Source organism: Phyllobates terribilis, unplaced genomic scaffold (genome assembly GCF_046119375.1).
Source record: "Phyllobates terribilis strain yellow unplaced genomic scaffold, ASM4611937v1 Scaffold_2__4_contigs__length_985480577, whole genome shotgun sequence".
Taxonomy (NCBI): domain Eukaryota; kingdom Metazoa; phylum Chordata; class Amphibia; order Anura; family Dendrobatidae; genus Phyllobates; species Phyllobates terribilis.
In genome coordinates this window covers 157,576,109-157,720,287 of record NW_027362762.1, presented here as the reverse complement: position 1 = coordinate 157,720,287, position 144,179 = coordinate 157,576,109, and the positions used below count along the sequence as shown (strand labels likewise).

At 42.5% G+C, this 144,179-nt stretch overlaps 2 protein-coding genes across 2 annotated transcripts; both read right to left on the bottom strand.

Annotated features, from left to right (window-relative positions):
- Positions 1-18,061: 18,061 nt before the first annotated feature.
- NEUROD4 (neuronal differentiation 4) lies at positions 18,062-23,687 on the bottom strand. Its single transcript, XM_073670061.1, has 2 exons — positions 23,457-23,687; positions 18,062-21,062 (listed from the first exon to the last, which is right to left on the bottom strand). The coding sequence occupies exon 2, from the start codon at positions 21,039-21,041 to the stop codon at positions 20,091-20,093; it is 951 nt and encodes a 316-aa protein (XP_073526162.1). The 5' UTR covers positions 21,042-21,062; positions 23,457-23,687; the 3' UTR covers positions 18,062-20,090.
- Positions 23,688-57,630: 33,943 nt separating this feature from the next.
- On the bottom strand, positions 57,631-127,257 carry ENDOU (endonuclease, poly(U) specific). The gene is made up of 11 exons (XM_073663172.1): positions 127,103-127,257; positions 98,964-99,083; positions 94,636-94,680; positions 94,435-94,479; positions 93,181-93,327; positions 87,174-87,321; positions 85,433-85,632; positions 64,858-64,971; positions 64,162-64,268; positions 62,652-62,794; positions 57,631-60,154 (listed from the first exon to the last, which is right to left on the bottom strand). Exons 1-11 carry the CDS (start codon positions 127,176-127,178, stop codon positions 60,043-60,045), a joined length of 1,257 nt encoding a protein of 418 aa, XP_073519273.1. The 5' UTR covers positions 127,179-127,257; the 3' UTR covers positions 57,631-60,042.
- Between the last annotated feature and the right edge of the window lie 16,922 nt (positions 127,258-144,179).

Genomic DNA, 144,179 nt, shown 5'->3' with positions numbered 1-144,179 from the left:
GGGCAGATGTTTGAAGCCTGGGAAGGGGGTAATACCCACGGAGCTTCCCAGACTACTAATATCAGCCCCCAGCTGAATACCTAGCCTTTACTAGCTATTAAAATGGGGGACCCCCCAAAAAAATGACGTGGGGTCCCCCCTAATTTAATAGCTAGCAAAGGCTAGGCAGACAGCTGGGGGCTGATATTAATAGCCCAGGAAGGGAACCATGAATATTGGCCCCCTCCCAGGCTAGAAACACCAGCCGTCAGCCGCCCCAGAAATGGCGCATCCATAGGATGCGCCAATTCTGGCACTTAGCCTCGCTCTTCCACGCTGCCCTGGTGCGGTGGCAGGGGGTAATAGGGTTGGGGTTGATGTCAGCTTATAATGCCAGCTGACATCAAGCCCAGGTTAGTAATGGAGAGGCGTCTATAAGACACCCCCATTACTAACCCCATAGTCAAAGTTAAAAGAAAACACAAACACCCAGAATAAAGTCCTTTAATTGAAATAAAGACACATTCCTTTATTGTTCTAAATTAAACCATACTTACCGTCACGCCCATTCCAGCTGAAGCCAACGATCTCCTGCAATAAAAGAAAAATAATAAAGCAACCTCATCCTTACCTTTCCATGGTTCCCACGACAGCTTCAGCTCTGCTACATCGAGATAACAGGCTGGACCGCAGCAGAACGCTGCCATCCAGCCTGTCATCCCGCAGACACTGAGAAGCGCAGGCAAGCTTGCGCTCTGCAGTGTCTGGCTGTGACGGCATAAAGATGAGACGAGTTCATGTCCAATGAACTCGGCGCACCTCATGCACGTCACTGACAGCGTGGGAGAATTCTCCTGCACTCAGCACTTCAGCGTGAGAATTCTCCCACGCTGTCAGTGACGTGCATGAGGTCAGCTGAGTTCATTGGACATGAATGAGCTCACCTCATGCACGTCACTGACAGCGTGGGAGAATTCTCACGCTGTAGCGCTGAGTGCAGGAGAATTTTCCCACGCTGTCAGTGACGTGCATGAGGTGAGCTGAGATCATTGGACATGAATGAGCTCACCTCATGCACGTCACTGACAGCGTGGGAAAATTCTCCTGCACTCAGCGCTTCAGCGTGAGAATTTTCCCACGCTGTCAGTGACGTGCATGAGGTGAGCTCATTCATGTCCAATGAACTCAGCTGACCTCATGTACGTCACTGACAGCGTGGGAGAATTTTCACGCTGAAGTGCTGAGTGCAGGAGATTTCTCCCACGCTGTCAGTGACGTGCATGAGGTGCGCCGAGTTCATTGGACATGAGCTTGTCTCATCTTTATGCCGTCACAGCGAGACACTGAGGAGCGCAAGCATGCCTGCGCTTCTGAGTGTCCGCGGGATGACAGGCTGGATGGCAGCGTTCTGCTGCGGTCCAGCCTGTCATCTCGATGTAGCAGAGCTGAAGCTGTCGTGGGAACCATGGAAAGGTAAGGATGAGGTTGCTTTATTATTTTACTTTTATTGCAGAAGACATTGGCTTCAGCTGGAATGGGCGTGACGGTAAGTATGGTTTAATTTAGAACAATAAAGAATTGTGTGTTTATTTCAATTAAAGGACTTTATTCTGGGTGTTGTGTTTTTTTAAATACTTTACTAGAAATTCATGGTGGTCATGTCTAATATTGGCGTGACCCCATGAATTTCGGGCTTAGGGCCAGGTGATAATGCCAAGCTGGCCTTAACCCCTTTATTACCCAGTGAGCCACCGCACCAGGGCCCTGGATGAGTTGGGTACAGCGCCAGAAGATGGCGCTTCTATGAACGCGCCATTTTCCGGGGCGGCTGCGGACTGCAATATGCAGCGGGTGGGGTCCAGAAAGCTTGGGCCTCCCTGCGCTGCAGATTCCAGCCCCCAGCTGCCTAGTTGTACCTGGCTGGGCACAAAAATAGGGCGAAGCCCCACGCATTTTTTTTTTTAATTATTTCATGAAATTCATGGAATAATTAAGAAAAAAAGGGCTTCCCTATATTGTTGTGTCCAACCAGGTACAAATAGGCAGCTGGTGGTTGGGGGCAGCCCTTCCCTGCCTGCTGTACCTGGCTGGACACAAATATAGTGCGAAGCCCCACGTCAATTTTTTTTTAATTATTTCATGAAATAATTTTTTTAAAAAAGGGCTTCCCTATATTGTTGTGTCTGGCCAGGTACAAATAGGCAGCTGGTGGTTGGGGGCAGCCCGTTCCTGCCTGCTGTACCTGACTGGACACAAATATAGGGCGAAGCCCCACGTCAATTTTTTTTAAATTATTTCAGGAAATTCATGAAATAATGAAAAAAAAATTGATGTGGGGCTTCGCCCTATATTTGTGTCCAGTCAGGTACAGCAGACAGGAACGGGCTGCTCCCAACCACCAGCTGCCTATTTGTACCTAGCCGGACACAACAATATAGGGAAGCCCTTTTTTTCTTAATTATTCCATGAATTTCATGAATTTAAAAAAAAAATACGTGGAGCTTCGCCCTATTTTTGTGTCCAGCCAGGTACAACTAGGCAGCTGGGGGCTGGAATCTGCAGCGCAGGGAGGCCCAAGCTTTCTGGGCCCCACCTGCTGCAAATTGCAGTCCGCAGCCGCCCCGGAAAATGGCGCGTTCATAGAAGCGCCATCTTCTGGCGCTGTACCCAACTCATCCAGGGCCCTGGTGCGGTGGCTCACTGGGTAATAAAGGGGTTAAGGCCAGCTTGGCATTATCAGCTGGCCCTAAGCCCAAAATTCATGGGATCACGCCAATATTAGACATGACCACCATGAATTTCTAGTAAAGTATTTAAAAAAAACACAAACACCCAGAAAAAAGTCCTTTAATTGAAATAAACACACAATTCTTTATTGTTCTAAATTAAACCATACTTACCGCCACGCCCATTCCAGCTGAAGCCAATGATCTCCTGCAATAAAAGTAAAATAATAAAGCAACATCATCCTTACCTTTCCATGGCTCCCACGACAGCTTCAGCTCTGCTACATCGAGATGACAGGCTGGACCGCAGCAGAACGCTGCCATCCAGCCTGTCATCCCGCAGACACTGAGAAGCGCAGGCATGCTTGCGCTACTCAGTGTCTGGCTGTGACGGCATCCAGATGAGCCGAGGTCATGTCCAATGAACTCGGCTCACCTCATGCACGTCACTGACAGCGTGGGAAAATTCTCACGCTGAAGCGCTGAGTGCAGGAGAATTTTCCCACGCTGTCAGTGACGTACATGAGGTGAGCCGAGTTCATTGTCGGCTCATCTGGATGCCGTCACAGTCAGACACTGAGGAGCGCAAGCATGCCTGCGCTTCTCAGTGTGTGCGGCATGGCAAGCTGGATGGCAGCGTTCTGCTGCGGTCCAGCCTGTCATCTCGATGTAGCAGAGCTGGAGCTGTCCTGGGAACCATGGAAAGGTAAGGATGAGGTTGCTTTATTATTTTTCTTTTATTGCAGGAGATCGTTGGCTTCAGCTGGAATGGGCGTGATGGTAAGTATGGTTTAATTTAGAACAATAAAGAATTGTGTCTTTATTTCAATTAAAGGACTTTATTCTGGGTGTTTGTGTTTTTTTTTTAACTTTGACTATGGGGTTAGTAATGGGGGTGTCTTATAGACGCCTCTCCATTACTAACCTGGGCTTGATGTCAGCTGGCATTATAAGCTGACATCAACCTCAACCCTATTACCCCCTGCCACCGCACCAGGGCAGCGTGGAAGAGCGAGGCTAAGTGCCAGAATTGGCGCATCCTATGGATGCGCCATTTCTGGGGCGGCTGAGGGCTGGTGTTTCTAGCCTGGGAGGGGGCCAATATTCATGGCTCCCTTCCTGGGCTATTAATATCAGCCCCCAGCTGTCTGCCTAGCCTTTGCTAGCTATTAAATTAGGGGGGACCCCACGTCATTTTTTTGGGGGGGTCCTCCATTTTAATAGCTAGTAAAGGCTAGGTATTCAGCTGGGGGCTGATATTAGTAGCCTGGGAAGCTCCGTGGGTATTACCCCCTTCCCAGGCTTCAAACATCTGCCCCAGCTGTCTGCTTAACCTCCGCTAGAGACTAAAATTACGGGGAACCTCACGCCAATTTTTTTTAATAATAAATCCTTTATTTTAATACTAAATGACAAGTACAGTAACCAACACTGTCACTGTACTTATTATATATGTGACTGACATGTTTCTATCTATCTAATCTATGTGTGAAGCTCTATTCTGTCTGTTATAAATTGTCGGGTACAGATGCTGAATTGCCGGCCGGCTTTTTTAAAGAGACGGTGCATGAAAACACTATTATTTTTTTTAATAAATCCTTTGCAGTAAATGACAAGTACAGTAAGCAACACTGTCACAGTACTTCATATATATGTGACTGACATATTTCTATCTATCTAATCTATGTGTGAAGCTCTATTCTGTCTGTTATAAATTGTCGGGTACCGCTGCTGAATTGCCGGCCGGCTTTTTTAAAGAGACGGTGCACGAAAACACTATTATATTTTTTAATAAATCCTTTACACTAAATGACAAGTACAGTAAGCAACACTGTCACTGTACTTCGTATATATGTGGCTGACATGTTTCTATCTATCTAATCTATGTGTGATTCTCTATTCCTTCTATTCTAAATTGTCGGGTACAGATGCTGAATTGCCGGCCGGCTTTTTTAAAGAGACGGTGCACGAAAACACTATTATATTTTTTAATAAATCCTTTACACTAAATGACAAGTACAGTAAGCAACACTGTCACTGTACTTCATATATATGTGACTGACATGTTTCTATCTATCTAATCTATGTGTGATGCTCTATTCCTTCATGTCTAAATTGTCGGGTACCGGTGTATGCCGCTGCTGAATTGCCGGCCGGCTTTTTTAAAGAAAGCGTCTTCTGAGCAGTTTGTCAGCTTTTGGACACCTTTGAAGGTGTTTTCTATGTGTTCCTATGTGTTTTTGTTTGCCTGCCATTGGTTTTAACGGTGTTCGACGGTGTTCTAAGGTGTTCGACGAACAGTTCGACGAACAGTTCCTCGAACATCCCGGTGTTCGACGAACCGAACCGAACCCGAACACTACGGGGGTGGCTCAACACTATTGATGAGCCAGTGTTCTCGCCACTGCTTGATACTCGATCGAGCATCGGGGTGCTCGGGTACGCTCTTTATTTGATCGAGTATCGCGGGTGCTCGAGCACCATGCTTGAGTCCCCGCCCCGCATGTTTCGCTGCTGTTAGACAGCTAGTAAGCATATGGAGATTGCCTGTCATACACGGTAATGCTGTAGCCATGTTGGCTACTGGCATTACTGTGATTGGCCGGCCGCATTGTGTCATCGGGTCTTATGTATGACCCGGTGACGCGATGCTCTGCACATTCTCTTCTGGAAGCAGATCAGGGAGAGTTGATCCAGGAGGGAGAGCTTAGATTAGAGCAAGCATATAGCAGTGTTTAATTGCTATTGCAGTACTTGTATACCGCTGCTGCACCATTAAAACAAAAGTCCTTCTCAGAGCTATATACTGTCCTTTCTCTAGTAAAACCACTGTTACCAGCATTCAGTGTAAGGATAGCTGATGGAGGAGGGATAGTTTTGGATTACAGGCATATAGGCAGGGTTTATTGCCTTACAGTCCTTCTATAGGTATACTGCTGCTGCAACCTAAAAACAAAAATCCTTGTCAGGGCTACATATTTTCTTTTCCTATTAATACCAGAAAATTTGTAGGCATATATCATATACCTAATTTTAAATGCGCAAGATGTGGGGTAAGGGACGGAGAATTGAACGTGCTGCTAATATTGCATGCAGAGGCCATGGGCCAGGTGAAAATGTGCCTGCTGTGGAACCACAACGAACACACTCATGCACCAGACCTAGCTTCCTATCCCACTTTGCAGGGGGGTGCAGGACATTACTCTTGAAGCCAGGACAGTTAGAACAGGTGGTCGGTTAGAGGACAGATAATGCTTTAAGTATGTTTCCCAGCAACACCCTGTCTTTCACACAGTCCAGTCTCACTAGCCAAGAGTCTGGACCACATAATCCACACCCTGATCCTCCTTCCTTCCACCTTGGTGAGTCCCAGGAGACAAGTGATCCCACACTCGGACACTCCGAGGAGCCGTTTACATTTTCATTTATTGATTCTGGTCTCTCGCCCTGCACATTTCAAGAGGGACATGAGGAGATCATGTGTAGTGATGGACAAATATTTGAGTAGCTGCTGTCAGTAAATGACAACAATGGGGAACAGCAATTAATGTCTCAAGAGGTAGATGATGATGATGAGTGAAAATTGCAACATCACAGTTGCCAACAAGTGATGTTGTTAAGTCATTAAGTCAGGAGGACCAGAGTGCGGAAGTGGAAGATGAGGTGGGGCATGATGAAGTCACTTACCCAACCTGAGGAGGTACCATGCAGATCAAGGACAGCAGTGCAGAGGGTAAGGGATCCACAGCACCGAGACAGGCAGGAAGAGGCAGTAGGTGGTCAGAGGGAGAAGGCGGAAACTGTTCCCTAGAGCACCCACATGCGGCAAATTCTCAGGTCAAGAGTTAGGTGTTGCCCAGTCTGGTGCTTTTTTAAAGGAAGTGTGGACAATAAAAGAACAGTCATTTACAACCTGTGCTGTACTAAGATCAGCAGGGGCCTGACCACTACCAGCCTGACCACCACAAGCATGGTCAGGCACATGTCATCAAAGCACCTGACTAAAAATCATAATTTTTAGAGGGTCATCAGGTGGTCCTCGTTCATAATTTATAGAGGGTCATCATGCGATCCTCGCTCTTAATTTTTCTAAGGTGTGTATTATGCCTTCCTTTATAATTTTTTCCAGGATGTATATGAGTCCTACCTCGACAATTCGCTTACATATTTATATGTATACCCCCCCCCCCGGGGTAAATGTTTTTCAGCCCTTAAACTTAGTGCATAGGCTTTAACAATCTAGGAGTCACACTTCTTAACCTCTTCCTGACATGCGCCATATATCTACTGCTCTGTGGTAGCTGCGTCCAAGCAAAGGGCAGTATATATACGGCGCAGTAATTGTGCAGGCTCACGCTGAGTGCCGCCACGATCACAAGCTGGTGTCAGCTCTATATGAGAGCTGACACCCTGCATCAACGCCTACGATTGGTGCTAGCAATAGTGACAGGAACATCGTGGGGAATCGCAGAGGGAGTGAGCTCCCTCTGTAAACCCATCAGCACAACGCGATGCGATCTGATGGTCTCCATGGTGACCCCCGGTCCCAAGATGGCCACGGGATTATTTGGGAAGATGGCCTGTCAGCGCCTGCTCAGAGACCATGAGCTGAGATTGCTTCTCCTGCCTGTCACAAGCTGATCTGATGCTCTGCAGTGCAGAGTATCAGATCAGCGATCTGTCACTTTGAAGTTGATCCTGGGACAATGTAAAAAAGTAAAAAAAAGTGAATACAAATTATAAAAATATTTAAAAAAAATCACAAAATAAAGAACAGAACAGAAAGAAAAAACATTCATCTAATAAATACATTTATTTATGTAAAAAAAATAATAATGAAAAAAAAACATATTTGGTATCGCCGCTTCCAGAATGACCTGACCTATAAAACTGTCCCACCAGTTAACCCCTTCAGTGAGCACTATAAAAAAAAAAAAAACTAAGCAAAAAACTATGCTTTAACATCATACCGACGAACATAAAATGCAATAAAACTCGATAAAAAAGACGAATGTAAATTAAAATGGTACCACTGAAAACGTCATCTCTTGCAAAAATCAAGCTGCCATACAGCTCCATCAGAGAAAAAATAAAAAAAAGTTATAGCGCTCAGAATAAAGTGATGCAAAAATAATTATTTTTTCTATAGAATAGTTGTTATTGTGTAAGAGCTAGAAAGCATAAAAAAACTATATAAATGTGGTATCGCTGTAATCTGACCCGAAGAACAAAGCTGCCGTATCAATTTTACCACACGCGGAATGGCAAAAGAAAAAAAAAATTCCTGAATTGCTGTTTTTTGTTCATTCTGTCTGCCAAAAATCGGAATAGAAAGCGATTAAAAAATGTCATGTCCCGCAAAAAACAAGCCCTCAAATGACTCTTTCAGATGAAATATGGAAAAATGATAGCTCTAAAATATGGCGATGCAAAAACTAGTTTTTGCAAAAAAAAGCGTGTTATAGTGTGTGACAGTAGCCAAACATAAAAACTCAATCTAAATGTGGTATCGGTGTAATCGCACTGACCCGAAGAATAAAGTCGTCTAATCACTTACATCGTTCGAGGAACAGCGTAAAAAATAAATAAAATTCCTCACCTGCTGTTGATTTGTTCGTTTTGCCTCCCACAGATCTCAGTAAGGCTCGGCGCACATTTATCTTGCGCTCTATGCTGAGCGCTTACACCGGGGTTTCCATGTAAATCTCTGAAATACGTGATTCAGATGGAAGCCCCAGTGGAAGATTCCCTATAATGCGACAGATAGAGACACTGTGGATGCCATCTAACGTGTGATCCAGTGGTGTCTGAATTTTTAGGCATGCATAAAAGCACGGTCCGCCACAGTTTTGTACACTTCTGAAAAGAAGGACCATGCTGAACAGAGCCCAGAGTAACTCTGCTGCCTCATTATAGTGAATGGATCCCTCGGGGGTTTCATCTGAATCATGTCACTCGGAGATTTAGATGGAAACCCCGATATAAGTGCTCAGTGAAGAGCTCAGGATAAACGTAAACCAAAATATTATATGAAATGTTACCAATAAAAGCTTTAACTCAATCCACAAAAAAGCCCCCACTCAGGTCCTTCATCTCTCGTAAATATAGGGGCTTCTACGCTACTGTACAAGGGATTTGGAAAAGCGCTACGGCTCCTCACCCCTCAAAAGAAATCCAGCGAATTCTGGGCTCCCAAATCCAAATGCTCCCCTCCCTTCTGAGTCCAGTGTGCCTAAACCACATTTAGCGTCCATATGTTTGGCATTTCTGTAGCAATTAGAGCCCACCTAATTTATGGGTGCATGTCTCCAGAAGCACGAGCGGGGCACAATGTACTGATCACTACAACGCACTAGTCACTACAACAGCAGATTGCAATTTTCACTCATCAACATCCACTGCTGGTTGCTTCTGGAACACACCTAAGGAGTTAAAATCGTCATTACACCTGTAGATCAGTTCCCAAAGGGGTATCATTTTTAAAATGGGGTCACTAGAGGGGGGATTCTGCTCTTCTAGCTCTAAGGGGTTGTGTATATGGAGTATGCAAACTATTCTAGGAAAATCCAGGAGCCAAATAGCACTCATTCCCTCCCAAGTCTTGCCGTGTGGCTAAGTAGTGCTGTACAGCCACATGTGGGGTATTTCTACATTCATCAGAAATTGGGGGACAAATTTTGGTACAATTTTTACCCATTTCCCAGTGTGAAAATGTAAAATCTGGGGCTAAAAAAAAAATTTGGTGTTAAAAATGTAATTACCTTTTCTTCACTGCCCAAATGTATAAAAAGCTTTGACACACCTGTGGTTTCAATATGATCACTGCATCTTTAAATTAATTCATTAAGAGGTGTAGTTTGTAAAATGGGGTCACTTATGAGGGGTTCAGCTTTTCTGGCACCTCAGGTGTTCTACCAATGTGACATTGCACCCTCAAAGCAGTCCAGCAAAATCTGAACTCCGATATGGTGCTTCTTCCCTTCTGAGCTTTGCACTGTGCCTCAAAAGTAGTTTTCAACCTCATGTGTGGTATCAGCATACTCAACTATTTGCGCACCAAATTTTGGAGTCCATTTGCTCCTGCTATCTTTGTGAAAATGAAAAGATTTGGGGCTAAAACAATTTTTTTTGTGGAAAAAATGTTTTTTTCATTTTCACAGATCAACGTTGTAAAATTCTGTGAAGCACTTGTGGGTTCAAGGTTCTCACCACAGATCTAGATATATTTCTTGAGGGGTCTAGGTTCCAAAATGGGGTCACTTGTGGGGGTTTTCCACTGTTTAAGCACATCAGGGGCTCTCCAAAAGTGACATGACACTCACAGACCATTCCATGAAAATCTGCATTCCAAAATGTCACTTCTTCTTTTCTGAGCTCTGCCGTGCGCCCATACAGTAGTTTTCACCAATGTAAGGGGTATCTGCGTACTCAGGAGACATTGCACAAAAATTTTGGGGTCCATTTTCTCATGTTACCCTTGTGAAAATGCAAAACTTGGGGCTAAAAACATTTTTGTGGAAAAAATGTGATTTTTTTTATTTTCATGGCTCAACGTTCTGTGAAGCATCTGAGGGTTCAAGGTGCTCACCACACATCTATATAAGTTCCCTGAGGGGTTTAGTTTCCAGAATGGTATCACTTGTGGGGGGTTTCCACTGTTTAGGCACATCAAGGGCTCTCCAAATGTGACATGGCATCCACTAATTACTCCTGCAAATTTTGCATTCAAAAAGTCAAATGGCGCTCCTTCCCTTCCAAGCGCTGTCATGCGCCAAAACAGTAGTTTTCCTCCACATATTGGGTATCTGCGAACTCAGGAGAAATTGCACAACAAATTTTATGGTGCAATTTCTCCTGTTACCCTGGTGAAAATGCAAAATTTGGGGCTAAAAAACTTTTTTGTGGAAAAATGTGATTTCTTTTCCCCCACATATGGGATATCAGTGTTCTCAGGAGAAATTGCACAACAAATTTTGGGGTCTATTTATTCTGTTACCCTTGTGAAAGTAACAAAAATTGAGTCTAAAGGAAAATTTGTGTGAAAAAAAGTTAAATGTTTATTTTTTCCTTCCACGTTCCATTAATTCCCGTGAAGCACCTGAAGGGTTAATAAACTTATTGAATGTGGTTGGTTGAGGGTGCAGTTTTTATTATGGTGTCAATTTTGCAATTTTGGGTATTTTCTGTCATATAGACCCCTCAAAGTCACTTCAGATGTGGTCCTTAAAAAAATGGTTTTGTAAATTGTTTTGTAAAAATGAGAAATCGCTGGTGAATTTTGAACCCTTCTAACTTCCTAACAAAAAAAAAATATGTTTCAAAAATTGTGCTGATGTAAAGTAGACATATGGGAAATGTTATTTATTAACTATTGTGTGCGACATAACTCTCTTTATTTAAGGGGCAAAAAAATTAAAAGTATGAAAATTGCAACATTTTAAAAATTTTCGCCAAATTTCTGATTTTTCACAAATAAATGCAAGTCATATCAAAGAAATGTTACCACTATCGTGAAGTACAATATGTCATGAAAAAACAATCTCAAAACCACTGGAATACGTTGAAGCTTTCCAAAGTTATTACCTCATAAAGTGACAATGGTCAGAATTAAAAAAATTGGCCTGGTCAGGAAGGTGAAAATAGGTCCTCCTATACATGTTTTCCAGGGTGTATTGCAGTCCCTTCTTCTAATTTTTGGCAGTCCTTGCACTTAGTGCATATGCTTTACTAGTCTAGGAGTCCCACTCCTTAAAAATGGGAAAAATTGTTTTCTGAGACCCTCCTCTATGTGTCTTCCAGGAAGTATTGCAGTCCCTCCTTCTAATGAGAAGCTTTATGAGTCTAGGAGTCCCACTACCTAGCAATTTTAACAGAATGTGTATGAGGCCCTACTTTATGTCTAATACAAAGTGTATCTTAGTCCCTCTTCCTTCTAATTTTTGGCAGTTTTTGTATTGTCCACATAGGCTTTGTGAGTTTAAGAGTCCCTCCTTCATAAATTAAACAGGATGTGTCTGACCATGTCACACACACCACATGCCCAGATTAGGTAGTAAAATGTTAAAGGTACATTTACCGGTGACTACCAGTTGGTGTAGTTTTATTTCCCCCTCTACTATGTCATCTGCTGTAGTCATTGATTGGCACATGAATAGCCGACCTCACCGCAGCCAGGGTCACTGAGAGCGTCATAGGAGGAGGGATGTCCGTATGCTGAATTAATTGCCTTGTGGCTGCGGCCCCTCTCACGTGACCCATGTGGGCGGTGCCGTAAGTCACTCCGGACATCCCTCTTCTTATGACGCCTTCAGTGAGGCTAGCTGCGATGATGTCAGCGCTTCATGCGCCAATCAATAGCACCCTGCCAAACTTCACAATATTCAATAAGTGTCAAGAGTTCTGAGATTGGATGCAATTAAATATTTAAGGGATGTAGGGTTGCCATGAAACCACTCCCCCAGAAGAAGACACGCCCACCGAAACGCGCATAGGGGAAGTGAAACCATCGCTTGGCTCAGGTACAGTGTTTAGTAGAGTCTCTTTTTTTGCAATTGTACTTTCTTTAACTGAACTATGTCTTCCATTTCCTAGTTATAGTTTGGTCTCTATAAGTCTTGCACATAACACTTTAATATGTAATTAATATGGCCAGTATCAGCTTTTAGTAGATGTTCCTATCATGGTTCAATGCTAATAAGCTTGATATTATCTATTCATATCCTATAAATTACCTGTACGCTGCTGTCTCATGATGCCCCATTTTTATTGGCTTCAAGCCATTATTCACCTATCTTACCACCCTGTCTAAATTTGTATGTAAACAATTTAAAAAAGATTATTGTTTTTGTATTCAGGTCTTTGTGCGCTTTTTTTTTTTATGTCAATGTAAAGAAAAAGCAAAATGGACTTTCCTGCCTAATTTGTGTGTGGAGCAAGCAGCTCTGCAATGAATTCTTCTTTTTTTGTTTCTCTAGAAAATTCTTCACTGAAGTGCCTATAATATCTCGGGTAGATATCAGTCCACAAGTTCTTCTGAGCCTTGGAATCAATAACACATTCTGTTTCACGAGTTTTAGTAGAAAACACTTTGGCATTTTTTTAGGTGGTGGTCCTCTTGCTTACATGGCCCCTCTTATATGGCTTAGTTTCCTGCGTACAGTTTTGGTAATGCAGCTGTTTAAAATTAATATTTGGTACTGACAGTGTTAAGAAGCAAAAAAAAAAAAGATTCTATGGGTATAATAATACCAAAGCCTCCCCTTAAATCCAGCTTTAAGGGCAGTAATTCTGATATTGCTTGTAATCTCATAACACCATGAGCTGCAAATGTCCCTATGGCTTGAACACAGCAAGCATTGAGGGCTCAGATAAAATATGAGCTCTTCAGTTCTACTTAACCCTTCAGAGTACAAAAACATTTTGAAGTTTGATGCTGTGAATATATTCGGTTACGTGACCATGGCACTGTCTCTTTTATATCTACATGGAAAATACCACTTATTGCTTTAATACAAAGGCCCTGATCTAAGTATTTTCTTTTGAAATTAATGGCCCTCATACACATCAGAAAAAAGTCAACCTAAATAGCCGATTTCGGCCGTATCAAATGTTTGTCAGTGGCCTTGGAGAAATGAATGATTGTTTGATTTTGACCAACGGCCAACTGATGAACGTTCATTATTGTTCAAAAGACTAAATGAGAATGTTGAATTATTTCTGCCCAATCACAAGTACTGGCTTGATCAATGGACCAAGAAACTTAACAAGGCCAATGCTACCTGAGATGTATTTCTCCTGACGATGAATGATCGAAGCTTAGATTTGCCTTATGTTTATGGGGTCTTCAAAGATGACACAATGTTTGTTTAGAACACTTTTTTAGGTGATACTTTCTTTTATCCTTGAAAAAGTCTGAACGCTGTAACCTGGTTTCAACAAGCACATTCCTCTAAAGATTCAAGAACATGATGGGATGATATAGCCATGCACTTGCTATATATTTGCTGCCTGAACATTCTGCACCCATCTTTTCTATGGCATTCAAAAGTGTGCCAAGAGAATACATTACTGTGTAACTGGTGTGGCCTATCTGCTCAAACATTCAGGCCCCGATCATTAAAAGTTTTTATGCCAGAAATCTGATGTTAAACGCTTTGAAAGTCTAGTGCAGATGACCGTATTTTTGTTCCGAGTGAGAACCAACAAAACATCAAGATTGCCCTTGAACCAATGTTGTTCTATGGGGCCGGGGAAAAAAATCACAGCATGCACGATTGGCATCTGATATTCGGAACGCACTCGGCCATGCAAGTCAATGGGTCCATCAAAAAAATCGAACCGCATTCAGATGACATCCGAGTGCAGTCTGACTGACAGAATGGAGAAGATGGAGACATTTTTTTTTTATCTTTTTCTCATCCAAGAAAATCAGGTCACACTGTAATCACACTCTAATCACACTCTGATCAGAGTGTGATTAGCGTAACTGGACCGATTTTCTCGGATGAGAGAATCTACGGTTATGTGAACTTAGGGGAAGGGATATACTGTACGAACACATGCTTCCAGCACAACATTTCACATAGGAATGCTAGGCCCCAGTTCTGGAATGTGGATTTTTAAGCAGTTTAGGAGAAATGTAGAATCTTTCCCATTCTTGTGACTGGGTAACAACTAAAACCATGTCCTTTGGGATTTTTTTGCAGATTTTTTCATTAATGAAGACATGTTTAAGTAACAGAAAATATTATGTTACTCACAGAAGAATCAACTTCATCTTTACTTATGACCAGGATGCATAAGAGTAATGCTGGCTGTCAATGCCTAACATTAGAAGACAATCCAATTAAGATGTCACTGTTGTGGGACAGCAGCTGAGCAGAGCGCCCCCTCCTATCCAATCCCAAAGGCATCTGCTCCCACTTTCCATGACAAAAGGAGCCTCTAACCAGGAGCCGTTTTCCCTGGCAGTATGGGCTCCTTCCTTTCCCTCCAGTTCCAACCACAGAATGACTTTACATTGACAGCAATACATGTGCTCATTGACACCATCTTTTACTCCTTAACATGTTAATAGTTTCCCATGAAAATAGTCTCTAATGTGGATGACACATTTGACATACTGTGTGTAGAGAAATTATCATTCAGCTCAATATTTTCCAGTAAGAAACTATGCTGATTTCACAATGCACCTGCAAATCTACAATTTAGTCTGATGATGATGCAATAATAATAGTAACGAGAATAAAAAATCATAAATCATGATATAAAACATTGAGATTGGGGACAATAAAACCTATAGCACACATCAGGGCTGCGGAGTCAAAATTGTGTCAGTTTTTGGTGGAGTTGGCACTTGAATCTGTAGAAATCTATGGACCCCAACTCAGGCATCAAGAGTATGTCATATAATATTGTACCATTAATTATTAAATGCATTACTTGTTGCATATTTATTTTCATAGGAATTTAGGAAAATGTTTCTGCAGAAATTGTATTTCTAATAAATATGTTCTCAGTAGTCTGATTAGTTACATGATGGTGATGAAAGGTTTAAGATGTTCCCATTATACTACAATAAATTTTGTTGTACTAATTATTATAACATGAGTCCATTACATAGAAGTCAGAGTCAGTCAGAAGTTTGGCTTACCGACTCAATAGCCATGGTACATATGGGTGAAAGAGATTATACAGTATATTATTATTACGTGTAAAAAATGTGTCACTTTAGCTCATTTAAAGGGATACTTTGTCGTGAAGCATTTACTCACAGCCAGTAACACTGAGCACAACGCTACTGTAACTATAGAGCTGCTGTAACTATAATGCTGCAGTAACTATTGTGCTACTGTAACTATAATGCTGCAGTAACTATTGTGCTACTGTAACTATAATGCTGCAGTAACTCTAGTGCTACTGTAACTATAGAGCTGCTGTAACTATTGTGCTACTGTAACTATAGAGCTGCTGTAACTATTGTGCTGCTGTAACTATAGTGCTGCTGTAACTATAGAGCTGCTGTATCTATAGTGCTGCTGTATCTATAGTGCTGCTGTAACTATAGAGCTGCTGTAACTATAATGCTGCTGTATCTATTCTGCTGCTGTAACTATAATGCTGCTGTATCTATTCTGCTGCTGTAACTATTGTGCTGCTGTAACTATAGAGCTGCTGTATCTATTGTGCTGCTGTAACTATTGTGCTGCTGTAACTATAGAGCTGCTGTATCTATTGTGCTGCTGTATCTATAGTGCTGCTGTGACTATTGTGCTGCTGTAATTATTGTGCTGCTGTGACTATTGTGCTGCTGTAACTATAGAGCTGCTGTAATTATTGTGCTGCTGTAACTATAGAGCTGCTGTATCTTGTGTGCTGATGTAACTATAATGCTGCTGTAATTATTGTGCTGCTGTAATTATTGTGCTGCTGTATATATTGTTCTGCTGGAATTATTGTGCTGTGGTAACTATAGTGCTGATGTATCTATTGTGCTGCTGTAACTATAGTGCTGCTGTGACTATAGTGCTGCTGTAACTATAGAGCTGCTGTAATTATTGTGCTGCTGTAACTATAGAGCTGCTGTATCTTTTGTGCTGATGTAACTATAATGCTGCTGTAATTATTGTGCTGCTGTAATTATTGTGCTGCTGTAAATATTGTTCTGCTGTAATTATTGTACTGTGGTAACTATAGTGCTGCTGTATCTATTGTGCTGCTGTAACTATAGTGCTGCTGTGACTATAGTGCTGCTGTAACTATTGTGCTGCTGTAACTATAGTGCTGCTGTGACTATAATGCTGCTGTAACTATTGTGCTGCTGTAACTATAGTGCTGCTGTATCTATTGTGCTGCTGTGACTATAGTGCTGCTGTAACTATAGTGCTGCTGTAACTATTGTGCTGCTGTAACTATAGTGCTGCTGTAACTATTGTGCTGCTGTAACTATAGTGCTGCTGGAACTATAGTGCTGCTGGAACTATTGTGCTGCTGTAACTATAGTGCTGCTGTAACTATAGTGCTGCCGTAACTATTGTGCTGCTGCTACTCTAGTGCTGCTGTAATTATTGTGCTGCTGTAACTATTGTGCTGCTGTAACTATAGTGCTGCTGTATCTATTGTGCTGCTGTGACTATAGTGCTGCTGTAACTATAGTGCTGCTGTATCTATTGTGCTGCTGTGACTATAGTGCTGCTGTAACTATTGTGCTGCTGTAACTATAGTGCTGCTGTAACTATTGTGCTGCTGTAACTATTGTGCTGCTGTAACTATTGTGCTGCTGTAACTATTGTGCTGCTGTAACTATTGTGCTGCTGCTACTCTAGTGCTGCTGTAATTATTGTGCTGCTGTAACTATTGTGCTGCGGTAACTATAGTGCTGTCTGTATAATACGCTCATCTTAACGAGTCCTAAAGTGGTAAATTATTAAGACTGGTGTTTCATGTGACAGTCTTAATTTAAAGAGGTTGTCCACAACTTTGGTGGTGGCGGCCGGATCTGCTCAGTTACGGAGCTGCACAGCGCAGCTCCATCGACAGAAGAGTGGCCATGGCCGGGTACTGCACATCTGCTCCTTATTGATTTGAATAGGAGGCAGATGTGTAGTATCTGGCCGCGGCCACTATACAGTAGACAGAGCTACACAGTGCAGCTCTATAACTGGGCAGTTATGGGCACCGATACAGAGAACAGCTGATCAGCGAGGGTGCTGAGTGTCGCACTGATCAGACATAAGGAAAGGTTATCAATGTTAAAGTAGTGAACAATTTCTTTAAAGTGTCCTGATGTGCGGGGTGCCTATTTTATTACAAGGTGCACACTCCTACTCTATTCAGTGCTGTCCAGTGCCATAGATAGCCATTTTAAATGACCACCAAGGCCACATTCACATATGGGGTACTTGTTATGGATTGGAATTTCCCACTGAAAATCCACAAAAGAGTATCGTATAATGCAAGTGGATAGGATTCTAATAAAAAAAATATCACTACAGAAATATCTGCACATATTTTAGGCCATGTGGCACAATTTCACATCCACAGCATGCTCGTTATGTGGTGTATTTGGATTTTTTTCAGAGGATTTGAGCCTAGCCCAATGCTTGGTGCATTATCCTGATTTAACATGTTATTTTAATTGTGATAGAAGCATATCATGATGCCAGATCTGTGTGGGAGACAATCAGCTGGCACCTGGCAGACACCCAAGGTAACTAAATAGCAGCAGTGATGGCACTGGAACTAAAACCCACATAGCAAACGTAATTCTAGGAAATAGCACAGAACCACAATGAACAAGTTTCACAACTTTATTGGTGTCAAAAATGCTTTTTTTAACTTCTTTACAAAAGAATAAAACTTTTCCTATATCCAGTATAAAACAGAGTTCTCAGGGATTGCACCTGTGACTGGTTTCATCCCTAAGAATAAGAATATTCCCATGTATATCTAATGTCATTTACACAAAATATAATGCATTATTCTAATTGGGGAGGAGCAGAATGTTAGAAAATGGCACAGGTTGCAAGAACGGAGAGAAGACAAGAGATGGGGGAACATAAAGTAATTACTGTAAGAAGAAAGAACAATGGAAAGAATAATACAAATTGCATAGTGTCCGTAATATGTATGTACCTATATTCTGTTTGGAGACTGAAACTGCTTTTTTTTAAGAATTTAGGCTTTTTACTTTAAAAAAAATAATAATTTTTTTGTTGTTGTGTGAGTTGTTTGCTTAGTGATTGGCAAGAACGTGATTGGAATTGGCTTAGTGTAGCACAGACTAAGAACAGTTTCCGATTGCAGTAATATCGCCACATTTTTGCACCCATATAAAAGCTGTAATATCCCGACCTCCATCAGTTTTACAAAATTGCATATAAATCACCGTAAAACTCTATAAAGATCTACATTAGGTTCAGCAGGCTATTAGAGATCTGGGTATTAAAACAGTTATATAAATGCTAATAATTGGTCCCCTTATGACCTTCTGAAACGGTCACAGGTGACACTTCTCTGATATATGAAGAAAAATGAAGGTTACGTTCCCACAATGAGTTTTTGGTGAGTTTTTTTACGCTGCATATTTTGGAAAGAATGCAAGTAACCTATTTTACTTAATGGGTGCAGAGAATCTGCAACATCAAAAACTCACCAAAAGCTCATCAAAAACTCACCAAAAGCACATCAAAAACTCACCAAAAGCACATTGTGGGAACATATCCTTAAGCTTCCAATACTGTGCCTAACTTGTATTTCACATCTGTAAAAAAAATATTTATTGGACTTAGATTCCCCCTTTATGGAACCTTCATTTAGTATTTTAACCTTTAGATAGTATTCAATAAACAGTTCAAGGAGCCGTAAGGAAACAGCACTAGGTGCAAAAAATAAATTAAAATAAATAATATAAATTAAACATAAAAATAAATACATGAATAAAAATATAACAGAAGACAAACATAACATGTATAAAACGAAATTAAAACAACAAATGGGTCCCGCTTCTAATTTTACACATCATTTAACATACATTACAAGAAAATAAATAATAAAAAAGAATGTGCTTTATTTTTATGTTCTATTCAGTTGATCCTCTTGTGTGGTTTTTTAGCTTTTTTAATGTTGAACTACATTAGTGTATTGTTACTATACTATCATGACTTTCGCTCTTCCTGAAGCCATAAGACTTATAGTAGATCCATTTTAAGTGGATTTATCTGACTTTTTTATAATTTGAAAAAGTTGTGAAATCAGCTTTATTCCTCCAGCATCATACACCTCCGAGGATTTGACCCACACAGAGGTCTTTGCAAAACACGCTCACATCATATTTTTGTAGGTCTGATTATTCAGCGTCAATGAAATAAATGTCAAGTTAAAATAAATAGTGAATTTTTCACACAGCAAAGTGCAGTTCATTAATTTTGTGCAATGAATAAGTGTTATGTCTTGTGATTCCATCACAAACTAAATGCAGTTTTACAATGTTGTCTGTTCCTCATTTAGTAGTACTTTAAAATATTCTTCACGAGCTAAGAATATAAAGGGACATGAGAATTTACTTTTTGTGCTCTAAATTTTAAATCTTGTGCAACTGTATGGCATAGGAATGGTTAAATATCATATCTCCTACACAAGGCATACAAAGTCATACATTTTCCATTGGCAATAGGCCATACAGAGATAGCAAATATGTTAAAATCAATATGCAACAAAAATCCAAATTCATAGATACAACAAAAATATCTGGAAATTATACTAAAGAGTCAGAGGCAGTTTAAGGTGATGGTGGCTTCTTTTTATGCCTAAAAGTAGAAGATAAAAGTTCTGGCTTCTTCATACTTGTATAAAGTCAAGTAACAAGTTGCATTAAACTGATATAATTTACTCAGTAAAAATGGTATGATGTGGATACGCTTCGTAGGCCATGTCAATGGGTATTTCATATCTGGGAACTGCAGTTTGAAAGTGTGAGCCATGACCATGAGAACCACTAAGACCAAGGGAAGGATAATGTGATCGGAATGCATAGGATTTGTCCAAATCTGGTGATCCATCTTGTTTCAAAGAAAAATTGCCACTAATGCTCAGTGGAGGCGTAAGGGCACCATCGTACGGAGGTGTGGTACAATTTAAGGTATGATTTACCATTGGGTCCACAACAGTTTTGAAGGTTGGAGGTTTCAAGTGCAAGTGGTGTGCTTCAATATTACCATATGGAGGACTTGGTAGACCAGGAGACTGGTAACTGTAAGCATGAGAAACAAGTGATGAGTCACAAATGCCTGACTTATCTTCATGTTTTTCCAGGAACATAGGCTGTGGTCCTAATTGTAGACAGCCAGCTACTAGATTACTGGTGGGCTGTGAGAGTCCTTTACAGAGCATTTCCAGAAACCCTTTTCCTTCTGCAGTTTGACCTCGTTCCAGGACCTCAGATAGCGCCCAAATATAATTTCTTGCCAGTCTGAGTGTCTCAATTTTTGACAACTTTTGTGTTTTAGAATAGCAAGGCATGACCCGCCTTAGGTTATCCAATGCATCATTTAGTCCATGCATTCTGGTGCGTTCCCTGGCATTAGCTTTTACCCTCCGCACACGGAACCTCTCAAGCCTTGCCTTGGTCATCTTCTTTTTCTTTGGACCTCTTTTCTTTGGCTTTTCTCCATCATCCTCTTCTTCTTCATCTTCTTCTCCATCGATGCTTCCATGTTCTTCATGACTGAGACCTGATAACATGTCATATGTAGATTGTCTTTGACTGCTTTCTTGCATCTCATCTTGAGAACTTAGAGCCTCTTCCATCCACCCATGAACACTGACTATCTCGGACATCTCAGCAGCCTAATATGACTCCTGCAATAAACAACAAACCAAAGGGATTACCTACATTAGTAAACTGTTTATCCACAAATGTTACACCACTTATGGTTCATGTAGCTGCTTTCCATAAGCTCTCCATGTTCTATCACTTTTTCCAAGATGCAATTTGGGCAAGTTTGCTGTATGGCGGAGATTAGTAGAACCATTCCTGCAATGATGACCATATTCAGTATGGAGCTTATAGAGAGTGTACATCATGGACCACAAAAGATCCAGCATCAATTTATACAGAAACAATGCAGAATGACAATTAACATTCATTAACTTCCAATGCAAAAACTTAATTGCAATGATGTATGGTGCTCCAGACTAGAGTTTGATATTAAATAACTAGTAAGGAGCTCTTACTAAACAATGATTAGTTGACATTTTGATGTTGTGACGTACGATAGAATTATTCCTCTGAGGGTTTTTATAAAGATTACACAATTTTTACACATTAACTGCCATCAAATGTTATATATGTAGTGATACATGATGGTATATAGTTGTATTGTTGGATGCTTTCGCTGGATCTCTTTATCACTGAATGGCCAATAGCTGCGGGGGAAGCTTCAATCACTGTTTTTATTGATGCTATTATAATTCACATATAACATTGGAAATAGTGATAAGTTGTACAGTAACTGTGATCGATCACTAGTTTATCTAATCTGTGCTCTGCAGTACCTCAATGTTTTAGTATTTCAGGAACTCCTAAGCCTTACAGCAAATATTAACTTTGCTAAAGTGACACCAACTAATTAGAAATTATATAAATAGCATTCCCATAATGATTACTTATTAGGAAAATTGGTCATTTTTAAAAGGCAATAAATATATTGTGCTTTGAGAAAATAAAATTCTCCACTATTTCCTTTCCTGCAGACATGTAAGCAAACAGGGGATTCATTTCTTAATAAATCTGGCTTCTCCCAAAACTAAAGTGAGCAATTCTTACATTGCCAATCTATGAAACATAGAGTGTAAGACTAAGTGTAGATTTACTCAAAATGAATCTATATCTTAATATGTGCAAAACATATTCATCGTATTATAGTACGTTTTGTGGAGTCACAAATACTATTTGGAGGAAATATTTAGTAAGTATTTAAATACCCCTGACACCAGTGACAGGCTTATTGTCACCCCCGTACCAGCTCCTCTCCTGATGTCCCTTCTCTCTTTTAACCTATTCCTATAAAACTTTTCATATCTTCTACATGTTTTCTGTCTCTGCCAATTATTTTGTATCAGCTACTCATGGACTAGTAATACAATAGCAAGATCACTTCCAAATATTAATAATCATTTATTCTACCAAATCCGACGCAATTGTCAATATCTATGTGAAAGAACTAATTGAATTGAATTCTAAAATTACTCCTTATAATTTGAAGCAAATAGTGTACCATGACTTGTTGACAAGGTAGGCAGCAGGACCCTTTGCAACTCTGGGCTCCTGGGTTCAAATCCCATTAAGGACAACATCTGCAAGGAGTTTGTATGTTCTCCTCGTGTTTACGTGGGTTTCCTCCCAGTAAGACATACTGATAGGGGATTTAGATTGTGAGCCCCAATCGGGACAGTGATGATGATGTGTCTGAATTGTAAAGCGCTGCGGAATATGTTGGCACTATATAAATAAAGATTATTATTATATGATGTCGCTATATAAGCAAAGCATAATAAGTGTCTATTTTATCTAACATGACACTCACACATGAATATGATAGGGCAGCACGGTGGCTCAGTGGTTAGCATTGCAGCCTTGCAGCGCTGGGGTCCTGGGTCCAAATCCCACCAAGGAGAATATCTGCAAGGAGTTTGTATGTTCTCCCTGTGTTTGCGTGGGTTTCCTCCCAGTTCTCTGATTTCCTCCCACACTCCAAAGACATACTGATAGGGAATTTAGATTGTGAGCCCCAATGGGGACAGTGACCATAATGTGTCTGAATTGTAAAGCGCTTCGGGATATGTTGGCAAATTGGCGAAACATAAATAAACAGATTATTATTATTATATGATGTCACTACATAAGCAAAGCATAATAAGTTTCTATTTTATCTGACATGATACTCTAAGTTAATAGCTAACTGCTTGAAATTCTGCACAGTTCACACTGAGTCTTGCTAAAATGATCTAGAGATCTTGCCAAATTATTTTATAAAGTACAATTAATTAAACTGCACCAGCATCAAAGCAATCTGTGATTCCTTTATAATGTACAGTATCTAAAGTGTTTTCTTACATACACAGAGGATACCTAGATGGATAGCCAGACTATTAATAATAATAATAATAATAATAATAATAATAATAATAGTAACACACATCTGCAGCATAAAAAGGAAATATAAAGAAAGGAGCATTTTTTTTTTACCGTACCCTTGTGTAGAAAAGTTGCAGATGTGCAGCTCCTCCAGAAGTCCTGGATAAGATGCTGTCTCCTGAGTTCAGGCTCAGGAATAGCTGGACAGCTCCCTGCTGACCGCTGCTGCTCCTCTGTGCTGCTCCTCTGTGCTGCTCCTCTGTGCGGGACCTCTGCAGATTCACAGCTCCTTTCACTTTACTAAGGTTGTTATCTAAGCTCAGCCCCTTTCAGGAGGCAGAGCTCCAGTTTTTGGTGGTCTTGTCTTTTTTTTTTTTTTGCTACAACTCGTAACCCTTTCCTCCCCAATACCATTAATACCATCTGCGTGGAGAAACAGTTGAAAGGCAGTTGTGTTGTTGTAAATGTTAATATTGTCCAAATCTTACACATTGCAGAATTGTCAGGGGCTGATTAAATAATCATCATAACTTTACATTGTTATATGAGCTCTCAGATAAGAGATGCTCTATTCAAGAAAAATGCAAACTGTCATCAATAAGAAAATGAATAAACTGTGCAGAATGTGTTCAGTATAGTCAGGTAATGATTACTTTACCTTGTGAGTGATGGATATTACTTTCTGTGGTTGAAACCCTCATTCGAGACATTATTGGAGCTGGCATATCTCTCACCCCACAAATGGCAATACTATCATTGGGTATCAATAAACTTTTAAAAGAACATCAATTTATTATCTTGCATATTTTAATTACTGCAAACCATCTAATAGCAACATTTTGGAAGAAAAAATATATACCTAGATTAGGAATTATTATTGAGAGAGTAGCGGCACATAACATAAAAATTTTACTTGCTGTGATATTAAACACGCTAGTTGGGAAACTGACTTGCTTAGAAACATTAAAATAGTTTTTTTTTAAAATCCTGTCCTTTAAGGATATTTGCTTGATGATTAATTGAGCAGCATGATTACATAAGCTTAGAAATAGTCATTTAGGGGCAGTGACTTCCTTTATACGAAGCAAAATACTTGTCTTGATTGACAGGTCTCTACCTATTTGTGTAGTTCTCTGCAATAAGGTAGCCTGTCGCTATTTCATTCTGCCCATTGTTAGATACAGCACTACAGGTTCACTTTTAACTTCCCTCTGTTTCCAATAATGCCATAATTATAATGCTATTTATACAAGTCCCTAATACAATAATAAAGCGGAGCCAAATGTCTTGTGAAAGGTTTGTGTCTAAATGTTCCTAAGTCAGTGTTTTTAGTCTTTTTATAACCAAAATCTACAAATCTCATTCATTTATTGAACAGGACTTTCCTTTGCTACAATATAAGCTATAACCAAGTAAATATTGCAAATTTTCGCTACAAAAAATAAGCATAATACTTGATTTCCAAACCTGTTATGAACATAACCTCAAAGGGGTTGTCCAGATTTTGTTTAAAAACTTACCTTTAAAGTAGGGGGATGTGGTAAAATAACAAAAAATACTCATAGTTACCTGATAAATTCCCCTCTGCTTCTGTGGTCCCATTTGATTCTGTCAACAGTTCTGCATGATGATGTGCTGACCACGTGCATGTGACCGCTGCAGCCAATTACTGTCTTCAGTAATGATGACTATGACACGAGACCCATGCATGGTCATCACATCACATCATCATGCTTTACAGTTCACAAAGCTTTACCAGTTGAGTAACTATTTTGTTATTTTATTTCATTCCTTGCTTGTAGACAACCTTTTTTAAAAAAAAAAAAAAAAAATATAGAAAATTTGGACAACCCCTTTTAGTAATCTTTCCTTTAACACTGTTTTCGTTGATATAATCAGATTGTTTCAGATTGTCACCTTTGTGATGTGCTTATAATTCTAGTTTTTGAACCCCGAATTGAAAATAGCCATAAATTCAGTATAAATTACAAGCGATTAAATGAAACCACTGAGCGTGACCCCCATGTAATAAGCATTTGCAAATAACATGTTTAGCTCTATAAATCTGTCGCTTTTCTTTAAACTTTGAGCAGATGGTTGCAACAGGTTAATTTTTCCAGCTTCACATGATGGCAACAATGGGGCAGTGGAGGTGGCTATGGAGGAGAGAGGTCTGTAAGAAAGCAGCCTGTAGTGTTATGACACAGGCTTTTTTCACCCAACTGGTGGAAGAGAACATATGGAACTGCTATTACTTGTGCGTTCTGTCTAACAAGTCAGCCTGTCTTCCCTTTGTCTCACTTGCATGTGTTTCTGCTCGTGCCTCTCATCTAAGTCCTATTGTCCTAAGGCAGTCACATCTGTTCCACGGCTGTGTCTGCAGCAACATTTCTGAATTGAGTGCCCAGTCTTTACAAGTCTTTTATCTGCCACTTCCCCTAACTCTAAATGCAGGCATGTGACACTATTTGCATCTAAACTCCCATTACCGCCCATCGCCAGCTCTCTTTGGTCCTGCTATAATTCAGGACAGTTCCTCCATGACATCCAATCACTTTATTGCTAATGCTCCTGTTTTGATTTATGATACTAAAAAGACCCAAGTGAGGAAGAATCAGAGGGATCTCGGTAGAAAATAATACACATGTATATTATATGCATTAAGTCTTGTTATTTAGATTTCCCAAACTCCTTAATAACAAATTTGCCTTCTGTATGGAGACATTCCCCTCTCATGTCTACATAGACTTGCTGTTTAGATCAAGGCAGGATGGCATGTGCCGCTGCAGCTGAAAAGATGGCTTTTTGGGTGATCACCTTTCTTTCCCAGGATTGGAAAAAATTAAGAAACATTTCAAACTATTCGAATTCCCATATTGTAAATAGTAGGAGATCACATGTACTTGATGCAATCTTTATAAGTCAATGGATCTGTCATAACCATTATTGCTCTGATAATAATTGAAGTTTTGAGTAAACAGAGAACATTAGCCCACTGCTCATTACAAATTTTTGTAACAGAGGAAAATTTGTAAGGAAGTGGGATAATAGCATCCCTTAAAGGGGTGGTCTGAAGTCCAAATTAAATTTCCTTCTAAATCCCTATTTACTGCCATAGTCTAATCTATTTTCCAATATACTTGAATTAAAAAATCCCTATCCTTCCCTAACTACACTATTTAGCCGCTTTCTTTTTTTACTTCCTTTTTTGCTGAAACGTCGTTTGAGAATTGCAGTGCATGCCGGGTTACTCAAATGAAGCATCATCAGGGGGCAGAGGTTGTGGTCACTGTCGCAGCCTCTGCCCCCTCCCTGAAATGAAGTATCATCAGTGGAACTCTTTTCAGGGGCTGGAATTATCCCTGAACACTGTGCACTGTGCGATGTGCACAATAACAGCGCGCTCTGTTGCCGGCTTGATACTGCTGATCTGAGCCGACAACGGAGTGCGCTGTCATTGTGCACATCATGCAGGGATGAGCCCAGCCCCTGAAACGAACATTACTGATGATGCTTTGTTTCATGGAGAGGGAAGAGGCTGCGACAGTGACCACAGCTTCTGCCCCCTGATGATGCTTCAGTTGAGTATCCCTGCATGCACTGGAATTCTCAAACAAAGCGTCAGCAAAAAGGAAGTGGGTAAGAAAGAAGTTAGATAAGTGTAGTGAGGGAAAGATAGGGAATTCTTAATTCAAGTATATCAGAAAATACTTTAGATTATGGCAGTAAATAGATAGGGATTGAGGACGAAAGTTAATTTGGACTTCACATTTTTTTGTTACTGCACCTCCCCATTCCTGACATATGGACCCTTTTACTTGTTTGTGTCCGGTATGTAAATTTTATATTTTAGGGCAAAGGGGCATAGCTCTCAAGAAGAAGTCCACAGAGAAGAGTTTAGGACCATGCCCACGTGGATAACAAGACTAGATTTAAATACAGGGAAATGGGAGGCATATGTCAGGAACGGAGAGGTTCAGGAACAAAACTATCACAGATTCAGGAGAACAGGGATATTTACAACAGGTAAGAAAATATACAGGGTGTGCAGAACTATCAAGTGGGAAGACACTTGTTATGGTGTATGAGTTATATTAGTAAAAACTTTCTATTTATACATCAGTATTAGATACACTGCATCATCCAGGTCTAAACAATATATATAACCCCTAATCATGTACTGACCATGAAGTGAACCTACACTTATATATTAAGTTATCACATATATTATATTCCTAAATATACCTCTATGTGCAGCAACCTGGGTTTGACATTCCATAGACTGAATATAGGCTGCCAAAGTGGCATTCTGCACCTTCGCATGGTACCAGTACTCTCATAAAGGGGGCTATTCCAATAATGGAAGTATGTTATGGACGTCCTACATATGAAAATATACATTTTACTCCATCTTCCCCATAATTCACGAACACCTAAAATTAATGCAGTGACACCATTGTAAAAGTAGATTACATAGGGAAAACTTCTGGTGACACGAGACATATAAAGCCATATAATTAGACTATTTTTATGTTAGGTAGTTGCTTGGTGAATCAGCGTTAGTATTGGTGGAAACTCATGTGCGTTGCTCTTGTTGCTTTGTCACAGCCTCTTACCCCTAGTCTGATCAGAAGGTATTGCTTTGCTGAAGGCTTCTCAGGGGAATGCAAATTGAAAGCGGCCCATCTGTCAGCTTTTAGGTTTTCAACCGTCCCTGCATCATCTCCACGCTCCCTCCCTCCTTCTTCTGCCTCCCACTTCTCAATTGCTATGTTCTTCTCATTAACCTTTCCAGTTATGTGTTCCCAACAAAAGAAGAGATCTGGGGTTGTTGGCTTACGATCTGATCACCACTAGAGACTTGAATTAGATAATAAAAGGAGGAGTTCTATAGGGAACCAGCTTATTCACTAAAGTGCTGGGCTTCAATGAGACTTGAGAAACAGGATAACAAATGAAATATTTCGGACTGTGCTGGTTGCATTGCCCCGTGATGTGTATGATTCACCGGATTTACAAAAGCAGATTTCAGGGCAATTGGATCACTATTAATAACCAATGAGTTGGACCCCGATATTAGACTAATAATTAAAAAAAATTACATTTTACCTCTTAAATAAAACCCACATTATTTCTATAAGAGATACATACTTCAGGGCTTTACTACTATTTATCTGCTACAATTGCAATGATAAAAATTATTCTTAATGATCTGAATCATTTTTACAATTGGTAACGACAGTGGTTACGTCTATGGTACAAAAACATCCAGTTTTGTCTAGTGATATAGTGTCTAAAAAGTGTAACTTACATATATACGTACAGAACATTCCAGTTGTGTAATAAATATGTACTGGAAATAGTAAAAAATAAGAATTTTCAAAGAACTAAAGTATAACATGTTTGTAAATTAAAAATGAAAAATAGTAGTAATAATACAAAATACAACTTAAAATGAAAAGACTTTCATCAACGATTTAGTTTTTATTTCAATGATTAGTGTATTTGATTAAGGCCACGTTCACACGTTCAGTATTTGGTCAGTATATTACATCAGCATTTGTAAGCCAAAACCAGGAGTGGGTGATAAATACAGAAGTGGTGACGTGTTTCTATTATATTTTTCCTCTGATTGTTCCACTCCTGGTTGTGGCTTACAAATACTGATGTAAAATACTGAACAAATACTGACAGTGTGAACGTGGCCTAAATTAAACTTGGTTTTTCAGAATTTTGGTTCTTCGGATACATTTTTGGCATCCATTTGTTTCACCTGAAGATGAATGTTCCCTCATTGTCCACGGTACGATACACTACTAATTTTGCACTTACAAATTAAGATGCGAGGAAAAGAAATCTGCTTCTTCATTTACTGTACATTATATTTTTACTCTCTTTTCCAAAGCAACTTGTTTAATGTTGTGTCACTGATAAAACATTAAATCACTGCAATGATGAGGTTTAACAAGAAGCCATAATTCAAAATCTGTAATAAGACCCTCCAACTACCATGTATCTTACATACTACTATTATTTTCTTATATAACAGACCTTTTAGGCCGCCCGATACAAGGGCCTGTGTGCAACTGCTATATCTGCACCTCTTATAGCTTCTCTCCTGCTGAAAGAATCACGGTCCCTAATGTTTATAAGGTCTATTGTCATTTATAATTTGAAAATACAGCTTAAAATCATCTTATGCAAGTCTCAGTGACTTTTCTAAAGAAGTGGAGTCTTGTTGACAGTGCCGCCCATTACATTTAAACTTCGTAAGCGAGCAATTCTAGAATCCCAAGCTGTTTCACATTTTTAACCAGAGTTTAATTAACCCCTTCCCGACCTTGGACGTACTCAGTATGTCCTGGTTGGGATGTGCTTCCCGAACTTGGACGTACTGAGTATGTCCAGGCGATTTTGTGTGCACAACAACTGTGCGTGTGCGATCGCTGCTTGGTGTTGAGCTAATATCATAGCTGACACCCGGCACTCACTGCCAGGAACAGTGTACGCACTGCTCCTGACAGTTTAACCCGCTAAATGCTGCAATCAATAGCGGCATTTAGAAGGCAGGCAGAGGGAGGGGGACCCCTCTACCCTTCGATTGGCGCCCCCCTGAAGTCATCACAAGGGGCCTATTGTTGCCCTCAGAGCATGGTGTATTAAGCTTGTATGTCAGTGCCATCCAGGTGACCAGGCTGTAGCAAGTTAATTAGATAATGCGCAGTGCATGGTCTAAGTAACTTGTGTCAGTGCAGCACTAACACTTACAAAGCATAGCAATGCTCCTGTATTGCTATGCTTTATAACTGTGAACAGACTAAAAGTCAAAGTCCCATGGAGGAACTAAGTAAAAAGTTTAAAAAAGTAAAAAAAAAATTGTAGATATATTTTTTTAATAAATCAGAAAATATTAAATAAATATATATATATATGTGGCGCCCCTGAGGGTTCAGTCGCCACAGAGGTACTGCACCTCACCCAGAGGTGTGGTGTCTCCCTTCTCTCAGGTAAAGAGGGAGTGTGTGTCACCCTGGCCTGGATGCCACAAGTGTAATAAAGCTCTGTCTGAGAGCAAGGGGGAGGTTCTCTAGTCAGGGGAACATTAGCATGCAGTACCTCCTGTCTCAGGCTAGTAGGGGGAGCAGGCTGCCCCTATAAAAGCTGGTGCTGGGGGCAGGGTTAGGGAGAACTGGATGACCTGTCTCAGGACTGAGACGTGTCCCGGAGCAGAGCAGGGACAGAAAGTTGTATTGCACCTAAGAGGAAGTGTGGCAGGAGGAGAGCCACAAGCCAGAGACAAGAGGCGAAGTGAGCCCGTCTTGGCAGATAAAGGACTTAATTTACCAGACTTTGGTGTCTGAGGCTGGGAGGATTCCACATCCTACAGCAGATAACCAGTCCGCAGGGGACTGTATGTTCCTTGGCCTAAGAAGCCTGTAGGCTCTGCCACAACAGAAGGGACCAGTAAAGCCGTACCAGGCCGGGAGCAGAAAGGAACCCACGTCGCAGGCCATACAGGCGAGAGTACACGGAAAGCTCGGAAACGTGGACTGTTACCCTATCAGGAGGAGATAGCCAGAAGGAGCGCAGAAAGCACGGTAGGCCTACACCCTCACCCTGACCAGGGCCAATTTCCCCATTGCTCTCAGACATCCAGGTCCCCTCCTAGCCGGGACTGTTTATGGGTCAGTTTACCTGTTTTAGTAAAGACCCTGGACTGCAACCTGTTGTCTGTGTGCTCCTTCGCGCCTCCAGCACTACCGGTACTGGGACTCTCACCACCATCACTCCCACCATCCATTATACTGCCCTGGGGCCGCACTCTTCCCATGGGGAGTCAAACTACCCTAGCTGCACACCTCATCAGCCCCAGCGGTCTGCATGCAGCGGCGGTTCCTAATAACCGCAATCCACGGGTGGCGTAGTCGGACATAATCATCAGCGCATAACGGACTACCACTGGCCTGACCACCCTGAGCCACGGAACCGGGTTGCCACTACTACTCCCACCGTTTCCCTATTGCCCGGATCCGAATGCCCCACGGCCCAGGGGGCGAGTCAGCTTTGGCGTAGTCGGCAGGATTGAGACCAACCCGCCACAAACGGGTATTGCGTGCCTGAAAAAGACTGTACACGCACCGGAAAAGAGGTTTCCCGCCATCCAGAGCCGTTTCCCGCCATCTTCCGTCGGTTCCCGCCATCTTCAGCCGCTTTCCCGCCTTTGGACGCCATCTTCAGGACGCCGCGCGGGAAGAAGAGGGGCGTGGACGTCCAAACCGCGCGAGACCCGAAGCTCCACCCCACGCACCGACGCTGCGCAAGGTCCTGGAAGGGAGAGAGAGCGACGCTGACGTCACCAGGACACGACGCAAGGTCCTCGCCCGGAGCAGCATCAGCGGAGCTGCGGCCTACAGAAGAGGATCGTCGGAAGGTATGCCGCGCTTAACTAGGGGGGAGGACAATGTCAGACACGGAGGCGCCCACTACCACCAATGCAGCTGCAGCAGCGGTGATGCCCTTTTCCCTGCCCTACATCCCTGGAGCGGCCTGGCTGCCCAAGTACTCAGGGGAGCCCCATGCCCTAACTGACTTTAAGGAAAGGCTGTACAGTTTGTTCCAGGTTTACCCCCTGACAGAGGAACAGAAGGTCAGCATATTGACAGGGCAGTTAACTGGCGCAGCCCAGCGGGAGGTAAAGTCATGGCCCGCTGAGGAGAAAAGAACTGTAAAGGGTATTCTGGCACGGCTGCGGGGTACCTTTGACACACGTACCTCCGCTGAGATTAAAATGCGGTTCTATGGATGTAAGCAGAGGGCACAGGACAGCATCAGAGACTATGCCCTAAATTTGCAGGAAGCCCTGAGGGCCATACAACAAACTGACCCTGGCAGCGTGCAGGAAACGGATAAACTACTGACAGAGCAATTCATAGAAGGTCTGCTGTCTAGCGCCCACAGGGCCCAGCTGCGCCTCATGTTCTTCCAGAACCCTGACCTGACCTTTGCCCAATTCAAGGACAGGGCCATAAGGGTGCTCCGTGAACCCGCAACAAGTGGCGCTATAAACCCGCGGCGCCCTGCTCTCACCTACCACCAGGAGGCGGCGTCCTCCTCTATGGACTCCGTGCGGGCTTATGCACAGGCCCTGAACCAAGCCCCGTCGAAAGATCTGCACCACCTAGTCCAGGAGCTGACCAGGAGCGTCGCGGCATTGACCAGGACCGTCCAGGCAATACAAGTGGACCCGTCAAGACCCATCGAGCTGGCTTCAAGTCCGGAGGATGTCCCGTGGCGTCGACAGAGGAGGATCCCGTCGTTCCGAGGGAGGCCTACAGACCGCTACGCAGAGGATGGACAGCCCATTTGCCGTCGATGCAACCAGCCCGGACACATTTCCAGGTACTGTAATTTAAACGGGTCCAACCTGGGGCAGAGGGCCAACCCCCAGGCATAAGATCACCAGGCCTTTACAATTGGCGTAATAAGTACGTTGGGGGGCGCCCGGTTTTACCCGTGGTGCTGGACGGTATCCCCATGAGCGCCTTGCTGGGTCGCAAGTAACCACTATCCCTTATGTACTTTTTAAGCAGTATTGGACTGATGCTGATATCACACGGTATCCAGACAGTAACTTGAGCATCATCGCCAGTAATGGCTTACCCGTGCCGCAGATGGGGTTCAAGGAGATGACCATTAAAATTGGTAAAGTTGAACTGCCGGCACAGGGAGTAATTATTGTGGACATTGACCGTCGTGAAAGTCACCCTAAAATAACTGTGGGTACTAATGTAATTGAAAATTGTCTTTCAGAGGTAATTGTAATTCTACAACAGGGGGCGGTGAATGCTAGTTCCAGCCAACAGAGAGTCCTCAACAAGGAGATAAAAGCCCTGTTGAGACGGCAGCAGGTAGAACTGTCTGGTGGCGAGATTGGTAGCGTAAGACTGAGTGACCCATTCCCCATTTCCATGCCTCCCAAAAGTGAAATGATGATCTGGTGTCGGACTGCAATCGGGTTGAGAGGTAGAGACTACCAAGCCATGGTAGAACCCGTGTACTCAGACAGCAGGCCCACCATTTTGACAGCCCGGGGGGTGGTTGATGTCCGTCATGGGAGGGTGCACGTTCGCATTCTCAACATTGGGGAGAGAGAGGTACACTTGCCCAGGTACGCTACACTTGCCAAACTGTTTGTTGTCGAACACAAAGCTATCAGGGCCGTGGAACCCTTGCCCCCATCTCCACAGGCGGAGGGTAATGGCTCCCAGAAACAAAAGGAGGACTGGTGCCAGAAACTCCATGTGGGTGCTGACTCCACTCCCCTGCACCAAAAACAAGGAGTCTACCGGGTGGTACAGGAGTACGAGAGAGTCTTTAGTAAGCACCCGCTAGACTTCGGCAGAGTAAAAGGGATAGAACACCATATCCCCACGGGGAGCCACCCACCAATAAAAGAGAGACACAGGCCTGTACCCCCTGCACATTATCAGAACGCCAAGGGTATGCTGCGGGAAATGAAAGAAGCTGGGGTCATTAGAGATAGCTGTAGCCCCTGGGCAGCCCCCCTGGTTCTGGTAAAAAAGAAAGACGGCACCATGAGAATGTGCGTGGGCTATAGACAAATCAACCGTATCACCCACAAAGACGCATATCCGCTGCCTAGAATAGAGGAGTCTTTAGCCGCACTAAAATCAGCTAACTTCTTTTCTACTTTGGACCTTACTAGCGGGTACTGGCAGGTTCCTGTGGCAGAGGCTGACAAGGAGAAGACCGCCTTCACCACCCCGATGGGACTGAGTGAGTTCAACTGTATGCCCTTCGGGCTCTGCAACGCACCAGGGAACTTCCAGAGGCTGATGGAATGCTGTCTAGGGCACCGAAACTTCGAGACGGTCCTCCTTTACCTGGACGACGTGATCGTCTATTCAAAGACCTACGAGGACCATCTTAAGCACCTGGCCGAGGTGTTCGAAGCCCTGGCAGGCTATGGCCTGAAGGTGAAACCATCGAAGTGTCACCTGCTGAAACCAAAGGTCCAGTACCTAGGGCACGTGGTAAGTGCGGAAGGAGTAGCCCCCGACCCTGAGAAGGTCACGGCAATCAAGAGCTGGCCAAGCCCCTCGAACATCAAAGAGGTGAGACAGTTCCTCGGGTTGGTAGGCTACTACCGAAGGTTCATCCCCGGGTTCACTAAGATGACAGCTCCTATGCAGGACCTCCTGATTGGACAGTCTAAGTCCCGAAGTCAAAAGCCACCCTTCAAGTGGGATAAACCGGAAGAGGAGTCCTTCCGCCAGTTGAAGATGGCCCTCACGGGGGATGAGATCCTGGCCTACCCTGACTATGAGCAGCCTTTTATTCTCCACACAGACGCCAGTAATGTGGGACTGGGAGCCGCACGGTCCCAAAACCAACAGGGCAGAGAAAGGGTGATCGCGTACGCCAGCCGGAAGCTGAGACCCACCAAGAGGAACCCGGAGAATTACAGCTCCTTCAAGCTAGAATTCTTGGCGGTGGTGTGGGCCGGGACGGAACGCTTCAAGCATTACCTGGCCTCCGCAAAGTTCACGGTGTACACGGACAACAACCCGTTAACACACCTAGACAATGCAAGACTCGGTGCCCTGGAACAGCGGTGGATGGCCCGTCTCTCCAATTATGACTTCGTGATCAAGTACCGGGCAGGCAAAACCAATGCCAACGCTGACGCCCTATCGAGAATGCCTCACTTACCTGCAGGTGACGAAGACCCAGAAGAGCTAGAGGAGGTAGAACTCCCCGCGTTTCACCGGTATGGAGCCGCTCAATACTCCCACCGCGTGAAGGAGGAGGATGTAACAACTGTGATGATCAATCCCCTACCTCACCACAGCTGGGCCGAGACCCAAGATAGTGACCCTGCCATCCGCATGGTGAAAGATCTGCTGACCCAGGAAGATGTCCGCATAGATCCGGATGCTCCAAAGGAAGCCAAGCAGCTATGGAAAGAGAAGAGCAAGCTGTTCCTCTACGAAGGCAAGCTGTGCAGAAGAATTGTCAACCACCGGACGCACGAGCTGACCTGGCAAGTCGTGGTCCCAAGGCGGGATGCAGCTATGGTCCTGGGGGCGTACCATGACAGAGCGGGGCACTTCGGTTGGAAGAAACTGGAGTTCCTGCTAAGAGGACGGTTCTTTTGGGTCGGCATGAAAGGGGCTGTAGAGAAGTGGTGCAGAGACTGTGGCCCTTGTCACCTAAGGAGGAAGGACCGTGCCAGCCAGAAGACACCCTTGAGGCCCATTGTCACCACGCAGCCTCTTGAGCTGGTAGCACACTGGACCACGTCAAATTGGCTCCAAGCCGGTCGGGATACATCTACGCCCTGACAATCGTGGACCACTATTCCCGTTTTCTAGTGGTGGTCCCGGTGAAGGATTTGACAGCCCAAACGGCGGCCAGAGCCTTCCAGCAATACTTCTGCCGTCCACACGGGTATCCGGAACAGGTCCTGACGGACCAGGGTCCAGCGTTCGAGGCTGAAATCTTCCAAGAGTTCTGCAACTTCTATAGCTGTAAGAAGATCCGGACAACGCCTTACCACCCACAAACCAACGGGATGTGTGAGAAAATGAACAATATAGTCATTGATCTCCTGAAGACGTTGCCCCTGGAGGAACACAGCCTGTGGCCAGAAAAACTGCCGGACCTGATAGACTTATACAATCATATCCCGGTGAATGCTACAAACTGCACCCCGGCTTACCTGATGCGAGCCAGACCAGGTAAACTGCCCGTAGACCTGGAGATGGGAGTCCTAACACCTGAGGACACCTCCCCGGATGCGGACTGGGATACGGAAAGACAACTGCAGTACAAGAAGGTACAGGAGAGTGTGGAGAAGAGCCTGGCCCAGGTGAGAGAAAGGCAAGAAAGACTCTTCAACCAACACGCCCCTGCTGGTCCCCTAGAACCTGGTGAGCAGGTCCTGAAGCGGAAGAGAAGGCTACATAAGTTGGATGACCAGTGGGAAAGGGAACCCTACACCGTACTGCAGTCTGATCACGACAACCCGAAGGTGTGCGTGATCACCAAGGACGGAGGAGAAACCACTAGTACCGTCTCCAGAGACCACCTCAAAAGGTGCCCCGAGCAACTCTGTAGTGCAGAAGAGGATCAAAGTGACCTTGAACCCGCAGAGGACAAGGAAGAAATGATCAGCACCGTTCTCGGAGAGTTCCTGCAATCCTGGACTCGAATAAACGATGCCATAGTGGTACCCATCCTGCATTTCCTGCAATTGACTGAGCAACAACCTGCACCAGAGCCAAAAGGTGAAGAAGAGCAAGCAGCTCCGGAGCCAGAAGAGCCTGTACCAGCAGCCCAGGAGAGTCAACCCTCTGCTGACAGTGAGCCTGCCATGCCTGCGGTAAGCCAAAGGACCCGCAGACTGCTGCCTGCCCTACCTGTACACCCAGCTGGTAGCTGTACCCCTAACGCTAGTGGGGAAAGCCAGGTCGGTCCACCACCAGACAGTGGGTTAAGGAGATCAACCAGGAGCACAAAGGGGCAGATACCCGCTCGCTGGAGAATATAGGATGCACTAGAACTGTAAATAACCCTGTTACCAAATGTTGAAATGTTTGCAAAGTTACATGCATGTTTGGTAATTCTGTGTTTCAGTTTATTGCAGTTACCGTAAGGACTCAAAGGTTATGGACTTTTTATAACCGGGACCTTGTATGGACTGCGTTCGGAGCCTAACCAAGGAAAGAACTAAGACTGTAAAGGACTTGGGGTAGGACAGACCCCCACCTGGTTAAGGCTCCCCGTTGTATTGGTGATATGGACACCCGGTCACAGACCACACTGTGACCTTAAGAACTCAAGCTGTGCGTCGTCTGTCTGTTAATGTTTTATGGTTATGCATATTGTCTTTGTTTATTGTTTAGTCCCGGAGTACTAAATTTTACTAGGGGGGAATGTGTCACCCTGGCCTGGATGCCACAAGTGTAATAAAGCTGTGTCTGAGAGCAAGGGGGAGGTTCTCTAGTCAGGGGAACATTAGCATGCAGTACCTCCTGTCTCAGGCTAGTAGGGGGAGCAGGCTGCCCCTATAAAAGCTGGTGCTGGGGGCAGGGTTAGGGAGAACTGGATGACCTGTCTCGGGACTGAGACGTGTCCCGGAGCAGAGCAGGGACAGAAAGTTGTATTGCACCTAAGAGGAAGTGTGGCAGGAGGAGAGCCACAAGCCAGAGATAAGAGGCGAAGTGAGCCCGTCTTGGCAGATAAAGGACTTAATTTACCAGACTTTGGTGTCTGAGGCTGGGAGGATTCCACATCCTACAGCAGATAACCAGTCCGCAGGGGACTGTATGTTCCTTGGCCTAAGAAGCCTGTAGGCTCTGCCACAACAGAAGGGACCAGTAAAGCCGTACCAGGCCGGGAGCAGAAAGGAACCCACGTCGCAGGCCATACAGGCGAGAGTACACGGAAAGCTCGGAAACGTAGACTGTTACCCTATCAGGAGGAGATAGCCAGAAGGAGCGCAGAAAGCACGGTAGGCCTACACCCTCACCCTGACCAGGGCCAATTTCCCCATTGCTCTCAGACATCCAGGTCCCCTCCTAGCCGGGACTGTTTATGGGTCAGTTTACCTGTTTTAGTAAAGACCCTGGACTGCAACCTGTTGTCTGTGTGCTCCTTCGCGCCTCCAGCACTACCGGTACTGGGACTCTCACCACCATCACTCCCACCATCCATTATACTGCCCTGGGGCCGCACTCTTCCCGTGGGGAGTCACACTACCCTAGCTGCACACCTCATCAGCCCCAGCGGTCTGAATGCAGCGGCGGTTCCTAATAACCGCAATCCACGGGTGGCGTAGTCGGACATAATCATCAGCGCATAACGGACTACCACTGGCCTGACCACCCTGAGCCACGGAACCGGGTTGCCACTACTACTCCCACCGTTTCCCTATTGCCCGGATCCGAGTGCCCCATGGCCCAGGGGGCGAGTCAAGTGCTGTTCAGAACCCCAAACACCTGCATCTAACACTATGCTGCTCCAGGCCGACTGGAGGGGCAACATGCAGAGTGCAGCTGCTGAGCCCTGACCCTGGCTGGAGTGGGCGGGAACCCAAAGGTAGGGGGAACCAGTAGTGGGTGTGGGTGGAGGAAGTAGTTAGAGGGAGCATTTTGGTAGGAGTATAAATAGGGAAGCCATCTTAGAGTGGCAGGTTCAGAGTTAGGGAGCAGTCCAGAAAAACAGCTCGGGACAGTTCAGAAGAACAGTCCGGGTGCAGAGTCTCATTAGGAGATCTGCTCCGCAAGTAGGGCCAAGTCTGGAGGCCCCGGAGGGGAGCAGGGAGTAGGCTCCGTTTTGAGAAGGAATCCCAGGGGGTACGGCGAGTGCAGGAAGGCACCTGTACGCCCCGCATCTGCCAGAAGACAGAGGCATTGTAGCCGCATTCTAGTCCCCTGAAGGCCAAGCAAGTCTGTGTAAATCCGACGGACAGGAGGGACTTCAGAGTACCCGAACAGGACTGAGAGTGGGCAGCGCAGAGCAGGAGGGAGAAAGACCAGTGTGAAGTCGGTCAAAATAGGAACACGAGAAAGTGGGGTTCTGCCAGATATTCCCAAGTTGCCTGAGGAAGGATTGAACACCTTCCCGGTGAACGCAGCGCGACGTGGGAGGCCTGCACATGTACAGTGCGCCTGTGGACTATCTGAAGAATTGTGAGTAAAATCTCGGATGACTGCACCGTACTGCCTCCGTCCATTCTTTCATCGGCGCCATTGTTCCCTCCCTGCACTACAACACCCAGCGCAACCATCATTCACTTACACTGCCCTGAGGCCTGCTCCACCTGTGGGGAGCCGTCCCATCACAAGCTGCCCTAACATCTGCCTCAGAGGACTGTTGCAGCGCTGGTGAACCTCACCAGACACCACAGGTGGCGTCACGAACTTTCCAATCCCATATAATAATCTTCCCCTTTTCACTGACCGCCCTGGGTCACGGACCGAGCCAGCCACCGTGATATCCCCCAACAGCAAGAGGCCCGGCTGCCGAGTACCCCACGGGCCAGGGGGCGCGTCATATATATATATATATATATATATATATATATGTATATATATCTATATATATGTATATATATATATATATATATATATATATATATATATGAACTGATTTATATTTTTATGTAAAAAAAATCCATGTTTGGTATCGCCGATTCTGGAATGACCCACCCTATAAAAATGTCACACTAGTTAACCCCTGCAGTGAACACAGTAAAAAGAAAAAAAAATTGGTCAAGAGTCTATGCTTTTTCATCATACTGCCAAACAAAAAGTAGAATAAAACACGATCAAAATGACGAATGTAAATAAAAATGGTATAGCTGAAAGCATCATCTTGTCCCGCAAAAAAACAAGCTGCCATACAGCTTTATCAGTGGAAAAATAAAAAAGTTATAACTCTCAGAATAAACTGATGCAAAAATAATTATTTTTTCTACAAAATAGTTTTATTGTGTACAAGCACCAAAACATAACAACCTACCTAAATGTGGTATCGCTGCAATCTTACTGACCGGAAGAATAAAGCTGTCTTATCAATTTTATCACACGCATTAAAAAAATGTCATGTGCCCGAAAATGGTACCAATAAAAACGTCAACTCGTCATACAAAAAACAAGCCCTCATATGACACTGTTGACAGAAATATGGAAAAATTATAGCTCTCAAACTATGGAAATGCAAAAAAAGCATCTTTTAGTGTGCAGCCAAACATAAAAACCAAATATAAATCTGGTATCGCTGTAATCCTGAAGAATCAAGTCGCCTTATCACCGCACAAGGAACAGAGTAAAAAATAAATAGAACAAATTCTTCACCTGCTGTTGATGTGTTCCTTCTGCCTCCAAAAGATTGCAGTAAGGCTCAGCTCACATTTATCTTGCGCTCTACACTGAGCGCTTACACCGGGGTTTCCATGTAAATCTCTGAAATAGACGGAACCGTGGGGAAGTTTCCCTTTAATGAGGCAGATGGAGGCACTGTGGATGCTGTCTGACCTATGATCCGGCAGTGTCTGTCTTTTTAGGCGTGCATAAAAGTGCGGTCATCCACAGTTTTGTGCACCTCTGAAAAAAAGGACACAGCTGAACAGAGGCCAGACAGAGTCCAGAGTAACTCTGCTGACTCATAGTGAATGAATCCTTCAGGGGTTTCATCTGAATCACGTCACTCGGAGATTTAGATGGAAACCCCAATATAAGTGCTCAGTGTAGAGTGTAGGAAAAATATGATTCAAAATATTATGTAAAATGTCCCAAATCAATCCACAAAAAAAGCAAGTTCCTGCTCAGGTTCTTCATCTGTCAATGGAAATAAAGGGGTTTTCACATTACCGGTAAAACAAAGGCTCTGGAAAAACGCTATGACTCCTCACCCCCCAAAAGAAATCCAACAAATTCTGCGCTCCCAAATCTAAATGCCCCCTCCCTTCTGAGTTCCACAGTGTGCCTAAACCACATTTAGCATCCACATGTTTGGCATTTCTGTAGCAATGAGAGCCCGCCTAATTTACTGGTGCATGTCTCCAGAAGCATGAGCTTGGCACTACAATGTACTGGTCACTACATTTACTGGTTACTACAACGGCAATTTGCAATTTTAACTCTGCAACATCCACTGCTGCTTGTTTCTGCAAAACACCTATGGAGTAAAAATCATCACTACACCTGTAGATAAATTCCCAAAAAGGTATAATTTCCAAAATGGGGTCACTTGAGGTAGGATTCTGTTCTTCTAGCACTTAGGGGCTTTCTTTATGGAGTCCACAAACTATTCTAGGAAAATCTGTGCTCCAGGAGGCAAATAGCACTCCGTCCCTCCGAGTCTCGCCATATGGCTAAGCAGTACTGTATAGCCACATATGGGGTATTGCCACTTTCTGCAGAAATTGTGGGACAAATTTTCATGCCATTTTTACCAATTTCCCAGTGTAAAAATGTAAAATCTAGGGCTAAAACAAAATTTTGGTGGTAAAAATGTAATTATTTTTTCTTCACTGCCCAATGGTATAAAATTTTGTGACACACCCGTGGTGTCAATATGATCACTGCACCCCTAGATGAATTCATTAAGAGGTCTAGTTTGTAAAATGGGGTTACTAATGGGGTGTTCTGCTGTTCTGACACCTCAGGGACTCTCCCAGTGAGTCATGGCACCCACAAATCATAACAGTAAAATCTGCACTATAATATGGCGCTCCTTCAATTCTGAGTTTTGCACTGTGCCTGAAAAGTATTTCCCAATTACATGTAAGGTATTGCATAATCAGGAGAAATTTTTACAACAAACTGAGGTCCAGTTTTTACTATGAGCCCTTAGATAAATGAAAAACTTGGGGCTAAAACGACATTTTAGTGGTAAAAATGTAATTTATTCTTTCTTCACCACCCAATGGTATAAAATTATGTGAGGCACATGTGGGGTCAATGTAATCACTTCACCCCTAGATGAATTCATTGGGGGGTGTAGTTTGTAAAATAAAGTCACATATGGGGGGTTTCTGCTGTTCTGGTACCACAGGGACTCTGCCAATGTGACATGGCACCCACAAACTATTCCTGCAAAATCTGAACTCCAATATGGTGCTTCTTCTCTTCTGAGCTTTGCACTATGCCTCAAAAGTAATTTTCAACCCCATATGGGGTATAGATGTACTCAGGAGAAATTGAGCAACTAATTTTGGGGTCAATTTCTCCTGATATCCTTATGGAAATGCAAAAATTTCGGGCTAAATTTTGTGGGAAAAATATATTTTTTTCATTTTCACAGATTAAAGTTGTAAAATTCTGTGAATCACCCGGGGGTTTAAGGTGCTCACAACAAGTCTAGATAAATTCCTTGAGGGGTCTAGTTTCCAAAATGGGGTCAGTTGTGGGGGATTTCCACTGTTTAGGCACATCAGGGGCTCCAAACGCGACATGACTCCCTTCCTTTCTGAGTCCTGTCGTGCGCCTAAACACTAGTTTTCCCCACATATGGAGTATCTGCGTACTCAGGAGAAATTGCACAACATATTTTGGGTTCCATTTTTTCTTGTTACCCTTGTGAAAATAAAAAATTGAGGCTAAAATAAAATTTTTGTGGCAAAAATGTGATTTTTTTATTTTTATAGTTCAACGTTATAAACTTCTGTGAAGCACCTGGGGATTCAAAGTGCTCACCAATCATCTAGATACATTCATTGAGAGGTCTAGTTTCCAAAATGGGGTCACTTGTTGGGGAGGTTTCTACTGTTTAGGCACATCAGGGGCTCTCCAAACGGGACATGGCATCCGCTAATGACTCCAGCAAATTTTGCATTCAAAAATTCAAATGCCACTCCTTCCCTTCTGAGCCCTGCCGTGTGCCCAAACAGTAGTTTTTCCCCACATATGGGTTATCAGTGTACTCAGGAGAAATTATACAACAAAATGTATGGTTCAATTTCTGCTGTTACCCTTGTGAAAATGAAAAAATTGGGGTTAAAATAATTTTTTTGTGTGAATAATGTGATTTTCTTTATTTTCAAAGCTCAACGTTATAAACTTCTGTGAAGCACTTGGGGGTTCAGGGTGCTCACCACACATCTAGATACATTCCTTGAGAGATCTAGTTTCCAAAATGGCATCACTTGTGGGGTGATTCCACTTTTTAGGCACATCAGGGGCTCTCCAAACGGTACATGGCATCTGCTAATGTTTCCAGCAAATTTTGAGTTCAAAAATTCAAATGACACTCCTTCCCTTCTGAGCATTGCCGTGCGCCCAAACAGTAGATTTTGCCCACATATGGGGTATCGGTGTACTCAGGAGAAATTGCATTGGTGCAGTTTCTCCTGTTACCCTTGTGAAAATAAAAAAATTGGGGCTAAAATAAAATTGTGTAAATAATGTAATTTTTTTATTTTCAAAGCTCAACATTATAAACTTCTTTGATGCACTTGGTGGTTCAAGGTGCTCATCACACATCTAGATACATTCCTTGAGAGATCTAGTTTCCAAAGTGGCATCACTTGTGGGGGGGTTCCACTTTTTAGGCACATCAAGTGCTCTCCAAACATGACATGACATCCGTTAATGATTCCAGCCAATTTTGCATTAAAAAAGTCAAATGGTGCTCCTTCCCTTCCGAGCCCTGCCGAGTGCACAAACAGCAGTTTTCCACCACATATGGGGTATTGGCGTATTCAAGAGAAATTGAATAACAATTTTTGGGGTCCATTTTCTCCTGTTACCCTAGTAAAAAAAAAAAATTGGGGCTAAAAGAACATTTTTGTGGAAAAATGTGATTTTTTGTTTTCACGGCTCAACTTTATAAATTTCTGTGAAGCACCTGGTTGTCCAAGGTGCTCACCACACATCTAGATAAGTTACTTGAGGGGTCTAGTTTCCAAAACGGGGTCACTTGTGGGGTGTTTCCACTGTTTAGACACATCAGGGGCTCTACAAACATAACATGGCATCCACTTTCGATTTCAGACAATTTTTCGTTCAAGAACTCAAACAGTGCTCCTTCCCTTCTGAGCCCTACCGTGTGCCCAAACAGTAGTTTTCCCCAACATATGGGGTGTTGGGGTGCTCCGGAGAAATTGCAGAACAAATTTCGGGGTCCATTTTTTCCTCTTACCCTTGTGAAAATAAAAAAAATTGTGTCTAAAGTAAAATTTTTGTGAAAAAAAGTTAAATGTTCATTTTTTCCTTCCACATTGCAAAAATTCCTGTGAAGCACCTCAAGGGTTAATAAACTTTTTATTAATTTTGGGTCAATTTGGGGTATTTTCTTTCATATAGGCCCATTTCAAATGTGATATGGTCCCTATAAAAATTGATTTTGTAAATTTTGTTGGAAAAATGAGAAATCATTGGTCGACTTTTAACCCTTCTAACTTACTAACAAAAAAAATTATGTTTATGAAATTGTGCTGGTCTAAAGGAGACACGTGGGAAATGTTATTTATTAACTATTTTGTGTGACATAACTCTCTGGTTTAAGGGCATAAAAATTAAAAGTTTGAAAATTGCAAAATGTAAAAAATTTTTGCCAAATTTCTGATTTTTTCAGAAATAAATGCAAGTCTTATCAAACAAATTTTATCACTATCATGAAGTACAATGAGTCATGAGAAAAAATTCTCAGAATCAGTTGGATCTGTTGAAGAATTCCAGAGTTATTACCACATAAAATGACCCTTGTCAGAATTGTAAAATTTGTCCTGGTCATGAAGGTAAAAACAGGCTTGGTTGGTTAAGGGGTTAAAGAGGAACAGTTTTAACATTGTTTTATATTTTGTTGACCTCTTTAATGCAAGTAGATCATGGGGTTACAGGTCCAAAGACCCCCACTATTTTCTAAAAAACACCCTTGTGAAGTGCGCAGCTTAGGCGACAAGAGCAACTAGCTCCTGCCTAAGTGTGCACACATAGCTGGCACCTTCCAAGCATTAGGACTAGCTCCTGTCTGAGTGCATTCACAGAGTAGGGTATGGATTCGATAGAGAGCACGCACACAGAGTGGGGTAAGGATTCAATAGAGAGCACACACACAGTGTGAGAAGTGGATTTAATAGAGAGTGCGCACACAGAGTGGGGTATAGATTCAACAGAGAGCACGCACACAGACTGGAGTATGGATTCAATAGAGAGCGCACACACAGAGCAGGATACGGATTCAATAGAGAGCACACACACAGAGTGGAGTATGGATTCAATAGAGAGCGCTCACACAGAGTGTGGAACGGATTCAATAGAGAGCACACAGACAGAGTAGAGTATGGATTCAATAGAGAGGGCTCACACAGAGAGTGGTACCGATTCAATAGAGAGCACGCACACAGAGTGGAGTATGGATTCAATAGAGAGCGCACACACAGAGCAGGATACAGATTCAATGGAGAGCACACACACAGAGTGGAGTATGGATTCAATAGAGAGCCCTCACACAGAGCGTGGTACGGATTCGATAAAGAGCACGTGTGGCGCCCTGCTGCGCATTGGTGTCACAGATCCCAGAGGGGTGCATGGACGGATTCCTCCACAAGAGGCCCTAATAGCATTCACACACCTCCACCTTCCACCTCAGCCCACCAGAGGGAGCCCGTTAGGGATATAAATAGGGAAGGTGGAGCTAGGCAGCCCAGTCTGTCTGAAGTCTGGAGGCGCAGTCTAGAGTCTACAGTCTGTGAGAAGGTCAGTCTGTTAGAAGTCAGTCTGTTGAGAGGAGCTCCTGCAGAAGCTAGCCTGCAGTGCAGCTCAGTCAGTTCAGTCCAGACTCAGAGAGCTCGAGTTAGTGAGCCTAGGGCGTGCCGACGCCAAAAGAGCGGTGAAGAGTAGCGAGGCCTACTGCCCGTGTGAAGCCTAGTGAGGGCCCCGAGAGTGGCCGAAGGCGAGTGGAGTAAGTAAGCAACAAAAAGGGGGCAGAGGAGCGTAACCAGCTCACCCCAAAACCATTTACCGGACACCGGGTCCGCGTCTGCAGGGATTCCTTACATCCAGCAGAAACAACCGGAACCCCTGGCGAACTTTATGCCCAAGGAACACCAAAAGCTGACTGTTATACCAGGGTCAGGAGTCACAGAGGTCCAAGAGACCGGGGAGCGTGATCTCCAACAGAAGGCCCTACCATCAGGTCAGAAGGTGCAAGACAGAGATCAAGTTAGGCCTAGCTCCAGGCAGGTCAGAAACTTATCAAAGAAAGGCAAGGAACAGGAGGCCCCACACCCGCTCACTGGGGAGAGTCCTGATATGCACCCTTCACCCTAAAGTGCCCTGGATTGTGCCTGAAACACCACCAGTAAAGGTACTGAAGTGAACTCTGGTGTGCGTGCCTATTCTTCTATCCTTCCTCTGACCCAGCTGGGTCCCCTCTGTCCTGCATCCCTTCTCCTACACTTACGCTGCCATGAGGCCCCGCTCCACCTGTGGGGAGCCGCACCAACTAAGCTGCCTGAACACCGGCCTCAGAGGACTGTGGCAGCTTTGGTGATTCTCACCAGACACCACAGATGGCGTCACGAACATCCCTATCCCATACAACGTCCCCCCTTCTTTTAAGAGTGACCCCAGGGTACGGGCCCAGGAGCCGACCACCGCGACATCCCCCAAGATCAGGCAGCAACAAGGCCCGGACGCCGAGTCGTCCCCATCCCCGTGGCGCGTCACACGCACACAGAGTGGAGTATGGATTCAATAGAGAGCACGCACACAGAGTGGAGTATGGATTCAATAGAGAGCACGCACACAGAGTGGAGTATGGATTCAATAGAGAGCACGCACACAGAGTGGAGTATGGATTCAATAGAGAGCACGCACACAGAGTGGAGTATGGATTCAATAGAGAGCACGCACACAGAGTGGCGTATGGATTCAATAGAGAGCACGCACACAGAGTGGAGTATGGATTCAATAGAGAGCACGCACACAGAGTGGCGTATGGATTCAATAGAATGTATGAAGCCTGTGCTTTCTATAGACCTCTGTGTGCGTGCTCAGGGAGTGTTTTTACGTGATCCGTGGTGGTCTCAAAACCTGGATCCCCATGATCTCCTTGCAATTAAAGGGCAGTAAAATATATAAAATAAAAGTTAAAAAGATTTAATTATTCTTTGAAGAAATACAAATAATGAAAGAAAACCTCTGTAAGCAAAAAACTAATATTAATAATAATCACAATAAAACACAAAATAAACTTCATCCACATGCAGTGGACAAACCTGCAGCTTGAAATTTTAAGGCATCCGGAAGTGGAACTATATAATGTACTATATGTTGTGGAAATTGCATAGATTTAACACATAGTTTGGATTGGTGTACACATTTTGAATTTTCAGGGGTTTTCTGCTTAGTCCTTTATCATAAAACCGATGCAAATGCATAATAAACTTAAATTTTTTTTCATGCTCAATCTTCAGGAGCACAACACTCCCTGCCTACCAGCGTCCGGCCACCAGTGTCCTGCCTGCCAGAGGGTGGAGTGCTCTTGATGATTGACAGTTTGGGATTGGGACATATTTGAGCCACTGAGCACTCTCTGGTGCTGCAAGCAGTAGCAGATTTGCCTCTGTAACAACAGAGAAGTGCAGGAGCACTGAAGCTAGCTGGATATAGCTGCACCACGTCTGATAGACTGCAGCAACCGACACAATGGACTGCAAAGTATAAAATTAAAAATCTCTCTGTTCTGGAGAATGGAGAGAATTTTTAACAAGCAAAACACAAAGTTGTTTTTTTTCCAGGTATTTTGCAATTTTTACCATTTATTGTGTTGAAAAAAAAACCTTTAATACCTTGTTGAGCCAGATTTAGAGAGGCACAACATGTTTACTAGAAATCAGAAGCTGTTTTGGGAGACTTCTTGATTATAAACTGTCTGTCTATGGCCCGAACATCCCAAAGGGTTTGTGTCATGACTGTTCCTCGGCCATGCTAAAACCTTCATTTTCTCCCATTTACAGGTGGATTGTTGTTTTGTTGCATAAACTTATTGCTTTTAAAGGGAACCTGGCATCACAAAATGACCTATTCTTAAAATCAGGGTTGTGTTAAATGTGTTTCTTTTTAATTTTGTTGCCATGGTATATTATTACCAGATCACAATCTGTATTTAAAATCAAAAAAATATTTTGCAGATGACTTGCTCTTGTACTTGACAAACCCCAATATTTCCTTCCCAGTGTTAATTAGGGAGTTTGGAACCTTTTAGAGCAGTTTCCAACTTCAAAATGAATTATATAGAGGCCTTTAATATATCCTTGCCCTCATCTATGGTAGACAATCTCAAATATGATTTTCTCATCTGGTGGCAACCTAAAGCTATTAAATATTAGGGCATTCAGTATTCCACCAGTCCATCAGACCTCGTTTCGTTTAATTATTCACCACTACTAATGTGGACTCATCATGATTTTAAGTCACATGATCACTCTCAAATCTTATGGTTTGGTAGAATAAATACCATAAAAATTGATATTCTACTGAGGTTTCTTTATCTTTTCCAAACTGCATCAATCTATAACTCTAAATCTTATTTCAAGAGCCTTCAAAAGTCAATGGCCAAATTTGTGTGGGAACTCTCAGTCCACGGCTCCGCTATAGTATCCTAACTAGTTCAGGACAGTCTGATTATGAAAGCTATTATCAGTAGATTCTTCTTTCAAGGATTACAGACTGAAAATACAGTCATATGAAAAAGTTTGGGCACCCCTATTAATCTTAAGCTTAATGTTTTATAAAAATTGGTGTTTTTGCAACAGCTATTTCAGTTTGATATATGTAATAACTGTTGGACACAGTAATGTTTCTGCCTTGAAATGAGGTTTATTGTGCTAACAGAAAATGTGCAATCTGCATTCAAACAAAATTTGACCGGTGCATAAGTATGGGCACCCTTATCATTTTCTTGTTTTAAATACTCCTGCCTACTTTTTTCTGACTTACTAAAGCACTTTTTTTGGTTTTGTAACCTCATTGAGCTTTGAACTTTATAGCCAGGTGTATGCAATCATGAGAAAAGCTACTTAAAGTGGCCACTTGCAAGTTGTTCTCCTGTTTGAATCTCCTCTGAAGAGTGGCATCATGGGCTCCTCAAAACAACTGTCAAATGATCTGAAAACAAAGATTATTCAACATAGTTGTTCAGGGGAAGGATACAAAAAGCTGTCTCAGAGATTTAACCTGTCAGTTTCCACTGTGAGGAACATAGTAAGGAAATGGAAGAACATAGGGACAGTTCTTGTTAAGGCCAGAAGTGTCAGGACAAGAAAAACATCAGAAAGGCAGAGAAGAAGAATGGTGAGATCAGTCAAGGACAATCCTCAGACCACCTCCAGAGAGCTGCAGCATCAACTTGCTGCAGATGGTGTCACTGTGCATCGGTCAACTATACAACGCACTTTGCACAAGGAGAAGCTGTATGGGAGAGTGATGCGAAAGAAGCCGTTTCTGCAAGTACGCACAAACAGAGTCGGCTGAGGTATGCAAAAGCACATTTGAAGAAGCCTATTTCTTTTTGGAAGAAGGTCCTGTGGACTGATGAAACCAAGATTGAGTTGTTTGGTCATATAAAAAGGCGTTATGCATGGTGGCAAAAAAACACAGCATTCCAAGAAAAACACTTGCTACCCACAGTAAAATTTGGTGGAGGTCCCATCATGCTTTGGGGCTGTGTGGTCAATGCCGGCACTGGGAATCTTGTTAAAGTTGAGGGACGCATGGATTCCACTCAGTATCAGCAGATTCTTGGCAATAGTGTTCAAGAATCAGTGATAAAGTTGAAGTTACGCAGTGGATGGATCTTTCAGCAAGACAATGATCCAAAACACCGCTCCAAATCTACTCAGGCATTCATGCAGAGGAACAATTACAATGTTCTGGAATGGCCATCCCAGTCCCCAGACCTGAATATCATTGAACATCTGTGGGATCATTTGAAGAGGCTGTCCATGCTCGGCGACCATCAAACTTAACTGAACTGGAATTGTTTTGTAAAGAGGAATGGTCAAAAATACCTTCATCCAGGATCCAGGAACTCATTAAAAGCTACAGGAAGCGACTAGAGGCTGTTATTTTTGCAAAAGGAGGATCTACTAAATATTAATGTCACTTTTCTGGTGAGGTGCCCATACTTATGCACCTGTCAAATTTTGTTTGAATGCAGATTGCACATTTTCTGTTAGTACAATAAACCTCATTTCAAGGCAGAAACATTACTGTATCCAACAGTTATTACATATATCAAACTGAAATAGCTGTTGCAAAAACACCAATTTTTATAAAACATTAAGCTTAAGATTAATAGGGGTGCCCAAACTTTTTCATATGACTGTACAATGAATCTAACAAACAACAGGTTGAGGTTGAGAGGCTTTCATCCCCCCATATCCCTGAGCTCATTACCCTGGGTCCCTACCAATTTTACACCAGTAACTTCTGAATTTTTACCTCCAGCCCAATCTTTATTAACACTGTGGGATAGGTCTCACTTGAAGTGGAATCTCTCTTACAGACCTGGACCCCTTTTTAATAATTCGGCCTTTCTTCCAATCATTGGGAGGAATTCCATTCTGGCATGGTACTCATCAGACCAGGTCAGGCTAGGGCAGGTGATGGCTGATTCTTCTAGGTTTCTTTCTTTTGTTGCTGTACAGGAGACCTTGAATATATAGGATCCAATGAACAATGGAAGCAGAACACCCATACCACTATAATAATCTTTATTAATGCAATCAAATCTACACAATAAATGATACAGATTATGAAAATCCCAAAAATCTGAGGAAAAAAGGCAAACAAGTATAATTACAAAAATGAATGTGTATATATACATATGTACAGTTGAAACCAGAAGTTTACATAGGCTATCACCTGATGAAGGCGGGGATCGGCCGAAACATGTCGTGAATGCAACATTTGTCAAATAAAGAAGCATTACCAAAAGGATAATTTGTGCCTGAATGCTGGATTCATGCGCTACACCAAAAAAACGCAAATTTACCACGTTCATCAATCTTATCCTTCTGGGAGCGGTAGGAGCTGCAGCTTACAGTGCCGGAGCCCAGAGAGTGAAAGACCCACGTGACCGGTCAAGCCTGAATGCCGTATAATCGTGTGGTGTGTGACTATACACATTTTAGTTCGATCAGACCACAGGACATATCTCCAAAAATTAAGTTCTTTATTCCTGTGTGCATTTGAAAACATTAATCTGGCTTTTTATGTTTCTTTTGGAGTAATGGCTTTTTCCTGGCAGAATGGCCTTTCAGCCCATGTTCATACAGTGCTCGTTTCACTGTGGATATTGACACAATCTTACCAGCTTCCGCCATCATCTTCACAAGGTCTTTTGCTTTTGTCGTTGTCATCTCTCGCACACAGAACCAGTCTCCTTCCTGAGCGGTATGATGGCTGGACATTCCCATCTTGTTTGTACTTGCGTATAATTTTTTTGCACAGATGAACAAGGCACAGATGAACTCTTTATGTATCAAATGACCAAGTTCTCCAAAAAATATGACGTAGTGGTCATGGGAGATTTCAACTATCCAGAAATTTGTTGAGAATCTCTCTCAAGTAAAGCTAACAGGTCAAGCTAATTCTTATCCTCTCTTGCTGACAACTTTATCTTCCAAAAGGTAGGGGAGAAAACAAGGGGATCTGCTACTTTGGATCTAATCCTTATAAACAGGGAGGAAATGGTTAAGGAGGTAAAAGTGGCTGGAACCCTAGGAGGCAGCGATCATGCTATTATAGAATTTTGGATAACTAGAGGAAGAAGACATGTGAAGACTCAAACTTCAAGGTTAGATTTCAGAAAGGCGGATTTTAAAGCGACTCAGAAAGAGAATAGGAGGGATCCAATGGCTGGATGTCCTTAAGGACAAAAATGTCCAGGAAGGATGGGAAATTTTTAAAAATGAGATTCTCAAAGCACAATCATTAGCAAAGTATGAACACAGAACTTAAACACATGCTAAAAAGAAAGATAGAAATGTTCATCAATTGGAAAGAGGGAGGCATATCTAAAGAAGATTATAATGCAGTCTGCAGATCCTGCAGGGCACGTATCAGGTTAGCTAAAGCTGACAATGAATTAAGGCTTGCAAGAGATGTCAAAAGCAATAAAAAAGGATTTTGGGGGTATGTCAAAAGTAAAAGAAAAGTCAAAGATGCTATAGGAATTTTACAGGATGAAAATGGTGAAATGGTAAGAAAGGATGTTGAGAAGGCCAAGCTTTTTAATTCCTATTTTGCATCTGTTTTCTCTTAGAAAGAAAATGTAACATCAACTGATCTTCACTGTCCTATTAAAGGAATAGAAGAATCCAAGTTAACTGTAAACAGAGAGATTGTGAGGGAATATTTAGCTAATATAAATGAGTTCAAGTCTCCAGGTCTAGATGAATTTTAGAACTACTCTCCATAATCTTTGAAAATTCTTGGAGAACAGGAGAAGTCCCAGAAGACTAGAGAAGAGCAAATGTTGTTCTTATCTTCAAAAAGGGGAAGAAGGTGGACCCAGGGAACTATAGGCCGGTGAGTCTGACTTCTATACCAGGAAAGGTCTTTGAACAAATTATTAAACAACATGTATGTAAGTACCTGGATAAGAATGAAGTGATTAACCAGAATCAGCATGGGTTTGTAACTAACAAGTCATGTCAGACTAACTTAATTTCCTTCTATGACAGAATCACTGACTGGGTGGATCAGGGAAATGCTGTAGATATAGTATATCTTGACTTCGGTAAAGCATTTGACAAAGTATCTCACACCATCCTTATTGAAAAAATGACCAAGTATGGAATGGACAAGGCAACTGTTAGGTGGATTCATAACTGGCTTAGTGATCGGACTCAAAGAGTGGTCGTAAATGGCTTCACATCCAGTTGGATGAATGTCTCAAGTGGGGTACCACAGGGCTCTGTCCTGGGACCTGTATTGTTCAACATCTTTATCAATGATTTAGATGAAGGAATTGAGGGTAAACTGATTAAATTTGCTGATGACACAAAGCTAGGAGGGATAGCTAATACTAGAGAAGAGAGAGAGAGGATTCAAAAAGACCTAAATAAACTGGAGCAGTGGGCAGTAACTAACAGAATGGTTTTTAACAGGGAAAAATGCAAAGTACTACATCTGGGCAATAAAAATGTAAAAAGCATATACAAAATGGGAGGAATAGAGCTAAGCAACAGTACATGTGAAAAAGACTTAGGTATACTAATAGATCATAGACTGAACATGAGTCAACAGTGTGATGCAGCAGCAAAAAAGGCAAATACAATTCTGGGATGTATTAACAGAAGCATACAGTCTAGATCACGTGAAGTCATTATCAAACTTTACTCCTCTTTGGTCAGACCTCATCTGGAATACTGTGTCCAGTTTTGGGCACCACATTTTAAAAAAGACATTGACAAACTGGAGCAAGTTCAGAGAAGAGCGACCAGAATGGTGACCGGTCTGCAAACCATGTCCTATGAGGAACGGTTACAGGATTTGGAAATGTTTAGCTTTCAAAAAAGAAGACTGAGAGGAGACAATAGCGGTCTACAAATATCTCAAGGGCTGTCACATTGTAGAAGGATCATCTTTATTCTCATTTGCACAAGGAAAGACTAGAAGCAATGGGATGAAACTGAATGGGAGGAAACACAGATTAGATAATAGAAAAAACTTTTTGACAGTTAGGGTGATCAATGAGTGGAACAGGTTGCCACGAGAGGTGGTGAGTTCCCCTTCAATGGACGTCTTCAAACAGAGGCTGGACAGATATCTGTCTGAGATGATTTAGTGAATCCTGCTTTGAGCAGAGGGTTGGACCAGATGACCCAGGAGGTCCCCTCCAACTCTACCATTCTATGATTCTATGATTGTTGAAATTGTACCCAAGGATGAGCCAGACTTTTACAAGTCCACAATTCTCTTCCTGATATATTGGCTGATTTCTTTAGACTTTCCCATGATGCTACACAAAGAGGCAGTGTGTTTCAGGTGTGCATTAAAATACATCCACAGGTGTGACTCTAATTAACTCAGATGTTGCCAAAAAAACTATCAGAAGCTTCCAAACACCTGACATCATCATATGGGCAGTCTTTTGACTTTGCAGTAAGTAATAAAAAGGCCTTAAAACATTCTCTCTCTCTCATTATTCTGGCATTTGGCAAATATTAAACATTATGGTAATCCTAATTGACCTAAAACGGGAAAGGTTTATTCTGATTTCATGTCAGATACTGAGAAACACATGCATATGTGTCTTTTTATATAGTGTATGTAAACTTCTGGATTCAACTGCACATACTGTATCTTTCTCCAACTGAGCATAGCTATGCTAAAACATGACATTAATGTTAAGGATTCATCCTATAATAAACAGCAGCAGGATAAAAACATGGAAATGATGTCCCAAAAAAGTTGGCGGCAGCCAAATAGTAAATGCAGATGTAAATACCAAAGGCACCTCAGAATCAGAATAGTGATAGAATAAATATATATCAATGACGTTCAGGATTAACCTGGCGGATGAAGTACAGACCCCATCACGTGTTTCGCATCAGCTTCTTCTGGGGGTGACCTTGAATATATGCAGCTACATTCCTTACTTCGATCAATATTCCCCCAGGCACTACCTTCCCCTGCCCTTTCTACCTTAGAGTCCCTCCTATTGCAGACTTTTGCACCTTCTCTCCCTATCTTTCAATTTTAAAGATTCTTGTCTGAAAATGTGTCTGAGTACCTTGCTGCATGGCAACATGAATCACAGATCACTCTATCAGAGGTGGGCTTCCTTAAAATCATTACTTTAACCCATACAATGTTGATTGAATGTTTTGCTGAAGAAAATAACTTTAAGATCTTTACTCATTGGTACAGGTGCGTTGAGATCCTGCATAGAATTAACAACTTCCAATGTATGCTGGAGTTTTTATTTTATTTTGTATCTTACATTGTTCTGGTATTGATGCTTGTTCTTTGTTACAATATCTGCCTTTTCTTCCATGATTAGGCAATACTTGAGATCTCTTTAAGATGTCCCTTCTATGATGCATTATTATACAATTCATTTGAAGAGATTTTTCAGTAGTTATACAAGCCTTGTCTAAAACTTATCCTACATCATTATGTACACATGAAAGTCTCTCCCTATTATGGTCTTAATGTACTATTTTGAAAATGTTGTAAAAAAAAATTTTCAAGGGAAAAAAAAAAATGTTGCTGTTTTCACACTGACCACAGGGGCTTTTTAGACTCTAAGCAACACAACTCCAAAGACAAATTGATAGTGAATTTAGATTGTGAGCCCCAATGGGGACAGTGATGATGATGTCTGTGCAATATGATGGCGCTATATAAGTGAGCAAAATGAAAGAAAAAAATGTAAATAAACCAAAATGAACAAACTCTGACCCTATCTTTTGTATGAAAGCATCTAACTGGCCTTTGCAAAGGTCACTGAGAAAGGAGGAGGCAGGGTCAGATGTGACATTGCCTATTAGGATTGGTGGATCCTGTGTTATCAACTATATATGGAGGTGTTACCTGTCATTGTAATAATGGCTCTGGCGATAAGGAGCCTGCTGAAAACTCTTTCTGAAAGGACAAGAAGTAAGAGTCTAAAATAGCCCCAGTGGCCAATGTGAAAATTGCAAGATTGCTCACTTTGCTTTTCAATACAAATATGAAGGTATGAAAAACAACGTTGGCCATTTAAGTTCATATTTTGAGATGCGAATTTAGCTGTGCATGATTTATAACAGGATCCATGCACCTAGAGGATGAAATCAAAAAAGGATTTTAAATCACCGAGGTTTTCTTGTTTTGCAAAATATGAGTGAAATCTTTATTTTTGCTTGGCAGCTGTCCATGTAGAGTATACTGTTTTTACACATTCTCCCTTTGATAGGGGATTCATAAATGTTGACCCATCTTACAACACTGAGGTCTTCAGTTCCTTAATGTTTGTTTTGGTTATTTTATTCTTAGATGAAACCTTGAGAAATCGGATTCTTATTTTTGCAAACTTCTCAGTTCTAAAAAGAGCCCAAATAGTCCCAATAAGTCCAGATGCTCCAAAACATTTTTTATTCCATTCTCAGTTGGAAACATTGTTGTTTTCCTGTATAATGAAATCTCAATTTCTGGCTAAATTGTGGGGCGATTAGTTGCCACAGCATAAGGCCACAGACTGCCTGTATGCTTAGGGATGAAGAAGATCAGAAACCATTTCACTATGACAGTAGAAAAGTCTGTTTGAACATTGGCAATCATTTACCTAACATCAGTCTTAAAATTAAGATTCGCTACTGTACTACTTGAGGACTTAGCTGTTTTGTGATTCTAGCGCTCCAATTGATCGTTTGTGCATGTGGTGAGCCTGACCTCTAGTGGTAATAATAGAGTACAACAATAATCTAATCTAATCTATCTATTTATCTATCTATCATTTTCCGTGAGATTTTTCTAGACATACTAATTGAAAAGATGAAAACCAGAATGGTGCGAATGTCAGCAGTCAGTCAATAGTGCAAATTTGCTTAACAATTTTTTTTTCAATCTGGAGTAGAAAAAACAATCAAGTTATTATTAGGCAACATTTATTTTCAGAGAGCAAAATATTTATTCAGTATAATCCAGATTTTTCTAACAAATTTTTTTTTTGCAATTGGTTTGAATAAATGTTGCATGTAAAAAGTCTATTACGTTTGGGCTTCCAAACACAGATTTTTTTTCAATTTATTAATGATAGTCATAGATTATTAAGCAGAGACTATTAATTCTGAATGCAGGACTGGTCATTTAACTGATCCATCCTGCGTCACAATTTTTAATTAATCGTGAGTTTAGATCAAGACCTCTGGAGAAAAAGGAATAGGGACATTAGACAGTAATGATGTTTCATAATACAGTATATAAATAATTGTATACTGAGATATATTTTCATATGTAACACCTAAAAAAGAGGAACATTCCTCCGGCACATGTTATGAGTATAGCCAGCTGTAGACCGATGGGATGTTTTTCAGTTGCAATGTTCTTCGAGAATGAAAACTTCAATGTACAATAGTTTAAGGAATGTAAACCATGTAGCAGTTCTTCACTTAGCGATTTTGTGATTTTATTTTTGTATCTTACATAAATTACTTCTATCTTTCAAAATATATATATTTTTTTTATTAAAATCAGAGAGTGACACAAATTCTTTTTCATAGTTTGATAGTTTGTATGTGATCTGTGAGAATGAGTTTTTTTTCTGATTATAGATTTTTTTTTTAATCTATTTTCTGTGCATGGTTTGGAGGTTTGCCATTTAGCCTGAACTTATGTTGAACAGGTGGTTGTTGTCTACCCTTTTTTTTACTTTAAAAATGGGTCTAGTGTAGTCTGAAAATAAAAATAAAAAAATATGTACTCACCTACTGGATCCCCGCTGTTCCTCGGTAGTGCTACCCGTGTCCCCCATCAATCTTTTCACTTCCTCTTCTGGCAAGGATCGTGAGATGACCACTTCAGTCAATCAGTGGTGCAGCCACCAGTCATATGTCATCTACACCAGAAAGAGAGAGTCTCCTTGCTCTCTCCTCTGGCAGAGGAAATATTATTGTTTATTTAGCTCAAAATGTCTTTTTTTGGATTTTATCCTAAGTTTATTTTCAATCTGAACACAAATTACAATAAAAAAGCTGATTTCCTAAACTTCACATCCCTTTGAAGAATAACTCACTCACAGAGAATCATACTGAGCCAAATATAGAAGGGAACTGTTTAATGTCACTTATCTTAGCAAATACTGTACATCTCCATGTTCTTATCTAGTCTATTACTAGAACAAAACTTAGTAGATCAATAATGTCCAGAATTGAGTTAACGATTGTCCTACGTGAGTACTCTAAACACACAGAAGAGGTACTGCATCCTACATGCTGCAATGTTGCTCCGTACAACACCATAATATAGACACCTTCTCCCATATAATCAGCAATTCATCAATATGGCATTTGATAGAGTTTACCGCAATAAAAATGTCTGAAATCTCAGGATGCATCAGTTGTAATCCTTGCCCCCCAACTTTCATGGTTCCAGTGGGACAGTCCCGGGTTTGTGGAAAGGTCCTGATTTCCAGGATAGTCGAAGTTATGTCCCACTTTTATTTGTATCTGCATTGTTAGGATGCAAATAGTGTTAAATATAAGGGTAAAATGAGGAGCTTTAGTTCTAACTTTACCATTCAGGGCCAACACTATGGGTTGGTGAGGGGACAAATTGGGCAAAAAGGCACCCAGAGTTTGCAAGTCAGAAATTGTACTGACAATGCCACATCCATTATCAATACGGTTTCAGAGGTTAGAAGTGTAGAAGGACTTTTGGTAACATCATGGTCATGTAACCAAAGGTCCTTCGACCTGCAGGAGTGTGGTGGAGCTGAAGAGAAGAGAACATGCTATGTCTTCTACTCTGTGTGAACTTGGAGAATATTTTTGTAATATGAAGTGTATGTGCGTGTGTGTGTAACATGCAGTGTGTGTAGCATGGAGTGTTTGCATAGCATGGAGTGTGTGTATACTGTATGTATCCTTAAGTGTGTGTATGGCACAGAGTGTGTGTAGCATGAAGTGTGTGTATATTTAATCTACAGTATGTTTGTGTGTGCGTGTAGCATAGAGTACTTGTATAGCATGGAGTGTGTGTATATGTAACCTATAGGATGTGTGTGTACAGCATAGAATGTGTATATAGCATAGAGTGTGTGTATAGCATGGAGTGTATGCGTAACAAACAAATTATTAAATAGCAGCTCAGATGAGAGTTTGTAAACTCATCAGCAATCACTCAGCGAATGATCAAAATGCTCACTGGTCGGGTGATTGGATCTTTTATGTAGGAACAAATATCATCAGTACTGGCAACACATTGCTGGTGTAAACAGGAGATGTGCTGCCGATAACATGATATGTGTGGGGATAAAATAATACATTAGTGATTGTCTTCAGTATCATTATTCATCAGCTTAAAAAGGCCAGTACTAAGCACCAAATGACTTGAATATACAACCCCTAGCAAAAATTATGGAATCACCGGGCTCAGAGGATGTTCATTCAGTTGTTCAATGTTGTTGAAAAAAGCAGATCACAGACATGGCACAAAACTAAAGTCATTTCAAATGGCAACTTAAAGGCTTTAAGAAACACTAAAAGAAATCAAGATAAAAAATGTGGTACTTAGTAAGGGTCATTTTTTTCAGACCAAGCAGAGGGAAAAAATTATGGAATCACCCAATTCTGAGGAAAAAAATATGGAATCACACTGTAAATTTTGCAACAAATTAGATCTGCTCATTAGTCTGCATCTAAAAAGGAGTGATCACACCTTGGAGAGCTGTTGCATCAAGTGGACTGACATGAATCATGGCTCCAACACGAGAGATGTCAATTGAAACAAAGGAGAGGATTATCAAACTCTTAAAAGAAGGTAAAACATCAGCAATGTTGCAAAAGATGTTGGTTGTTCACAGTCAGCTGTGTCTAAAATCTGAGCCCGGTGATTCCATAATTTTTGCCAGGGGTTGTATTAGATCAGCACCTGTTTAACAGTCTGAGATCATCTCGTGTAAATGGAGGGAGGAGACACCATGGGGGCATCAATTGGGTGGTGGCATTATTTGGGGGTATTAAACTGTGTGGAAACAGTAAGTGACCTCACTATTTCTGTTTCAACAGTCTAGCAAGCAAATTGGGAGAGCCTGAAGCCTTGGTACTGGAGGAGAATATTGATGTAGTTTTTATTCCGAAATATGGTTGGAAACTTCACATGATTGAGCTGTAAATGTTCCTGGTTGTAGGTTCTTCCAGAAAGACAGGGCAAATAGGAAAGGAGGAGGAGTATGTCTGTAAGTGAGGAGTGATATGAAGGCGAGTGTGACAGAGGCAATAGGGGGGAAGGTTGTGAGGAAGTTGAAACCTTGTAGGGTCGGTGCTATACCTGTTTATAGGATCTCATACATCAGCCCATCAAATCTTCCCCTAGACATAAATGATTACACCAGTTTTCCTAGGAGAGTTATTTTTAGGTATTAGTAGATGTTTTTTTGTTTTGTTTTCTTAATAGAGAATTTTTAATTATAAGAATACTATTTGTAAAATGTAAAAGGGTTTGTAAGACCATTCTAAAATGTAGGATAGGCTGTAGCGATGTACTTCCTGCCATTGTTATAGGAGGTCTTGGTCCATTCGTACGTTTGTATGTCTATTTCATGTCCTCCCATGCTGATAGTACATCTGCAGATGAGAGGAAGAGAAGTTAGTTAATTTTTTAGGCCATTTTATAGTGTGTGATATTGTATGAATTTAATTACTAGGATATTATGTCATTATAAGACCCCCTACCAGAGGGGTACAATTGTTCTATACAACCTTCAACTTGTAGAGCTGTAATATGGTATCCACAGACTTATTTTAGGCCCTACTGTACCTCTATGTGTCTCTGATTTCATACTGAGCAGTATTTTATCTGACATATACCCTTTCCAGTGGTATTTAGAATTAAAAAAATCCTAAAAATACTTACATGGAAATAATGTATACCTGAATGTAACATCTACTTATATTGCTTTTGTTTTCCTTACTAAAGCTGGTGGTAATTATTAGCCGCTGAATTCTAGAATTAGACCATGAATTGGGTATTGGAATGTTGGTCCAGTTAAACCCATTTCCATTATCACCCCCTCTTAATACAGTGGCCACAGCAGCCTCTCTATTAAAGGGAACCAGTCCGGTGCCCCAAATCTTTCAAACTGCCACCATTAAGTTGTAGAGCCGTATTCTCGCTTTCAGATAGCCTTGACCAATCTTCATATCAATGCCAAAATAACTAATACAGTGTGGATCATAATATGCTAATTAGCTATAACTAGCCTGGGTGGGATTCAGTACATTGAGACTATTGTGATTGAGACATGTGATGCTGTAATTGATGTCTTCACCACTGTCTAAGTAATTTCTAAAATGACGTCCCATCTATAACTTGCTCAGTGCACTGATGAAGCGAGGGAGAGTAGTCCCAATTTCACTGTGCATGCTCAGGAAGGCATGGTGGCTCCATTCTAGACATGACGTAACAAGTGGAAAGGGTGGCAATCATGCTCAGCGGCAGTGATTTCTGCACCTGATGCTAGTCTGAATGAAGGAACGATCACCTGGACCAGTCCTAATTAATTTGCATATGACGATCAACAATATATTAGTTATTACGGCACCAATATGAAGATATAGCAGCAGGAATAAGGCTATAAAGCGTAATGGTTAAAATTTGGGAGACTTTAACAATTTAAAGTTTACAGTGAACACTAATATCACAAAAGCTACACACTTATGGCTGTGTGGCACCCTGCTGTGCACAGGTACCACAGGACCCAGGGTGCCTGGACGGACTTCTCCAAAAGAGGCCCTCATTACATACAAACACCTCCACCCTTCCACCTCACACCACCAGAGGGAGCCCGTTAGGGATATATATATGGGAGGGTGGAGCCAGGCAGTCAGTCAGTTTAGAGTTCAGTCAGACAGAGAGAGAGTCTGAGAGCGTGCTGACGCTGAGAGCAGCGAAGATGCAGCGCGTCTGCTGCTGAGTTCTGAGGGCCCCGAGTGTGGCCAACGGCAAGGAGGAAAGGAGAGAGGAGTTTAGGGGGCAGAGGAGCATCATAGGCTCACCCCAAGATACAAACCGGACACCGGGTCCGCGCCTACAGGGTCCTTTATACCCAGTAGGGATCACCGGCATTCCAGGAGGACTACAAGTCCCTGGCTGACCTGAATCTAGACCCACACAGGACCAGGAACCACGAAGGCCCCGACGACCTCGGATAGTGGTTGCCAGCAGAAGGTCCTACTACCGAGCGGCAGGTGAAGGAACAGCACGACACATAAGCTAGGCCCAGTTGCAGGCTGGCCAGGAGCATACAGAGAGGCAGACACGGACCAGGAGGCCTTATACCTGCTCACTGGGGAGAAGTCCTGAAGTGCACCCATCCTACTGTGTACCCTGGACCGTACCTGACATCCCCACCAGTAAAGGTATTGAAGCGAATCCCCTGTCTCTGTCAGTTACTCCTGCTGCGCCATCCGCCTGCATTACAAGTCCCAGCATCACCACCCACCAAACTCCACACTGCCCCGGGGGCCTGCTCCACCTGTGGGGAGCAGAAACACCTTAGCTGCCATCCCATCACCCCCCCCGGAGGTCTGCAGCAGCGTTGGTAATCCTTACCAGATACCACAGGTGGCGTCACGAAATATTTACTTTATTTTTATTTTCTATCCAAGTTAGAATCCCCTTTTTGGTTGACCGCCCTGGGCCACGGACCGGGCCAGCCACTGTAACATACCCCTCCCAGCATCCATAGGCCCGGCTGCCGAGTACCCCCATTGCCCCGGGGGCGCGTCAGCTGTATATCAGCACACATTGTACCTGCGGCCGTGTGCTACAGAGACATCTATAGTCGAGGTGTTCCCATATAGTGCGCTGCACGAATTGTAGGGTTGTTCCCATAGAAGCAATGCATCTAATGGAGAACAGCTTCACAATACAGCATGTAATTGAGCGCGCCACAAGTTTTTGACTGATTTAGTATGAATTTGGATGCATATATTGTTAAGAAAGGGCCCCTAGAACGCTATGAGGGTCTTATCATTGCTCTGCAAACCTAAATGGTTGTACAGTGCCATCATTTGGCAGTATGCTTGACGTAATGTAAATTTAATTGAAACATTTACTTACTTTTTACCAGGACGACTGATGAAGCACAGGCTATAAAGTGCGAAGTCAAACTCAGGACTTGAGCCTATTATTTGCGTGCCGACTTCTTTATTGAAACCTTCCCAATTAAACTGTTTCCCCAACACATCTGGGTAGGTAGTCCACTGTCAAAATAAAAATAAATTTTAAAAAAATGAAAACACTGTGTTATGCTTCATGCTGTCACATTACTGTCCATTGAGGCAATTTTCCTAGAATGTGCTGCTTGAACTGTATTAGAAATGGTAGAAGCTGGAGATGAGCAAATTTATTCGAGTGGAATTTAATTCTCTTCGAAACTTACAAAAATCTGTGTTCTCTTTACTCATTCCTTGTGAATTCAGCAAAATAGTGGCTAGCTCATCGCCACTCTTATCTTTTCATATTTATCAGTCATGCACATCTTTTTCGGCCAACTTCACGCTGAGCTGCGAATACCGGCTCAACTAGTTCTCTAAATGTGCCTGTGTGCCACGCTGTGGTGACATGCTTCCCTCAATGTGTTGACTAGGCCTCGGGCAATTCTCGTCGTAAAGCCATGACGTCAAAATGTGCACCACGATGGCATGATCCACAGAGAAATCAGAGGCGAGGCCTAGTCACACTGTAAGCCATGGCCCAGAATGAAGCAGGCCAAAGAAGATTCACGCTATGGTGGAAGGCGAAAAGAAGAGGTGTGGTGGACCAGACAGCAGCCTTTGAGGGTGGTGAGACAGATGAGCGGTGAGGTATTATTTTAGTTTTTTTACATCCTATGTTTATTATGCTCTGTAGTCTGGTGAGATAAAAAAGTGTGATTTGCTGACTTCAAATCTCTGCAGATCCGATCATCTCTAGTAGAAGCCAATCAATCAAACACTTCTCTTCTTTGATAAAATAGGTTAAATAGATAAAGCATAAAAGGCTGATAGGTGAGCATTGAGGGCTCGGGGGAGGATTTCTTTGATGACCCCAGTTCAGCCCCCCTGCAGCTGGCAAGGCATGTTGTATTGTGAAAATGAACACAGTCGATGTAACCTAATTTGTCCCGCCAAACGACCATATCTGAAGTGTCAACAAGGCAAAATGCTGGTGGTTCATAATTAGATTGTGTCTCCACAATTTGGGTCTAAATTCAATTGTCCTGTTTGCCCTGCTGCCATTGTCGTGGATATAGGAATAGTTTGCAATGAAAGGAATTCGTAATAGTTAATGTCATTATGTATAGTAGAAAAGGCTGCGGGTTCTCTGCGTGACCCATGAGTAGGATACAACCTTCATCTGAATAACTAGGACTGGACGCACAGGGTGAGATCTAGCCTAATTGTAGAGGCAAACAGAACAGATTCTTGAGAAGATAATGGATGTCACTAGCCGTTCCTTTATGATGTCAGTCCAAATGCCCATTACATCCCATCCCTGGATGACAGATAACATTTTGTGTTCATCATGATAACACTACACAATTAGTTCACTTTGCTGGACCACATGTATGATTAATTGTAGAACTCACCGGCCCGTCATAATTATGGCTGTGATAATTGATCATTCCTTTCTTTTCTAAGAGGTAGAACCGGATCCAACTGTGGAAACCAGACACTTTGCCTTTCTTTACTTCACCTGGATAAGAGGGATTGGTTTAATTTGAAAAAACTTCCATATCATAGTAAATAATACCTTCACTGTATCTGTGTACAATAAAATACCCATTTTTGTAACAAGCTAACCTAAAGATTTATTGCAATAAAGTAAGAGGCAGGCCGCCGACAGTGCCGTTCTTGTGAATGAAACTTTCAATTAATTGAAACTTTATAGACACAGTGCATAGACAAGGGTCTAGTACTCTTTAGATTAGAGTGGGGGGTTAAAAAAAGGTCATGGTTTAAATGTGATAACTTGTGGCAAAAATGCTCCACAATTCAGGTGCAAAATATTGGTATCAACTAACCCACACAATAGGTGGTATAAAGAGTGAAAATATGCCCTAATGTATCATCCAACACGAGCCATAGTGATAAATGTGGCACATGTTGTCTAGTCTAACATTATATTATTTGTAAATAAGGGTATAATATAAGAGCAGTCCTAGTGAATGATAACTAAAGACATACAAAAAAATGTATGTATAAAAATATTCCATGTGGTCATGGAAAAAAAATATTGTTTCCATTCTTGGACAGGAACATTATTGCCCGTTGACCATACATACCCACAAACACATGTTCAAAGCCACTGGAGTCTTGTTCCCCTGAGGAGCGGGAGTAAAGCCCAAACCACATCTTCCTCAAGTCATCCACAAACTCCTCCTCCTCTTTGTACAGTCCTACAGATATTACAATATATACAGGCACTTAAATATTGGTAATGTACAGTATATGCAATAAAATACTCGTTAATACAATTGAACTACTAGCTGATCTTTTAATACTTTACTTCTCCATTGAGTCTCCAAAATGTGAATAATTTTTATGCGCTGCAATTATTAAGGTTTCACACATCCATCATTCTTGTTCAGAGTACAGACTTCGATCTCAGCAGCCTCATACATAATGAATGTCGGGTGTATGAAACTGACCTTAATCCCTTTCTGGCCCAAGGCGTACTAATACGTATTTGCGCCCTGGGCCTTATGAGCCAGATACGTATTAGTACGCCCTGGCAATTACGCCCTCACACGAGCAGTGCGGGCGCGATCGCTGCCGGGTGTCAGCTGATTGTCACAGCTGACACCCGGTACTATGTGCAGGGAGCAGTGCCGCACCGCTCCCTGCACATTAACCCCCGAAATGCTGTGATCGAAGTCATGGTGACCCGATGTCGTCATAACATCCGGATCACCAGGAGGCAAGAATTTACTTTGGCCATGCGCAGTGCGCGACCAAAGTAACTTCTCCCTGTGCAGCACTAACAGGCTGTATAGCACAGGGATGGTGCTGCATCTCTATGCTATACAGCCGATCAGAATGTAAAAAGTGAAAGTCCCATAGTGGGACAAAGTGTAAAAGTAAGAAAAGTATCAGAAAGTGAAAAAAAAAAATTGTTAAAATCTAAAAAAAAAAAGAAAAAAAATAATCCCCAAAAAATAAAAATATACTGTACCCATAAATAAATATTCTTAAGAAAAAAAAAATAAACCAATGAAAGTACACATATTTGGTATCGCCGCATCCGGAACGACCTGACCTATAAAACTGTCCCACTAGTTAACCCCTTTAGTGAACACGGTAAAAAAAAAAAACAACGAAGCAAAAAATGATGCTTTATCATCATACCAAAAGGCAATGGTACTCACCAGCCAAGGTTTCAAGAAAAATGCACACCAGGGGGCCGGCCGTGTCCTGGTGTGCATTTTTCTTGAAACCTTGGCAGGTGAGTACCATTGCCTTTTGCTATTTTTTAAAAAATTCTGCTTATTGTTCTGGCTATGCTGTTTGTTTTTAGCATCATACCACCAAACAAAAAGTGGAATAAAACACAATAAAAAAGACGAATGTAAATAAAAATGGTACTGCTGAAAATGTCATCTTGTCCCGCAAAAAACAAGCTGCCATACAGTTCCAATGGCCGAAAAAGAAAAAAGTTATAGCTCTCAGAATAAAGCAATACAAAAACAATTATTTTTTCTGTAAAATAGTTTTTATTGTGTAAAAGGGCCAAAACATAAAAAAAATATAGATGTGGTACCGCTGTAAATGCACTGACCTGAAAAGTAAAGCTGCCTTATCAATTTTACCACAGGCGGAACGGCATAAAAAAATAAAATAAAAAAAACAATTCCTGAATTGTTGGTCTTTGTTTATTCTGCCTCCCAAAAATCGGAATAGAAAGCGATCAAAAAATGTCACGTGCCCGAAAATAGTACCAATAAAAACGTCACGTTGTCCCGCAAAAAACAAGCCATCACATGACTCTGTCGGGCGAAATATGGAAAAATTATAGCTCTCAAAATATGGCGACGCAAAAACTAGTCTTTGCAAAAAAAAGGTTTTTAAGTGTGTGACAACTGTGATTCATAAAAACCCGATATCAATCTGGTATTACTGTAATTGCACCGACCTGAAGAATAAAGTAGTCTAATCACTTATACCGCACGAGGAACGGCGTAAAAAATAAACTCTAGGATTAGGGTTGTGCTAGGATTAGGGTTAGGGTTGTGCTAGGGTTAGAGTTTTGATAGGGTTAGGGTTGTGCTAGGGTTAGGGTTGGGCTAGGGTTAAGGTTAGGGTTGGGAGTTTTTCAGAAGTAAAGAAAAATAAATGATGACGATATGGCGATTAGTGTTGAGCGCAAGTATTCGCTACTTGAGTTTGCATCAGGTGCTCGGGTATGCACCGAGTATCGTGGGTGCTCGAGTCTCCGCCTCATATGTTTTGCAGCTGTTATACAGCCAAAAAAACTTTGCGGGGATTGCCTGCCATGCACGAGCAATCCCTGCATGTTTTTTTTGGGTGTCTAATAACCGTGAAACATGCGAGCAGGGACTCGAGCATGTCACTTGAGCACCCGTGATACTTGGTGCATACCCAAGTTCCTGATGCAAACTTAAGTAGTGAGCACTTGCACTCAAGACTAATAACAACTTATTCAATATGATGACCTAATGTTATCAAATTCTGTGTCATACCTCTGGGTTCAAAATGTTCACTATACCCCTTGATAAAATCCTTGAGGGGTGTAGTTTCTAAAATGGAGGCACTTGTGGGGGGTTTCCACTGTTTAGGCACATCAGGGGCTCCCCAAATGCAAAATGGCATCCGCTAATTATTCAAGCAAATTTTACATTCAAAAAGTCAAATGGCACTCTTTCCCTTCCGAACCCTGGTGTGTGCCCAAACAGTGTTTTCTTCTCCCACATATGGGGTATCGGCTTACTCAGGAGAAATTTCACAACAAATTGAATGGTGCAATTTCTCCTGTTACCTTTATGAAAATGCAAAATTGGAGGCTGAAAAACATATTTGTTGGAAAAATGTGAAAATTTTATTTTTACGGCTCAATGTTATAAACTTCTGTGAAGCACCTGGGGGTTCAGGGTGCTCACCACACAGCTAGATAAGTTCCCTGAGGGGTCTAGTTGCCAAAATGGGGTCACTTGTGGGGGGTTTCTACTGTTTAGGCACATCGGGGGCTCCCCAAACGCAACATGGCATCGGCAAATTATTTTAGCAAATTTTACATTCAAAAAGTCAAATGGTGCTCCTTCACTTCCGAACCCTGCCGTGTGCCCAAACAGTGGTTTTCCCCCACATATGGGGTATCAGCGTGCTCAGGAGGAATTGCATAACAAATTTTGGGGTCCATTTTTTCGTGATACCCTTGTGAAAATAAAAAAATTGGGGTCTAAAGTAAAAGTTAAATGTTCATTTTTTTCTTCCACATTCCTGTGAAGCACCTGAAGGGTTAATAAACTTCTTGAATGTGGTTTTGAGCACCTTGAGGGGTGCAGTTTTTAGAATGGTGTCACTTTTGGGTATTTTCTGTCATAAAGGCCCCTCAAAGTCACTTCAAATGTGATGTGGTCCCTAAAAAAATGGTTTTATAAATTTTCTTGTACAAATGAGAAATCCCTGGTCAACTTTTAACCCTTATAAATCCCTAACAAAAAAAAAATTGGGTTCCAAAATTGTGCTGATGTAAAGTAGACATGTGGGAAATGTTATTTATTAACTATTTTGTGTGACATATCTTTGTGATTTAAGGGCATGAAAATTCAAAGTTTGAAAATTGTGACATGTTCAAAATGTTCACCAAATTTCCATTTTTTTCACAAATAAACGCAAGAGATATCGAAGAAATGTTACCACTATCATGAAGTACAATATGTCACGAAAAAAACAGTCTCAAATTCAGGGGGATCCGTTGAAGCATTCCAGAGTTCTTACCTCATAAAGTGACAGTGGTCAGAATTGTAAAAATTGGCCTGATCATTAACGTGCAAACCACCCTCGGGGGTAAAGGGGTGAAACTTGGGGCATCTTTGATCTCTAATTGCAATCTGTCTTTTTTGCTCTGCAGGGTGTAGAAGAAAGACAAGGAACCATCAAATCCTGCAGGAAAAAAAGATGGCTCATGGGTAGAGGCATGATAGAGAGGGCCTCAATAAACTGACTGAACCTCTACCCATGAGCAATCTTTTTTCCAGCAGGGTCTGATAGTTCCTTGTTTTTCTTCTACACCGTGCATTAATCATTGCGGTTGTCATCATGCATAACCGGCACAAGGAGGAGCAGCAGCTGGTCAAGTCTTTACAAATTCTCAGATAGAGTTCTGCCTGTTGTAAGCACATCTCGCCAAGATGAGTAGTTCCTCTTACTCTCAAAGTCACTGCATTTCCCAAAACGTCTACACTATGGAGTGCTGCTTTTTCGTCTTTTAGATTTTTTGCACTATAGGAAGAGTACCGGCTACCACAAGAGAAGACCTGCATTGTGCCAATGTTTTCCCAGGGCACCATTCATTACAAAGAGAAAACTATATGGCTGTTCAGTTACATCAGTACTGTCCTCTCCATCTCCTCCCGGTGCTCATCTCTATGATCAATGCATGGAGAGAAAAAGGATGCTGAAAAACCTGTCTCATTTAGCAGCCAGAACAACGTTGGAAACTGGAGCGGTGAGTAACCTACTTGATCAAAGGTTTGAAGTCATACACTATCCTACGTCAACAAGAAAATGGACAATAATCCTTTCTCTGCCCTATACCACAACGGCTATTGGCATTCATTTTTACTTTGCACTAGATCACCAGGTATACTGGTCTTAAAGGATATTTCTCATCATCTTAAATGAGTAAAACTTTTCAATTTACTTGTTATTAAAAATCCTCTCCGTTCTCAAGAACAGAGGTATTTTAAATTGAATGGTTTTATGCTCAGGCCACCACTGCTCCCTTAGTGGTGGCTGGTCTCTTAGACAACATGTGCAGCAGTTACACTCTCTTGTCTATATAGATTGTAAGTGGTGCTCTGAAGCTGGCTGGATCTGGCTAACTTTAGTGCCCTTGTGCTCTGTGTGCATGCCAATATCCCTTGCCTGTATAGCTATATTGGCACCAGTGACCCAATGATATTGGATACCATCGCCTATGACACTACAACGAATAACAGCATTCTGTCATTCCAGCGATTTCCTCAAGACTCCAATGACCGACCTCCGTACCAGAGATTACTAGAAGGAAAGACACAAACTCGTCTTGTACGATCTACACTGTACCACCCTTGCAGAATACCATTGACAGAACAAAATCCCCAGGGAACTACGAAGTCACCTACGACCTACATTTTTCTTTGACAGCCGGGAATACTGACTGAAGTTCCAGAAGAACCTCAATAAATGCTTTCTGGACATCATTATATTCACGGTGGAATGCCTACAAAAAGCCAAGTCACAACAAAAAATCTCTGCTATCGATTTGCAACTCTCTGCTACCCTAGCCTCCACTGAGTGGATCAATCTGAAGTGCAAGACCGACTCCATCCTGCAGGAACGACTAAATCCACAACAGAGTATATCAAAGGAACAATTTCTCCACTATAAGGTCCTGGAGACAAAACCCTGACCCAAGACAACAGGGCTACTTCAGCTCAGGGAGTGATTCAATGGTTGGTCAACATGGAAGAACCCATTTTTTATCTCGGCCGCCCTGCAAAGGAGGAAACCAACGAGGAGATCTAAATACAGACCAAAGCAAAAAAGGATGACAACATGCTCCCAGATAAGACATCGAACATAGAAGTCAACATCTTGCACTACAGCCTCTCAACTGCGAAAATGATGGTACTACAGAAGGGTCTTCCATTCTGCCGCACTTCTAACTGGGATGCCTTCCATCTGGAGAGGGACCTACAGCGATTTTATCACAATATTAGACTTATATCACATTTTGGTTTACTTGTTGACACTTTCTCAGTGTGCCTTCACATGAGGGCCCATCTGTTCCTGATCTCTTCTTAATTGCTACTTTGGGCTTAAGCAACCCTAGTGTTTTCAATCCACCACATACTCATCACGCCACTGAAACACTCATAAACCTTATTAATAGAGATGTCAAACAAAACCTAGAGCAACACAGAAAAGGTCGCTTCCCCACACATGAAAATCTCTCCACAGGAGAGAAACAAGCCATTGACTGACTCAATTCCAATAAACATATCATAAAACCAGCCAACAAAGGATGGGCGATTGTAGTCATGGATCGCACACAGTACCTAGACAAAATACACTGCCAATTTTCACGTGTCTCTACATACAGAATGATTCCAAGAGATCCTACCCCTACCATCACAAAAAGACCATTGGTCAAAAGACATCCACATACTTAGCCAATGTACATCCAGTCACCCCCGTATTCTACATCCTGATCCACAAGTCGCTCTTCAACCCACCAGGTCGACCCATAGTGGCCTCCACCAAAAATGCACAGTCCTACTGCTGGACACTGGAAACTTACTAAAAACCCTCCATAACCTGACATTAGTTCCCTCTGACAGCCTTTTGATGACTCTAGCTGTGAACAGTCTTTACACATCCAGAACACAAGACAAGGGCCTTGAAGCTGTCTCTCATTTACTCTCTACCTTCCACATAGACAGTAACTCCATCAGATTGTGCCTAGATCTACTTTCCATTGTACTACTTAAAAAATTTTTCGTATTCGGCGACACTTACTACCTCCAGATCTGTGGTACCACAATGGTCTCAAGCGTAGCTCCGGCTTATGCAAACACCTGAGCTATTTCAACAACCCTATAGGTGTTGGTTCAGATATATAGACAATATCTTTTGCATATGGCATGGCACCTTAGACACACTTAACTCCTTTGTTATGACACTGAATTCTGTCAGACCAGAACTCAAGTTTTCCCTCAACCATGATCACAACCAAATCCCTTTCCCTGACACCCCAGTACTCAAGGGCCCTGACAGACAATTCTCTACAGACTTATACTCCAAACCTACTGAGGGCAAAAACCTACTCCATCACTCCAGCTATCACCCAAGATCAACCAAGAACAGCTTACCCAGGACACAATTCCAAAGGGTATCCAGGATAGTCTCAGAAAAAAAAATCCTCCCCACGAGGTTGAACAACACGTCTAACAAATTCAGGGACAGACATTGCCCCTCCAATCTCCTCAAACAAGAGAACATAGCACTAATCACACTACCTTTACAAAAAACATGAACGAGTACTTTCATGCTCACCTACGACCCCCTCATGCCCAGAATCCACATTATCATTCACAAACACTGACCAATATTACACAGAGCCTACCCAGATATTGAAGCATTCAAATCACCTACTCTCATGTGCACTAGGAGACCTCGCAACATCTAGGACCACATGGTCAGAGCTGACATAGGAAGCACCAATATTTTACCCACTCAACGGTTCCTTGTCACCAGGAAATGTAGCACATTCCCCTGTATCAGTCTCTGTGGGCTCTTCTATGTTGGCGAAACCACACAACATGTTATGAATCGCATAGCTAGCCACTATTCGCTGTGGTAGAACATGGTTACCCCAACCCTTCCATCACTATAATGCCAGGCATATCATCTCACAATTACATTTCCAAGTCCTAGAACAAGTCCCTAGACCACGATGATGAGGCAACCACATTAAGTTACTGAAACAAAGTGAAGCTTTCTGGATTCACAAACTCCAAACCCTGGCCTCCCTGGGACTTAACAGAGTACTGGACCTATTAACTTAAAAAAAATGTTCTTCCTTCCTAAACAGAACCACTAAACCTACACCCACAGGGACCACTCACTCTCCTCCTTGTGGCCGCCACAGGGTAAATTGTACCTATAAATATTTCCTGTAAAGTTTTTCTGATATAAGCTCCCACATCATTTCTTTGACACATACATATCCATCATCATCATCCTAGTCTTCTGCTTTTTGTTCATCCTCTTCTTCCCTCCCCCTCCTCTTCCTCGTTTCCTTTTCTCCCTTCTTTCCCGTTCTCCACCTTTCATCTTCTCTACACCCTCATTGAGCATCTTTTTCCTTATCGTATTGACCTTACACTGCATTCTCTTATTGTACCCTGTTCTTCACCATCAGTTTTACACGCTCCTTGTGCCCTCCTTTTCCCCCCTGAATCCTTTGCCTGTTTTGACTGATCTTCCACCTCATCCCCTTCCTATGCCCCTTTCCATTTAGATCTTCCACCACATAACCACTCAGGTACGCACACCCGCAGTACCTCTGCACCAATTATCCACTGCTCCATGGCTGTGCACTTGCACTGGCATCACACATTACCATGGAAACCTCCTCCACAACCTAACTATAGGACGCAACCTACACTTTGATGTCACCTGACTGACCTTACTCTGCCAACCTAGTGACACGCATTTCACCCATTCCACACCCACAGCCCCAGCGCCATGACACACGCGAGGCCTATGTTTGGGGTGTGGCTTCCAGCACTGCGCTGCCCACCACCGGACATAAATGGCCACAGAAACGGCATCACAGCACTACCAGAGACAGAACATAGGCACAGGACTGCTTGTCACAGCCTCCAGATCGGGTATTTAATGCTACCTTGGCACTCTACTTCGCTCTGAGACTACTCTGACCTCACTACTCCCCTTGTATTCTAAAAGCTTTATTTTTCTATGTAAGAACATTACACCATTATTCTTTACACTGCGTCATTCTACAGGCTTCAACATCCGGCAGGGGCTTCATTTGTACAATTGCTCTGCTTTAAACTCCACGAGGTGCTCCATACACCTAGATACTTACTATGCATAATTACTTATGCTAAATTTGTTCCTATATCACCCACTCACCTATCCCTACTACAGGAGTTATCCAAAACTACCACCTGACCCAGGAAAACCTTATGTGTGACACTTATTCTGTCAATCCATATATTCTAGGGCACTTTTTCACTTTGCATAATGTTATTATGAATTGAAATGCTGTCTCTGTCTGAGATGGTTTAGTGAATCCTGCATTGAGCAGGGGGTTGGACCAGATGACCCTGGAGGTTCCTTCCCACTCTAACATTCTATGATTCTATGAGTGATTTGTGGCACCCCAGGAGTCCGGTTGCCACAATGGCATTGCCTCCCTCACAAGGGGTGATGCCATGCCTGGAAGCAACGAGGGGTCCCCTAATCAGGGTTACCAGCAAACAACACTTTCCTGGCTCCAGACCAGAAAGGGGAGCTCCTCCCCTTAGCAACTGGAATCTGGAGGCGGGGTTAGTGAGAGTGAGTTGAGAAGAGTTGAAGACAAGACAGCGACGAGGAAAGACCTGGGGAAGGGAGCTGTGTAGAAGCTCGCCCCAGAGGAGAGAAACGCAGAAGAACCGGACACCAGAGTCCGAGGTTGTGGGGCACTGAAGGCCCAGCAGCAGAATCCGGAGGGCAGGAGACTGCAGGTCTCCTGGCCCCATCAGACGCCCGGCGACACAGCAGCACCATAGGGTCCAGCACCGCCACGTGGGAGGTACACTTAAGGAAGGCCCGAGCTGCCTTCCATACGAGTGAGGAAAAGACGTTTTACTCAGGAACGAGGGCCGCAGCATAGCTGCAAGCAGCAGGGCCAAAGACATTAGCGCAGAGGGAAGGCCTACAACGTCACCTGGCGAGGTGGATTCCCAACTTGCTTCTAGGCCACCCGGACCTCTACTACCAGCTAGTACCCGTTCCCCGGTCTGCTTAACAAACTGCAAGTAAAGATAAGAGGAAACCACCATTAAAGCTGTGGACTGGTCATTATCTGCGCCATCACCTGCATTACACTGCACCAACAACATCCACCTCCACAATTGTACATATACTGCCCAGGAGCTTAGCTCTGCCTGTGGAGAGATGAACCAACTCTGCTGCATCACCATCAGCTCCAAGAGGCCCCATATAGCCGCATACCACAGGTGGTGTCACGAACATTATCTCTAAAAACTTCATTCCCCTTTTACTTTTCCCCTTTTATTGACCGCCCTGGGTCACGGACCAGGTCACTGCCATTGTAACATTCCCCAGCATCGACCGGCCCGGCTACCGGGTACCCCACGTCCCAGGGGGCGCGTAAAACTTGGCGTCATGAACAGGATAAACGAAGCCCGGTATAACCGGGTACTGTGTGCCATAGACTTTACTGAACTGTGTCATCACATCATTTGCCGTCAGCCAAGGGGAAGCAGGAGGCCCCGATCCGGAACCGCTGGGTAAGCGATCCCTCTCGCCGGCAGAGCAGCATACTGGTACATCAGCAGGACCTGGCTGAGGTTCACTAGGGGGGAGGAAGATGCCCAACCTGGGAGAGGATTCAGCCGCGGCTGCCACCACAGTAATGCCATTATCCATGCCGTATATATCGGGGGCGGCGTGGTTGCCCCAGTACTCAGGGGAGTCGCACACCCTGAGCGACTTCGGGGAGAGACTGCGCAGTTTGTTCCAAGTGTACTCCCTGTCTGAGGAGAAGAAAGTCAGCATCCTACTAGGCCAGCTAATCAGTGCAGCCCAGAGAGAGGTGAAGTCCTGGCCGGGCAGGGACAAAAGCACTGTCAAGGAAATACTGGCCCGTTTAAAGGATACCTTTGACACCCGCACAGCAGCAAAGATTAAAATGAAGTTCTACGAGTGCAAACAAAGGGTGCAGGACAGTGTACGGGACTGTTGTCTAAACCTGCAGGAGGCACTGCGGGCCATTAAACAGGTAGACCCCGACAGTGTGCGAGACGAGGACAGATTGCTAACTGAGCAGTTTGAGGGACTCCTGTCAAACGCTCACCGGACACAGCTGCGCATTATGGCTCTGCAAAACCCTGATCTGGACTTTATGAAATTTAAAGACCTGGCCATCTGGGTGCTGCGAGAATCAACCCCAAGTGGCACTGCACCCCTCCGGTGCCCAGCTATCACATACCACCAGGAGGTGGAGTCCTTTTCCCCGGCACCTGTGGAGGCTGACACGCAGACCCTAGATAATGACCCCTCTGCAGACCTACGCCTTCAGGTCCAGGAGCTAACCAAAAGTGTGGCTACGCTAACCAAAACCGTGCAGGCCATGCAAGTGTCTCCAAAGGAAAGAATCCAGATGGCTTCCAGTCCAGATGATGACCCATGGCGACGGCAGAGAAGGATTCCACCGACCACAGGGAGAAACAGCGATCGCTATGACCAGAACGGACAACCCATCTGCCGCCGCTGTCAAAAGGCGGGGCACCTCGCAAGATTCTGCAATTTAAACGAGCAACCCTTGGGGCAGGGGGCCAACCCCCAGGAGTAAGATGACTAGGCCCACAAAGCTGGCGAGACAAGTACGTGAGAGGACGACGGTCCTACCTGTCGTGCTTGATGGCGTCCCGATGAACGCATTGCTGGACACTGGTTCCCAGGTGACGATGCCGTATATCCTTTATAAACGATACTGGACTGATTCAGACATTACCCGCAGTCCAGATGAACATCTTAACATCTATGCCAGCAATGGTCAGACCTTGCCTCAGGTCAAGTGGGGTATAAAGAGGTGACCATAAAAGTTGGCCGAGTAGAATTTCCATCACAAGGGTTGATTATTGTAGATATTGATCGCCAAGTAAGTCATCCTATGATAACTATAGGCACCAATGTGATACAGAATTGTCTTGGGGAAATTATTGTTTTGTTGCAACAGGTCACAGAGACTGCCAGTTCCAGTCAGCAGTGAGTTCTGCAGAAGGAGATCAGAGCCCTGATGCAAAGACAACAGGTAGAGCTGGCTGGAGGAGAAGTCGGCAGTGTCAGAATGAGTGATCTGTTCCCCATTGCAATGCCCCTAGGAGTGAAATGTTAATATGGTGTGGGGCAGCAATAGGTCTCAGGGGTCAAGATTATCAGGCCCTGGTAGAACCCGTGTACTCTGATAGCAGGCCCACCATGACGGCTCTGGGGGTGATCGATGTCCGCAAGGGGAGAGTACCGATACGCATCCTGAATTGTGGGGAGAAAGAGGTCCATTTACCCCGCTATGCCACCCTTGCTAAGCTGTTCACTGTCAGTAACAATGCAATAAAGGCAGTGGAACCCTTTCCTTCGTCCAAACCGGCAGAGGATAATGGCTCTAAGGGGCATATGGAGGATTGGTGTCAGAAGCTACAAGTAGCACTGACTCCACCCCTTTGCATCAAAAACATGGGGTGTACCGGGTGGTCCAAGAATATGAGCGAGTCTTTAGCAAACACCCACTAGACTTTGGGCAGGTAAAAGGGGTCCAACATCATATCCCCACAGGAGATCATCCGCCCATTAAAGAGAGGTACCAGCCTGTACTCCCAGCTCACTATCAATGTGCCAAAGGAATGTCACGGGAGATGAAGGAGGCTGGGGTGATCAGAGATAGTTGTAGCCCATGGGCATCTCTATTAGTCCTAGTTTAAAAGAAAGATGGTACAATGAGGATGTGTGTTGATTATAGGCAGATTAACCGCATTACATATAAGGACTCCTACCCATTACCCAGAATTGAGGAATCATTAGCTGCACTAAAATTCGCTAACTATTTCTCCACTTTGGATCTCACCAGTGGGTATTGGCAGGTTCCCGTGACAGAGGCGGACAGAGAGAAGACCACGTTTACGACACCAATGGGCCTCAGAGAGTTCAACTGCATGCCATTCTGGCTCTGCAACGCCCCAGGAACATTCCAGCGGTTAATGGAGTGCTGCCTAGGACACAAAAACTTCAAAACCGTTCTGCTGTACCTAGACGATGTAAGTGTCTACTCAAAGACATACGAAGCACTTGGCCGAGGTGTTCGAAGCCCTATCTGGTTATGGCCTGAAAGTGAAGCCGTCCAAGTGCCACCTGTTGAAGCCCAAGGTGCAGTACCTAGGTCATGTGGTAAGCGCCGAAGGTGTAGCACCAGACCCTGAAAGAGTCTCCGTGATCAACGACTGGAAGACCCTCCACTATAAAGGAAGTGCAGCAGTTCCTCGGGCTGGTAGGCTACTACAGGAGATTCATCAAGGGTTTCACCAAGATAGTGGCACCCATGCAGGACCTCCTAGTGGGCCAGTCCAAGAAGGCCAAGAACCCGAATCCTCCGTTCAAGTGGAGTAAAACAGAAGAAGAATCCTTCACTTGACTGAAAGTGGCTATTACGGGAGACGAAGTCCTGGCCTACCCTGACTATGACCAACACTTTGTACTCTATACGGATGCCAGCAACATGGAATTGGGAGCGGTGCTGTCCCAGGTACAGCAGGGCAGAGAGAGAGTGATTGCCTACGCCAGCAGGAAGCTTCGTCCTATGGAAAGGAACCCTGACAACTATAGTTCCTTCAAATTGGAGTTTTTAGCCATAGTCTGGGCTGTAACAGAGCGCTTCAAACACTACCTCACCTCCTCCAGATTTACAGTCTTCACGGATAACAACCCGCTGACGCATCTGGAGACTGCGAAGCTTGGTGCCCTAGAACAACGATGGATGGCTTGACTGTCCAACTACGAGTTTACCATCAAGTATCGGGCGGGCATAAAAACACTAATGCTGATTCGATGTCCAGGGTGCCCAACTTGCCAGATGGGGAAGAAAACCCGGAAGAGCTGGAAGAGATAGAGCTACCCGCTTTCCATCGTCACGGGGTGACCCAGTGCTCCCACTGTGTGAGGATCAAGCGCTCCGCCAACAGAGAGGCCACGTTTAACCCACCATGGATGGGCAGAGACGCAGGATAGTGACCCGGCTGTCCACCTAGTAAAGGAGTTGCTGACACAAGCTGACTCACACGCTGATCCAGATGCTCCACAGGAGACCCAACAGTTATGGAAGGAAAAGGGCAAGCTGTTCATCTACGAGGGAAAGCTGTGTCGGAGAAGCATCAACTCCCGGACAAACAAACTGGTCTGACAGGTGGTAGTCCCGAGGCGGGATGCGCCAATGGTCTTAGAAGCGTACCACAATGGAGCAGGACACTTCCGGTGGAAGAAGTTGGAAGCTCTGCTACATGAGCAATTCTACGGGGCTGGCATGAGGAAAGCGATCGAGAGATGGTGTCGAGAATGTGGTCCATGCAACCTGAGATGGAAAGACCGTGATAGCCAGAGGTCTCCCCTGCAGCCCATAATCACCAAACAACCACTTGAACTGGTAGCCTTGGACCACGTGCAGCTAGCCCCATGTCAGTCAGGCTATGTCTACGCTCTCACTATAGTAGACCACTACTCCCAGTTCCTGGTAGTAGTGCCAGTGAAGGATCAGATGGCTACGACGGCAGCCAAAGCGTTTCAACAACACTTTTGTCGCCCGCACGGTTACCCTGAATGAGTGCTTACCAACTAAAGGCCCAGACTTTGAAGCAGAAGTGTTTCAGGAATTCTGTAACTTGTACAGCTGCAAGAAAATAAGGATGACGCCGTATCATCCCCAGACCAACAGGTTGTGAGAGAAAATGAACCAGGTGGTAATAGACCTGTTGAAGAAGTTGCCCCTTGAAGAACGTAGCCTGTGGCCAGAGAAGTTACCAGATTTGGTAGAACTATATAACCACATCCCGGTGAACTCCACCAACTGTACACCCGCTTACCTGATGAGAGCAAAACCTGGCAAGCTACCCATTGACTTAGACATAGGAGTTTTAACACCTGAGACGACATCACAAGATGCAGACTGGAATACGAAGCGGCAGCAACAAGAGTGTGTGGAGAGAAGTTTGTCCCAGGCGAGACAGAAGCAGAAGAAAACTTATAATCAGCTCGCACCTGCAGTTCCCTTGTCACTTGGAGAACAGATACTCAAAAGGAAGTTCACAAATTAGATGATTAGTGGGAGGTTGAGCCATACACCGTCTTGCCTTCAAATTTCGACAACACCAAGGTATGTCTCATCAGTAAAGATGGAGGAGAGACTTCAGCGGCAGTCTCAAGAGACCACCTGAAGATGATCAATTGAGACACAAAAAGGAAGAACAAAACAGCCCCCAGCACACAGAAAAGGTGGAAGAAACGGTTCAAACCATCCTTGGAGAATTTCCCCGGTCTTGGACGCAGGTGAACCAAGCAATCGTGGTACCTGTCCTGACCTTTCCCCAAGTAGCCTCACCGGAAGCCGCAGAGACTCTAGAACAGCAGAGAGACCCGTTGGCCCCAGAAACAGATGCTTCATCAGCAGTGGAACAAGTGAATCTATCCCCTGCTAGAGGCGAATCTGTCATACCCATGGTGAGTCAAAGAGTTCATAGAAAACTACCAAGCCTACCAGTGTTACCTCAGACTAACCGTAGTGTAGTCCACACTGAACCCACCACACCAGCGGTAGACACTAGAGACCTGGGTAGGTCATTGGTAACAAATGTACTGCGTAGATCAACCCGTAGTACCATAGGTCGGCGAGCTCCGAGCATCTCGAGTACGGAGATGCTCGGGTGAGTACCGAGCAGTGGCGAGCATGCTCGCTCATCACTAATGCTGATTAGAGTGCGGTGGTGGCAGGTAAGGTACAGTCTGCATGCATCGCATTATTCAGGATTAATTCATGTTTCACACACTTAAGCAATGGCCACACTTAAGGTGATGGACACAGACATATAATGTTTCTACTCAGTCCCAGGTCTTTATCACAGAGTCGCTATGAAGAGAGGAGATAAATACATTTCGTCAGTGAAAAAATAAATACAAACACAAATACAAACAATCTATACAGATAATATATATAAAGACTAACTGACAGCGTGGGAGAATTCTCCTGCGCTCAGCTGCGATCCAGCCTGTCATCTCAATTCCATCCCAGCGTGGGAGAATTCTCCTGCTGAAGCGCTGAGCGCAGGAGAATTCTCCCATGCTGTCAGTGACGTGCATGAGGTGAGCTGAGTTCATTGGACATGAACTCGGCTCATCTGGATGCCGTCACAGCGAGACACTGAGGAGCGCAAGCATGCCTGCGCTTCTCAGTGTCTGCGGCATGGCAAGCTGGATGGCAGCTTTTGGCTGCGATCCAGCCTGTCATGTGAATGTAGCAGAGCTGGAGCCGTCCTGGGAACCATGGAAAGGTAAGGATGAGGTTGGTTTATTATTTTATTTTTATTGCAGGAGATCGTTGGCTTCAGCTGGAATGGGCGTGATGGTAAGTATGGTTTAATTTAGAACATTAAAGAATTGTGTGTTTATTTCAATTAAAGGACTTTATTCTGGGTGTTTGTGTTTTTTTTTTAACTTTGACTATGGGGTTAGTAAAGGGGGTGTCTTATAGACGCCTCTCCATTACTAATCTGGGCTTGATGTCAGCTGGCATTATAAGCTGACATCAACCCCAACCCTATTACCCCACTGCCACCGCTACAGGGCAGTGGGAAGAGCGAGGCTAAGTGCCCGTTCCTGCCTGCTGTACCTGGCTGGACACAAAAATAGGGCGAAGCCCCACGTATTTTTTTTTTAAATTATTTCATAAAATTCATGAAATAATTAAAAAAAGGGCTTCCCTGTATTTTTGTTTCCAGTCAGGTACAAATAGGCATCTGGGGGATGGGGGCAGCCCGTTCCTGCCTGCTGTACCTGGCTGGACACAAAAATAGGGCGAAGCCCCACGTATTTTTTTTTTAAATTATTTCATGAAATAATAAAAAAAAAAGGACTTCCCTATATTGTTGTGTCTGGCCAGGTACAAATAGGCAGCTGGTGGTTGGGTGCAGCCCGTTCCTGGATGCTGTACCTGGCTGGATACAAAAATAGGGCGAAGACCCATGTCAATTTTTTTTAAATTATTTCATGAATTTCATGAAATAATTTAAAAAAAAAATAAGTGGGGCTTCGCCCTATTTTTGTGTCCAGCCAGGTACAGCAGGCAGGAAAGGGCTGCCCCCATCCCCCAGATGCCTAGTTGTACCTGGCTGGAAACAAAAAGCAAGCACGGTGGAGGAATAGGTTTCCTCCTCTCAGATAACTGCTCCTTCATCCATATCCCACTGCCACCCTCAATTACTCTCCCCTCTTTTGAAGTGCACTGCGTGCGCATCTTCTCCCCCTCCAACCGGCTGTCATTTACCGCCCCGCAGGATAAACCAGCACTTTCTTTGAACACTTCACCACTTGGCTAGTTCATTTCCTCTACGTTGACATCTCCACTATCCTCATGGGCGACTTTAACATCCCCATTGACACTTCCCTCTCAGCTGCGTCTAAGCTTCTACCCCTCACTTCCTCCTTTGGTCTTACTCAGTGGTCTTCCACACCCACCCACAAAGATGGCCACACACAGGACCTCATCTTCACCCGCCTCTGTTCCCTATCTAACCTCTCTAACTCACATCTCCCTCTCTCTGACCACAACCTACTTACATTCTCTACCCTCTCCTCTCCAGGGCTACAATCCCCACTCCACAAACCCTCGGAGAAATCTCAAACACCTTGACCTACACTCACTCTCTGAATCCCTTCTCCCTCTTACAGACATTAGTTTCTTACATGATGCCGATGTTGCTTCCACTTTATTCAACACCACAACAGCTGCAGCTCTCGATTCGGTCGCCCCCCTCACACATACCAAAGCTCGCACAATCAACAGACAACCCTGGCACACCAGCCTAACTAAAGAACTGCGATGGGCCTCCAGGGTTGCTGAGCGTAGATAGAAAAGGTCCCACTCCAATGAGCACTTCATCGCATTCAAACAGTCCCTCACTACCTTCAAGTTCACACTCACTGCAGCAAAACAAACATACTTCGCATCTCTCATATCCTCCCTGTCTCACAACCCCAAACAACTATTCAACACCTTCAAGTCTCTCCTCCGCCCCTCAGTGCCTCCTCCCTCTCCTCTTATTTCAGCCAAAGACTTTGCCTCATTCTTCAAGCAGAAGATTGACAATATCAGACAAAGCTTTTGCCTAAAGCCCTCACAGCCCCTCCCCACACCTGCTCAACCCTCCTCCTCCAAAACCATCTTCTCCACCATTACGGAAGATCAACTTTCCTCTTTACTCTCCAAATCACACCTCACAACCTGTAAACTTGACCCAATCCCGTCCCACCTCATCCCAAACCTTACCACTATCTTCATCCCAGCCCTAGCCCACCTCTTCAACCTGTCATTAACAACTGGTGTCTTCCCCTCATGCTTCAAACATGCCTCAATCACACCCATCCTCAAAAAGCCCTCTCTTGACCCATCCTCTCTGACTAGCTATCGTCCCATATCACTTCTCCCCTATGCCTCAAAACTACTGGAACAAAACGTCCATTCTGAGCTGTCCTCCCACCTCTCCTCCTGCTCCCTCTTCAACCGCCTACAATCTGGTTTCCGACCGCACCATTCTACTGAAACTGCACTGACTAAAGTCACCAACGACCTACTAACCGCCAAATCTAAGCGACACTACTCTGTCCTCCTCCTCCTAGACCTGTCATCTGCCTTCGACACAGTGGACCATTCCCTCTTACTACAAACTCTCTCATCTCTCGGCATCACAGACTTGGCCCTATCCTGGATCTTCTCATACCTAGACAGGACATTCAGTGTCTCCCACTCACACACCACCTCCTCATCTCGCCCCCTATCTGTCGGTGGCCCCCAAGGTTCAGTTCTAGGACCCCTGCTCTTCTCCATCTACACCTTCGGCCTGGGACAGCTCATAGAGTCTCATGGCTTTCATTATCACTTCTATGCTGATGACACACAGATCTACCTCTCTGGACCCGATATCACCACCTTACTAACCAAAATCCCACAATGTCTGTCTGCTATTTCATCCTTCTTATCTGCTAGATTTCTAAAACTTAACATGGACAAAACAGAATTCATCATCTTTCCGCCATCTCATTTACCCCCCCCCCCAACTGACCTATCTATCAACGTCAATGGCTGCCCACTCTCCCCAGTCCATCAAGCTCGCTGCCTTGGGGTAACCCTGGACTCTGAACTCTCCTTCAAACCACATATCTAAGCCCTTTCCACTTCCTGCCGACTCCAACTCAAAAATATCTCCCGGATCTGCACATTCCTCAACCACGAATATGCAAAAACACTAGTGCACGCCCTCATCATCTCCCGCCTTGACTACTGCAACCTCCTGCTCTGTGGCCTCCCTTCCAACACTCTTGCACCCCTCCAATCCATCCTAAACTCTGCTGCCCGACTAATCCACCTGTCCCCACGCTATTCCCCGGCCTCTCCTCTCTGTCAATCTCTTCACTGGCTCCCCATTGCTCAGAGACTCCAGTTCAAAACCCTAACCATGACATACAAAGCCATTCACAACCTATCTCCTCCATATATCTCTGACCTAGTCTCCCGTTACATACCCGCACGCAGCCTCCTCACAAGATCTCCTTCTCTACTCCCCTCTTATCTCCTCCTCCCACAATCGCATACAAGATTTCTCCCTTGCTTCCCCCCTACTCTGGAACTCTCTGCCCCAACACGTCAGACTCTCGCCTACCGTGGAAACCTTCAAAAGGAGCCTGAAGACCCACGTCTTCCGACAAGCCTACAACCTGCAGTAACCACTGATCCACCACACCGCTGCACGACCAGCTCTACCTTCACCTACTGTATCCTCACCCATCCCTTGTAGATTGTGAGCCCTCGCGGGCAAGGACCTCACTCCTCCTGTACCAGTCACTGTCACATTGTGTTCAAGATTAGTGTAATTGTTCTTGTATGTATACCCCTTTTTCACATGTAAAGTGCCATGGAATAAATGGCACTATAATAGTAAATAATAATAATAATAATAATAATAATAATAAATAATAATAATGTCACTTTAAATCCTGCACCTTAGAAAAGTCTGAATATACCTGCACGTGGTAATAAAGAATTTCCATTTGTGACATAAGAGTGTGCTGTGAAATTCCTAACTACAGACTATATTCCTGCATGGTCAGACACAGCCATTACACAGTACATAGCAGGACCATATTTATAAGATTATCTCAGCACAGGAACATTTTTTTAATATATCCAATTGTGGAAGTTATTATTATTCCAAGATCTATTGATTAAAATGTAGTTTGTTTGTGGGAAAACCCTTTAAATGACTGCACAATAAAATAACATTTTTTTTTTTTTTTTTTTTTTTTAAATGTCGTATCACTCTCTTTCAAGAGCCATAACTGTTTTATGTTTTTGCTGGTGGAGTTTATATTCTTGTGTGATGAGATATATTTCTCTTGGTACCTTGTTGGAGAACATACAACTGTTTATTCATTTTTGATTCAGTTTTTTTTTATTATTATTATTATTATTATTTTGAATAGACCAAAACAGAAATTTTGAAATTTTTTAATGGTCTTTAGTGTACAGGATAATATAGTTTGTGTCGTTATGATAGCGGTGATACCAATTATGTTTACTCTTTTTGTGTGTCTGTTTTTTTATGATAAAACATATTTTAGTAGCAAGACAGTGATTTTGACCGGCAGCAGATTTTGAAATTTCTTCCACACGTTAAAAAGAACGATAATGGCATGTCAATTTATACTGGAGAAGTTTTACATCAGGTTTTACCTTATCTAATACTGGTACCATGACATACAGTAGATTTTCACTCCAGAAAATCCAAACCTTATGAACGTACCCTCACAATTTGTGTTCTCTGACTTTCATGTTGCATGGTATACTGAGCGCTTTAGATTAGATCGCTAACCCCTGATGTAAACTGTCTTATGCTTTGATAAATGAGGGGCATTATGACTATCAGCGAATTAGGCACCAATTCTGATTCCCTACAGGTATCAGCAGTTTAATCCAATTTCATTCAATAGTTGTTAGAGCTTTTTCTGAACAGTTCTTTCAATATAAATATATTAATCTTATTACTTATTTTGATATTCAGAATTTACCTTTTTTGTGAAAAAAATTAAAGAGTTCCTTCATAACTTTTGTTTTCAGAATCTCCTGGATGAATATATTCTGCTCCTCAATTTCTTCCTCTGTGAATGTTTCATCAGTTCCAGTCTTTCTGTCATAATTGTTCAGCAGGGCAATAAATGATTTGTATGTTGGCCTTTTAAATATATTTTCATTCACAAACTGGTACAATCTGATAAAATAAAAAACTCTGTGTTATGAATCATCATCATCAACCACCAAAGAAGAAGTGGATTTGTCCTTTTTCTTGACAGTATTTATTAGCAAAATAAAGCCTTTGAAGACACTACAAAACATGGACCCACAGTGACATATCCGCCATCATCAGCAAGGGCACAGCAATTGGAGCTGATGATATTTTGCGCACACCAGTTTAGAGTCTCAAATCATGCCACCGTAGACAAAACTATACAAACTAATGGGATCAATTTTGTCAGTTTTCTCTGGTGTGTTTGTACTATACCAGAATACAATTTCTCCTGAGTACACTGATACCCCATATGTGGTGGAAAACTACTGTTTGGGTGTACGGCAGAGCTTGGAAGAGAAGGAGCACCATTTGACTTTTGCAAAACAAAATTGTCTGGAATAGATCACGGACGCCTTGTCGAGTTTGCTGAGCCCCTGATGTGCCTAAACAGCGGAAATCCCCCATAAGTGACCCCATTTTGGAAACTACACCCCTCAAGGAACTTATCTAGAGGGTTGGTGAGCAGTTTGAATCCCTAGGTCCTTCAAAAAGTTTATAACGTTGAGCCGTGAAAATTAAAAAATACATTTTGCTCATGAGATACCTCCACTGGATGTTCATGCCAGGGTACTAGCAGGGGTTTCAGCTAGAGATGAGTGTATACATTTGGGTGGACTTGAATTCTACTTGAATATTCCTTATGTGATTTTTTTTTTCACATCTTATGTTTATTATACTCTGAGAGCTTTCCCCCGAGCAAAATAAGGTATATTCAGTTTGTGGAGAAGAACTTCTCTGCAAATCGAATTTCCTGGGAACATGGCAGCAAACAGGCGAATCTGAATTCTGCTTGAGCCACTCATTTCTAGATGCAGCATTATGTGTGAATGAATGGCTCAGGAGGTGAGTATCTTTTTTTTATTATTGCTTTCACCTGGTTGGGTCCATTAATTAGGGGTTGCAAGTAGTCGACAACCACTTTAAGTGAGATAACCTTTTGGTTTGCGAGTCATGATAAACATAGCTGCATCTACATTTGCCCTCACTGTTTGTCAGGCTGCTGTATTTTCTGCATAATCCTGGGGCAGTCAATCTTGTAGAAACCCTGCAAAGAGCGCAGGGGTTATTTTCTTGAAGAACAGTTCTATCTTTGGCTGGTGGGCAGATGAATCATGCTTAGTCATTGGGGTGGGACTTGGTAATATTTTGTCCTATTGCAGACAGGACACATCAGGGAGGCTTTTGGGGCAGTCAGTTGTCACAGGAAGGTGAGAAGGAGGACATGGCTGAGCTCCTGAGATAGATAATATTTCTTTAAACATCTCTCAGCTTTAATTCTAATATGATACAAAACAGGATCATAGAAAAGGAGGAGATTAAGGAAAGACAAGGGATATTGGTAATTCTTTTGTGCATTTTATGTGATTTGTGTAAACCTTCATAGGCCTACAGGGCTTGTACTTACGTAGGTTCTTGGTAACTACCCCCTACTCCCCTACTTCCCCGATGATGATAGGACTTACGGCTTATCACACAGATCTTCTTTTAGTTTGGTATTTTGTGACATTTCCTGTTTATGTAACGTAATATCCGATTCTTCAGCTTTGTTCACGTCTGCCTGATACAAGATCTCACAGACAGCCTTTATCTCATCTTTGCTGATATCGTTTCCTAGAAAGAGAAAATAACAAATTAAAAGTAATGGGTTTATTTGTAAAAATAGTAAAATCAGCATTACTTACTCCATGGACTTTCCAGCATTGCCTCTCCATTGCCGATCCTAGTCTTTTTTTTACATAGCTGCAGCAGTGGCACTTACATGGCTGAGCAGTGAATGAGAAACTTGAGCCTAGAGTTTGGCTGCAGCGGTCACTTACTGTAGTTGTGATGTCACCACTGCAGCCATGTAAACAAACACCAAAGGAACGGTGGAGAGGCAGCAAGGCTAATTTTGTACACAGGGCATGCCTGCAAAATTAAAAAAGTTAACGGTGGAAAAGTCCTATAATCAAAGGTTTATATACCCTTTAAATTGAATTGAAAATTATTTTTTTATGACAAATGAATTTATTCTGCCCATTGGGACAAAAGACGAGGTTAAAATTACTGTTGTCATTTTAATAAGCTGTAAAACTCTGTTAGTGACATCTAATGTGATAATAGCACCATCTGGTGATGTTTAATTATATTACATGTTGTTTTTCTGTACAGCAGTCTGTTGCATTGTGGGAGGGACCAATGCATTGTGGGTAGGAAGGTCCTGGTGAAGCAGTCATTTTGTAAGAAGCAGTCTAGCAGAACAGTTGTGTAAAACTTTCTCTTGCATTGTTACTAAAACTCCATTATCCTGGACAAAGTACATCTGGTAAGGGAACAATTTCTGTTCCTGTGATATTGTATATTCAAAAACGTTGTTAAATCAGAAGGTGATTCTTATTAAGTCATGTGTTCACAAGTACAAGCTCGATCTGGCTGTGTGCTTTCACTGTTAATTGTAAATATCATAGCTATATTATATTCTAAGCTCAATATTAAGGCTATGTGCCCACGATACAAAAATGCTCCGGATTTTTCCTGAGCGTTTCTGCATCTCCCTGGCAGAATTGTACATGCGGATTGTACATGCGTTTTTCATGCCAGGGACATGCGGAAGTGAAGCGTTCTTCACATGCATTTCCGCATGCGGGTTGTCAAGCACTTTCCAAGCAATTTTAGCATCACTTGGAAAGTGCTTGACAACTTGGTCACACTATATAAATCCATGCAAACGGCATGGATTTATGTAGTGTGACAGTAAAGAATGGTAAAAAATAAAAAAAAAATCTATACTTACCTTCTGATGGCCCCCGGTGTCTTTATCCGATGCGTCCTGGCTTGCCGGCAGCTCGCGGTAGACTAAAGGACCTGCTGACGTCAGCGGTCGCGCAACCCATCACATGACTAAATGACGTCAGCGCAGGTCCTTTTCAGACCATCGCGAGCTGCCGGCAAGCCAGGACGCATCGGATAAGGACACCAGGGGCCATCAGAAGGTAAGTATAATGTATATTTTTTATTTTATTCTTTATTTAACAGGTACTATGGTACCCGGGTCTGGAGGAGAGTCTCATCTTCTCCAAACCCGGGTACCATCCGCACATGGAAACGCATGGAATGCGCATCTGCAGATGCAGTGATGCGGATGCCATGCGTTCCAATGCAAGTCAGTGGCGGCGAAAACGCCGCCCTTACGCTAAATAATTGTTAGTGCTGCGGATTTTTCCACAATGATAATCCGCAGCGGAAATTTCCGCAGCATGTGCACGGCACATGCGGATTATCATTGGGTAACATGGCAGAGCTTCTATCAAGCATTTTTTAAGCGTTTCTGCAGCGGAATTGCCGCTGCGGAAATGATTAAAAAACGCATAGTGAGCACACAGCCTAATACCTGTTATTTGTATTCTTGTAGTTTTACCACACAAAAATACATTTCGGTTCTACACATCCATCTGTTGACCAATAAAAAAGTTAGACTATAGAGAATTGTCAGCTTATTTTGGAAGACAAAGAAGGTTTATGCTTCATGTCAGATTGCACACCATGAGAACGTTTAAGAAGAAAGAACAGTAAAACAGATGCTAATCGCAAGCTATAGTGTATTGGACTAAACAGAGCCGCCATCATCCACACCACGGGTATTGCAGCAGTTGTCATACAGTCACAAGTAACGAAAGTACATCCCTCCAGCAAGTGCAACACTATTCAGACTGTGCTGAAGTCTGTTCCTACCTAGACTCAGGTCTGCACAGAGACATTCAGCAGTCCACATACAGACACTTAATGTCTAGCCGAGCATCTTCAGTCAGGATGAGGTCCCAAGCAAGCCGCTCTAGTGAGTCTTCAATAAAAGAATGTGCTGCTCTCGCTTGTGCAGAAGCTGAGGCGGCGACAGTCAGATCCTCCTTCACTGCAGAAGAGATATATCTAAAGCTAAAACAAGCTGGCAAAGAAGCAGAAAGAACACATCTGCAAGCTGATCAAGAAGCAGAAAGAGCACGCCTGCAGGCAGATCAAGAAGCAGAAAGAGCACGCCTGCAGGCAGATCAAGAAGCAGAAAGAGCACGCCTGCAGGCAGATCAAGAAGTGGAGAGAGCACGCCAGCAAGCATCTCAGGAAAATCTTGCTGCAGAGAAAGAGGCAGCATCCGCAATAGCCACGGCAGAATTCCTAGAAGCCGTGGAGTTTCCCGAATGTGAGAAATGCAGAGATGTACTGGGATCAGACCTAGATCAACAAGATTCAGGGCAACACGTCTCAGACTATATAAACAGCATCCCAGAACAGATGACAACCCTGATCCACTACATCAATCAACCTATGCAGATTACCAGAGATCCTACCTTGAACCGCAGTACTACAAGCAAGAAACTATGCAACAAAATGACATGGGCCACAACTACCGTTCTACCATTCTACAGAACAGAAAGTACAGCCTCTGACTTAAAGGGACAACCTTCGCATCAGAACGGTATTATACTGACTACCCTAAGCCAGAAGCTTCTGACAGGTATTGTGATACAGCACATTCGCAGCATAACAACAGCACACCAGCTCGTATCGGGGCTGACCAAACCAAAATAATGAGTAAAGGTTACCAAAAGCTCAGGAAACTTGTTAATGGAAGTACAGGTTGCTCAGACAGAAGGAGATCTTCCAGGTTTGGCATTCCTGGACACCACCAGAGGTGTCAACCCAATTAACCAAAAGCTCCCCTATAATTTACAGGAGACGTGGGTCACACATGGTTTCCATCATAAACAGATTCATAATGTACCCTTTCCTCCCTTCACGGTGTACGTAGACTTTGTCACTCAACAGGCAAGGATAAGAAATAACCCCAGTTTCGACTTCACTCCGTCGTGTTCCACTGCCCCTGGTATCAAACCTTGTAAAAAAAACGTTTGTAGTCCACAAAACTAATATTGCCTCCACAGGTTTTCCTTATGGAGCGGATAAGTCTTCTCAAGAAGAGACCAAACCCATGGATCTCAGCAAGCAGTGTCTCCTACATAAGAAAACCTCATTCTCTGCTAAAATGCAGAGCCTTCAGAGAAAAGTCTCTAGAAGACTGCAAGGGTTTTCTCCAAGAAAACAACATCTGCTTCAGATGCTGAGCTACAACATATCACTTTGCCAGGAACTGTGAAGTCATTGTGAAATGCACAGAATGTGGTAGCATAGAACACAACACAGCTTTACAACCTGAACCACCCTCACGGACATTGTCACAAATGGAGGAACATGACGGAAAGAAGATGGACACTGACATAGACACCTGAGTAGTCACTTCTCAGTTTATGGAGATCTGTAGAGGACTTGTAGGAGGAAGGTCTTGCTCAAAAATCTGCCTTGTCAGAGTCTGTCCGGCAGGCCACCATCAATATATATACACCAACTCCCTTCCAATGCAACGGAGCCTTGGTTTGCTCTGGGATTTAAAGGCAGACACATTCACTTTTCAAATCAACAAGGAAGTAAAGCCCTGCATGCGCAGAGGTGTCTTGTCAGTCATAAACATCTTATATGATCCTCTAAGATTCGTACCTCCTGTTACTATCCAAGGTAAACCGATGTTGAGATACTACACCCAAAAGATGCCTGATTGGGACGATCCGTTTACCATGGAGAAAAGAGACCTGTGGGCAGGTTAGAGGAAGTCTCTTGAAGCCCCGTACAGCCATCAAGTGACACAACCTTATGCTTCCGTGCCATCAACAGAAGGCAAAATGCAAAGACTTTGTATATTCTGTGATGCCTCAGTAAAAGAGATTGCAGCAGTAGCATACCTAAAAACCATAGACGTCAAAGAACGATGCCATATAGGGTTCGTTATGAGACAGAACTAGCCTCACTCCGTGAACACACAATACTCAGACTGGTAATTTGCGCTGCTGTGCTTGCAGTAGAGTTGGTCGAACTTATCACGACAGAAATGAACCTAGAAATCAAAGATGTGAAGTTCTACTCAGACAGCAAGGTAGTAGTAGGATACATTTGCAACAAAACCTAACGATTTTATGTCTATGTCACCGGATCAGGAGATCCACTTGCCCAAAACAATGGCACTATGTGTCTACTCACCATAATCCTGCAGACCATGCAACTAGATCTATCTCACCGAGCCACCATAAGGATACAACCTGGTTTACAGCTCCTGCATTCCTATATTGCTCAACGACCTGCATTATCGGATCCAACACATTTGAACTGGTAGACCCATATGATGATGAAGAAATCCGCCTTTGGGTATCCGTTCTACGTATGCTGACTTCGAACCACCATATCAAATCCCAATAGTTTCAGCAGGTTCTCAACCTGGAAGTCGTTCGTTCGTGCTGTTGCCTGTTTAATTCATATAGCTCAGTCTTACAAGTCGACATTACCTGCGAGTCAGTAACCCTGCAAAGATTGGCAGACCAGCAAACCGAGCATCAAACCTGTTGCATTATGGGAAGGACCAATGCATTGTGTGTAAGAAGGTCCTGGTGAAGCAGTCATTTTGTAAGAAGTAGTCTAGCAGAGCAGTTGTGTTAAATCAGACAGTGATTGTTACTAGGTCATGTGTTCACATGTACAAGCTTCATCTTGCTTTGTGCTTTCACTGTTAATTGTAGATGTCATAGCTATGTGATATTCTAAGCTCAATACTTATACCTGTTATTTGTATTATTGTAGTTTTACCACATTCAAACATTGAGATTCTATACATCCATCTGTTGACCAATAAAAAAGTTAGACTACGGAGAATGATCTGCTTATTTTGGAAGACAGAGTAGGTTTATGCTGTATGTCAGATTGGACACCGTGAGAATGTATAAGAAGACAGAACAGAATTTTCTGATCAGCCAAATGCATTTTACCCGTCTTTAGATTCATGAACAGCAGGAATCATACCCTAAATGCATGATTGCAGTCAGTTATGATTTTTTACACCAAAATATGTTTGCAATCATTTCAGAAAAAATATAGTTTGAAAAGCCGTTCGGGGACTATAGAGGGAGACTTTGACTATTCCAATGGAGACCCTGGCCAGCTTCTCTTCATCCTGTTACATTTGACTGACAGGTCTCACCCTATGTACAGAGAGACTTGTTGATCAACTGGATTGGAGCAGGGAAAAGCCGACATTGCATAGGACTAGTCAGGTCTCTCCTTTTAGTACACGGTCAGATTTTCAAACTATACTTTCTCTGAAACGTCACAGCTTTTCAGAGAAAAACATACTTGGCTCTAATTGAGCCGTCAAGCTCTGATTCATGCTGCCTGGCGTCCGGGCAGAATTAATCTAATGACAGGTTCTCTTTAATATCACAATTTTGGCATTTTAGACTTGTTATACATTTGCGGCAAAGAGAATATTCGCTTGGATCCAATTATCTATATATTACATAAAGCACTCATTAAATTAAGCAATGAGCCCCCCTTAATTTAATAAGTGACCCCTTTCCTCATTAATTCCACATCTGATCACCCCATGAAGGATCTCACCTGTACGATAGCTGCTCTCACTGGCGCCTCCACCACACACTTTATTGTAGTCACCGCAGCAATTGTCGTGCTTTTCACATTTTCTGTTGCAATGACAGGGATCTTTCTTTTTAAATCTTTCTCCACATCTCCCTTGACAGGACGTATCTGAAATGATGGCAAGGATAGTAGTCACTATTTTATACTGCACCATAAGACTACACACTACTCTACATGGATATACATGAAATATCAGTTTTCCATCACGTGCCATGGACTGTGAATGTGACAGGCCTCATGCTCCACCCCAGCCGCACTTTAATTCCTTATAGCCAAGGTATTGTGGTGTCTTTAACCCATCCACCACCCGGGCAATTTTTTTTCCTCCCCTTCTTTCAAGAGTCATAATTTTCAGATTTTTCCAGCCATATAGCCGTATGAGTACTTGTTTTTGGGGGGACGAGTTACACTTTTGAATAAAACCATTCATTCTGCTACATAATGTACTGGAAAGCAGGAAAAAATTCCAAGTGGGGTGAAATTGCAAATAAAAGTGCAAATCCACAATGATTTTTGGAGTTTTTTATTGATCATGTTTAATATATGGTAAAACCGGCCTGGTAATTTGATTTTCCAGGTCAGTACGAGTACACAGATAGCAAACATGTATAGATTTTTTTTATTTAAGTGGAGAAAAAAAATTCTGAATTTTGTGAAAAAAAAATTAATTTTGATTTTGTCGTCATTTTCCAAAACCTGTAATGTTCTCATTTTCTGGCATCTGGGGCTGTGTGAGGGCTAATTTTTTTGCACCAGGAGCTGACATTTTTACTGATACCATCTGATATCATCTGATCGCCTGAGCTATACATAGCAGTGGTTCAGCCCTACTATGTACAGCAAAAATCACGATCTGCTTTGAACACCGACCATGAGCCGACGTTCACAGGAGTTTCACAATGACAGGTATGGGGGTCTTCTGCAGACTCCCAGCTGTCATGATAAACTATCGGCGCCCCACAATAATGTGACAGGCGCGCCGATGGGAGGAATCAAGGACGTGTTTCCTGTCTGCACGTGTTAAATGCCGCTGTCAATGACTGACACCTTTCTATATGAACAGCATAATCTTTTGCAGCAGTTTGTGTTACAGTAGCTCTTATGTGAAATTGGACCATATGGAGTTGAATTTGCTCCCCACATGCATCAATGACACCTGAGCGCCCATAACATTATACAGAGCTTAAATATAGAAAATTCAGAATTCAACAGTACCTGATTTATCATTATTATGAGCCTTGTGTAACTTAGAATCGGTATCTGTTGAAATTAAAAAAAAAAAAAAAAAAAAAAAAGAGCAAATAATTAATGAAATAAACATTTAATATAAATAATCAATTTCGCTGAAGCGTAAAGTGACCTAAGACTGGAAACACCATAATATAAATGTATTTGTGAGCAGGAATACAGCACTACCTGGACTGCCATGATGAGTAACGTCATTCAGGTTAGGATCAATATCTGTTAAAGAAAAAATAAGCAGTAAATCAGCAAGTGATTTATTACACATACAGTCATGAAAAACCATTTCCCAATATTTCAGTGCTCTGGCTCTATTATGATATATATACACACAAACTAAATAAAATGTTTTCAGCACATCATAATATTATGCCAAAAGAGTGATAAGAGCTGTGATTGCGGCATCCATGGTGGGTGTTATCTGTAACATACAACTGACTCCCTGCAGCAACAGCTGAGATCAGAGTTAACTCCAATACCGGCCTTTTAACGATTCCAATGCTGTACTTAATAATGACAGTAACACCTGGCTTTACAGATTGGATAGGCTTACTCTGTAAGCCCATAAATGCCGAGTCCTGACGTGATTGTAGGGTACTCCTGATCTGCCAAAATGTCTGTAATGAACTCCCTCCGAGAGATTAGAAGCCCTGAGGTTGTGTCACACCCCAGTTATAGAGCCGTCGAATGGGGCTCTTTGAAGGCGGTGCATGAAAGTATTTTAGCTAGAAAACTAGTGTAAAACACTTTGAAAAGTTACAACAATTTTTCGGCTTTTGGCATTTTCACGCCAGGTTGAGGGAGCTCCGCCAAAAAGGGTGGCGCTGGGGAGGAGCTGGCACAGGATGGTGTAAAGCTACACCCGCCCGTCAACTTCAACAAAAGTGTCGGCATTTCTGACACCAGAAATTCTACTGACTGGAGTAACATTTCTGGAGAGACGAATTGAGGTGCCACCACGAAGAAGGTGCTCTGAATTCATTAAGCTGTGTGCACCGCTTAATAAATGTGGCACATCGTACTCCCGCGATCCCTTTATTAAGACTGACAGGGGCAACACCAGTTTTAATAATATCACTCCCACCCAATCTAACACAGTAGCTCCGACTAATTTGTGCCCGCTTGTCAATCTCAATAAGGCTCAAACTGTTGAAGCGTATCGGTACATCAGGCATCATCACTTTCTTCATAGTCGGGGTACTGACAGCATCAAGCATTATCATTTATTTTTTTTATCATTGAGGTCAATTTAAGATTGAATAATACAACTGATAAACACTGATGTCAGTTTAAGAGGAAACAATATACTGCCATAATTGCCAATATTCCTGCATTTGCTCAGACAGTCCACAATTTTTCAGAAACAAACCTAGTAAATTCAAGGAATATTATGGGTTTATATATGGAGGCATGCTCAGATGGGATGTGGGTGGGGGTATTCCCTTGCAGAATAATTTAAATGTACTATTTAGCCAACAGCAATGTTGTTAACTATGAACTGGTAATGGAGACTAATTTGTTAGATGGGGTTGTAAAAATGCAGAGGTTCGAAGCCAGAGACCATCTATAGTATGAAAAAATGTAGTTTAATTAAAAAAGATTAATGATTCAACGTTGAATCTAAATGAGGAACAAAACAGTAATCTAGCCACATATCAGCTCCAAGATTAGGTGACAGTGTTTATAAAATTGAAAAATGCGGGGACTGTAGTTCCTACTTCTGTCCACTAGAGGGAGGAAGAATCCTTGAGTAACTATAATTTTATGCTACTGCAAAGTCATTTCTTGTACAATCTCATCAGTGTTAATTTTACAGCAATGAAATAGAATGTGAAGGCAGAAAAGAATAACCTGTCATTGTCAACTCTATTTCTCCATGGTATATGGAACTTTTCATCTTATGGGCATCCTCTACTCCAGGATGAAAGCATGGGATTGTTAAAGGGACTCTAACTGCAAGTTTTTGCTTTGTAATCTGGCAGCAGCATGATGTAGGGGCATAGAACCTGATTTCAGCAATGTATCATTTAGAATACTGCGTGCATCAGTTATGATAGAATCACAGTTTTCTCAGCTGCAGATCTAGCAGAGCTCTGAATGCTGAGCTGTGTATAACACCGCCCACACCACTGATTGGCAGCTGAATGTAAACTCTATATTGATAGAAAGCTGCTAATTAGTGTTGAGCAAGTATGTTCGGTTAACCCTTTCGGCGAGTATGGTCAGGCGAGTACCGAGTATCTTCAGCGTGCTCGTTGATATGTTTGAATCACTCCCGTGTGCATGATTTGCGACTGTTTGACCGCTTTAATACATGTGAGGAATGCTTGTTTCTTAAGCATTCCTCATATGTACAGTACAGACCAAAAGTTTGGACACACCTTCTCATTTAAAGATTTTTCTGTATTTTCATGACTTTGAAAATTGTACATTCACACTGAAGGCATCAAAACTATGAATTAACACATGTGGAATTATATACTTAACAAAAAAGCGTGAAACAACTGAAAATATGTCTTATATTCTAGGTTCTTCAAAGTTGCCACATTTTGCTCTGATGACTGCTTTGCACACTCTTGGCATTCTCTTGATGAGCTTCAAGAGGTAGACACCGGAAATGGTCTTCCAACAATCTTGAAGGAGTTCCCAGAGATGCTTAGAACTTGTTGGCCCTTTTCTCTTCACTCTGCGGTCCAGCTCACCCCAAACCATCTCGATTGGGTTCAGGTCTGGTGACTGTGGAGGCCAGGTCATCTGGCGTAGCACCCCATCACTCTCCTTCTTGGTCAAATAGCACTTACACAGCCTGGAGGTGTGTTTGGGGTTATTGTCCTGTTGAAAGATAAATGATGGTCCAACTAAACGCAAACCGGATGGAATAGCATGCAGCTGCAAGATGCTGTGGTAGCCAGGTTGGTTCAGTATACCTTCAATTTTGAATAAATCCCCAACAGTTTCACCAGCAAAGCACCCCCACACCATCACATCTCCTCCTCCATGCTTCACGGTGGGAACCAAGCATGTAGAGTCCATCCGTTCACCTTTTCTGCGTCGCACAAAGAAACCAAAGATCTCAAATTTGGACTCATCAGACCAAAGCACAGATTTCCACTGGTCTAATGTCCATTCCTTGTGTTCTTTAGCCTAAACAAGTCTCTTCTGCTTGTTGCCTGTCCTTAGCAGTGGTTTCGTAGCAGCTATTTTACCATGAAGGCCTGCTGCACAAAGTCTCCTCTTAACAGTTGTTGAAGAGATGTGTCTGCTGCTAGAACTCTGTGAGGCATTGACCTGGTCTCTAATCTGAGCTGCTGTTAACCTGCGATTTCTGAGGCTGGTGACTCGGATAAACTTATCCTCAGAAGCAGAGGTGACTCTTGGTCTTCCTTTCCTGGGGTGGTCCTCATGTGAGCCAGTTTCTTTGTAGAGCTTGATGGTTTTTGCAACTGCACTTGGGGACACTTTCAAAGTTTTCCCAATTTTTCGGACTGACTGAGCTTCATTTCTTAAAGTAATGATGGCCACTCGTTTTTCTTTACTTAGCTGCTTTTTTCTTGCCATAATACAAATTCTAACAGTCTATTCAGTAGGATTATCAGCTGTGTATCCACCTGACTTCTGCACAACACAACTGATGGTCCCAAGCCCATTTATAAGGCAAGAAATTCTACTTATTAAACCTGACAGGGCACACCTGTGAAGTGAAAACCATTTCCGGTGACTACCTCTTGAAGCTCATCAAGAGAATGCCAAGAGTGTGCAAAGCAGTCATCAAAGCAAAAGGTGGCTACTTTGAAGAACCTAGAATATAAGACATATTTTCAGTTGTTTCACACTTTTTTGTTAAGTATATAATTCCACATGTGTTAATTCATAGTTTTGATGCCTTCAGTGTGAATGTACAATTTTCATAGTCATGAAAATACAGAAAAATCTTTAAATGAGAAGGTGTGTCCAAACTTTTGGTCTGTACTGTATTAAAGCTGTCAAACAGAAAATGCACAGGGGAGTGATTCAAACATATCACCGAGCACGCTGAAGATACTCGGTACTCGCCCGAGCATACTTGCCTAAAGGGTTAACAGAACATACTCGCTCATCACTACTGCTAATCAGTGCTGGACCGTGGTTGGACCAGGAGGCAAGAGACACCTAGTCCTCTAGTGATAATCTCCTGCTAATAAAACACTGATTGTATTGAAACAGTAAGGCACAGCCAAATAAGTGACACATCACTGGAATCAGGGGCTCAGCTCCTACATCATTCTGCTTTCAGATTACATATCAAAAACCTGGTGACAGATTCCCTTTAAAACTTGGTAATCATGAGTTGTATAACACTTGTTACTTTAGTTACATCTAAGTCTGGTAACAAACAGATCTCTAATTTCTCTAACACAGGACAAGGTTCACCTGTGTGAATTGAGGCTACATTTCATCTTATCATTTCTACCTCAACGCTTCAGTATCAGTGTAGACATGGATTCTTCATGTTAGTTACTTACAGGAGCAGATGGAGTAATCGTTGCAGCAGTCGCCAAACCTTTCGCAGTGAACATTACATTGGCAGCTGTATGACTCGTCTGGTTTGTTTCCACACCGATTTTTACACGAATTCTTACATTCTTAAAATTGGGAAACAAAAAGAAATAAATATTAGTTTGGTTCAACAACATAAATTTTGCTTTCTATTATGCCATGTTTTTTATAGCTTTTACTAGAATGACTAGGTGAAGCTAAGAAAGGAGTATGCCCTACAAATACACTTGTAGAAAACTTAGTTTTGTGGCTTATTACACTTTTTGGGGGCTAATAATGAATCAGATTTTATTACTGATTACTTGCGTGTGCCATGACATAACTAACAGTGCGCCTCTTCTGTATAGCTGGTGAAGGTGGAACACCACACTTTCCTCAGCCCTATAAGGGGCATTTATACTGTGATTGCAATGCTTGTCTGAGGTATATATCAGAAGAAAACCTTCGATGGATACCTCCGATACATGACACTGCACAGTATATGGCAGCATATGTTGCCCATGGACTTCCATATTACAAATGTATACTGCACAGTATGCATATTTGTACTATATGACTCTATATAGAATAGAATAGTCAACTACTCTATTTTTTAAGTGTTTTAAGTGGATTTGTCACAAGCTTTCACCACACACATTACATATTTTATTAAATAGATCTCTTAAACCCGTTGAGGCCAATAAACTTATTTTGAAAATGTACGCAGGAATGGCTGAATAATCCTTAATGAAAGTTTCCCTGCCTAATATTAGTCGAGATCTAGCCAGACTCATAAAATAAACTTAAGACTTTGTAGCCATTCTGATCTAGATTTTCAAAGTAAATATACAAGTTTCATCAGGTCTGAGAGATCTTTTTAATAATGTATGCAGCTTATATTGTAAAATATGTCAGATGTTCTGTAATTGAACATAACTTTATGAATCCTGCCGCGCTTTAAAAATATATATAATTAGCAAATCAGACTCTCATACTTACTCTCCAACCTTCCTGAGCACTAGGTGGAAAATATAATTTTACAATGTTCTATTTATAAAACTATTGTTACTTCTCTATAATGTTTTTTAACTAGAGCTATCTCTCTGCCACTCCAAAGTTTCCTTTGTGCTGTTCCAGAGCTTACTCTCTGCTGCTCCAGAGCTTCCTCTCTGCTGCTCCAGAGCTTCCTCTCTCCTGCTCTAGAACCTTCTCCCTGCTGCTTCAGAGCTTCCTCTCTGCTGCTCCAGAGCTTCGCCCTGCTGCTCCAGAGCTTCCTCTCTCCTGCTCCAGAGATTCCTCTCTCCTGCTCCAGAGCTTCCTCTCTCCTGCTCCAGAGCTAATCCCTGCTGGTCCACAGCTTCCTCTCTGTTGCTGCAGAGCTTCTCCCTGCTGCTCCATAGCTTCCTCTCTGCTGCTGCAGAGCTTCTGCCTGCTGCTCCAGAGCTTCCTCTCTGCTACTCCAGAGCTTCCTCTCTGCTACTCCAAAGCTTCCTCCCTGATGCTTAAGAACCGCTCCCTGCTGCTCCAGAGCCTCTACCTGCTACTCCAGAGCTACCTCTCTGCAGCTCCAGAGCTTCCTCTTTGCTACTTCAGAGCTTCCTCTCTGCTACTCCAGAGCTTCCTCTTCATTGCTTCAAAACTTCCTCCCTGATGCTTCAGCACTTCTCCTCGCTGCTCCAGAGCCTCTCCCTGCTACTCCAGAGCTTCCTCTCTGCAACTCCAGAGCTACCTCTCTGCCACTTCAGAGCTTCCTCCCTGCTGCTCCATGGCTTCCTCCTTGCTCCACCATGCCAATCTTTGTTGACAGGGATGGAATAGTGATATCCGTTATACAATACATGGCCGCTGCATCCAGTCACTAAGCTTAATAGTTTTATGCTGTCTAACTCGGCATCACCGCTGAGCTCAGAAGCAGCATAAGTCACATGTTGTAGATAGGATGGTAACACTGCATCCCTGTAAGCAAAGACCATCAGGGAGCAGAGGTGGCACTGGAGTGGCAGGGACATTCAAAAGTAAATATTGCATTTACCCCACTTTTCAGTAAAACTGTACAACCATATTAATACCAGGGAGCAATACCTAAAAGGGTTTGGCCAGTGAAAAGAAATCATCATTTATTTACAAAATAGGTCATAATTAGTGTTGAGCGAGCATGCTCGACACTGCTCGATACTCGCCCGAGCATCTCACTGCTCGGGATGTTCGGCGAGCACCGAGCATTTTCGGTTTACTCGGGCGGGAACTTGGGTCTCCGCCCTGCACGTTTGGCGCTCTTTACAGAGCCAATGAACATGCAGGGATTGCCAGCCAGTCATTGTAATGCCGCAGCCATGTTGGTTGTGGGCATTACAGTGATTGGCTGGCCGCACAGCGTCACCTCGAGTATTTAAAACTGGGCACCGCCATCTTGGATACAGTCGCTCCGGATCAGACGGTGTAGGGAGAGTGCTGCTGAGCTAGGGAGAGATTTATACTGCGAAATAGGTAGTGTAGGGTCTCTAAAGCCTTCAAAATCAAACAAACAGTCCTTCTCAGGACTAATATCCATCCCAGATATCAGGCAGGCTGTATAGGACAGGCAGTGGTTATACCAACAAACACTGCATTACAGTCCTGTGTGCTACTTCTCACATTGCTAGACTTAGCCCCAGGTCTCAGGGGCCAGGAAAAATCCTTTTTTTTTTCATCTAAATCCTCTTTTTTTTTTTTTTCCTCCGTCAGACTGTACAAATACCCGTCTTATTAACCTTTTGGTATTCCCCCCCCCCCCCCCCAAAAAAAAATAATTGAGTGTGTCTGTGAGTGTTCAGACACAAATATATCTGTTTAAAAGAGTCTGGTGTAGTCCAGATAACTAGAACTGTGGTTTTGCAGTTCCACAGTTCAAATCTCTGTATTATCCACTTTTTTGCCTTTTTTCCATAAAAAAACAGTTTGAGTGTCTTGCTGACTGTTCAGACACAAATATATCTGTTTAAAAGATTCTGGTGTAGGCCAGAGAACTAGAACTGTGGTTTTCCTCTTCCACGGTTCAAATCTGGGTGTAATCCACCTTTTTGCATAAAAAAAAAACAGTTTGAGTGTCTCGCTGACTGTTCAGACACAAATATATCTGTTTAAAAGATTCTGGTGTAGGCCAGAGAACTAGAACTGTGGTTTTCTTCTTCCACGGTTCAAATCTGGGTGTAATCCACCTTTTTGCATAAAAAAACCAGCTTGAGTGTCTCGCTGACTGTTCAGACACAAATATATCTGTTTAAAAGATTCTGGTGTAGGCCAGAGAAATGGAACTGTGGTTTTCCTCTTCCGCGGTTCAAATCTGGGTGTAATCCACCTTTTTTACATAAAAAAAACAGTTTGAGTGTCTCGCTGACTGTTCAGACACAAATATATCTGTTTAAAAGAGTCTGTTGTAGGACAGAAAACTAGAACTGTGGTTTTCCTCTTCCACGGTTCTTATATCCTTTTTATTACCCTTTTGCCATTAATAGTGCGAGTGTAAGCTATTTTACTTCATTTACAATGGGCAAGGCGCGTGGCAAGGGACGTGGAACTGGACGTTCTGGTGATGGTGCGTGCAGAGGATGGGGACGTGGCCAACGTGAAAATGTGCCACAACCAACAGCCACAGCTTCTCGCTCCCAGTTCTTGACCGAATTACTAGGGAAGCACACAACATCACTATTGCGAACTGATCAATGTGAACAGGTTATTAATTGGATAGCAGATAACACTTCCAGTCACCTGGGCACCACCATCTCCGGTCTGTCTTCCACACGGTCAAGTGTTAGTAGCCGTGAGTCTCGACCGCATACTTCTCCTCACCCTGATGCTCCTTCCTCCCACCATGCCGAGTGTCGTCAGACAGCAACTGATCCCAGAGTTGGACACTCTGAAGAGATGGACTAACAGCAGTGCTACACTATTTTAACTCCAACTATGGAGGTAATCATGCGCATAGTCTTTTCATTGTTGATCTCTTAAATTTTGTACTAACGCATAATTATTTTGTCTTCGACTACAATTTTTACAGTCAGGTGTCTGGTATCGCGATGGGTGCAAGTTGTGCACCTTCCTTTGCCAACCTCTTCATGGGTTGTTGGGAGGGCGAGCACGTGTACCCCTCGAGGGGTTTTCGTAAATATATTTTTAGATGGCTTCGGTTCATAGATGACATCCTTGTCATCTGGACCGGCACTGAGCTGGAAGCACTGACATTCATTGAGGAGTTAAATAATAATAATTTAAAGATTCATTTGACTTATCAAATATCCTCTGTTTCAGTTAACTTTTTAGATTTGCAGATTAAAGTAAAGGACAACTTTCTTACGACTAAACTGTATAGAAAAGTGACAGCAACCAACAGTTTCCTACACTATAATAGCTTCCATCCTCAGAGTCTAAAGAATGGGATACCTATTGGACAATTTTCAAGGATCAAGAGGAACTGCATCATGCATGATGATTATAGAAATGAGGCCAGAGAATTGTCCATGAGATTCCATCAACGGGGTTACCCCAAGGATGTGGTCTCTAGGGCTCATCAGAAGATCTTGGCTAAACCTCGTGAAACTTTGTTGCAGTCCAATGCTAAATCGGACAATAATCAAATCAGATTCATCACACAGTTTAATAACCAATGGAGTCAATTTAATAAACTTTTTTGTAGACACTGGGATATCCTGAGAACAGATAAATGCATATCAGGTTTGATACCTGAGCGACCACTTTTGACGGCTAGACGTGCGCCCAGTCTTAGGGACAAACTTGTAAGGAGCCCCTACACACGCCCCACATATAACACTTCTGGAGGGACACGTCTTAGGGGCACCTTTCCATGTGGTGATTGCTCTGTGTGTCCATATATCTTGCCAGGACCCACTCTGACAAACCCAGGGGACAATCAACAGTATCCCCTGAGGGATTATATCAACTGTAGAACATCGAATGTAATTTATGCTTTGAGATGTTCCTGTCCCAAGATATATGTGGGGCAAACTTCCCAACAGCTACGGAAAAGGGTACAACAACATATTTCTAATATTAATCTGGCGGAGCAGGATCTAAGAAAAGGTCGGGTAATCACGTCTGTAGCATCATATTTTTAAAACTTTCATTCGGATAATCCTAAACATCTTCATGTAATAGGTCTGCAGAAAATCCAGCCCAACTTCCGTAAAATGGATTATACTAATGATCTGTTGAGATTGGAGTCCAGATGGATTTTCTTGCTTGATTCCGTTGCCCCTAAGGGAATCAATGAGGACCTGCCATTCACTGGGTATCTCAATTAGATGTTCTCTGGTTTCCTTCTTGGGTTACTTGACCATTTATCCTTTTTTCATGTATTCTATATACATTACTTGTTTGCTAAATGGTAACTTTTCAAGAGGAAAGGAAAGGGGAGGGAGAAGGGAAAGAGAGAGTAAAAGGGAAAAAAAAAATAGGGAAAAGAGGGGAATTTTTTAAAAAAAATTTTTTCCAGAGTTTTTTTTTGCTTAATATATATTTTTCTTGACAGTTTAACCCCCTTCTGTTGCATCTGATTTATCAAATCAGTTGATTGAGTTTTAATTTCTTTTTGGTTCCCGATGGTAGGTATACACTTGTTGTATGTTTATGTTGTTGAGTTTTTCTCTTCTGGGGAATTCATTTATATTCACACTATGGGTGTGTTTCTTTATATATTTTTTATTTCTTGAATTGTTTTTTTGTATGCGTTTTATGTTTCTTCACATTTCTTTCTTTGTCATTTATTTTATTATTACAAGATTTTTCATTGTTTATTTTTGATTTTCTTATTTTTATTCCTTATTTTTGCAATGAAGTTTTTTGGATTTTTTCTACTTTATAAATGCCGTGTATACACATTCTTTGCTTATCTGGCGGACGCGCCATCCTCCTCTCTTTTCCTTTTCTTCTCCATTATACTGAACCGGGGTGCTACTTATCATGCCGCTTGGCTTGCATTCCGCTGCAGCTAGCATGTGTAACGCAGGGGCTCCAGACACGAGACTAGAAGTGACGTTAGCGCGTCATTTCCGTTTGCGTTCCACCACGATACACGGCGGAACGCATGGCACTTCCCGCTGCTATTTCTATGGCGGTTTATTCACACCGCTGCTGCCTCTATGGCGGTTTATCTATACTGCGCGGTTTGTGTCCTGGTACGTATACCTGTACCAGGACTGCAAATGCCTGCCTTTTCCCTTTCATTCATTACACCCGACAATGGTCACATGCTCCTTTGATCCTGGGTATTTAAACATGAGCAACACACTACCTCATTACCCCTGACGAAGCTGCTAGTGAGCAGTGATACGCCTTGGGTCGACTCACTTTGTAGGTAACGATATGCATTGATCCTATATATAATGCTTTCATCTGCCAAGGTCATGTTTTTTACCGCAAATATTGATTGTTTATTAATATATTGATCCAGTGGTCAGTGACTTAAGGTATTGTTTTCTATCTGGACTCAATAAATACTTGACTTTTCACAGTACCTACAAAGTTTAGAGGTTTTCTGCATTGCTGGGTTATTTTCCCATACCTCTTGTATCTGAATATTTTCTACACAGGTTGTGTTTTAAGTGTTTTTAAAAAAACTTGGTTGTTTGTGTGTTGTTGATGTATTATTAATAAAAACTTTTTGATATTTTGCATTACATTTGGGAGTGCATGGTCTTTGTTTGCCCTATGCCCTTTTCTCTTCTGTATACCACTCTGAAGAGCTGTTCACTGGTCCATTTCCATATTTGGGCCCCTCACCTGCTCCGCTTGAAGTGGTGGAAGAGGAGATCCCATGTAGCGATGGCCAAATATTTGAACAGCCTCGGCCACAGGAAGGCGACGCTGGCAATTTGTCACAAGAGGTGGACGTTGACGAGACACAATTGCCACGAAGTGAGGAGGAGGACCGTGGTGCGGAAGTGGAAGAGATGGTGGATGATCTAGTAACTGACCCAACGTGGCAGAAGGACACGCAGAGCGAGGCCAGCAGCACTCAGGGGGAGGGAGGCAGAGTACCCCAAAAGGCAGGAAGAAGCAGTGTGGTGGCCGCAGACAGAAGGCGGGCAACCGTTTCCCGTAACACCAACACGAGGGACGTTGCCAGTACAACTGGTAGGTCTTCCAGAGTCTGGAATTTTTTTAAAGACTCTGCAAATAACCCCAAAAAGGCCATTTGTACCACCTGCCAGGCCAGCATCAGCAGGGGTGACAAAACTACCAGCCTGACCACCACCAGCATGATCAGGCACATGTCAGCAAAGCACCCGACTTTGTGGGGCGAACCCCAGGGTCCACGACCAGTATCGGCGGGTGTCACCACTGCTTCTTCCGCTGTTGTGTGTGTAAGAGAACCCCCTGTTGTGCGTGCAAGGCAATCCCCTGTCCATACTGCATGCAAAGATGCCCCCTCCTCTCAGTCTTCACTATTATGGCAGTTTCTCAAGAAACAGCATCAACGTCCACGTCCCACCGCAGCGTTCAATATCTATATCCCAGACCTTTGAATGAAAGCGCAAATTCTCAGCCAACGCCCCAGAGGCCACAGTCCTAAATTCGCACATTTCACGACTGCTTGCGTTGGAAATGCTGCCTTTTAGGCTGGTGGAGACTGAATCCTTCCGTAACCTTATGGCGGTGGCCGTCCCTCAGTACTTGGTCCCCAGCCGACACTATTTTTCCCGGTGTGCCATCCCCGCACTACATATCTGCCGTGCCCTCAACAACGCACTTACTGGGAGAGTCCACCTGACAACAGACACGTGGATAAGTGCTTGTAGCCAGGGACAGTATTTCTCCCTGACGGCACACTGGGTAAACATAGTGGAAACCGGGACCCAGTTGGACTTTGGGACGGAACACATCCTCCCCACACCGAGGATTGCGGGCAATATGTCAGTCAGAGTTGCCCCCACAGTGTACAACTCCTGCGCATCCTTCTCCTCCTCATGTTCAGCCTCCATCTCAGATATCACCACATCAGTTACAAGCTGGAAGCACTGCAGTACTGCCTCAGCCAAGCGGCAACAGGCTGTGCTGAAACTCATAAGCTTAGGTGATAAACCTCACACTGCTTGTGAGTTGTGGACAGCTGTGAAAGAGCAGGCAGATTTGTGGCTGAGACCGCTGAACCTACATCCAGGCATGGTCGTGTGTGACAATGGCCGTAACCTGGTGGCGGCTTTGAGGCGAAGCGAGATCACACACGTACCATGCCTGGCTCATGTGCTTAACCTCGTGGTTCAGCGGTTTCTTAAATCGTACCCCGAGTTGCCAGATCTGCTCGTCAAAGTATGCCGCCTGTCAGCTCATTTTCGGAAGTCGGCTACAGCTTCCGCCACCCTTGCTGTATTGCAGCAGCGTTTGAAGCTTCCGGCACACCGACTGGTGTGTGTGATGTCCCCACATGTTGGAACTCTATCCTCCACATGTTGCAAAGGATTTGTGAGCAGAAGAGAGCAGTTGTGGAGTACCAGCTGCAACAAGGCCGTCAAAATTCAGGTCAGACTCCACACAAGACCTCAGGAGTGGACCTGGATGTCTGACATATGTACCATCCTGACAAACTTTGAGGAGTCCACCAAGAGGGTGAGTGGCGATGACGCCATCATTAGTGTCAGCATCCCACTTGTCTGTCTTTTGCAACACTTTCTGCAGAGAATTAAAGAGGAGGCATTGCAGCCAGAGTATGATGAGATGGGATCAAGAAGCCGTAGCGGGCGATTACACACAGCCCAGCCTCATCTCATCTCAACGTGCATTGGGGGACAATGAGGGAGAGGAGGAGGAGGAGGAAGAATAGGAGCTGGTATGATGCGCTGTAGACGGTAGTACCTGTACAACTGTCATACCGTCGGTTCAGCGTGGGTGGCCTGAGGACAGGGGGGAGGAGGAGGAGAGCATGATCAGTCGTCATCTTGGTGAGGACACGGAAGTCTTGCCCGTTACCAGTCTGGCACACATGGCTGACTTTATGTTACGCAGCCTTAACTGTAACCCTTGCGTTGTCAAAATGTAGGGTGATAGTCATTACTGGTTGGTGACACTTTTAGACCCCCGCTACAAGGAGAACTTTCACTCTCTTATTCCTGAGGTGGAGAGGTCTACAAAAATGGGGCAGTACCAGAAGGCCCTTGCTGCAAAACTGTTAAAAAATTCCCATCTGAACACGCTAGCGGCAGAGGTCACAGTTCATTGCCCAACCAAGGCATACAGGCGAGAGAGACGCAACTCCAATCCAGCAGAGGCAGGGGAACACTGTCAACGTTCTGGGACAGTTTTCTGAGACCCGCCCAGCTTACAGGCCCTGAGGCGCGGGGTACTCTCACAAGGAGTAGAAAGTTTCAAAAGATGGTGAGGGAGTACCTTGCTGTCCGTACCAGCATCCTCCGTGATTCCTCTGTGCCTTTTAATTATTGGGTATTTAAGCTGGACACTTGGAATGAACTCGCTCTGTACGCCTTGGAGGTCCTGGCCTTCCCTGCCACTAGCGTGTTATCGGAGCGTGTTTTAAGTGCGGCTGGGGGAATTATAACTGATAAGCGCACTTGCCTGTCAAATGACAATGCTGACAAGCTGACCCTTATCAAAATGAACAAGGGCTGGATTGGGCCAGACTTCTCATCACCACCAAATGACAGCAGAGTAACATAAAGTCAAATCCACTGTGTTATTTCGGAGGTGTATTCCCATGCACCACTTCACACCCACACATGGGTATACGCTTCCTCATTTCAGCTGTTTTTTGCTCTTCTCCTTATCCTCAGGCTCCACCACCACTATACCACCAGGGTGACCGTGGTCCGTGTTGCCAGCATTGCAAGTTCCTCCATCCTAATTTTTGGCAGCTTTTGCTTGCAAGGCATACTCAAAGACTATGGGAGACCTATTCCCCAATAATGGGAATAATGTTTTTAATATGCTGTACTGCATGGCTCTTGCAAGGGGCATTGCAAGTTCCTCCGTCCTAATTTTTGGCAGCTTTTGCTTGGAAGGCATAGGCAAAGACTATGGGAGATCCATCCTCCAATAATGGGAATAATGTTTTTAATATGCTGTACTGCATGGCTCTTGTAAGGGGCATTGCAAGTTCCTCCTTTCTAATTTTTGGCAGCTTTTGCTTGGAAGGCATAGGCAAAGACTATGGGAGACCCACTCCCCAATAATGGGAATAATGTTTTTAATATGCTGTACTGCATGGCTCTTGTAAGGGGCATTGCAAGTTCCTGGGTCCTAATTTTTGGCAGCTTTTGCTTGGAAGGCATAGGCAAAGGCTATGGGAGACCCACTCCCAAATAATGGGAATAATGTTTTAATATGCTGTACTGCATGGCTCTTGTAAGGGGCATTAAAATCGTCTAGTTAAGCTACTGTGACCTCCACATCTCTTTCAAGGGTCATTGATATTGTCTTTTTATTCCACTGGGACTTCCACTACTCTTCCAAGGGTCATTGATATTGTCTTTTTATTCCACTGGGACTTCCACTACTCTTCCAAGGGGCATTGATATTGTCTTTTTATTCCACTGCGACCTCCACCACTCTTCCAAGGGGCATTAAAACCATCTTGTTAAACCACTCTGAACCCCACGTCTCTTCCAATAGGCAGTAAAACCGTCTTGTTAAGCTACTGTGACCTCCACGTCTCTTCCAAGGGGCATTAAAACCGTCTTGTTAAACCACTCTGAACTCCACCTCTCTTCCCAGGGGCATTAAAACCGTCTTGTTAAACCACTCTGAACTCCACGTCTCTTCCAAGTGGCATTAAAACCGTCTTGTTAAGCTACTGTGACCTCCACGTCTCTTCCAAAGGGCATTAAAACCGTCTTGTTAAACCACTCTGAACTCCACATCTATTCCAAGGGGCATTAAAACCATCTTGTTAAACCACTCTGAACTCCACGTCTCTTCCAAGGGGCATTAAAACCGTCTTGTTAAGAAACTGTGACCTCCACGTCTCTTCCAAGGGGCATTAAAACCGTCTTGTTAAACCATTCTGAACTCCACGTCTCTTCCAAGGGGCATTGAAATGTTGTTTTTAATTACCTCTAACTTCCATGACTCTTCCAACGGGCATTGCATTTCCTCCTAATTTTAGTCAGGTTTTGCTTTTCAATGCATAGGCGAACACTAAGGGAGACCCACTCCCCAATAATGGGTAGAAGGTTTTTAGTACGCTGTAATCCACGTCTGTTTCAAGGGGCATTGCAGTTCCTCATAATTTTTGGAAAGCCTTCCATCACTTCCAAGGGGCATTGGAATGCCTCGAAATTTTTGGTAGGCATTGCATTCACTGTATGCCCTATAACTGTGTAGCCGAACCGCTTCTTTTGGTACAGAAACATATCCTACAAGACATGTGTAGTTGACTGGCTTGATATTGATGTGAATGGTCCCTGTTCCTCCTGCTCTTTCTCCTTTGCCACCACCTTATCCATCATTCATCACCTGAAGCTTTGTTTTAACGGGAGTCATAGAACTGGGATAGTAGCAGGAAAACATCCAGCATACCTCGGTGGTAGGATATGCGCCAAAACACGGACCACCTCAGGCCTAGCCGCTACTACATACATGCGCTTGCATTCCAAGGAACAGAAAGCTAAGGAGATGGATGGCCTCATGATCATGAGTAATTTACTCATTGTGTGGGAGGCCGACCACTGCTGCTGTCTACCTTCTGAACTTTGTATTGAAGCCTGATTGACCCAGTACCCGCAATCCTCTATGTCTGGAGGACGTGTTGCATCCCAGTGTCCAACTGTGTCCCGGCTTCCACAATATTAACCCAGTGTGAAGGCGTCAGTGAGATGGACCATCCCTGGCCACATTCACTTGTCCACGTGTTTGTGGTTAGGCTGTCCTTCCCACTAAATGCACTGGGGAGGGCACAGGTAATGTTTTGTTATGCGCGCTTGTGTATAAGGCGCACCGGGACAAATAGGGGCGGCTGGGGACCATTTATGGACACCCGGCCGCCCCCAGGCGGCTGGGGACCGTGTGTGGGCACCCGGCCGCGGGGCGGCTGGGGACCGAGTATGGACACCCGGCCGCCCCTGGCAGCTGGGGATCAAGCGTGGACACCCAGCCCCTGGGCGGCTGGGGACTGAGTATGGATACCAGGCCGCCGACGCAGCCATGACGTGGCAGCCAGATTCCACCTCCATATGCCTAAAAGGCCCAATTTCAAGTGCAAGCAAGCAGTATGGTATTGCAGCCTAGGGGTGGGTGGGTGGCAGGCTGCATACTACCACTTGCATTGGAAGGAATAGGGTAGGTACAATTGAACACTGCCCTGGGATAAGGACTAGCACGGGGATAGTTGCAAGTCTGCATCTTCTGATGCGGCAAAGATCACTTCTGATGGGCACACTTTTAGACAGTGACCTGGGTGTAAGAGATGCTTCCAGGCGTCTTCCCCATGCTGTTCCCATGTCTTTTCAGCACTGTACGTATGCATGTGTCACACAGCACATGGCCAGATAAGGTTGTAAAATGTTAAAATGACATTTCCCGGTGAATGCATTTGTCACGGTTGAAAGCAATACAAAAGCGTAAAAACGCATAAAAAATGCTACTTGTGAACATAGCCCAAGGTGTGGAGGAGTATTTTTGTTTTTGGTTATTTATTTTATCTTATACACAAGTCTTTACCCTGGAAAGGATGTTCCTTAACATATTTCACAGGAAAGCAGTTTCAGTTTCGTTTTTGAACGTTTTATTGTGAGCCCGTAAAAGTGGCTTAATACCTCTGACCACGTTGTTGACAGCAGTGACCTGGGGGGTCAGAAATGCTTCCTGGGGCGATCCCCATGCTGTCCCCATGTCATTTGAGCACTGTCACTATCGTTTTGGGCACTTTTTAGGCTTTCTACAGACTGCCAGGGGTGCCACCGCAAAAATGCTCGGGTCTCCCATAGACTAACATTGGGCTCGTTGCTCGGGTCGAGCACCCGAGTATCACGGTGAGCTCAGCCCGAGCTTCGAGCACCCGAGCATTTTAGTGCTCGATCAACACTAGTCATAACATATATATGGGTGGGTGCCCGAACACTGGGACCCCCACCAATTTCCAGATGGGGTCACTTGCATCCCAATTATAATGAAATGGCAGTGCACATGCTGTGCTCCATTCACTCTCCATGGGACTGTCGAGGACTGTGCATGGCTCTTTACAGCAGTCCATAAAGAGGCGAATGGAGCAGCGGTGTAGCGTACACACTGTTGCTCAATTCTAATGGGGATAAAAGTGCCCCGTTTTGGTGATCAGCGGGAGACCGACCACTGGGACCTCCACTTATCTGTAAGTTATCATTTAATCCTTTTGATACATGATAACTTCTTTACACTGGACAGCCACTTCAAAGGAGACTCCCAAGTTCCTGACAAATGTATTCAATGAGATGAAATGTACTAAAATAGTAAAATAATGTATACTCATCTGTTAAACCCCCTGCCATTTCAGCACTGCCAGGTCCATGTCAATTCTCCCACAATGATTGCCACAAGGATGACAAACGATCTACCACATATGACCAATGAGGCCACGGAGGGCTCTGATGTGTGGTAGATGGCATGTCGCACTAGAATTCAGGGGGGTTTGACCAGTTTTATTATTTTATTATTTCTTCTCTCACTCTTTCAGTATTTCCTGGTAGCCAAACTATAGAAACTACTGAAATCGCAGCAAGGCAAAAAATGTCGCCTATTATTTTAAGCAAGTTTCTTCAAAACTGATTTTTTTCTAGCACTGCCACTTCTTGTATAAAATGTCTCCGTCTTACACTGAACATCTTTGACATTCCAAAGTGCTGATTCAAGCTCTATTCAATACTTCTTGGGTGTAATATATACTGAGTCAAAAAACATTGTATAATGTTGTGTTTCATGCTCACAAGATACATGTCACAGTTCGTACACGCCTGTTTCTGATGCTTTCCAAAGTCACACTCCCTTCTTGTAGAACAGTGTAACTTAAATTTTACCCTTCATAATTTTTTACAACTTTTAATTTGTAAATCTCTGAACTGTAAATCTACAGATTAACAACTTCATTTTGCAAAATTTCATATAATTTTAAAACAAAAAAAAATGATGTAAATACCATATTTATTTGTGCTCCAACACGTGTAACTTAAAAGCCTTTGCCAACTTGTGATGCCACTTATTATATTATTATATATACTTATATGCACTCTAACAGGGTGACAAACAGTAGATGGTTTAGAGAAAGCAAACTCTTCAAGTCTCCATATTTAAAGAGTAACCTTTGTTTTAATGTTTATTTCACAAATCAATATTTCACTTAAAACTAAGCAACTTTGAAATATATCTTATCAGAGAAATTAGCTTCTTTCAACTCCTAGATCGATGTTTTACGCTCAACTCATAAAAACTGGAAAATCTGTATTTGTTGAAGAAAGATTTTCACATTACGAAGATAGGAGACAGCAGTTGGTGCTTATAAGATTCTATGGAGAGGGGGAATGGGAAGGAAGAAAGAGGAGCTAGACACAGACATTCTGTTACAAGTTCTACTGAAATGGCAGTTACAGTTCTCCACAGAACTTCATGAGCATCAACTGCTCTCTCTTATATCAGTAATGGTAAACTCTGTATTCACTGAAGACAGATTTTACCTATAAATGGAGAACTTTGAGAATGAATGATCAGTCCAGGAGTAGAAATAAGCTGATTTTTTTTAATAAAATATATTACAAAGTTTATTTCTGAAATCAGGCCATTTTGGGAACTATAATAAGCTAAGTATATTAGTAACTTTAATTTACTTGCATTCCTAAGACATTGAAACAAATTTTTATGTGATTAGACAACCACTCTCTAACCAGTATGTGACCTAGTCCTAAAGGGTCTGATTACAGAGCAAAAACATTAGGAAAAGCCTCCAACAATTTGTCACTAGTGCACTTAAAAGATCACATTTCTCAAATGGCATAAGCATGCTGAATGTAATGTAATATTAATATCCGGCAGGTATAACCCAACTGTTAAACATGACAAATATTGTGCTTAATTAGAGGATGAAGATTAGACAGCAATTTTAGGCAGTCTTATCGTTCCATATTTTAAATCCGGTCCTAATTCATTTGATCAATGAAAACATGTTGAATATCTGCATATTTCTTTGGGTCCTGTGAAGTGTAATTACCCAGGTATGGAGTTATCCAACCAGCCTAACTTGTTTCTTTTATCATTCTAATTCAAAGGGAGTTGCACAAATTTGCTCCAATTAATTTCAAGTCCTGAAAAGTTGCCAAACATTTCAATAGAAGCAAACGATAAACTCTTGTTTCATTTGTATCATCTAGAAAAATCTAGTGCTCTTCACAGTGATTTAGTCTTGTATAGAGTACTACAACCCCTACAATTATGGAATCACCGGGCTCGGAGGATGTTCATTCAGTTGTTTAATGTTGTTGAAAAAAAGCAGATCACAGACATGGCACAAAACTAAAGTCATTTCAAATGGCAACTTTAGGGCTTTAAGAAACACTAAAAGAAATCAAGATTAAAAATGTGGTACTCAGTAAGGGTATTTTTTTTCAGACCAAGCAGTGGGAAATAAAAAATTATGGAATCACTAAATTTTAAGGAAAAATTATGGAATCACCCTGTAAATTTTAATTTCCAAAACTAACACCTGCATCAAATTAGATCTGCTCATTAGTCTGCTCATCCTCCGAGCCCGGTGATTCCATAATTTTGCCAGGGGTAGTAGATGCCTCTATATAAAATTCTGTAATCATACATTGCACAAAAGATATACTGACAGATATCATCTTGTGGAGGACATATGGAGGACACTATGGTGTTAAAGGGTGGCAGCAGATAATTTACATATATGCCGAGAGCTTTGTGAATGTAATTTGAAAACCCAGTAACCTGACACCTCTAGAGATAACCTTATGTCCAATTTTTAGGAATTTGCTGAACCCAGACAATTTTTAACAATTTGCAATTTGCTACGCATGAACAACTTAAAATGTACACTGACACTTCTCTTTAGAGTCTGCAAGGGAGCACACTGTCAGTGACTTGCCAGCGAGACATAACTTTCCTGTGGCTTGTTACTTCTCTTTAGAGCCAGAAATGGAGTGCACTGTCAGTTACAAGCTGGTAAGAGAGAGCTCTCTTGTCAGCATATCTTCTCTTTAGAACTGGTGAGTGAGCACACTGTCTGTGACTTGCCAGTGAGACAGTGCTCTCCAGCTGGCTTGTTACTTCTCTTTAGAGCCAGCGAGCGCACTGTCATTAACAAGCTGGCAGTAGAGCATATTCCTGTCAGCAAGTCTTCTCTTTAGAACTGGTGAGGGAGCACACTGTCTGTGAGATGCCAGCAAGAGAGCATTCTCCTGCCAATTTGTCACTTTTCTTTAGTGCCTGAAAGGGAGCGCACTATCAGTGATGAGCCAGCAAGAGAGCACTCTCCTGCCAACATGTAATTTCTCTTTAGAACCAGTAAGAGAGCACACTGTCAGTGACGATCAAGCAAGAGACCGCACTCCTGCCAGCATGTCACTTTTTTATAGGGCTTGCTGGGGAACGCACACACAATGACAGGTACACTGTCCAGCAAAGACAGCATACTGAGCATGCATCGGTATTGACAACCGGTGAATTCGCAGTATAGAAGAGGCTAGCCCAGCCCTTGATACGGCCATCACTGATTACGACCTGTTTCAGTGACTGCAACCCCAGCCTCCTGATGACGTCTAGGTTGAGAATCCCCAGTGCATGGAAGAGAATTTTTAATAGAAGTATATTAGAAAAGTTATTTGTTTTTTTTGTTTTAGATAGATAGAGGACCATATTGAATTCCATTAGGTTACAGATACCCCTTTTATAGGGAATCTGTCATTAGGATCAAACCCCATAAGCCGTCTATACGGGCATGTTGGTCATTGAAAGTTGAAAAAAAGTTATACTTTGATAGCTGATGTCTTATTTAAGACAAATCCACATTTTCTTATATGTAAGTGAGCTGTTAAGATCTATGGGCCAGGCACTGATCTCCCTGAAAATCTGCCTCCAGAGATTGTTATAAATGAAAGGGGGCGTTATCTGTGTAGATCAGGAGAGCAAACTGTCAGTCATTACATGTCTCACACTGGAAACACCACCTTTTATTTATAATACTCTCTGGAGATACATTCTCATGCAGATCAGTGTCCCACCCATAGATCTTAACAGCTCATTTTCATATAAGAAAAATGTAGATTTCTTGGGAATAAGACATCGGATCACAGATATCAAGGTATCATTTTATTCAGTTTCTTATTACCTACTTGCCCATATAGACGGCTTAGGACGGTTGATCATACTGACAGATTCCTTTTAAATATCCCTAAGCCAGCTTTGCAATCTCTACAAGGAAAATCCTTACTCCCTAGGTCTCAAAGGCCTTACACCCAGGTAACTGGTATCCTACTGGTACTGTATTTTAAGATGGAACAAATATGTAAAACATTGCAAAATATTTTAATAAATTTGGCATCAGGAACAGCAATTTAACACAAGCAAAACTGACTACAAAAATTCCTCTCATGATACATTTCCCCTATAAATATTGTGCCTCACCGTGAATGCCATGAAGCTTGTGTAGAGCTGACTAATACGCTTGTGTGAATCTTCTGAGAAAAGTTTGCTTGCACTTATGTAGGGTCTTTGTACCTAGTTGCCTGACACATTACATATAGAACATGGCTGCACAACATTATGGCTTCTGTGTTCTGAAACGTTCTCTTTCAGATTCATTAGGATCTGTTGGGTTTTCTACACTTCACTCACTAGTGGCTGTCTGTCATCTTCATGTATCTGTCTGGTTCTGTAAGATACAATAATATATCATTCTACTCTACAAAGAAGATCCCAATGAAGATGTGAATACAACCTTTTACTAGCTCTGAGTGTAGACTAGAAGTGATATGTCACTCATAAGAATCAGTGCCCACTGCAGTCAATTATGACAGAAGAGACCATGAAGGATAATAAGTCTCAGTGTACAGGGGGATGGTAACTGCTGCTGCATAAACCACAGGGAGAATAGTCTTCTGTGAGACCCCAGGCCCCATCTGCCAGAACAGCTGGACGGACACTTCTGGGGATCTGCAGCAATGTAGGGCAGTGCTCAGGCAGCGAGTCCTCTCAGGGCACGGCTACGGATTTGGCTGCGAGCCCTTACATGAGACATTCTCTACCTGGGATTGGCAGGGGAGCCTGCGTGCGCTACAGACGTGCCTTTCCCAGTACATTTTCTCTAAGGAAACACAATTAGTTAATGAACTCGCAGCTACATTCCTCTGTTGATTTTTGCCATATTACAGAATAATTATAGACTTGATGCACTCAGGTCTAAACTAGATCCAGTTTAACAAGGCGTGCCATCCTTTATCACTCACATAAAAGCATAGCACACTATCACAAATATTTTACACTTTATATACACATATTTACTCTGCAACAGTTCAGAAGAACATAGATTTGGTCCATGTGCTGTACAGCACAGCAGACAGTCCATCGGCAATGTAAGTGAATGGGCCAGTTCACATGAGGTTTGAAGATATATACTTTTTTAAATAATTCAAAAGGATAACTTTAGTTCTGGCATTTTTTCTCTTTAGGATTTATGTTTAGCTATTAATGCCCTTTGGGACACTTTACCCATATCAGGGGTTGTTTTTGCAGTTATTTTGACTCTTATGACACAGTACTAGTTTCAGTTCTGCCAAATGGTCAATAGTTTGACATAGGGAACTTGTTGGTTTAAAGGGAACATGACAGGTCCCCCACCCCCCATATCAGTGTATGACTTACAAGAGCCGGCATTATCACCAGCGCTATACAGATCTCATGCATACGCTCGGCTTTGTGCAGAAGACTTCTGATCAACGATGTGAGGGGACAAAGCTGCGCACATGTGCGAGATTAGCATAGCGCTGGCAATGACACCGGCTCTGGTAAGTCATGTTATCACGCACACAGGGACGTGATAACATTTAAGTTGGCCGACAAGCCTGGGGACACTAACGTCCCATCAACTAATCAAAGGCCTCATAGGCCTGTTAGGCAGGGAACTTAGATAGGTAGACACAACTACTGGTGGTTCTGGGGGCATGGGGACCTGTCAGGTTCCTTTTAAGGTCTTACACGTCAGTATTTCATCAGTATTTTGCATCAGTGTTTGTTTGCCAAAACCAGGAGTGGAACTTACACAGGAAAACTATGATTGAAATATTGACATCTGTTCTGTATTTTGGAGACACTCCTGGTTTTGGCATACAAATATTGAATAAATACTAATATGTGAATAAAGCCTAATAGTTGCCTCTGGTAAGTTCTGTATGTAGGTAGTGCAGAATAAAAAGAAGTGTAGCCAAAGAGAAATCAAATACTTAGCATCTTGTATTACTTCAAGATTTAGACATCTTTTGGAGAATTTTTTTTAGTTAAATGCATTTGCACTTGAGGCTAAAGTTAAAAGAAAAACATTCTTGTAATTGGGTTTTATTAAACATTTTGCAGCATTTGACTTTTGAAACTGTTTGTTTCCTGCATATTGCTGGCTGCAGAATAAGATTAAGCCAAGTTCAGACAAGAGTATGTCAAATCATCTTTCCATCCAGAAAAACCTACCGATTTTTTTTATCCATATCATCATCAGTATGACATCTGGTAAATACAGTTTTCTATGTTAAGAGGTGCAATAGGATCCATTCAAAACTGATGCCATACTTATGATCAGGGTCATATTTCCCATAAGGCCAACCTAGGCCATAGCCTAGGGCACAGCAGTCAGGGGGGGTTGTAAATATAGAAGAAATAAATGCCAAATATTTACACGTTTTTTAGTATTATTTTGAAAAGGCTATATAAAATGCTATTTATTAAATCTACATCCATATACATTAAATAAATTAAGCGGTACATTTACATCTCTATAGCTTACGCTGCCTTGCTCAGTCACAGGCAAAAAGCATTTGCATTTTCTCTCTCAACGCAGGTTCTTTACTGTAAGAGCAGTGAGATTATGGAACACTCTGCCTCATGATGTTGTAATGGTTGATTCACTACAAAAGTACAAGGAGGCCTGGATGCCTTTCTTGATGAATATAATATTACAGGTTATAGGCACTAGATTCTGTGATGGGATGTTGATCCAGGGAACTAGTCTGATTGCCATATGAAGTCAAGAAGGAATTTCTCCCCTATTATGACGCAATTAATATCTGCCCCATGGGGTTTTTGCCTTCCTCTGGATCAGCATGTTAGGCTATAAGTTGGACTCTATCGACTTAAGTCTACCTTCAACCTTAAAACTATGAAATTCTGAAACACGCTCAGCGTAAACCAGCATTAAAATAAAATTCCAGATTTGACGTTACAATAGAGGTCCCAAGTGACTCATTATGCTTATATTGCTTGAGTTCTACACATCTACTGCCATTAGTGATGAGCGAGTATGTTCTGTTAATCCTTTCAGCGAGCATGCTCGGGCGAACACCGAGTATATTCAGTGTGCTCGGGTGTTATGTTTCAGTCTCTCTGTGTGCATGATTTGCAACTGTTTGACAGCTTTAATACATGTGAGGAATGCCTGATTCTTAGGCATTCCTCACATGTATTAAAGCTGTCAAACAGTCGCAAATCATGTACATGGAGTGAGTGAAACATAACACCCGAGCACGCTGAAGATACTCGGTGTTCGCCCGAGCATGATCGCCAAAAGGGTTAACAGAACATACTCGCTCATCACTAACTGCCATCATAGATTCTCTAAAATACACAAAGAGTGACGAAACCCAATAATCAGGAACTCGAGCAGAAGCTAGGGGTATACTCATCAAGCTGTGAAGACTTGAAACAGAGTTCATGGCCCGGTTTTGGGGAATGGTGCTGCTCAGATTACACGAAGTGAACATGTGCAAAATGTGTTAATTGATTTTTTTTGAAGTTGCCGAAGTTCTCCAAGCACTAGTAAAGTTCTTGATAGAACCAAGTGAACAGTTTGATTACTATGAAGAAAAAACTCAATATCTCTGAAAAGAAAGTATATGAGAGTGAAGTTCAATTCTCAGGAAACTTCAATCTGATGAGACACATGATGGTGAAGTTCTGTTAAGCGGGTGTGACAACATTCGAATCAACACATTTCTAATCAACTTTTTGAGGGGAGGGCGCAGAATTACATGCTTTGGCCTAGGGAGTAGAAATGTGTAAATCTGTCCCTGACGATGATGTCCGTATTAGATTTGTTTTTTGTTCAATCATTGAGTTTAATGGGTGAATTTGATCCGAATAAGCGATCAGACTAGTGCATGCTGCGATTTTTTGACACAAAGACCTTCGGTCTATATGTAAAAACATTCGTCTGGACTACACCATTCACTTAAATTGATTTTTGTGCTGTAAGTGTGCAGTCTCTTTGGCAAATGGACATCATATGGACCGAAAATACACTTGTCTGAATGACTTGTAAGAATATATCAGTGAGCTAATCCTGGAACTCTGTTTTGTAAGGGTGAACAGTATGTTGAAACCAGGCAAATCTTAATAGAGCCAGTTAGCAAGCAACAGAGGAACACCAGTCTTCACCCTTGAACCTCTAGTCTGGGATCAGTATTTATAACAGAGTCCCTTGGGTTGCATCCTTGAAGAAGCTGAAAGCCGATAGAATGAGCTGGCACAAAAAGGTCGACTTGCTGAGTCAAAACCGGAGATGGCAGATATAGGACAAAATCAGTAGTCATAGATGAAATCAGGAGGTACCTGAGCTCAGAAGCAAAAGGACAGGGTCAGAGGCAGAATAATCAGGCAGGTGGAAGATGAAGTCAGTCCAAGCAAGCTGGATCAGATAAGAGCGAATCACGAGTAGCAACCAGAGTCACTATAAAATATAACTGGCACCTCCCAGCAGTATACATGGAACTTAAATATTGGGTGGCACTGCCCCATTGGCCACAGTCGGCAGCTGATAAGTCCTGTTGAGCTGCTTGACCAGACACACACCCATTCTGCTCTAAAAAATTGGCCATGTTATCTCCTCCATCATCAGCACTGACCACAGAATTAATATGGTGGGGCATTGGTGACAGAAGCAAATGTCACTAGAGCGGGTCCAGGTGGAGATGTGACACTTTTACTGAGCTCCTTCAATGACCACAGAACACATCAAGTAAATCAGCTAAGAGGAGCTCAGAAGAAGGTAAGAGTTACAAACTCTCCTCCCACTCAACCTCCTCCAATTAATAAATGCTGCACATGGAAAAGCTGTTTTCAATTGAAGGAGGCTGATGGACAGATCTAGTCACATGCTGATACATCAGTCAGTAGTCATACACGTGGCACAGGGTTTTATCAAAACAGCATGTACATTAGTTGTAGTATTGTCCATCATAAATGTTATATCTCCAAAGCGAAAACAGCCTTCCTTCAGTATCAATGTATAACATAAACAGTCATTATCTTCAGGCAGAATAAAACAACATAAATGTAGCAGCCTCACCAACTGTAGTATTCCCAGCAGCAGCTCACACTTGTATTAGACATGTTCACCAAAAAATACCTCTCTGTTTGGCTTCAACACACCTCACTTAGCAGAGCAGACTAATCTGCAGCTCTCCCTTTCTCCAGTCTCAACACACTCCACACTGCTGAACTAACCCAGCTGCTTTTAATAGGCCTGTAAACTCCAAACTGGATCATAGGATCGACCTTCCCCAGCCAGATTCTTTTGGCTACTCCAAAAACCCGGACCCAATCCAGTCACATGAAACTCTCTCAGTAACCTAGTGTTACTGGTACAGCTTACATTATTGACATATCTACCATCCAGGACCTTACCTCCTGATTTCCTACTATATATATATATATATAGTACATATATGGAAAACATATTTAACAAATTTGACCGTCTAATAAGTACACTGCTCATGGTTTGATGCTTAATCAAATAATGAATTAATAGTTTATATCCACTGACTCATTCTAGGAACCTAGGTAATGCTGTACAATCCTTCTCTTACCTGTCAGCTCACTACATGAGGATGAATCTATCCATAAATATCTCATTTAATCCTTTCATCTTCCCACTTGTAGGTTTGTTAAAACATGAGCCAAAATGTTTTACTATTGAGACATATTGGACAATGAAAGCTCTGACACATGTGACAACATACTCTAAATCCCTATTGTTGACATAATCTAACTTTACAAGATAGTTACTAGTATTTATTACGCTGCTTGTTGAAAAACTGAATGTATTAGGAGATTAAGCAATAAAAGTGTTCTTAACTGTAATAGGGTGACTTTTCCAAAGCTTACAAATTGGGATAGTTTTTAAAACATGTAAGCAAAGTTTATTCTAATCATTTAATCTTCTCATTTTCCAAAATTGTATATTATATTGCTTATGACATCTTGACGGCTGTCATTTCTTAAATATCCTAATTACGGAATACTGTACATAGAGGAGAGGGGCATCAGAGCACATAATAAAGTCCTTTTTGTTGTCTCCTGTTGTAATGCTGCACCTAGCATGATCCTTTGTAGAATATGCTGATAATGTGATCTCTGAACCAATTTATTTTCGTCTCCTAAGTACCTTAACAATGTTATTATTCAGGAGGGAGAGCTCTGAACAAATGTACAAAGAATGGATTTACAGTAAGGCCACAGTCTGAATTATTTTGGATGGGACCTGCTGACTGTTTTGTTTGTGGTGGATCCTGATTACAGATGAGCAGATTGCCTCTCACAACTCCAGTCCACGGTCCAGATCAGTACTCTCTGGCCATAGACAGAAGCTGTACAAATTTCCTGATCTTCTGGGTACCCTGGAGCAGTGTTTAACCCCTTTAAAGCCCTGGGCGTACTAATACGTACCTGCGCCATGGGCTTTAAGAGACAGGTACGTATTAATAAGCCCTAGCGATTGCACCTGCACACAGGCTTGACACCCGGTACTATGTGCTGGGAGTGGTGCCGCACCGCTCCCAGCACATTAACCCCCGGAATGCTGCCATCGAAATCGATCGCAGAATTTCAGAGGTAAGCGGCTCACCTCTTCCCCGGCATCCCGCGCTGTCTGAGACCAAGTCCCGTGGTTGTCATGGTGACCTGGATGTCGTCATAACAAAATTCGGGTCACCAGACAGCCGGAAGGTACTTTGATCATGCACAGTGCACGATCAAAGTATCTTCTGTCTCTGAAGCACTGACATCCATACCTATACAGGCGATCAGAGTAAAAAAAAGTGAAAGTCCCATAGTGGGACAAAGTATAAAAGTAAAAAAAAGTGTTAGGAAATGAAAAAAAAAAAAAAAATTGTAAATACATAAAAAAAAAAAATCAGAAAAATAATCCCCAAAAAATAAAAATATAATGTACCCATCAATAAATATTATTCTGAAAAAAAAACAAAAAAAAACAATAAAAGTACACATATTTGGTATCGCCGCGTCTGGAGAAACCTGACCTATAAAACTGTCCCACTAGTTAACCCCTTTAGTGAACACGGTAAAAAAATAAATAAAAAACGAAGCAAAAAAAGATGCTAGATCATCATACCGCCAAACAAAAAATGGAATAAAACGCTATCAAAAAGACGAATCTAAATAAAAATGGTATCGCTGAAAACATCATCTTGTCCCGCAAAAAACAAGGCATCATACTGCTCCATCAGCCAAAAAATAAAAAAGTTACAGCTCTCAGAATAAAGTGATGCAAAAAATATTCTTTTTTCTATAAAATAGCTTTTATTGTGTAAAAGCGCCAAAACATAGAAAAACAATATAAATGTGGTACCGCTGTAAACATACTGCCTTATAAATTTTACCACATGCGGAACGGCATAAAAAAAAAAAAAAAAAAACAATTCCTGAATTGTTGTTTTTTGTTTATTCTGCCTCCCAAAAATCGGAATAGAAAGCGATCAAAAAATGTCACATGCCTGAAAATGGTACCAATAGAAACGTCAACTTGTCCCACAAAAAACAAGCCGTCACATGACTCTGTCAGCCGGAATATGGAAAAATTATAGCTCTCAAAATATGGCGATGCAAAAACTAGTCTTTGCAAAAAAAAAGACTTTTAGTGTGCGACAGCTGTCAATAATAAAAACTCAGTACAAATTTGGTATTGCTGTAATCGCACCGACCCGAAGAATAAAGTCGTCTAATCACTTATACCGCACGAGGAACGGCGTAAAAAATAAACTCTAGGGTTAGGGTTATGCTAGGGTTAGGGTTGTGCTAGGGTTCGGGTTGTGCTAGGGTTCGGGTTGTGCTAGGGTTGGGATTTTTCAAAAGTAAAGAAAAAATGATGACGATATGGCGACTAGTGTTGAGTGCAAGTGCTCGCTACTTGAGTTTGCATCGGGTGCTCAGGTATGCACCGAGTATCCCGGGTGCTCGAGTGACATGCTCGAATCTCTGCCCCATATGCTTCGCGGCCCCAAAAAATCGCTGGAATTGCCTGCAATGCACGAGCGATCCCCACATGTTTTTTTTTGGTGTCTAAGAACCATGAAACATGCGAGGTGGGGACTCGAGCATGTCACTTGAGCTCCCGCGATACATGGTGCATACCCGAGTACCCAATGCAAACTAGTATATTAGTGTAGTGAGTACTTGCGCTCAAGACTAACGACAACTTATTCAATATGATGACCTAATATTATCAAATTCTGTGTCGTACCTCTGGGTTCAAAATGTTCACTATAGCCCTTGATAAAATCCTTGAGGGGTGTTTCCAAAATGGGGTCACTTGTTGGGGGTTTTCACTATTTAGGCGCATCTCCAAAGGGGGTCTCCAAACGTGACATGATGTCCAGCCAATTTTGCGTTCAAAAAGTCACAGTGTTCCTTTCCTTCTGAACTCTGCCGTGCGCCCAAACAGTGTATTTTTCCCACATATGGGGTATCGGCATACTCAGGAGAAATTGCACAAAAGTTTTTGGGGTCCATTTTCACCTCTTACCATTGTGAAAATAAAAAAATTGGGGCTAAAACATCATTGTTGTGGAAAAAGTTAGATTTTTTTATTTTCACGGCTCCATGTTATAAACTTCTATGAAGCACCTGAGGGTTCAAGGTGCTCACCACACATCTAGATAAGTTCCCTGAGGGGTCTAGTTTCCAAAATGGGGGATTTCCACTGTCTAGGCACATCAGGGGCTTTCCAAACGCAACATGGCGCCCGCTAATTATTCAAGCAAATTTTACATTCAAAAAGTCAAATGGCGCTCCTTCCCTTCCGAACCCTGCCATGTGCACAAACAATGGTTTTCCCCCACATATGGGGTATCTGCTTACTCAGGAGAAATTGTGCAACAAATTTTGGGGTTAATTTTTCAATGATAACCTTGCAAAAATATAAAAATTTGGGTCTAAATTAACATTTTTGTGAAAAAAATAATTTTTTTTCTTCCACATTCCAAAAATTCCTGTGAAGCACCTGAAGGATTAATAAACTTCTTGAATGTGGTTTTGAGCACCTTGAGGGGTGCAGTTTCCCTGACAGCCCAGCTCCACCTCCTCTTCAACTCTTGACCCAGCTGCTCCACTCCTCCCCCCTGCCAAGGACTTTGCAGTGAGTAGAATTGTAGTTCTAATGATGACTCATGCAGGGAAAATAGACTTCCTGTTTCTACATAGAGCTTAGAAGGATTCAGCTAGTCAGTTTTTAATCACGGAAGTCAAAGACCTAATGGAAAAGGGAAGAATTAGCTGGATAGAAGGGCAAAATGAGCATTTATAAGAACACAATGCTATATAATATGCTGACTGCACTATATTAAGAGGCTAAAAACTTTGATGGGAGCGCTTCTTTAATTCACCGGCCTGGTATGATGACCTTAGACCAGGGTTGCGAGAAGCAATTTGCTCGACTCTTCTCCTTACTCCTTTCCTACCAGATAATATTACGGGAAAGAAACATTGGGTATGTTGGATTTCAACATATCCAATCCTCTGTCCTCATTGGAGAATTTGGCAGCATCTTACCCCATTCTCCACTAAGCACACGTGTATGAAGAGGGCTGGGCAGCAAGAAAAGTGACTTATATTAGCCCAACAGATTTTGGAAATGTTTACAGCTATATACAAAGCACACCCAAGCTCGCCAAATGAGATGAATAGTCAGACTCATTATTCCCCCTGAACTATACCTCTCCTTAATGAAATTAACATCTCAGCTTATATGATAAAATCTAACAATGATATGCATGAAAACATTTATCATATGACTCATCACATGATAATAATTATGGAGTATTATTTGCTGATGACATTTATCTGTTAACCTAGAACATTGTGTGACTACAGCTAATAAATAGTGTCCAGATTGTGAGTCCAATAGTAAATACTGAGATTGAGAGAATCAAAATGTAATGGGAATATTTCCTCAAATTAATGGGGATTTAATTATTTCTGCTCCCATCTCAACAGTTCTGAAAATTATCCATAAAAATGTTTTGACTAAGGATGTTTTTTTTTACTGTATGTACACCTGCCAAGGGTGTAAAGAAAAAAAAATGTGTCTTCCATACTGGGCGAGTTGCCTCCCCCAAAATCTGTAACAAAACCTCACCGGTCATGCGATATTTATATTTGCTACTACTTATGTGGGGGCCTTTGGTCGACCTCTGCACCTTTTATATAGCTATGTCCCTGTAAATTCGGCTGGCTGGTAAATCACTGGCTTTGTGATTTTTCTTATATCATTATTATAAAAATAATATAATAAATAAGAAAATGATTGTTCAGTAGCCATATTATTACCAGTACTACTACTACTAATATTTATAATAATTAATGAATATGATTATTACAATTTCTTACATTTGAGGCAGTGGGATTACTATACTCAATGTTTTCCTTATTCTGCACCTTTCATAAAGTCCTGTATTTTTGCAAACAAATTCAATATAAAGTCAATTATGGAAAAGTTACTCTTTGTGTTTTACATCATTTGCACATACAGTAGAATTTACCTTATACAATAGATCAAAGCTATAGTAAATGTTCACATCTGTACATAATAGTTTACAATAAGACACGACCACAGTAGAGCAAGTCAGAAATTAACCTGTCGACTTACTGTCAGTGGAGCAGGTATCGAAGGCGTGAATGACTGCAATACCAAGCAGCAAAAGGGCAATGAGCAGCGTCTTCATAGTGGATGACAAGACTGTACCAGTCCTCTTCTGATTCCGAGTTATAGTGAGATGATCATTATAAGGTCGGGTGTGTCTACTATGCTAATTTGTCAAAGAGAAGACACTCTGAAGGTTATAATTAAGACATGACCTGTATAGGTTCTTCCTTTCTGCATTTCTTCTTCAGGCTGTAAGGAAAATTGAGAACAAGTAGGATGGTGTCATATACATGCACCATATTTCTGAGGATGGCTACCATTATCATACTGTTGGGTGAATTGACTTCTTATGGAATTGCCCCTAGTATATGTATAAAGTAAGGGAAATAGATTCTGAGCTCCATTAGGAACAAGGACTGATGTGAATGGTGACAGTCTTTGTAGAGCGCTGCAGAATAAATTAGCTCTACCAAAGCAGCAGGAAATTATAGTAATCGACAATGCGCATAAAAGGGTAAAATTATTAGTTTCAAATGAAGAGGAATTTATTTGACCTGCTTAAATAGCAGTACATAGATCGGAGGTTATAATTTGTTTAGCATGCTTGGCTAATAAAAAAAAACTTGCTTTATGATTAAGATTTATATTTTAATTTTAAATGTATTTTAATCCTAAATCTCTATCTATTTAATGTCATAATCTATAGTGATGAGCAAGAGTCCTCGCCACTACTCGATACTCGATTGAGCATCGGGATGCTGGGGCACGCTTGTTACTCGATCGAGTATCGCGAGTGCTTGAGCGCCATGCTCAAGTCCCAGCCCCCATGTTTCGAGAATTGCCCGCCATACAGGGAGAGTAGTTATAGGAGGGAGAGCTTATATTAATGTCTGCCTCCCATTAAATATTATAAAGTTGCACCATTTAGTGCTTTTCATGTGGCACTAAAGGGTGTTTTTAACCTTTTTTAAACCTATACAATAAATAATTAATTTAAAAAAATGATGTGGGGCCCTTCCTATTTTTGATAACCAATATAGATACAACTTGGCACTCTAAAAAGAATAATTAACACATAAGTCCTAATATCAAGATTATTGCATACCAAATCAAATCAAATATAACCTCACAGCCCTAGAGTTTTATTCCAGAAAAAATATTAACCCCTTTCTGATGTGTGACCTAATAGTACGTCATGGTTACCTGGGCCGATTGGACCAATGACGTACTATTAAGTCATATGGTGATCGCGCCCACACAAAAGCGGTGCGATCGCCGCCGGGTGTCAGCTGATTGTCACAGCTGACACATGGTACTATGTGCAGGGAGCGGTCCTGTACTGCTCCTTGCAAATTAACCCCCTCAATGCTGCGATCGAAGTCGATTGCAGCATTGCGGGGACAAGGGAGGTGATCGCCGATACTCACCTCTCCTGCCGACGTCCAACGCTGTCTGTCGCGGCTCCCAAATGTTGCCATGACAACTCGATGTCGTCATGACAACATCCAGGTCACCAGACAGCAGGAAGATACTTTGGTCATGCGCACTGCATGACCAAAGTATCTTCTCTCGCTGCAGCAGTGACAGCCTGTGTAGCACAGGGAGCTGCTGCTGCTCTCTATGCTATACAGGTGATCTAAAAATAAAATGTGAAAGTTCCATAGTGGGACAATTTCGGAATTGTTGGTTTTTGCTTATTCTCCCTCCCAAAAATCGGGATAGAAAGCGATCAAAAAATGTCACGTGCCCAAAAATGGTACCAATAAAAACGTCAACTTGTCCCGCAAAAAACAAGCAGTCACATGACTATGTCAGCTGAAATACGGAAAAATTATAGCTCTCAAAATATGGCGATGCAAAAAATAGTCTTTGCAAAAAAAAGCGTCTTTTAGTGTGTGACAGCTGTCAATAATAAAAACCCGATATGAATCTGGTATCTCTGTAATCACACCAACCCGAAGAATAAAGTCATCTAATCACTTATACCGCATAAGGAACGGCGTGAAAAATAAACTCTAGGGTTAGGGTTGTGTTAGGGTTAAAGTTGTGCTAGGGTTAGGATTGGGATTTTTTCAAAAGGTAAAGAAAAAAAATGATGACGATATGGTAACTAATGTTGAGCGCAAGTGCTCGCTACTTGAGTTTGCATCGGGTGTTCGGGTATGCACAGAGTATAGCGGGTGCTCGAGTGACATGCTCGAGTCACCTCCTCATATGTTTTACCAGGCAATGTGAACTGAGGTCTAAGATGGTAGACATGCAAGAAATAGGAGCATGTTCACACTAGCAAAAAAGAAACAAAACCTACAAAAGACAAAAGACAAAAATATATCTCATACCCTACCATCATTATATATAAATGTAAAGCAAAGTTGCATAATAAATATAGGGTACTTAGTGAACTATTTTTGATCAAAAAAAGTATACAAGCCGTCCCACCAGCGGCAAGGTGACCCTAAATTGGGACGGTACCTATACTGCCTATATTAAAAACCTTACTGTATATCAAAGTTGAAGTAATGCATATAAAAGGGTAGACAAATAGGACCGGGTCCCAACTCCAGACCACCCAGGCCCGTAGTAAGCTACATATATACCAGTCAGCTCAACAAAGGGGATGCCACACCCTTAAATTGCACAGAATGCAAACAAGACAAAAAACCAGGCAATGTGAACTGAGGTCTAAGATGGTAGACATGCAAGAAATAGGAGCATGTTCACACTAGCAAAAAAGAAACAAAACCTACAAAAGACAAAAATATATCTCATACCCTACCATCATTATATATAAATGTAAAGCAAAGTTGCATAATAAATATAGGGTACTTAGGGTACTTAGTGAACTATTTTTGATCAAAAAAAGTATACAAGCCGTCCCACCAGCGGCAAGGTGACCCTCATATGTTTTGCAGCTGTTAAACAGCCAAAAAAACCTTGTGGGGATTGCCTGCCATGCACGAGCGATCCCTCCATATTGTTTTTTTTTGGGTGTCTAATAACCGTGAAACATGCGGGCGGGGACTCGAGCATACCTCTGGGTTCAAAATGTTCACTATACCCCTTGATAAAATCCTTGAGGGGGCTAGTTTCCAAAATGGGGTCACTTGTGGGGGATTTCCACTGTTTAGGCGCATCAGGGGCTCTCCAAAAGCAACATGGCGTCCGCTAATTATTCAACCAAATTTTACATTCAAAAAGTCAAATGGCGCACCTTCCCTTCCGAGCTCTGCTGTGCGCCCAAGCAGTGGTTTTCCCCCACATATGGGGTATCGGCTTACTCAGGAGAAATTGTACAACAAATTGCATGGTGCAATTTCTCCTGTTACCCTTATGAAAATGCAAAATTGGAGGCTGAAAAACTTTTTTGTTGCAAAAATGTGAAAATTTTATTTTTACGGCTCAATATTCTAAACTTCTGTGAAGCACTTGGGGGTTCAAGGTGCTCACCACACATCTAGATAAGTTCGCTGAGGGGTCTAGTTTCCAAAATGGTGTCACTTGTGGGGGTTTGTACTGTTTAGGCACATCAGAGGCTCTCCAAACGCGACATGGCATCCGCTAATTATTCAAGCAAATTTTACATTCAAAAAGTCAAATGGCGCTCCTTCCCTTCAGAGCCCTGCCGTGCGCCCAAACAGTGGTTTGCCCCCACATATAGGGTATTGGCGTGCTCAGGAGAAATTGCACAACAAATTTTGGGGTTCATTTTTCCTGTTACCCTTGCAAAAATAAAAAAAATGGGGTCTAAATTAACATTTTTGTGAAAAAAGTTAAATGTTCATTTTTTTCTTCCACATTCCAAAAATTCCTGTGAAGCACCTGAAGGGTTAATAAACTTCTTGAATGTGGTTTTGAGCACCTTGAGGGCTGCAGTTTAAAATGGTGTCACTTTTGGGTATTTTCTGTCACAAAGGCCCCTCAAAGTCACTTCAAATGTGATGTGGTCCCTAAAAAAGGGTTTTGTAAATTTTGTTGGAAAATCGCTGGTCAACTTTTAACCCTTATAGCTTCTTATTCTTATCAAAAAAAATGTTGGTTCCAAAATTGTGCTGATGTAAAGTAGACATGTGGGAAATGTTATTTATTAACTATTTTGTGTGACATATCTCTCTGATTTAAGGGCATAAAAATTAAAATTTTGAAAATTGCTAAATTTTTGCCAAATTTCCGTTTTTTCACAAATAAACGCAAGAGTTATTGAAGAAATTTTACCACTATCGTGAAGTACAATATGTCATGAAGAAACAATCTCAGAATCAGTGGGATCAGTTGAAATGTTCCAGAGTAATTACCTCATAAAGTGGCAGTGGTCAGAATTATAAAAATTGGCCCGGTCATTAACTTCCAAACCACCCTCGGGGGTAAAGGGGTTAAAACAATTTTATACATGAAATTAGCATGGAGAATCCATGTAAACAATCAACATGTGGAGCTGTATAGGTATATCTTAGCCTAGAGGATTTTGTGCAGTGTGAATGTCGATAATAATTGTCCCAAATAAAAAGCTAAAGGAATAATCAATTGGGATATATGAAGATTATGTTAAGAATTTAAGTATGAGAGATATATGAAAAAAAAGTGCAATACTCCGGTGTGACCACTTTTTAGTTCATTATATATTTCTTTTGAATATTATCCAAAAAGGTGCAATACAGACTCAATAAAGTGCATAGTGCATAAACACCTTTTCAATATCTGAGTAGTGCATATGATGTTTGAACCCAGGTTTACAATCAAAAACCAATATGCAATTTCAACATGATAGGCATAAACAGTCCTATAGATCAGCCAGCTATAAAGTGCTTAGTGCAATTTTTAAGGCCTTCATCTATATAATGATGTCTATGTTGTTATATCCAATAACATAGCAAAAAATCCAATAAACTTATTATTCAGATAGATTCACATCCACATGTGAAAGAATGACCCCGACTATGCCGTTTCGCCAGTTCTTTTTCCAAGGGGCATTTGGGGACTACAGTGGAATCCTTGGACTACTTTGGACCAGCATGGCTTTTTTATTTAATAAATTGGTGAACCAGGGAGTTTTTTCAATAAAATATTTTTTTTTTTTCGTGTTTTTTTTTTTCTTTTAACTTACTGGGTTAGTAATGGGGGTGTCTGATAGACGCCTCTCCATTACTGACCCCTAGGCTTGATGCCAGCCAAAAAATATTATCCCGATTGCCAACGTACCAGGACAATTGGGAAGAGCCAGGCAAAGTACCAGAATTGGCGCATCTAATGTCATGCACCAATTCTGGGGTGGATGTGGGCTGGTATTTTTAGGCTGGGAAAGGGCAAATATCCATGGACTTTCCAATCCTGATAATATCAGCCCCCAGCTGTCTGCTTTATCTTGACTGGTCATCAAAAATAGGGGACACCCTAAGTCGTTTTTTTTAAATTTATTTATCAACAAGTAGTTAATAAATAAATCAATGAAAAACAGACACGTAGAGTTCCTGATGACGATTTGTTTGAGTATCCCAGCATGCACTCAGAGTAGTGAGGGAATGATAGGGAATTTTAAATTAACCTGTAAAGATATTAGAAAATAGATTCGATTATGGAAATAAATAGATAAGGATATAGGAATAATATAAATTTTAGTTTCTGAGCACAACTTTAATGAAACATTATAGTGTACCAGTCTTTTCACCCAAAACTAGAAAATGCAAGGTCCTGTCTGTCTAAATCCCTACAACAAATAAAAAGCTGTTTTGGTTCACATACTAGTCTGCTATATGCAGGAACTGTCCTGAATCTCATGCTCAGTAACTACCCAGCCAATCTTTTAATGGGTAGTTTCTCTTCATTAGTGTTCTGCCAACACCATAGGCGCTGAATCTACCATGCCTTTGCTTTACAGCATGCATTGCGCCTGCCATTGTCTTATGGTTTGCCTGGTGAGAACTGAAAGCACATAAACAGGAGAGCAGGAACAGAGAAACAAAGACCAACACCACTTTCTGTAATCCATCTCAGCATTTCTTTGCTAGTGACGGATTATACTTGACAACAGGCAGTGGACAGCAAGTTGCACAAAGGGGAGACACTTAATGGTCAGCACTTTAGTGTGATTTTTCAGAGGTAACACAACATTCAGTGGGGGCTAAAACTTTTGAGACTGACACAAGTTTTAGTTTTCACAAAGTTATCGGCTTCAATGATCAGTATAAGCATTTCATCAGCATTTAGTCAGATTATAAACATTTCATAAGTTTTTAAACTTTTATCAATAAATACTTGAAATTTATACAAAGACTCAATATGGAGTCTGTCACAAGTTTTGTGTTTTTGTTTGTACACCCACTTTTTGAGGATTGACCACAGGTTCTAAATGGAATTGAAATTTGGGGACTTTCCAGGTCTTAAACCAAAAATTTACATTTTTGATCATCAAACCACTTTGTTATCACTTTTGCCTTATGAAATGGCGCTTCATCATGCTGGAAAAAGCATTTTTTTTATAATCAAACTGATCCTGGATCTTTGGGAGAAGTTGCTCTTGAAGGATGTTAAGATACCATCCTTTATTCATGGCTGTGTTCTTAAGCAAAATTTTGATGAAAAATAACTCTACACCTGAATGGTCTCAGGATGCTTTACTATTGGCATGACACAGGACTCACTTTTGCTTCTCTGGAAGATCATACTACCAGTTGTTCCAAACAATCTGAAGGGGGCTTTATCAGAGAAAATAACTTTACCCCAGTCCTCGGAAGTCCAAATCCATGTACTTTCTACAAAGTTATTTTAGTCTTATTTTAGCTTCTGTGGTAATTTTGTGTATTTCGCTTTTTTTTCTGGTCATGGGTCTTAAGAAAATGCGCTGTGATAGTGCTGAGTAGAAAAGAAAAATGCTTCGCACCATCACTGAGAAAAATAGGCAAGTAATAAGACAAATTAGAGCGCAATATATGCAATACTGATCTTGCTATGGAATATGTTATGTCTAGTACAATGGTCTCAGCCATCATTAAAAATAAAGAAGCGATACAAAGACTGTTGTTGCAAAAGTGGTTAAAGCAGTAATAAAGCAGCATTCTTAAACACTCATGGAAGTTGAAAAGCTGTTAATTTGGGTAAATGAAAAGCAATTAGCTGAAGCCATGATATGTGAAAAAGTGAAAGAGATGCATGACAATCTTTGGAAAAACAAAGTGGGATTGAGTGATGAGAGTTTTCAAGTTTTTAAAAGGGTTGTCCAGTACTTTTAAAAATATGCCAATGTGTTTTAATGATAAATAGAAGCTTCTTTCTAATTACCTCCTGGTGCTGTTTCTGCCTGTGAGCGGCATAATTTTTAAAAGTACAGGACAACCCCTTTAAGGCCAGGCACGGATAGTTTGATAATTTTAAAAAAGAGGAACAGTAGTATTGTGAGTTATGTCGAGGCAGTGAGTGCTAATAAAAAGGCAGCTGATGAATTTCTACGCAGAGCCTGAGGGTTTTATTCAAATTTTTAAATGTGACGAGGAATAGCATGTCAATATTAAAGTATTGTCTTAACTCCATTGATAAGTTCTGGAAAAAGTCTTTTATAGGACACTGAATTCAGGATAGTAGAATTTATGGCCAGAAGCCATGAGATACTTCAAAGGGTTTGAAGTTGACCCTAAGCCTCCAAGTACAGATGTGACGGATATGGGATCTTTTAGCCAATCCATTGGTGTGGAGGTCGATGTTGCTGATGTTGAGGCGTTAGTGGAGTTAGGTTCTATTCATTTATCATTGGAGTTTTAACTGTATCTAAGCTACCTGAAGCTACCTTGGCAGGTCCATACAAAGTCTTCTGCTGCAGCTGATTGCAGATACCGAGTCTGGTGAGCTGACACTCTTCCGTGTCTACGACCATAAGCCTGCAGTTACAGAGGGAACAGATGTGACACTGTATCTTTTAGCCAATCCATTGGTGTGGAGGTCGATGCTGTTAATGTTGAGGAGTTAGTAGAGGAACATTGTGAAGACCTCAGTTCTAAGGAACTGTGCCTGTAATAACTACAGAAGGAATAGCAACAAGAGGTGGCTGCAGAGATTCCTTCAGGTGGGAAGGAGATAAGAGAGGATGTCCCCAGAACCTTAGTAAAAGAAATGTCTGCAAAATGGGCAGAGGTTCAAAACCTTATAGAGAGGTATAATCCGGACAAAGCTCTGATAAAAAGAAATGTGAATTTATTGAATACCCAAATAATTTCACACTTTTGAGGAATTATGAAAAGAAGACAGAAGCAGTCCTCACTGGATAAGTTTCCAGTGAAGGTGAGAAAGTGTGTCAGAGCCTGTGATGCAAATTGAAAAATGTCAAAGAGAAAGAATACCTGAAGTGCAAGTGTCCGATGTTCTATAAGGAGGGGGAGTAACACTCCTTGAACTTCTCCTTCTCACCACTTTCCTCCTGACATCCCATTAGGAAATTTACTCTTCTTAGTATAGCTAAAGTAAAGTTTACAATTTTATTTAATCTAAGCACTTATAAATGTTTAGGTTTATTACTCAAGTAATGTAATGATATATAATCCTATCTTTTATATATTGCCTTGAAAGTACGCATTGCCTTTGGTTTGGGAACGCATTACATTTATTTACATTATTCCTTATAGGAAAATTATGTTTGATTCTTGTAATTTTTTTGGTACTTGTCGCACCTCGCAGCACCAATTAACGATGAGTACTGAGGCATCACTAAAATTTTTAAATGGAGTGATTTGTTAATTGTCTATCTACCATATTATCTTTTCAATGAGATCAGATTTTCTGAAAGTAAAGTGACCATTTAAACTTCATGCAAACAATAGAATTGTACAAAACATCACGGCTTATTATGGATGTGCTCCACCTTGATTTTACATTTTAAGCCTCTAACATTGAACTGTCAAGTATATTTAATTTACATAGAATTTCTGTCTTTGAGATATTTGAGCTGTATCATACAAGCATAATTACATTTCCACATAGAAACTGTGCAGATGACATGTTGACACCAGGTTCCTAGGCAGTTACCATAGTGTATAATTCCTAGACAACTAACATGATGTCATTCTGTCAACCATCAACCTTTGGATGTCTTAACCCAAACCCACACACATCAAATTCAGTGAGCATCTGCTAACGTGAACAAACCTGTTAAATTACTTTTAGGCAAACGTACTGATTGCAGCAGTATAAGCCAACAATCAAATGTATTATAGGGGTGATTAATCCAGATCGGCAATTCTCTTGCCAGTCTTGATGAGGAGGTGTATTGGAACGGACACTCCTAATTCATTAAGAGCTGCACGCCTCTTTATGAATCAGGAAAGTTGTGAAGTGGCGTGCACCGCTACATGGAGTGAGATTTGTGACTAATGGGGGTTGCCAAGTACTGTCTCGGCCCAGGTCCACTCACTTTGTTCAAGCTGGGGCGAGAACAGAGTGAAAACAAGTCATATTTTTTGTCGCGCAAATGAAATGCTAGTCACTGTTCACAGACAAGCCGTGAGGCAGGATAGTCAAACGTTTCGGGGTCAGAAACCAAGAGAGCACGTCATAAGCAAAAGGAAACAGACAAAGGCAAAGTCAGGTCACGGTCCGAAGTCAGAACACCAGGAGAAAAGCGGATTAGAGCAAAGGGAGAGAGCAAGCGGATAGTCATAACTAGGTCCAAAGTCAGGCTGCAATAAATCAATGAACAGAGCACAGAATACCAGGCAAACAGCACCACAGAGCGAATGCTACGATTGGCAGAGATCTGGGCTGAGAGCTGAGCTAAGAAGCAAGGAATTAATTAGAAACAGGGAGCATCTACAAGAAGCCCGCCCAGCATCTCCCAGTCACTGATTGGACAACTGAGCTGTCAATCAACACACTGACAGCTCAGCACGCCCCTGCACTCGATTGGATGACTGAGCTGTCAATCAACACACAGCTCAGCATGCCCCTGCACCCGATTGGATGACTGAGCTATCACTCACTTTGCCCATAACATGCTGAGGGGAGGAATTGTGACAGCAACCTCACGTTGTGCAAAAAAATGCAACTTTTCCAAGCTTTTTTCACCAGAAAACAAGCGAAAAAAGCTTTCAATCACCCTCTATATGTACTCTGTTCCACTCGCGCCCTTTAAATTCACAATGGCACTCTGGAGCATGCATGTAAATAAAGGAGTGAGGAGATGAAGGGCTCATTCAAACGTGAGGTTTTCGCATACAAGTTCTATCCATGTTTTTCACAGATAGAACGTGTAACTATTTTAGTATATGAGGCTATTCACATATCTGTGAATTTTTGTTGACCAAGTGGTCAGCACAAAATCACAGAGACATGTCAGATTTTGATCCGACTCACAGACCAAACTCGTTAATGCAAGTGTGTGGGTCTGTGAAAAAATCGGACCACACTCAGATGCCATCTGTGTGTTGTCTAATTTTTCACAGACTATTTGAGAAGAGAAGCTTGAGAAACTTTCATAATTTTTTATGAAAAAACTGATGAAACACAGATGGTAAAAACTGACTCACTGATCAAACTCTGATGAAAATTAGGTTAAAAACCCTGATAAAATTCAGACAGTTTTTTTGCATATGAGAAAAATCACTGACATCTGAATAAGCCCAAAGTGTTTGGCCAACTGCTGTTTGTTATGCAAAGGCAGGCAATAGCAGGAGACAGCACTGGGTGAGGAATAGAGCTGGAGTGACAAAGGCTTCAGATCTTCAAATAGTTCCTCAGCCTCATTTGCAAATCAATTCAAACACTGATTTCTCAGTAAGAGAGGAATGAACTGGCCATGTAAAAGTATTGCTGGACTTGTTTTTTAAAGAGCTCCATGCTCATATAAATAGGTTGGGCTGAAAAATCCTGATGACAAATTCCCTTTGAATATAACCTTCCGCTCCTGTGCTTTGCTTTCAATTTGAAACGTTGCCAAGGATTTTTGGACATAACATTTATTTCAGAAATAGCGCCATTCATGTCAATGGATTGAGCTCGGTATATAGAACTGAGTGGGGCTGAACTATAATTCCAGGCACAATCTGTAGAAGGGTGTGACACTGTTTTTTGGACAAAAGCCATGGTTTTCTAAACATGGAGAACCCCTCTAACTTGTCTGTATAGGATAATTTTTGAAAGTATAGAAGTCTTACTGGCTCAGCCCTTATTAATGATGTTGACAAAATCAGTTTTATACACACCCTAAACCTGATTTATGTATTGTTTAGATGCCCCATGTTCTTATATGTTGCAATTACTGCACCTCTGTCAGACTGTTTCTTGCTCATAAGGGCTTGTGCTTCCTTATTGCACTAAGTAAATCAATGACATAACTACAATTCAGATACATTACTGTACATTGTATTATTTTATCCACATCACAAGGCATGAAATGCCAATAAACCTTTTATTTGCATGAGTCTTGTCTGTCATGTTGCTCATCATACCATATAATTATGGACACCTGACATCATAATAGTGATATATGAAATAGTTACATCTTAAAGCACCACTCCAGCGGTTTTTTTATTGCACTGCTGGAGTGGTGCTTTAAATGTAAGTCATAGACTTGTATTGAGAGTTTGTGAGCGGAGCTTCTGACTTCTGGCTGACAGAGGCTGCGCTCACAAGATGGTGCTGCGGGACTAGAGCGGTGCTGAAAACTGGTGAAGAAGCCAGACGGTGAATATATCACCAGGGGCAGAAGGCTTACATTTAAAGCGCCACACCAGCGCTGAAAAAAACCCGCTGGAGTGGTGCCTTAGAGGTGTTGATGAGGATCTGAAGCATTGGTACATGTAATACTAGATTGCTTACCACATTCAATAGCTCTGAACCTAGTTTTGTGAATAGAAATGAGTTCCATTTATTCACTATAGTTTAAAGCTCGGACTCTGCTTGTTTCCACTGATACTAAACTGATAGCACCTAAAACCACTTTCCTTTGATGCTTTAAGTTAGGCTCAGTAGCACTTGGCAGGGTTCGGATCCCACAGTAATCATTCCATGTTTCATCAAATGTCATGTAACTAGTGATGGGCGAGCACTAAAATGCTTAAGTGCTCATTACTTGAATCGAGCAAATCATTATGCTCAGGTGTTCGTTTTGAGTAACAAGCATAATAGAAGTCAATGTGAAACTCAAGAATTTTTTAGGCAGACTCAACCAGGAGTTCGGAGTAAAGAAAATCACAAAACTGGATAGAAACAGTTCTGAAATGGAATGGGAACAGCCTGGGGAAGACCCTTGGATGCATCACTGACTCCAAGGTCGCTGCTGGGAACAATTAGAGTATAACACCACTTTTACGGAGAGAAGAGAAGAAAAAAATGCCATCGCTCACTGTATTTCCCTGCTGTTTTAGCAATAAGTAAATAATTTAAAAAAGTGGCGTGGGGTCCCCCTTATTTTTAATAACCAGCTAAGACAAAGCTGACAACTGCAGACTGATGTTATCAGGCTGGGAAGGCCATGGTTGTTGGCTCCTTCTCTGCCTAAAAATACCAACACTCAGTCGCCCCAGAACTGACACATCACTTCACATGCGCCAATTCTGTTGCCTTGTCTCAGCTCTTCCCTATTGCCCTGCTGCGGTGGCAATCAGGGTAATGGGATTTGGGGTTGACGACGGCTGTGATTTGTCAAAAATCACAGCTGCCTTCAAGCCTTTGGGCTAGTAATGGAGAGGTGTAATACAGAACACAGGAGTGCTTGGTAGAGCAGAGCCCTATTGTTTAAAGGGAACTCAGGAGAGATAGCTGATGGCCAACATCGATCTATTGTTTATGGGAGATTTAGAGCTAAGTCAGGGAACAGAGTCTAAGCGATTGCGTGTTCTTTACCTTTAACCCTCTCAAGTGTGTTCCCACCAGGAACAATTTACACCCTACTATAACTTGAGTAGCCTTTGTTAGCAACAGCTTACAGGTACACAAGACAGAAGGCTGAAGGAGTTCAGTCATTAGCAGATATCAGGCAGAAAAAGAGAATGAGGTCAGGAAAAGAAGGAGGGTCAAAACTGGGAACAGGAGACAAAGTCTTCATCAACAGGAGCGTGGTGAAACAACAATACCTGCCTCCTCAGCTCCATAACCTGTACATGGGAGAGAAACCCAGAAAGAGGTTGTTTGACCGCTGTAAAATCGGGTTGAGGAAGAGGGAAGGTCTGTGCCGTCCAAATGGGAGGGGAAGGAGAAGGAGGCCAGTGCGGCTCGATCACCACCAGGGCCAGTCTAATAAAGCATCCAAGTGACCAGTTATGGCCCTGCACTCATGAATTGCGGCAGTCCTCCCAAGATGATGGAGGATCTGGGGCAGGCCAAGTATCCTGACCAGCCGTGGTAGTGGAGGAGGCCACCTTCCCCGGCAACCGGGGAGAAGTTTATGGCAACCCATAAGAAGCCCTCTGGAAGGCGGTAATTAGGGCAAGTGCTATGGGCGGAAAAGCCCCTCCATACAGCCTGGTTCCTGTTTGTCAGAAGTAAGCCATGTTTATAGGAAGTCCAGATCTAGGGAACCCCATTATAGGAGTCTGGAGGCCAATTGGACCTCAAGAAGAAGAAGTAGTTTAAGGTGATGCGCCTTTGTTCAGAGAGACTGTTGCTGTAAACCCCTGTGGCAGTATGGGAAAAAAAATTGTTGAAGGGGCTGTTCCATAGTCTCGTGGCAAAAGGTAGGCCAGATAAAGCCAAATAAGCTGGACTTTAATTTTTGTTTATTGTTGCACCTTTTTCTTGGCTTTCTGGCGCTTGTACAGCCCGGAGGGTCTGATGCCCTCTTTAAAAGGAACTGTGATATTTATGGACTATTATGTTGTTCCAGGGCTCTTACCTAGAAGGCCCGGATCCAGTGGTGTTTTAAGGAGTGTGGACATTGTGCGGGACTGTGTTATGTATTCTACTGTGGTTCTTGTCCAAGAAGGACCGAGTGCTGTGCGGATGATGGAAAAAAAGACGTCCTGAGAGAGTAAGACTTCAATCCAGAATGTATTTTATAACTTTGTTATAGGTCCTAGATTGTTACGGATGGCAATCAATAAAGAGGTGGTGTGTGTAAAGGTGGAGAAGATGACTAACACCCTCTCTGAAGACCCCTGTTGCTTTATTGTGTGAAAATTGTATTTATTGCATGTTTTATCCTCCTGACGACTGTTAGTTAGGGGTGACAGGGTTAACTGTAGGGCCGGCCCATAGTTGGGGAGTAGTAATGGGGACCAGTGTGTGAGTTCCTTGTTTTAGAAGTGAGTTGAAAGTTGAGAGAGAGCTGGAGAGGAAGAAAAAACACCCTCAGAGAGTTCTGTCATCACTTGGTGTATGTGGAAGTAACAGACCGGCAAGGGAGCATATTATTCAGCAAGCAATCTAGAATGGCGGCAGTTATCCTCATAGCAGGCAGGTTGGGGCACCAAAGCAGAAAGAGTTAAAGCAAGTTTCAATGTTAGCCAGACCTGGGGATCCACAGTGAAAGAATATGGGATCAGCCAGGCTGGGGCACATCAGTAAGGTGGTTGCTAATGAGAGCTCCGAGTCCTTAACACAGTTCACAAGAGTACAGCTAGGGTACAGCGTAACACATTGACCCGTATGTCAATGGAGGCCCCCAGCGTAACCTGTTATGCATTTGTAAGATTCCTCACAAGTGATGTGTCGCCGTCTAAAAAACGTTATGCGTAAACCTCCGTCAGGTAATTTAGAAGAGAAAGTCAAGCATTGTTCTTGCTACCTCTTATATATGTGTTTCAACCACAGTAACAAAGACTTTATTTTTGCAAAACCATCTGCTGTCTTCATTGTGAAGTCCGGTTCCATACAAATTGTGCTAGAACTAAGCCTGGAGGTGTCCGTAAACGAATCGCAACCGCATGCACACACCAAGGGACCACTATGTAAGGTGTTTAGGGGTGTGGAAATAGATGTCGGCCAAATTCCCCCCTTACATACATTCTGCCTAATGTGCTGTGTTATCTTTTCCCATCTCTCCTTGGCATATGTCACTGTGCTTTTCAGTTACCATACACTTCTCTGTCACCTGGGCTCAATTATATAATAATGTTTAATGAACCAAATTTTTTTGACAGGGGATTGTGACAGCTTCTGTGTGTGTGGTGCACGGCATGTATTCTAATCCTCCATTTTTCTTGCAGATTTGCAGTGGGGTGCATAATGCTAATTTAGTATTGAGTCTGTAATATTTCCAGATGACCAAATGACATCTGGGAACATATTTCAGAAATATTACTAGGTATGCATTTGATTAATGTCAGAAATCTACATAGCTTTTTATTTGTGTTATTATTATTATTAATTATTATTATCACGTTACATAACATTGAATGTTATACATTTCTGCTAGGATGCATTTCTGTGCACACTAGTAAAAAGTGATGACAGTTATAGCTGATCCATTGCCCAACAGATCACAAGAACTAATCCTGATAGATCCCAATGATTCATTAGGCAGAACTTGAGTTTATCAAGTTTCCAACTGGCCCCTACTACATGAAAGTGGAGCAACATGAGCGAAGATAGCAAAAAAGTCCAGACAGAAGCAGAATAGAAGAACTGAACTGGTTTCAGAAAGTAGTCATGCATACTGGGGTCATTGTATAGGGGTCAGGCAGAATTAAAGGCACAGAGAATTTAAGCTTTCAAAGAGTCAAGAGTCAAACCAGTAAGGGTATTCAGGGGTTAATCATGATAATGGTAGCAAAGTAATAAATTCCAAATGCAAAATAGTAATCCAAAAGTATAACAAGGTTGTATTCAAAAGTATGTAGTTGCTGCCACAGGGCAACAGACTACGGGAATTTGAAAAGGGCACTAGAAGTGCCAGAAAGCGGAGGCTGAGATGGGCCCGCCTCAGGAAGCGTGTAACCTCCTTGAATTTTATTATGGATTCTGTAGTAGTATTGATACTTAAACATTGCATAGCTCCATCATTAGATTGCCGATCTTGATGAGGGGGCAAGGTGGAGTGCAAGGCTCCTCATTCATTAAGAGGTGAGTGCCTCGATAAATTAGGAGCGTCTGACAAGTGAAGTGCACCTCAATGTGCGACATGCCACAAATCCTACACCAGTCACTGCTGGTGTAAGATTTATGTCGTAGTAAATGCCGCCGCTCGTCATGAATTTGACAAGCGGAGGTTGCCATGTCCCTGTTGCCATGTCCCAGCTCCTAACAGTTTGTGGGCGCTGGGAGAAATAGGCATGAGAACACTAATAGACATAATAGACACTTTAGTGCAATCTGGAGCTGCGCCAAAAATTTTGCAACTTTTCAAAGTTTTTTACGCCAGAATTTTAGAAAAAAGGTTTTGATGAATCAGGCCCGATATGATGGTATGTACTTGGTATTGTGCAGTTGGAAGTGATGTTGCTAGCATGAGCCTTGGATGTTATGCCTGGTGCCCAGAACCTAACACTTTGAAATGTTTCAGCTGATATGTCAGCATGACGCCAATACAGTTCAATCCTGTGGTCAAGCAGGGATCAACGGGCTCCCTGCCCTACCACTCTATTTTCTGATGTGTCTCACTTGATGACACTGAGTACTCCTTACTTCCATCAATTCCTGTCACTACAGCACCAGGTCAGTGCCTGTTGTGGTGTAGGAGTGGTGGAGGCAATGGTCTGCTCCCTGACACTCTAATGGCTTAAATGTGTGTTTCTGAAAGTAGAACCCTCTGGGACTGCAGTTTAGGCTAAGCAGGGTTAACTGCCAGCCCAGATGGGGGAGTGGGAACTGAGAGTTAGTGACAAGTTCTTCAGGAAGTAGAGGAGAGTAGTGTGCTGGAACAGTGAGAGGTGACAGGAACAGCCACAGATTTCAGGCTGCTAGGAACAAAGTGAGCCTAAACTGCTCGGGGCAGTGGATAGCTATAGAACCCCTCCATGCGAGTCTGCTTACCGGGCTGGGAACATCGAGATGGATGTCGGGGCCCTTGGGCACACTCGGCCTGTCAAGATGCAGGAGAAAATGGACTCAAACTCTAAATGGTAGGGGATGATGGTATCCGGGTGCACTGCTAGTGGTGGGGAAGAATTCCTAGTGCTAGAGAAGTTAGCAAGAGGGATCCTCTACCCGTACCGAGAACCAGGGCTGA

Bases quoted from the DNA above. Each gene is read 5' to 3' on its own strand.
- NEUROD4 (XM_073670061.1), bottom strand. From the start codon at position 21,041: ATGTCCGAGATAGTCAGTGTTCATGGGTGGATGGAAGAGGCTCTAAGT.
- ENDOU (XM_073663172.1), bottom strand. From the start codon at position 127,178: ATGAAGACGCTGCTCATTGCCCTTTTGCTGCTTGGTATTGCAGTCATT. The intron at 99,084-127,102 runs GTAAGTCGACAG...CCCAATTTTAAG, and splicing joins CGATACCTGCTCCACTGACA to AATGTAAGAATTCGTGTAAA. The intron at 93,328-94,434 runs GTACTGTTGAAT...CCATCATTTCAG, and splicing joins TCATAATAATGATAAATCAG to ATACGTCCTGTCAAGGGAGA.